Source organism: Eleutherodactylus coqui, chromosome 4 (genome assembly GCF_035609145.1).
Source record: "Eleutherodactylus coqui strain aEleCoq1 chromosome 4, aEleCoq1.hap1, whole genome shotgun sequence".
In the NCBI taxonomy this organism is placed as follows: Eukaryota; Metazoa; Chordata; class Amphibia; order Anura; family Eleutherodactylidae; genus Eleutherodactylus; species Eleutherodactylus coqui.
The window spans coordinates 34,303,927-34,448,105 of record NC_089840.1 but is presented as its reverse complement, the minus strand read 5'-3'; the positions used below and the strand labels follow the sequence as shown (position 1 = coordinate 34,448,105).

Sequence of the window (144,179 nt, the reverse complement as noted above, 5' to 3'; positions counted from 1 at the left end):
CACATATATAGAACAAGGTCACATGACACACAGCAGGATACATTTTCCAGCCATAACACAGACAGTAACCCATTCAGTGCCGCAGGTATGTAATACACATCAAATTCACTCACATAGAAGACACTGACAATACATAGGCACAAGACATACATGGATCACTCGGAAACGTCTAGAAACTTCTGTAGACTGACTTCTGTACACTACAGCGGCATGGAGGCAGAGTGGCTGGGGAGCATTCTTCCCCCGCCAGCCTCCATTCACTGTAAGCAGACAGTCGTTCAGAACTGAATGACTGCTATTTACACTGAATGGCTAGTCGTTTCGTTTTCTGCATGCAGTAACTGAACAACTCTCGCTCAGTCATTCAGTCTGTGGGAACGCGAGTATTTGAACAACTCTGAACGATATTGTCTCGTGTGAAAGGGTACTCGGGGGGGGGGGGGGGGGGATTGCCATCAGGACCCGGCAACTTGTCTATTTTAATCTTTTTAAGGCGGCTCTGCACTTCTTCCTAGGTTAAACTAGTGACATTTAGTGGAGAGTTTACTTTATCACTCTGTATCTTATCTGACATTTCATTTTCCTCTGTGGATACACTGGAGAAAAAAATATTTAATAGATTTGTTTTATCCTCATCGTCCTCTACAATTTTTCCTGCATTATTTATTAAAGGGCAAACACTTTCAGTGTTAATCTTTTTACTATTTACATAATAGAAGAACAGTTTAGGGTTAGTTTTACTTTCCTTGACAATAAGTCTCTCTGTCTCCATCTTTGCTGCTTTTATCTGCTTTTTACATCATTTATTTATTTTTCCTTTATAGGCTTTTAGTGCTTCTTCACTGCCTTCCTGTTTTAATAGTTTAAATAGCTTTCTTTTTGTTGTTTATTGTCCCCTTTACATCCTTATTTAGCCACACTGGTTTATTCCTATTACTAACCCTTTTATTCCTGTAAGGCATGAACCTCTCACAGTAAGGCCGGCTTCACACGAGCGTGACGGGCTCCGCCGCGGAATATTCCGCAGTGAAGCCCGTCACGGCGCCCCCCAGAGACCCCATACTTACCAGCGGAAGATAGCGTGAAGACGCTTCCCCGCCCACCGCCGTCGCGTCATGTGACACACCCACCACGTCACATGACGCGGCCGGCCGTGTCACGTGACGCGCCGGCCGCGTCATATGACGCGGCGGCGGTAGGCGGGAAAGCGTTTTCACGCTATCTTCCGCTGTGTTACTGCAATGGAAGCCGCCAGCGCGTACACCCGCGGCAAATAGAGCATGCTGCCGGTGAGGACGGGAGATTTCACGGTGCGAAATTCCGCGGTGGAATTCCGCACCGTGAGCATTGAGCTATTAGGTTCAATAGAACCTAATAGCAGGGGGCAACGCAGCGGATTTTTGCCACGAATTTACGCGGCGTAAATCCGTTCGTGGGAAGGAGGCCTAAGTATTTAGGATGTTAAACATTTCCCATTTATTGTCTGTATTCTTATTTTTGAGGACATTGTCCAAGTCAATATGGTTTAGAGCATCTCTGAGCTGGTCGAACTTGTCCTTCCTAAAGTTTAGTATTTTTGTAGCTTGCCTATAACACTCTCTCTGGAAAGACAAGTTAAATGTATTATAGTATGGTCACTATTTCCCAGTTGCCCCCGAACGCACACCCCTGTTATTCTGTAATGTCTGTTGGTTAACCCTTTTCAATCCACTGTCTGACGTCTGAAGACATTCTGATTGAAGGCTGTACAGCTCCGATGTCAGAAGACGTCCGGCAGGGTATTGTTACTGTATAGTACTGGCCGCTCTGTTGTCGGGGGCCTCTTTAGCATGTCCCATACCTCAGTACTGGCTCTAGCCAGCAGACTGCGCCATTGTGTAACGCCAGAGAGAAAGCCCCCCAGGAAACCCAGAATCTAAAATTGGATTGCAAAGGGTTAATATTAAGTCCAAAATGGCCAACCCTCTAGTCAGGTCCTGTACAAGTTGGGTAAGGTAATTATCTTTAGTAATTGACAGAAACTTGTTAGCTTTATGGGATCCACAGGTTTTGAATAGTGTGGCAATGTCTGCGTCGTGGTTGGGGTCAGCGATGACACAGCGGCACACTCGGTCCGTGTAATAAGTCAGAATAACTTTATTTTCTTGAATATTCACAGATAACCGAAAACCCAGTGGAAAACAATAGCCACTGATACTTTGCGCAATCAATAAATCAAATGCTTACCCGTCAAGGCACTAGCTAAACACTACTTCTCACTTACTTCTGACATGTAGCAATGGTCAGCAAACAGCACAAGTCCATCATGGACAATGTGCTCTCTCCAAGCTCTAACTTTTAGTTAGGGAGCCTTTACACTTGCGATTGCAATATTGCTGAGTTTTTTTTTTAACGCAAATGTCAATAGGACTTCCTAATATTAAAAACACATTGCACAAAAATTGCACAAAATTTGAGGTATTTGTGCAATGCGTTTTAAACATTAGAAAGTCCTATTGACATTTGCGTTAAAAATATGCTGCGATATCGCGATCGCAAATGTAAAGGCACCCTAGCGCTGCTCTGGCTTTCTGCAGCAGCTCTGCCCTGGCTTTTCAGCAAACGACTAAATGTGTCTGGAGAATTCAGCTCCTTCAGACACACCCGTACAGCTGTCCCTGCTGATTAGCACACCTTCGAGTACACAGAAGGCCTCTTTACAGCCCCTTGCAGACTATTTTGTGTGCCGCCTTGCCACAATAGTTAAAGTCCCCCATAATAATTACCTAATTTTGATTTGCTGCTTCATCTATTTGCCTCAGTAATATATCTTCAGTACCTTTGGTAATATTTGGTGGTCTATAGAAAACCCCTATGAGGATTTTATTGTTGCTTTTTCCTCCATGTATTTCCACTAATACAGACTCCATATTTTCATCTCCGTCCCACATATCCTCCCATAGTATGGGCTTTAAATGGGATTTTACATAAAGACATACCCCTCCCCTTTCCGTTGTTAACAATCCCTTCTGAACAGATTGTAACCCTGTAAATTCACCTCCCAATCACAGCTTTCGTCCAACCAGGTCTCAGTTATTCCAGCTATGTCATAGTTTTCCTCAGACATTATTAATTCCAGTTCATCAATCTTATTGCTCAGACTTCTAGCATTAGTCACAATACAGTTTAGAAGGTTTTGGTTATTTTTTATTTTAGGTTTATCCCTATCACCTATTCTGTCAGTTCTAATTGTACTAACTCCTCCCACTGCCCCACCCCTATTTCCATTACTTAGTCCCAGGTCACTGTCTACACTGTCTTCCCCCCTATCTTTGCGATTGCCCTCCCCCCAGTGCCTAGCTTAAACATTCCTCCAGCCTTCTAGCCATCTTCTCCCCCAGCACAGCTGCACCCTCCCCATTGAAATGCAGCCCATTCCTATGATAGAACCTATAGCCGACAGCAAAGTAAGCTCAGTTCTCCAGAAACCTAAAGCCCTCCCCTAATCTCCCACTGCCTTTCTGGTGTGGCACATGGTACAGTTAGGCCTCATGTCCACTAGGGAATTTGGGCCCAAGCGGATTCTCCATGCAGAATCCTGCAGCTGGACCCTCCTTTCCCGGGGACATGAGGCCTGAAAATAGAATTTTCTTACCTGTCCGGATGCTGCAGGTTACTGTCCGTCGCGACCGGATCTTCTTTCCCTCTGCCCGGCGGATGCGCTCGGCACGCCAGCAGCGCGCTGCACGCATGCGCCGTGCACTCTTTTTTTTTTTTTTTTCCTCTCTGAACTCCTGCTCTCTCGTACTCCCACGCCGGAGAGCAGAAATTCAGCTGCGCGTGTACCGCGGGACCAGACGGCTTCCATAGGCTTCTATGAAAGCCTGCGGGAGCCGGACGCGCGGGAGACCCGCAGTAAATGGAGCATGCTGCGTTTTCTCTCACGTGCGGGAGAAAACGCAAATCCATTAAAATGCTATCCGCGGGTGCAAATTACAATTTAATTGCCCGCGGATGGCTAATGGATCCCTATGGGCAAAATCGAATGCGGATTCCGCAGCGGAATCCGCAATTCAATTTTGCCAGTGGACATGAGGCCTTAGTCTTTCAGAAAATATTACTTTAGAGGACCTTCCACCGACCTCTAACTTTGTCTTTGGTGCCTATGTTTACCTTAACCACTAGATGCTTACCAGCCTCTCCCAGTAATCTGTCAACCCAATCTGCGATGTGTCGAACCTGAGCACTAGGAAGACAACACACTGCTCAATGATCCCGGTCTTTATGACAGATTGCCGTGTCTGTCCCCCTAATAATTGAGTCTCCCACTACCAGGACCTGTCTAGCCTGCCCTACACTTCTATTCTCCTTCTTACTGAAGCAGTCATCCCCCTGGTGGTCAGAGGGCATGTCGTGCTGCAGCGGTGCTGGCTCTGTAATGGCATCCCCCTTATCTGCCAACTTTGCAAACTTGTTGGGGTGTGCCAGTTCAGAACTAGCCTCCCTGGATCTCTTCCCTTTACCCCTCCTTCTAACTGTCCCCCAACTAGCTGCCTGATCACCCTGCTCTCCCAAACTACCATCCGGCCCCACATCTACCCCAGCAAGTGCAGCTCAATGAGCAGCAAAGTCCTTTCCATGATGCCAATGGATCTCAGTGTTGCAAGCTGTGCATTTAGATACAGGATCTGGGCTTCCTAGTGCGCAACACGCTCACATCTCGTAAGGCAGTACCCACCCTCTAACGGCTGTTAAAAGGACCGCATACATGGCACAAGATTATTACTATACAGTCTTACAATTACAATCGTCCCTTTGAAGGCACTATAAGGCTGATGTTGCCCTATTTTTGAACCTTTAAACCAGTTCACGTTATTTGCTGGAGTTGAACTCTGTCAATGTCAAAATGAAATAATTGGAAAAATTGAGGTGTTCTAAACATTTTGAATGGTAGTTGAAATGGTAGTTCTACTTCCTTGAAGGTAAACTCAGCACCCCTTATAACTACACTCTTGACTGCTACCCCTTCATCCCTTGTATCTACATTCCTGATTGCTATATTTGCACAACCTATAGCTACCTCCTTGACTGCTACCTTTGTACCCCCTTTAGCTACATACCTGACTGCACCCTCTCCATACCATACAGCTTTATCCATGACTGCTCCCTCTCGATCCTATACAGCTTTATCCATGACTGCTCCCTCTCCATCCCATACAGCTTTATCCATGACTGCTCCCTCTCCATCCCATACAGCTTTATCCATGACTGCTCCCTCTCCATCCCATATAGCTATATACCTGACACTTCTGTAGTGTCCCGGAACAACGTTCTGGTCCCCTCCTTAAAGGGGTTGTCCCGCGGCAGCAAGTGGGTCTATACACTTCTGTATGGCCATATTAATGCACTTTGTAATGTACATTGTGCATTAATTATGAGCCATACAGAAGTTATAAGAAGTTTTTCACTTACCTGCTCCGTTGCTAGCGTCCTCGTTTCCATGGAGCCGTCTAATTTTTGGCGTCTAATGGCCAAATTAGACGCGCTTGCGCAGTCCGGGTCTTCTTCTTTTCTCAATGGGGCCGCTCGTGCAGGATGCCGGCTCCGTGTAGCTCCGCCCCGTCACGTGCCGATTCCAGCCAATCAGGAGGCTGGAATCGGCAATGGACCGCACAGAAGCCCTGCGGTCCACCGAGGGAGAAGATCCCGGCGGCCATCTTCAGCAGGTAAGTAAGAAGTCACCGGAGCGCGGGGCTTCAGGTAAGCGCTGTGCGGTGTTCTTTTTTAACCCCTGCATCGGGGTTGTCTCGCGCCGAACGGGGGGGCGGGGGGGGGGGGGGGTTGAAAAAAAGAAAAACCCGTTTCGGCGCGGGACAACCCCTTTAATTGTCATACATGTTTTGTAGATGCACTGTGCAAAGCTGTCTCATCGTTTTCTGTATGTGTGTTGCACAGCTGCAGCGTCTGGAGGGTTAACATTAATAAAATCATTGCCTGTCAGCTCTGTCTGCTGAATGTATCTATTCTCTTGTGTCATGTGGTACAAGTGAGGTTATAAAAGTCAGAGTCTGAGAGCAGAAAGTGGGCTTCTTCAGTCTGTGTTAGAGTAGGTTTCCATCTTGCCTGCTACAGAGTGCTAACACAGAGCCGCATGGAGCACCTTTAGCTTCCATGTAGGTGAAGATGGAGGAAGAAGAACGACATCCCATCACATCTAGAGAGTGTATGTGAGAGGAGTGAGTCCCAGCCATAGAGAGAGCAAATCTCCAGTTTATTAAAATAGGTACCTATTCACAACACAGGCGCTTTTCCTGTGCGGCCGTCCGTCATTAGGATCACCACACAGAGGTACGTAATTGTGACACCTATGCGAATGCTGTGCAGGGGCGTATCTAGCCTAAGCTGTACTCTTGAGTAATTTTGTCTGCCAGAGTGTTTATGGAGTGACCCCTACCCTTTTCCTCCTCCGAAGAGTACCCAATTCCAGGACCGGTAACATATAGATAATGTGGACTATAGGGCCGTATTGTTCCTGTGTATCCTCCCTACCTCTGAGCCATAGCCTGTAACTACTGCAGGTGAATTATACCTGTAATTACCTGTGTTACAAAATTTTATTCAAGTAAAAGTTATACCGCTCCTTAACCCTTTCTAAGGCCCCGAGGTACTTCACAAGTGTCCATATTATTTACTCCACTGTATGATTAACGGTGTGTGGGAACGGTGGCGTCACGAGTGATATCTACTACAACACCCCACATCCTCTTTATTGGCACTCCCAGCCAAAGGAATGTTGAAGCTCGGCAGGCAATCCACACTGGCCTTGGCAGCGTGTCATCCTTCCGGGACCAGAGCATGGTAAGTGCCACCGTGACATGTCAGCACTTCAACTTCCCAGTTCTTCATGTTAGCCAGGTGTCCAGGGTCACCCCTCTGGGGTGGTGCACTTCCTCTCCATCCAATACAGCTGCATCGCTGACTGCTCGCTTTAAAACATAGAATGAATCATAGAATGGTAGGGTTGGAAGGGACCTCCAGGGTCATCAGGTCCAACCCCCCATCCCATACAACTGCATCCCTGACTGCTGCCTGTGCACTCCCTATAACTCCACCACTGGACACCCTATAACTATACCCCTAGTATAAGTCCTGACACTCTTTCTACATATAATATTAAAGGGGATCTCCACTTCTGTTCTTCCATGAGATTTTCATGGACACCACGTATGACGTCAATATGCCACACTATGCTTCACATAGAAGTCCACAATCTCAGCAATGTTTCCTGGTTGTGGCCATGGCGACAGCGGTGACTAGAGTCAATGCTCTGGCCAGGAAAATTCTTCAGATGTGAGATTCACTTCTGGTAAATTTTTTCCACATGTGAACTGAATCACCATTATATTCTACAGCCCGGAGAATCACATGACCAGAACCGTGTACTGAACCTCAGACAAAGTTCACGACTTGTATTTATCATAGAATCAGCGACAGATATCTAAGCCTGACCCTGATTCTTGCTGTGGATTTGCCGTGGGGTAGTTCACACGCACATTTGCCCATTCGGTAGTGCTAAACTGTGTATGATTTATTAGGATCCGGGCAGAATTCGCATCAATTAGTACCATTAGTCATTTAGCTGTTTCTGCAATATGGATTCTAATTGCAATCAATGGAAGTCAGAATACATACGGATTTCAATGCAGAATACGTGTTGAAAACTTTGCGAAATATACTCTGTGTAAACATACCGTAAGTGTGCACATCCAGCTTCTAATACCAGAAGACTCACAGTGCTGATATCTTCTGCTGGAAAAGTGGAACCTCAGGGATTGTTCTGTAAGAAGGAGACCCCTTTAAATAACCCTTATCTTGAGCAATGCCAATACCATTCTGTCACCTCCTCTATATATCAGGAGGTAGATGATGAAATTTTCCCAAGGATTTTCCAGGAAGAACCAGTCTGATTACATTACAGCTAAGATAAGGAGGAAGGAGCCAAGACACAGAGGAGGAGCAGAAACAGCTGACAGAGGATGAACCAAATCCAGTGTTCTGAAAATGCAGCATACTGCAGGAATATATCCAGAAACTCCATGTATCTATCTATAGCAGCCAGTATTATAGTAGTTATATTCTTGTACATAGTAAGCAGTATTACAGTAGTTAACGCTTTCTTCTTATACCACCTCTAATGCACTCCATCCACATGAGCCCCTCTCTCCTCTCCTCTCCTCTCCTCGCCTATGCACAGCTCACATGCACTATTCACCTTCCTCAAATGCCTCCATCCCCCTGACACTGCCAAGAAATACCATAGCCACCCTCACAAGTCCCCCTACCACCTGCTCACCCTCTCTACCCTACTTCTAGCAGAGGGGAACATTTCTCCCAATCTTGACCCACCCCTTATTGCTCCATTTCACAACCTCCCACCAACTACACTAAAACACCAGTGCAGAGGTACTATGTATCTCTTTTAATTTTCCTACACAGCTGTCAGAAGTCTGGATCACCATGTAGAGGTACACCCTTTATTTGTCACACCCAAGGCTGGGTGGAGGTACTACAAGATAATAATCTCTGTTCACACATGTGCATCTTTGAGCCTGTAAGAGCCGTGTGGAGGTACTAAGTTCTGAAGTCTATTTATTTGCCTGGACTGAGAAGTCTACAATTGAACTGCCTAAAGTTTATGCCGGGCTCTAACTGTTCTTAGAGACCTGTGAACTTGAAAACTGTCTGTGGCTGAATTTCTTATCCACCGAGGGTCATACTGGTGTGTGTAGGAACGGTGGTGTCACATGTGACAAAAGTTTCCCTATTCTTTCCATTTATTGGGCATCCCTATCCTAGGGGTGTCCGGGATAGGCTGCAACGCTACCCTGACCTTGGCTGTGTATGTCCCTCTGGGATGGAGCATGGTAGTGCCGCCGTGGCAAGTCAGCACTCTACCCTCCCAGTTCCCCACATATGTCAGGTGTCTGGGGTCTCCCTATGGGACGATGCACTCTACGTGTGCTGAACTGCTGTGGAGAAAGTCAAAACAGCCCGCAGAATTCCTCCAATTCAAATGTATGCTCAAAACTTACAAGCTCGCCCTCCACCATGCCAAACAAGTTTATTTCACCTCCCTCGTCTCCTCACTATTCCACAACCCCAAATGACTTTTCAACACCTTCCACTCCCTCCTCAAACCAGTCGCCCACTTCAAAGAAAAAAATTTAAAATACCTGAAAAGAAATCACCAGACATTACCTGGCTAGCTCCGATCCTCGTCTCTACTGCACCGCATCCATCACTCCCTCACTATTAATACTAGAACCAATGACAGAGGAAGAAGTCCCCAGACTGCTTTCCTTTCCTCGCCCCACCACCTGCACTAGCAACCCTCTCTCCTCACACCCCCTTCGGTCCCTCTCCCCGGCGGTCATTACCCACTTCACCACCATCTTCAACCTCTCCCTAACTTCAAACATCTTCCCCTCCTCACTAAAATACTCCATTATATCCCCTCTGCTAAGTAAACCACTGAAAAGTCTCTTCTTGACCTCTACAGTCTGGCTTTCGCGCAATACACCCAACCAAAACTGCCCTTACAAAAGTATCAAACATCCTCATGACGGCCAAGTCGAGGGGCAACAACTCCTTGCTATGCTTCGCTCCATCAGCCTAAGTACACTGCTCTCTCCTGGTTCCCCTCCGACCTCTATAACCGCTCATTCAGTGACACCTTCACTGGCTCTACCTCCTCTCCACCTCCTCTCGCTGTTGGGGTCCACCAGGGCTCGACCCCCTCCTCTTCTCTATCAACACAACCCCAATCGGACGAACCATTTACAGATTTGGCCTCCAATATCATCTCTATGCTGATGACAGCCACTTATACACCTCTTACCGTGGCATCTCAGCACCATTCCTCCAAAACATCACCGACTGTCTGTCCTCTGTCTCAAATACCATGTCCTCTTTCTCAGACTAAACCTCTCAAAAAGTGAACTTTTCGTCTTTCTATCATCTGATAGCTGACCTCCCCCTAATATCTCCATCTCAGTATCTGGCACCACCATAACCCCCAGACAGCAAGACCCTTGCCTTGGGGGTCACATTGATTTCTGACCTCTCTTTTACCCCCCACATCCAATCTCTGGCCTGAACATGCCACCTGCATCTCTGGAACATTGCAAAAATCCGGCTATTTCTCACCACGGATACGTTTAAGACACTCATTGTCGCCCTCATCCACTCCCGACTTGACTACTGCAACTTGCTGCTAATCCGCTTTCCCTGCATCAGACTCTCCCCTCTCCAATCCTTACTAAATGCGGCAGCTAGACTCATCTCCTATCCAGAAGCTTCTCAGATGCCTCTGCCAATGTATAGTATTATTATAGTTACATTCTTGTACATAGGAGACAGTATTATAGTAGTTATATTCTTGTACATAGGAGCAGTATTATAGTAGTTATATTCTTGTACATAGGGAGCAGTATTATAGTAGTTATATTCTTGTACATAGGGAGCAGTATTATAGTAGTTATATTCTTGTACATAGGGAGCAGTATTATAGTAGGTATATTCTTGTACATAGGGGGCAGTATTATAGTAGGTATATTCTTGTACATAGGGGGCAGTATTATAGTAGGTATATTCTTGTACATAGGAGTAGTATTATAGTAGTTATATTCTTGTACATAGGAGCAGTATTATAGTAGTTATATTCTTATACATAGGAGCAGTATTATAGTAGTTATATTCTTATACATAGGAGCAGTATTATAGTAGTTATATTCCTGTACATAGGGGCAGTATTATAGCAGTTATATTCTTCTACATAGGGGGCAGTATTATAGTAGTTATATTCTTGTACATAGGGAGCAGTATTATAGTAGTTATATTCTTGTACATAGGAGTAGTATTATAGTAGTTATATTCTTATACATAGGAGCAGTATTATAGTAGTTATATTCCTGTACATAGGGGCAGTATTATAGCAGTTATATTCTTCTACATAGGGGGCAGTATTATAGTAGTTATATTCTTGTACATAGGAGGCAGTAATATAGTAGTTATATTCTTCTACATAGGGTGCAGTATTATAGTAGTTATATTCTTGTACATAGGAGGCAGTATTATAGTAGTTATATTCTTGTACATAGGAGGCAATTTTTATTGGTAAAAAACATACAAGAAATAAACAATACATTTCTTCCAGAAATATTAACACAAAGAATTATTTAACAATATACATGCCTATAAAAAAAGGAAACGAAACGGAACAAAAAAAACACTTTAAACAACTTTAACTTAGTTAGAGTCCATTGCTGTTAAGGGGATAGAGAAAGAATAAATTAAATGTAGTTTCCAAACATAACACAAGGTTGCCTACATACAACTATCCCCACATTAATAAATATGTATATTTCGCCACAATTCAGAGTTTTTAGCGTTTTTGTAAACTTCTAAGTTTTTCACCCAAGTCAATTCGGACAGAATAAGGTTCACTGCTGACATGTGATCAAATGACTCATTATGGATCGACACTCTTGTTCTGGTGTGCCAATGGTAATATTTGATGATGGTAATAATTATATACATGGTCTCTTGGTTGATGCCATTTACATTTGATGGTACTCCGTAGATAATATCTGGGTATTTTAGAGACTGAAGCCTGGGTAATCTTAGCTTGTAGGATATTTTCTCCCATATTTGTTTCCCTCCCCAGCACTCAGATATAAAGTGTGCCATTGTCTCCTCCTGCAGACAACCCAAAGGACACTTCCTATCTGATACGCTCAAGCATTTTAGGTTCCCTCTGACATAGAGCTTTCCGTGAAATGACAGCCAAGCAATATCAAAAAACTTAGCAGGGAGTCTCGCTCCATTGAGAAATCTCAAACTCTTCTGCATGGTTGCAGTCGTACAGTCTTTTAGAATTGGATATAAGCAAAAAAAAGACCTGCATACACTGAAATATAAGTCCTTCCTGCTCTTACTCGTTATAAAGGACTTGGCTATACCCCATTTTTTCAGACACCTAAGTCCATAGCCTAGATACTGGGGAAGGTAGTCACGAGTCCATCTCCCCCTCTTGAGACTGCCGCCTCGCATCCAAGATTCTGCAAAAGGCAATATCCAATCCCTGATACTGTTTACCCACGTGGAACTATCGTTTGAGTCCAGATTTCCAAAATTTACTTTTAAAAACATGGAGTCAAAGAACACCCTTGGATTTAACATATCCAGCCCACCCTCTCTCCGCCGTAGGTAGGTTATCCCTCTTTTTATTGGATTCAACCTGTTCCCCCAGAGGAGCTGAAAAAACAGGCTAAAGAGTCTAGCCGAGAAGGATTCTGGCAAGGGAAAAACAACAGAAATGTACAAGAAGACAGGCACCAGGTAAGTCTTCAACATTTTAACCCTTTCTCTATAGGTCAGCTTCCAGTTTTTCCATCGCTGAACCTTTGCATTTCCGGTTTCCAACTTCTCCTCCCAATTTAGTTTGGCACTATCCTCCCTCCCAAACTTAACCCCTAAGATTTTAATATAGGTGGAGGCTTTCACAAACTGTGGCAGATCAAAATCAGGATCACTATTCAATATCCAAAGAGCTTGACTCTTTTCAAGGTTGACCAGAGACCCTGAGGCCTCTGAGAAACTTCTGATTGCAACCGATAACATCTGTACCTCTTGAGGCCCAGATATCACCACTGTCACATCATCCGCATAGGCGACAACTCTCAGAGGCAAGCAGTGGGGGACTGGTACCCCCCGAAAATCACACCTCTGCAGTGACCTCAGGAACGGGTCGATGGCAAAAACATACAGCAGTGGACTCAAGGGACAACCCTGCCTCACCCCCGCCTTAACTCCAAAAGTGTCACCCTGCCAACCGTTGATCACAGGAAAGCTCTCCGCCTCACGATATAAAGTTTTCAGCCAATCAACAAATTGTCCAGGAATACCATACTTTGACAAAGTGGCCCATAGGTACTCATGATCTACTCTGTCGAAGGCTTTAGCCTGGTCAAGACTCACAATGTATCTCCCACACCCAAGAGCTTTACATCTCTCAAACATTTCCCTTATGGATATAACTGCTCCAGAGATGTTCCGCCCTTTTACTGTGCCGAACTGACAGCCTGCCAACAGTGACGGGGACAAACAGACTAATCTACAAAACATAATCTTTGCCAGAATCTTCCTGTCAACATTCAAGAGGGCAATCGGCCTTCAGTTCTTGATGTCGCTAGGCTCCTTACCTTTGGACAGCAGAATCAATGAGGAGACTCTCATGGATGGAGGCAACAGGTGATTTTCTAGACAAGTTTTGTATACATCCACAAGGATTGGAGCCAGGAGGTCTCTAAACTTCTTGTAAAATTCTGCTGTTATACCATCAGGACCTGGTGCCTTCTTTAGATGTAACTTATTAATAGCCTCCTTAACCTCCTCCACCGTTAATTCTGCTGTCAAAGGAGAAAAGTCCAGATCATCAGTATCAGGGATTGGAGTTGCCTCCAAGAATTGAGTCATCTTCTCTTTATCCAAAACCTTCCTCTGAAACAAGTCAGCATAGTAAGATCTCACCACACCCAGGATTCCCTCCCGAGATTTCTGCAGAATGCCCTGGGAGTCAGTGAGACCTGCAACCACCTTGTTTGCCACTCGCTCCCGGCAGTTCTCAAAGGGATCAGGTGCCCCTAAGGACCCATAATCCCGTTCAAGAACCAAGGATGTATACCGGTTGTACTGATACTGCCTTATCTCAGATTTCAGTTGGTTGATCTTTTGTTGGTCATCCTCACCCGCCGAATAAAGTGACTCTAATTCTTTACGCAGCTTGAGATACTGGCTATACTTACTCTTCCCTTTCTTTACTGACAGTCTCCGTAATAGGGATCTGATCTCCTCCTTGACGTCCTCCCACCAGTCTGCCATGTTGTCATAAAAGTCCACTCTCTCTAGTTGGTTCTGAATAAGAGAGTGAACCATATTCTGAACATGAACATCATCCAATAGACTAGAATTAACTTTCCATAATCCTCGACCAACATCAGGACGCTCAGTGACTCCTAAGCAGAAACACAAGGCTCTATGGTCTGAATAAGGGACGGTTTTCTCACCTATCCCGCTAACTGTTTCAGTAGGATTCACAAAGGCAAAATCTATCCTACTTCTTCTGTCAGCACAGGAATATGTGAACTGTGGCCTCCGACCACCCTGTGTGAACACATCACTCAAGCCGGCCTGCAAAACTATTTTGTTTAAGACCTTGGAGTCTCTAGTCACTGTTCGCCCTGAGGATCTGTCAGCTGATGTCCTGGCAACATTAAAATCCCCAGCCATTATCACGGGTACCGAGGTAAAGAGATATTGCTTCACTTCTGTCTGTCACTGTCTGTGGGCCATAGATATTAATGAGCCGGAGCCTTCTACCATGGATGGTGACTTCCAGAACCAAGCATCTTCCCATAGTCACCTCCGTTAACCTATGGACAGTCACATTATTAGTGTTAAATAGTATCGCTACTCCGGCATAAGGCTCCACAGCCATTGACCAGAAAGAAGGACCAGACCGCCATTCTCTCTCAGCCTCACGTAAGAGCCCTAATGTGGTCAGATGTGTCTCCTGTAAGAAGTAGACATCTGCATCTAGATATCTGAGATGGTCATATACAGCATGTCTCGTTCTCTTTACTTTAATGCTATTCACATTGCTTGATGTAATTTTTAATGTGAAGCCCGCCATCATAATGCAACACCAAAAGAGCAGAAAAATAGATGCCATCATCACATGTCTGTATCTGAGCCATCCTGTGCACCGCCGGTCTCCATATCAGACTCTACATTACAGAGTTTCCTTTTTGGTGAAGGATGGTCCTCCGTGTCCCCGTCACACTCTTTGTCTATTCTTTTAAGCTCTTGCTCATAATCACCATCTGATTCTGATAGAACGTCATATCTATTACATAGCACCATAACACCGGTGTCATTACTGCCCGTTTTCTTGGCCTTTTGGTCACTGTTATAGTCTCTCTCTGGCTTACGGGAGGACTTGTTTTTTTTCCTCTTGCTCTGTGTATTTTGACGTTCTTCAGATACAGATGGTGGCATAGAAGTCGCCTGTGGCTGCTGCTGGCCCTGATGGACAACCTCTACATCCTCCTGAACCCTCACTGAGGGCTGCGGTTCTGTTGCTGCATTACTCACTGAGGGCTGCGGTTCTGTTGCTGCATTACCCGACCCCTGCTGGACCTCTTGCCTTGTAAGTATTGCCCCTGACATCAGAGCCTCCTCCTCTTCTTCAGCATCTGCCCCCACCACAAGCTCCTCCTCAGGAAGCTCCTTGCAGATGTTGTGCCAGGCATCTGGGCAATCTCTATGAGAATGGCCGACATTTCCACACAGATTGCATCGGATATTGTGGCAGTCTGCACTTACATGGCCGACCTCACCGCATAGATTACACTTTACCACCGTGCAGATACTCGCCACATGACCCACCTTGCCACATTTAAAACACTTACGAGGCTGGCCAGGATAAAAGCAGACACCCCTCTCCCTGCCAATAAAGAAGGAGTTGGGCAAATGCAGTGTAATGTTGTTATGTTGGCGCAGTTTGACGAGAGCCTTCCACCCACCAGTCCAGATGCCATCAGAGACCCTGTTCTTGATCAGGTCAGACACCAGGTCACAGTGCCTCCGGAGCCACACCACAATGTCTTGGGGGGGGAACAGACTCATTCCAGAAGATGACATTAACGGTTACTGTATCTGGCTTGGAAATTGGAATGAATATGAATTTATTCCACCCGTCTGTGTCCCTGAACTTGGGGAAGTGGGCCCAGAACCTATCCAGGTTGGACATGAGCTTAAAGCTTATATCATATCCCTGCCGGTCTGGTAGATTAATCACTGCCAAGATGTCTGCTGGCACAAACCCCATCTGGTGGCACAGGAATTCCCGGATCACAAACCTCCTATCTGGAAGGTCTTCTTTAGCGCCTCTGTGCTTGAACCTCACCACATTCCTCCTCTTAAATGCCTGACCAGTATAATTAGCACTAGAGGTGAAAGATGGCGCACCGCGGCTCCAGGCATTCCTGGGAGGGTCCCGCCGGGTTTCACTGCCCGGGTTTACAGGGTGAGTGACTGCTGATGGGGGAACCGTCACACCTTGTGTAGGTAGAGGGGGAAAATTCTGGACATTATTCTGCACATTATCCTCAGACCAGTCCACCTGTATGTCATCTCCTGACTGTTCTATGTCCCACACAGACTGGGAGCTCCCAGCAGGTACATCAGGATGACTATCCCCAGTTGGTTCCCCTGCAGTAGAGCTCTGCTGTGTTACCTTATCGTCCAGCTGCTCAGCCGTGCTCTCTGGGACTTGTGGTACTTCCGCTGACTCCTGAGGCCCATGCTCCTGCTCAGGGATAGCTGCAGACATATTGCCCTGCTGCTCGGCCATGCTTTCTGGGACTTGTGGTACCTCTGCTGACTCCTGAGGCCCATGCCCCTGCTCAGGGGTAGCTGCAGACTCTTGAGGCTGTTCATGTATTTTAGCAGGCTTGTATATCTCTTTTCCTTGGAATGAGAAGCTTGCTGGATTTAGTATGGGTCTTGTCACCTGCTGGTGGTCAATTGTGGAGGTAGGTGAATGATACAGAGATTCTGAGGACTTGGATGGCGGTTCACAAATGCGCTTTTGCGCCATAAATCGTTCTTGGTTCCTGTATGTTTCCGCCAGTGGTCCCATTCTCTGCAGGATACAGTCCATCTCTGTGACCACGGTGGCGAGGTCCAGGCCGAGTGCATGAAGGTTCTGCACATAGCGGGCCTCATCGTCTGGATTCACAGTCTTCATCTTGTAGATACAATCTATCTCCAGCTGCAGTAACTGCTTTTGTTTCAGTAACTTCTCCATCTTCTTCACCAGATCTGGGATCTCCTCTGCCAGAAGCAGCTCAGGTGCCGTCTCTCTTGCTTGCTGTCTTGGCTGAGGGGGCTTCTCAGGCTGTTTGCTGTCAGCAGACCCCTTCTGTTTTCCCATTCCTGTTCTCAGGGATCCTCCACCGGCTGCAGTCTGACTGTCAGGTGCTGCACTTGCATTGTACCCTCCAACCATTTTGGGAATAATGGGGGATTTTACTGCAGACTTTGTTTGCATCACATCCACAGACTTCCCAGCACTTTTACTGCTCCCGCTGCCATACTGCGATCTTGTGCGGCCTGGGCACGACATGCTGGTGACCACTTCATCCTGCTGCAGGTTTTCCTGCAATGTTTGCCTCTCCAGGGATGTTCTACGCTGTCTGTGGGCTGGAGGGGTCAGCTGCACACCTGCTGCATGTGCTGCACTCTGCCTTTCCACTGTGGAACCTGCTGCATGTGCTGCACTTTGTTTTCCTGCTGGGCCACCTGCTGCATGTGCTGCACTCGGCCTTCCTGCTGGGCCACCTGCCGCATGTGCTGCGCTCGGCCTTCCTGCTGGGACACCTTGTTCGCTCTGCTTTACACCTTTCATATTTGCAATAAAGGTAACTTTTTCTGCGTCACTTACTTGTGCAGGAAGCTGTGTGCCGCGGCCGGCAGACTGTATAGCTCCACTCTTCTTAGCTGCTCCTGGTGTTCCTTTTACATTACTCACTTCCAATTCTCCATATTCCTTCTTTGTACTTGTAGTACATCCTTTCTCCCCTTCTCTTTGCTCAAACACCTTCCTTGGGCTTGTATCCATGCTTGAAATTACTGTGGCATTGTCTCGCACCACCGGCCTGGAACCCTGGGCCTTGCTTGGGGAGCTTCCCCGCCCAGGGAGGCCCCTCCCTGGGCTAGCTCCAGACATCAGGAGAACCACCAACACACAACCTCTCAGCTAGGAGGCAGGATTATAGTAGTTATATTCTTGTACATAGGAGGTAGTATTATAGTAGTTATATTCTTGTACATAGGGGGACAGTATTATAGTAGTTATATTCTTGTACATAGGGAGCAGTATTATAGTAGTTATATTCTTGTACATAGGAGGTAGTATTATAGTAGTTATATTCTTGTACATAGGGGGCAGTATTATAGCAGTTATATTCTTGTACATAGGAGGCAGTATTATATTAGTTATATTCTTGTATATAGGAGACAGTATTATATTAGTTATATTCTTGTACATAGGGGGCAGTATTATAGTAGTCATATTCTTGTACATAGGAGGCAGTATTATAGTAGTTATATTCTTGTAGATAGGAGGCAGTATTATAGTAGTTATATTCTTGTACATAGGAGGCAGTATTATAGTAGTTATATTCTTGTACATAGGAGGTAGTATTATAGTAGTTATATTCTTGTACATAGGGGGACAGTATTATAGTAGTTATATTCTTGTACATAGGGAGCAGTATTATAGTAGTTATATTCTTGTACATAGGAGGCAGTATTATAGTAGTTATATTCTTGTACATAGGGGGAAAGTCTTATAGTAGTTATATTCTTGTACATAGAAGGCAGTATTATAGTACTTATATTCTTGTACGTAGGGGCAGTATTATAGTAGTTATATTCTTGTACATAGGAGGCAGTATTATAGTAGTTATATTCTTGTACATAGGAGGCAGTATTATAGTAGTTATATTCTTGTACATAGGAGGTAGTATTATAGTAGTTATATTCTTGTACATAGGGGGACAGTATTATAGTAGTTATATTCTAGTACATAGGGAGCAGTATTATAGTAGTTATATTCTTGTACATAGGAGGTAGTATTATAGTAGTTATATTCTTGTACATAGGGGGCAGTATTATAGCAGTTATATTCTTGTACATAGGAGGCAGTATTATATTAGTTATATTCTTGTATATAGGAGACAGGATTATATTAGTTATATTCTTGTACATAAGGGGCAGTATTATTGTAGTCATATTCTTGTACATAGGAGGCAGAATTATAGTAGCTACATCATTGTACATAGGGGGCAGTATTATACTAGTTATATTCTTGTACATAGGAGGTAGTATTATAGTAGTTATATTCTTGTACATTGGGGGACAGTATTATAGTAGTTATATTCTTGTACATAGGGAGCAGTATTATAGTAGTTATATTCTTGTACATAGGAGGCAGTATTATAGTAGTTATATTCTTGTACATAGGAGGCAGTATTATAGTAGTTATATTCTTGTACATAGGGGGAAAATCTTATAGTAGTTATATTCTTGTACATAGAAGGCAGTATTATAGTACTTATATTCTTGTACGTAGGGGCAGTATTATAGTAGTTATATTCTTGTACATAGGAGGCAGTATTATAGTAGTTATATTCTTGTACATAGGAGGCAGTATTATAGTAGTTATATTCTTGTACATAGGAGGTAGTATTATAGTAGTTATATTCTTGTACATAGAGGGACAGTATTATAGTAGTTATATTCTAGTACATAGGGAGCAGTATTATAGTAGTTATATTCTTGTACATAGGAGGTAGTATTATAGTAGTTATATTCTTGTACATAGGGGGCAGTATTATAGCAGTTATATTCTTGTACATAGGAGGCAGTATTATATTAGTTATATTCTTGTATATAGGAGACAGGATTATATTAGTTATATTCTTGTACATAAGGGGCAGTATTATTGTAGTCATATTCTTGTACATAGGAGGCAGAATTATAGTAGCTACATCATTGTACATAGGGGGCAGTATTATACTAGTTATATTCTTGTACATAGGAGCAGTATTATAGTAGTTATATTCCTGTACATAGGGGGCAGTATTATAGTAGTTATATTCTTGTACATAGGAGGCAGTATTATAGTAGTTATATTCTTGTAGATAGGGTGCAGTATTATAGTAGTTATATTCTTGTACATAGGGTGCAGTATTATAGTAGTTATATTGTTGTACATAGGGGGCAGTATTATAGTAGTTATATTCTGGGAAGGTAGCAGCAGTATTGTAGTAGTTATATTGTTGTACATAGGGGGCAGTATTATAGTAGTTATATTCTTGTACATAGGAGCAGTATTATAGTAGTTATATTCTTGTACATAGGAGGTAGTATAGTAGTTATATTCTTGTACATAGGGGGCAGTATTATAGTAGTTATATTCTTGTACATAGGGGGCAGTATTATAGTAGTTATATTCTTGTACATAGGAGCAGTATTATAGTAGTTATATTCTTGTACATAGGAGCAGTATTATAGTAGTTATATTCTTGTACATAGGAGCAGTATTATAGTAGTGATATTCTTGTACATAGGGGACAGTCTTATAGTAGTTATATTCTTGTACATAGGAGGTAGTATTTTAGTATTTATATTCTTGTACACAGGCGGCAGTATTTTAGTAGTTATATTTTGTACATAGGGGGCAGTATTATAGTAGTTATATTCTTGTACATAGGGGGCAGTATTATAGTAGTTATATTTTTGTACATAGGGGGCAGTATTCTAGTAGTTATATTTTTGTACATAGGGGGCAGTATTATAATAGTTATATTCTTGTACATAGGGGCAGTATTATAGTAGTTATATTCTGGGAAAGTAGCAGCAGTATTATAGTAGTTATATTTTTGTACATAGGAGCAGTAATATAGTACTTATGTTCTTTTACATAGGATGTAGTATTATAAGAGTTGTATTCTTGTATATCATTTCACTTCCCCCACTTCTTCTGCCAGCTCATACCAATTGCATTACTCAGCAAGGAATGACAGAGATTAAGTTGTATACAGTAGTGATTGCAAAAGTCCATAAAGGGTGATGTAAACCGTTTGCTCTTGGTGACAGTCTCTGATCGTAGACAGATATCTTTGGTAAAGTCTCTCTGTCTTGTTGGAGTTGTCCTGCTGATTGTGTACAGTTTCTCTCAGAGTATTTTTTTAGTAGATGATTTTTCATTACGAAATGTGATTATTTTCACCCTGTGACCCTCTCCACTGTGTTGCTTCTTTCCTCACCATTGATGATAACAGCAGTAATTCCTCCTGTCCTTTAAATGGTAAGCTCTTGGGACTGGATGTGATGGGAGATGTCACCCCTGATGCACATGCCTAACCACTTCACTGCGGGAGCAACTCAGAAGGTCCCTGAAGTCCCCACAGTGTAAAGAGGGGAAAAGATAAAAGTGTGAAAGGAAAAGACATGTTGTGCCCAGGAGACAAGTTCACAGCTTGTGTCTAAATAAAGAGGCGAAAGTTTTCCCGCTGTGTTTCTCACTTTTTATCTGTGCCTGGAGGGGAGATCAGTGAGTCAGCTGTTGGGCTATGAAGTCATGAGTCTTCCTCCAGAGGTTAATTCGGAGCAAGAGCTAGCACTTTAGGCTGCATTCACAACGGCGCTATTATTTCTGTTGTTTGACTTCATATTAGGAACCAAACAATGCAAACAATGAAAGTGCCTGTTTTTAACCGCCATCAACCTCACCGACTATAATGAAGCCTGTTGGGCTTCCATCTTGCGACCCAGCATCTTACATATGCTGCACTCATTCCGGACTGTGTTCTGCATCTGTGCTGGAAGTCCAGTACGAAGCCTCCAATGCCGTTCCCAACGTAAACCAAGCCATCCATTGCTGTGAAGGTTACAACCTCCAATATTTAATAAATGTGATGCTGCAGAGACCCTGCTGACCCCATTATGCAACTCTCAGTACTCTATGCGACTCTACTACTTACAATAGCTAAAGGCCCATTTACACACACAGATATCTTTCAAAAGATTAAAAGATCAGCAATCGTTTTACATAAAGTACTAATAGGCACTAATTGCTATTAGTACTTTATTAGCTTCATTTGCATGCACATGAGAAACTGGGAGTCCTTACAGAACTCAGCAGGAGGTCTGAGCTCTGTAATTAGCTCCATTGTTCAGCCATGGGCTCCCCCTGGAGAATTCAGCACCATGGGCAGCAGACACAGTGTGTGGTCCTGCTTATCAGCTGTTCTGCCAGCAGGGCTGAGAACTGCTGTAACAATGTTATCAGCTGTAATTAGCTCTCTGTGGGCAGAACACAGAATGCGGTCCTGCTTATCAGCTGTTCTGCTGAAGGATGGTTTTCAAGCAGAACTGAAAACCGTCATTTGGCCGAACAGTGAAAGATGGGCACATTTATACACAACGATTGTCTTTTGAGCGAATTTTGAGCAATAATCGTTGTGTCTAAATGGGCCTTAACACAGTCCATGTGAGCAGTACACAGGGGTGGAAAGGGCCAGAAAGGAAGGTGCACCCCGAGCCAGTCTTTCCCAGAGGTTTAGGGCCACCTGGGTATCCGTCCATTAATGCAAATTGCCATGATGAGCGCTGACACAGGACGGCAGCACTGCCTACAGTCCACGGTTCTCTCGTGTCTCTGGTCCAGTGCTTCAGAGTACCCTGAGAAAAGGAAGCGCCCGGCTGGTGAGAGGTGGAGGAATGGTGGTCTGCAGGCAGTGCTGTCTTTCTCTGTCAGGTTGCACGAAAGGATGGAGTTTAGGAGGTCAGTGGCTGGGAGGGGGGGGGGGGCTCATAGAAAGGGCAGGGGTACATACAGGACACAATTAATAATAATCTTTATTTATATAGTACCAACATATTCCGCAGCACTTTACAATTTAGGGAGGTACATGTAGAGACAAGGTCATATATGCAATATAAAACTACAGTAATAACCAAATTGAACAATGGTGGTGAGGGTCTTGCCCACAAGAGTGTGCAATCTATGAAGAAAAATTACTTTGCAGGAGGTCACTGAGGAGGTCCAATCATTCCTTGGAGGGGTCACTCAAGGGGCCCAGTACTTGGTGCTGAGTGGAGCACATAGGAGACACACACTGACTTTGGAGGGGGGGACAGAGGTGTCACAATTATTTTGTGGGGAAACATAGAAGGGCACGATTACTATATGGGTGCACAATTACCTTGTGTGGGGCCCACAGAGGGGGGTACAATTACATTGAGAGAGGCAAAAAGGGCGATTATTGTTGTGTGGGGGCATAAGGCTAGGGGGATACAAAGGAGTGCGCTATCACTGTGGGCCACATAGGAGGTATTACTTCTTGTACTACTTATTTATGTTATGAGCTTGGTTCTGGCGCTGTATTCATCTCATGACATCAGTTCTCCCACTGGTGCTGTATTTATGTTATGAGTTTGGTTCCTATGCTGTATTAATGTTATGAACTTAGCTCTGGTGTTGTATTTATCGTATGCCTTCATTTCTGGTGCTGTACGTATATACTGTGCTTGGTACTGGTGTTGTATTTTTCTTATGACTCCAGTTCTGGTGCTGTATTTATGTTCTGATCTTGGTTCAGGGGTTGTATATATGTTATAAGTTCGGATCTCGTCCTGTATTAATGTTAGGAGCTTGGTTCTGGTGCCGTATTTCTGTTACAGAAAAGATATAAACAATGTGAGGGCAAGCCACTAATCATGGGCCACTTGTATGTCCTTGCACCCTAGGCTAAGATTCGCCAGCCAGCTCCTGGTACATTTCTCTCCTGAAATGCTCTGTGCTGCTGAGGCTTCTGCTCCTTCCGCTATGTAACTCTCAAGCAGTGGCCTCCTACAAGATCAATATACTCCTTTTCTGAGAGCTCTGCAGCTACTTCTGCTGTCTATTGTGTTGTTTCGTTAGGATGTCTCGTTTGTCTAGATCTGGTTTGTTCTTATGATGTTTCTGTATCTCTCGGACTTTGTGTGACTGTCCCGCGGTGACCGCCACCGTCACTATCACAGAATACAGTCTCTTTGATGAGTGGCAATGTCCCCTCCAGGAGGGTATGAATATATAATGGAGTCTCATGCGAGCTGCCGGGAGGAGTGGGGGTCATCGCAGCAGGGTAGAGCTGTGTGGATTTTCTCGCTCTGGCATGCGGCTGCGCTGGAGGCGCTTCCGCTCATATATCAGATTATTGAATATGTTATGTACTGATCAGCCCTATCCTTAAGACCATCTGCATGATATTGTGTAGTTCCCCTCTGTGACCCATCGAGGCCTGGACTCTAGAAGTCCTCTGAAGGTGTCCTGTGGTATCTGGCACAAGACACAGCAGATCCTTCATGTCCTGTAAGTTGCTCAGTGCGGCCTCTGCAGCGTTCCGTAGGGTGGCCCCGGACCCATGGCATATGCTGAAGAGAGGGCAAGATGCTGGCTTGTCACGGCGGCACTTACCACGCTCCTTCCCGGAGGGACACACGTAGCCAAGGCCAGGGCAGCACTGGGCATCTTCCAGACCTGCTGGCATGGGGATGCCCAGTAAACAGGGTACAAGTGTAGAGGGATTTGTCACGGGTGACACCACCGTTCTGATACCCCGTGGTATGAACATCGGTGGGGAAGAAATAAATGAGCCACAGACAGTTTAAGTACCTCAGGTCCCAGGGAACGGTCTGGGCCTGGAAATAACTTCAGCAGTACGAGGCACAAATTCAAAAGACACACTAGTGCAGGCAAGACAGAAGACTTGAGATCAGGGAGGAAACTCAGGATGATACCGGTCCTGCAGTCCAAGTTACCTGTCAGATACCATTCCTGGATGGGGAACACTTTAGAGGAAGATAGGGGTAGGAACACTCCACAGCCTCTTGGTCAAGCAAGTACCTCCACCGACAGTCTTAGACTTAAGGACGCGCGGGTGGGCAAAACAGACAATTGTGTACCTCTGCACTAGGCCTTGACAGACTGAACTGGCTCTTTACTCACTCTCTCTTTGAGGCTCACTTACAAATCATGCAGATCCTTGCATTCGGGAAACCTCTCCTCTTCTTCCATCTTCAACACATGAGGGCTGAAGGTGCTCCCATGTGTCTCTGTGTTTCCTCTAGCAGCTCTAGAAGATGGAACTCAGATTGAAGACACGGATTCCTTTCCCGCTCCCATGCACTCACATTTATTCCTTCTCTCATACCATGTAAAAAGAAAGAATGTTACATTTACAGGTAGACATTAACCCATCAAACGCTGCAGCTGTGCAATACACACAACTGAATGACAAGACATTTTGCACAGTGCATCAACACTATCCGGGTATATAGGCAGGTAGGAGCTATTAGGGGTTGATCCAGGGAACAGTCTGATTGCCATTAGGGAGTCGGGAAGGAATTTTTTCCCCAAAAGGGCTAATTGGCTTCTGGCCTTGGGGTTTTTTGCCTTCCTCTGGATCAACAAAGTAGGATAGACAGGCTGGACTAGATGGACATTGTCTTCATTCAGCCTTACATACTATGTTACTATGTTAACACTAGGCATTACATGTATGACATTATGGAGGGGCCGAGAAAGTATGTACTGGGCCACTACATCTCCATGGATTGAATGTGTTTTTCAGTACATCCCACAGATGCCATTAAGGAATCCTGCAGCCATGAAGGGGGCTACTTGTCCATACAATGTTAGGTAGGTGCCACGTGTCCCATCCACATGATGCCAGGACCTGAGAACGCAGCAGAACTTTGCCCATCACATGGCCTGCACCAGCTTGTCTTCCTCCCATACTGCACCCCAGTGATATCTCTTGCCCAGGTAAATGACGCACCCGTCCGTCCACATAGGGTTGCCATCAGCCAGGAATTAAGTTCTAAGGCCAGTGACGGTACTTATTTTTAATGTCTGGTAAAACGTAATTGCATTCTGAGAGTATGGTTGCCGGACAGCAACCATGGCTGCAAGTAGTTTTACTCACCGAAGCAGCTCCGCTCCGGGCCCCCGTGGCTTCTGTAGGCAGAGACCCTGCTTTCTCCCCCGGCATCTGTGCTGTGTGCTGAACGTACAGGAACGCAGATGCAGGGGGGGAAAGAAGGATCCCTACCTGCAGAAGCCGGAGCTGCTTCCATAATTAAAACTGCTTGCGGCAATGATTGTTGCTCAAGGGCACACTACTACCAATGGTGCCCTTGGTAGTAGTGGGGTCATTACTATTGGGGTCATTAAGGGGGTGCACCATTACTACTGGGTCCACTATCGGGGGATGCACTATTATTTTGGGGTCACTATTGGGGCCATTAGCAAGGATGTACTATTATTTTGGGGGTCACTATTAGGGAACTATTACCTTTGGGGCCACTAGTGAGGGCATTATTAACCTTGGGGGGACTAGAGGGTGCATTTTTACCATTAGGGCCACTAAGGGGGTGCACATTACTATTGGGGCCACACTATTATTATTTGGGACAGTATCGCGGGGACTATTACTATTGCTACTGGGGCCAGTAAAGGCGTGCAGTATTACTTTCAGAGCATTATGACCACTAGGGCCGCTGAGATGGGGCGCTATTACTATAGCTACAGGGGCCACCGTGAGGTAAAATGTTAGATTGTGATAAGCCACACCCTCAACCACACCCCTTTTTACATTGGTCAGAATTTTTTGATCGTCTGATCGGTGAACATATGCGCACGTGAAGGACTGTTGGTTGTACATGTGATGATTTCCACTCCTGTTAGCCCAGTAATGAAAATCGCCGCATCCATTATACAGGTGGTGCCACGGAAAAGTAGCCCGGCACCACATACTTATGAAAGCTGCGTTGTGATTGGCTGTAATGGACATCAAAGACAGATTTTCTTTTAAGGCCCATGCACATTGGCACATGGTCATCTGTGAAACGCACATCATTTTACTGCTAAAAACCTAACGTTTAACGGACTCATAGGCTAGAGTGGGTTAAATGTAGTCAAGCAATGTATATCTTTAACCACGTTTAACAAGGCAGACGTCTGTGTACATTTTTTTGTAGGATTGCAAAGAGGAGTGTCCTACAATTTTCAACCCTGCAGAAAAAAAAAGTGTGAAAAGGTATAATTTTTATTTAACACAGCAGTCAATGGCTGTACGATTCCATACGCTTTACGTATATGTTTTTTGTGCTCAAGAAAAAAAAAAGGGTTGAACTACAAAACTTTATTGAGAAAAAAAGAGTTTAGAGTGAAAAACGTATACAGTTTTCATATTAAAAAAAAAAAAGTATCAAAGCGTATACGGCGCATCCAATTTTAAAAACCTAAACGTACGCTTAAAATATGCTTCTTCACACTTTTTTCCATATACATTTCTCGCCCACGTGAAACTGCCAGTGCGGATGAGCCATTGGACAGCTTCAATAGGAGTGTGGCTACTTTTCCGTGCATCAGACTGGTATAGAATGGTCCGCACTCGTCTCTGGTACATAAATGGATCCGGCAAGTCATGTGACTTCAGTAGCACGCAGGAAGAGGCCCGAGGTACGATGCCAGCTGTGAGGCACTGAGATGTCATGCCCTAGGCATTCGGATTCTTTCACAGTAACTGGGCACTGAAGAATTGCAAGAAAGCGACAGAATCCCAGCGCGACAATTATGACCAATGAGAACCGTGAAACGCGCCTGGTTCAGGCGAATCTTACTGGATTATACCCATGACCCCGAAACTTTCTAATGAGGGGGGTAGGGGTGTCTCTTGTGTATACGTGCCCCCTCCGATGCTCTCGCTGCACTGTACATTTGGAGTTAATGAATTATTTATAAGCTCCATTCCCAGTACAATAAGCGGCTAATTACAGCAGCGGAATCGCTAATTATCTGCCAACGAGAAGCGCTGCCTGTACCCTTCTGCTGACGCCGCCACAAAGGGGGGCCAAACCAAGTGAGACAAGGGGAGAGCAGCTACAACTACAGCCTAGGGCAATACCAATGAGTCCCCCGTCATCCAATAAGCCCCTCGGGTCCTCGTCAAGTTGTTAGAAATTCTATTCCGTCATCACTTAGTTGTATCTGTGTTCTGGGAAAGTTGGGTGACTCTGCTCTCCCCGTCTCTGCCTGGTTATACAGGTATGAGGGATCGATCACCAATTAGTCATCGATCACAGACTGCAGCGGCGATTTCGCCCTGAGCGCTTAAGGCGCTGGAGCGCTTCCGGGTCATGTGACTTGTGGATCAACTTCATGGAGCTGCCCTCTGGGCATTGTCTGTACAAGGTGTTGTTACTGGCACCGGAGTGCCATGGCTGTGCAGCCGCCTGCTGGGCATTGAGCTGACGCGTTTCATGAGCTGTGATTACACTTTTTATTTTTAAGGCTTTTTTATCTTTCGCAGAAGCCGCGCCAGACAGCCTCGAGCCATGTGCCTTTAGATCAGCCCTACGCCGCTCTCCAGCGCAGAACTGGTTAATATTATAATGAGATAATGGCGCTGGCGGGATCCCGGCGGAGGATTAGTGGAATTTTTCCTGCTATTATCACCGTCCCTGGACGCCCATCACTACAGCAACACGCGGCCACCATGTTCTGTACACGGCGTGCGCTCAGTAGAAACATCTCCCTGTGGTTAGAAGTGAGGGATGGAAAATGATGAGACGAATCGGGCCAAATGATGAACATGGCGGAAAACGTATGCGATATTGCGCGAAAAATTATCAATCTGTCACGGCGTGGAGGGAGGAGGGGAACGTTCATGGACGAGATGTACAAGGAAAACATGAGAACTGCTGGAGTCGGTATGAAGTGAGATACGCTCAACTCGCACGCCATGCTTTCTGATATATTTGCGCCATTTCTACATCTAAGAAAAAAAAAAAGGATTCCATGGTCTCTATCTATGACCGGGCTCAAAGGAACATATGATCACAGCTTATTATGTGTGCGTAATACGCTGTACCAATCCCTCCCCTATAGGCTTCCACGTTGCCGCTCACACGAATTGCGTGAAATATGCGCACAAGAAAAATTGCAGCATATTCGATCTTGTACATGTGCGCATACACACCAAGATAGTGCATTGGGGTATGCAATGTCATTGCGGACTTGCTGGGTGCTGCACGGTTGTCTATGCGCAATATGCAAAAAATAGAACCCATTGAAGTCAAGGGTCAACTCACATTTCCGTATTTTGCGCATGGATTTTAGTCGCGTCAAAAAAAAAAATAGAACATGCTCTATTTTTGGCGTATTTGTGCACTAAAAGCTCCCCATAGATGTTAATGGGGGGTGTGCACATGCGCGCGCAATATACAGAGAGAGGCAGATACTGCGCAATTCCACTGGACAAGAACACATCTGCGACTCATTAGCTATGTCAATGCGTCTTTGTTTACCGTGCGCAAATTAACGCACCTTACAAGCCGCCAAAAGTACAGTAAAATACGCGGATGAAAAAAAAACCAGCGTGGTTCATTCCGCAGAGCTCAGGCGCGCGCACATATGCTCGTGTGAAGCCGGACTAATTCTAACCCTCTGAGGGAGGGGCAACTAAAAGAGGAAGGGGGGGGGGCTACTGTCATATGGGAGGAGCCCCAGAGTCTTAAAGGGGTTGTCCCGCGCCGAAACGGGTTTTTTTTTTAACCCCCCCCCCCCGTTCGGCGCGAGACAACCCCGATGCAGGGGTTAAAAAAACAAACCGGAGAGTGCTTACCTGTATCCCGGCGGTCCGGCGTCTTCATACTCACCTGCTGAAGATGGCCGCCGGGGTCTGCTCCCTCCGTGGACCGCAGATCTTCTGTGCGGTCCATTGCCGATTCCAGCCTCCTGATTGGCTGGAATCGGCACGTGACGGGGCGGAGCTACACGGAGCCGGCATTCTGCACGAGCGGCCCCATTGAAGACAGCAGAAGACCCGGACTGCGCAAGCGCGGCTAATTTGGCCATCGGAGGCCGAAAATTAGTCGGCTCCATGGGAACGAGGACGCCAGCAACGGAGCAGGTAAGTATAAAACTTTTTATAACTTCTGTATGGCTCATAATTAATGCACAATGTACATTACAAAGTGCATTAATCTGGCCATACAGAAGTGTATAGACCCACTTGCTGCCGCGGGACAACCCCTTTAAGGAAGTAGGTACAGAAAGAAGGAGAAGCCAAATACAAAGGAATCGGCGTGGACCAGGCGTTCCTACATAGCCTGGGTGACCCTGTGGTGGCTCTACCGCTGCTAGAAATGGCCACTTACCTGCAGCCATATATGAGAAGCAGGGGAGGAGAGCGCCGGCAGATTTGAGCGGGACGTTCATGTTCTTATCCAGAGACTGAAAAATTATGCAGTCGTAATACTTCCCACAGCTGAGGGTTTGTTACAGTATCTCAGTGCGGAGATCGCAGCACAGACACATTGGGGCATATTTAGGGTTTTCTGGGAGTAAACTATTGCTGGTCTAGCTCAGGCTACATCACCAGTAGTTGATCAGTGGGAGTCCGCTGCCGGGGATCACCACCAATCAGCTGACTAAAGTGACATCAGCGCCTGGGTGAGCCCCACGGGCACTTCAGTCCATGCCAGGCACAATGCTGTACATTGTATAGCGGCTGTGCCCTCTTGCACGAGACTGAGCTGCTCTCAGGGCACATGATGGATGAACGCCGCGGCCTCTTCAATCAGCTGATCGAGGGGATCCTGAGCGATGGACTATGGAGGATAGGTCATCAATAGCTTAGTCTTGGAAAACTGCTTTTACATATCGTAAGCGCCTCAATTCTGGTGCTGAAGTCACAATCGTGATCCCACCGGTTTGTAAAAAGTCGTGGCCCAATAATAGGGATTGTGGCTGCGTGCGGCCCGGGGATTTACTAGAATTCACGGCAGAAACTGGTGTAAATTATAGCTGAAACCTACATGCGCAAATTGCCACAAATGTATTAATAGTCCTGTGCCTATTAATGTATTTGTCGCATTTACATGGGCGCAGTGCTTACGTAGATCAGTGGATGAAGTTAGAACTCTGCATTGTCATTAATACCACGCTGTCTCAGAGCGGCTGGGGAGAGGAAGACTATAATAATACACGTCACATGATCTAGAATTTATAAGGTCCATGATATAACACGTAGGATGCTGGTACCAGTGCACCATCTGGTGGTGATTGGAGGTATTACAGACTATAAAGTGTGTAGTGACATACAATAATATAATGAATGAGACATAATATACACTCTTTGAAAAAATTGAATAAAATCCAGCCTGGAGAAGAAGTCGTCATTTTTCTGCAGAACCCGGCATGCAGTTCTATCTCAGGCAGATATACAAATGATGAGAGTTGTGGTGTGATTAGATGAACATAGTATGTTAGGCTGAAGGGAGACAATATCCATCTAGTTTAGCCTGTTTTCCCCCCACCTGAGGGCCTAAAGGTGGTTCCCCCTTGGCCTATAAGAGGCTCCTTGTGTGTAGTGACCTCCTCTTCCGCTTGTTGACCACTAGAAGGGACTTGTTATTTGTATAGCACCAACTTATCCCGCAACGCTTTCAGGTCATTTATTTATTACCCCACCACCAAGCTGGGTACTCCTTTTTGCGACCTCGGAAGGATGAAAAGCTGAGTCAACCTTGAGCCAGCTACCTGAATTATGTGGAGATTGAACCTCCTTCAGGTCGTAAGCGAGAGCTTAGGACGGCATACTGCTGCCTTAACACTCTGGGCCACACTAGACGCCTCTATAATGCAGAGAAGAGATTTCACCCTGTTACCAGAGTCTGAGAGGGGCGCATTATTGGGATGTGAGAAGCTGGATGGTCGTATCGATGACTTGTCCACCCACCCGGCTGTTCTGACCAGGCTCTTAGGAGGTGTTGGGACCAGTGGATGTGTGAGGGCACACAAGGTGACCGGGCTCAGGACCCCCCGACAGACCACCAGTAGAGAGGAGCATCTGATCAGACTGTTAGGATGTGCTGGGACCAGTGGATGGGGGCACACAAGGCGACCGGGCTCAGGACGCCCCCTACAGACCACCACTCGAGAGGAGTGTCTAATCAGACTGTTAGGAGGTGTTAGGACCGGTGGATGTGTGAGGGCACACAAGGTGACCGGGCTCAGGACGCCCCTTACAGGCCACCAGTAGAGATGATCATCTGATCATCCGACAAGCACCAGCAACACCAACTGTTTCGTTGTCTGCTATACAGAGACAGGGGGCTCCATCGTTACACCCGTGTCTGTTGGAGACATTTCCAGGCATTTGGCTAAAGTACATTTGGTCTCACGGTGACCATTACATGTACTGTCTTTGACACCCACCGTCACCTCAGTTTGCAGTGATATCATGAACTATGAAACAGGATGCTACGGCGGGGAACCAGGTTGTCTTCAGCAATGAATTCAGGTTTAGTTTGGGCGCTGACAACGGCAGTGTTTGTGTCTGGTGACCTCGAGGTGAGCGCCTCAATCCTCCCCCTGCCCCCTGCTGGTGTGATGGTCTGGGGGCCATTGCATACGACAGTCGGTCCCCCCTAGTAGTGGTACGAGGGACAATGATAGCTCAGCGATATGTTCAGGACATCCTGCAGCCATATGTGTTCCTCTCATGGGGGCTTCCAAGAGGCGGCAGGATAATGCTCGGCCGCACACACAAGGGGGTCACAGGAATGTCCTCACAACATTGTCACTTTCGTGGCTGCTCGGTCATCAGATTTATCACCAATAGAACATGTATGGGACCATCTGGGACACCAACTTGGACAGCCTACGAGTTTGCACGATCTAGAGGCTCAGTTGCAGGAAATGTGCCGCAGGATGCCATACAGAACCTGTATGCCTCCATGGCCACCTGTATCACATCATGTATCCAAGCTAGAGGCGGTACAACAGGGCACTAGAGCCTCCATGCCCCCCGTATGACATCTTGTATCCAGGCTAAAGGTGACCCAACAGGGTACTGGAGCCTCCATGCCCACCTGTATCACATCTTGTATCCAAGCTAGAGGCAGTACAACAGGGTACTAGAGTCTCCATACCCACCCATATCACATCTTGTATCCAAGCTAGAGGTGACCCAACAGGGTACTAGAGTCTCCATACCCACCCGTATCACATCTTGTATCCAAGCTAGAGGTGACCCAACAGGGTACTAGAGTCTCCATGCTCACCTGTATCACATCTTGTATCCAAGCTCGAGGCGGTACAACAGAGTACTAGTGCCTCCATGCAAGGAGTCAGTTCTCCACAATAAATGATGCTTTTGCTCTAATACTGTAATCACTAACTTATAACAACGTTACAATCACAGAGAGAAAGTTTCTTTCCATCCAACAACTTCTAGGGGACGGATTGGTCGGATAAGTGTAGGATACAATGTGATGTCATCCATCAAACATATCTGCTGTCGATGGTCCCCTCTAGTGGCAGTTAGTGATATGACAGCAAAGCTTCGTCAGACCAGACAGGATGCTTAACATTATTTACCCTGAGCCTAAAGTGGTGGAGATGAATCAGAAAAAGAACAATCCCCCAAACATCAGTCTTCACATCTCCAATGCCCCCAACTATCCTGAGTGCAGAGTAATGGCGGAGCTCATAGGAGACACAATGAGCTCAGAAGACGGTGGCCCTTGACTGACCACATGGATGGCTCATGCTTGGACACCAATATACATACAATGTAATTTAGATGAATAGGGTCCCCTAGCTCTTCTCCATGCAAATCTAAGCTCCTCCCATTCCCAGCACAGTGGTCCCAGGGGCCACACTGTAGTGACACCCGTCAGCTCCAGCACCATTGTTTAAGGTGGTTGTCACTGAGCTTTTCCAAAGTCCGTTGACCGCTGCAGCCCCGGCGTGTGACAGATGATGGCGCCACTCATTCTCACAGCCTAAGCGCCATGATGCCAGGTGTTTGGGAACGTGACGCTGCAGCCTCTGATTGGCTGCAGTGGTCACCTGACTTCCGGTGACATCATCTTTCACAACAAACGCTAGGATCACAGCAGGGTTGCAGCACTGGATCGTGGCAAGCAAGAGGTAAGTACCGCTCCTCCTCTTAAGGTACATTCACACGGGTGTAGGAATATTTTGGTCTATGTAGCGCATTTACGGCCCAAAACACACTGCTGCCTTGTTTTTCTGCCTATCGGTAGTCGTTTTACGTGCGTATACGAAGCAAATTTACGTGCGGAGAAAAAAAAACCCTATGAAATCCCATTTTAATGCGTAAATACGCAGCAAATAAACAGGTTTCCTGCGCATGTACGCACGCCCATTGATTTCAATTGGATATTACCGCGTGTAATATGCACGATAGAACATGCTGCGTTTTTTTTTTCACGCAACTTCCAATGGGCTCCAGTCACTATTCACTGCGTAGAAAATACGCACATAATACTCTGCTTATTTACGTTTGTGTGAAAGAGCCCATATTTTGGGACAGGGACACTAAAGGGGGCATGATGTCCAGTAACCAGATAACCCCTTTAAGACCCAAATCACAGGTTCAACTTCATGCTAAACCCATCTACTCTTGTTTGCAGTTCCCCTGTTCTCCACTCTATCTGGCTGCGGAGAAGCTGACTATCGCTCCCTGTTATCAGCTATTTCATGGTAGTCAGCGTTCTTTAATGGGATGAGTGACAGAAAGTGTAGAAACCTCGCTGTCACATGATCAATTAAAGGGACAATCAGCTGGGCTCCAAAGTGCGGATAATGAGGAAGCAGATACTCATGTGTGGATTACATGGATAAAGGGCGCAAATACTTTGTAGCACCGTACAAGATCAGTGCTGCTTATTGTGCGAAATCAGAGATGGTAAAGAGAAATCTGAGACGTTTAGCAGACATTTATTAGGTTCTGGACTACAGCGGGGGCGTCAAAAAAGAGGCGGGGCACAGCATGACCAATCTCTGGCCAGGAAGGTCTGGACAACCCCTGCGGAACAAAATCCTGTGGAGGAGTGGTGTGGGGAACAAATTCTCGTTTGTCGTTCAGTCGGGTCTGTATTTAAACTAAGCGATAATTGTTCAGAGTCTCCTTGGATCGCAGCAATCGCAACGATTTATCAGGCCGTGTAAAAGGTCCTTAAGAGCATCCACTGCATCAGGACTACCGGAGGTCCCAGCTTCATCCGCATTACCATCATCCAATCTGCAGTGAGACCGCAGTGCAGAAAATCTGAACGTGTCGTTGTCCCCAGTCTGCACCGCCGACTGACTGTGAGGTGTCTTCGTCTGATGGCCAAGACCCGCTTCACGATTAGTCAGTGACTAAGGTCCCTTTTAGAGCACAGCTTGATCTGCTCCGCCTCATCAGTCTCAGCATTCTCCTTTTTCTCAACCTTCATCTCAAACGTCTTTACCGACAACCAGATGTCATTCTCATTCCTTGGGGAAGAACTTCTGGGCTTGTTCCTCCATCTTGTCAGAAGCCTCCAACCAAGTACCATGAGCAAGAAGAGGAGGAAGACCAAGACGACCAGCAGGAAGTAGAAGAGCCCCGATACTAAGCAGATGTGAGAGTGAAAACCTATGAGGAAACAGATGGAGAGGTAACCGGTATTGGAACTGCAGCTCTGGATGTGACTGGAGTAGAAGGCAGGATTATAGACTTGTGACTGCTTTTCTGGATATGACTAGAGTAGAAGCCAGGATGTACTAGTGATAGACTTGTGACTGCAGCTCTGGATGCGACTGGAGTAGGGGGATAAGCTAGTAATAATAGTCTTGAAACTGCAGCTTGGGATGTGACTGGAGCAGAAGCCAAAATATAATAAACAGACTTGCGCCTGCTTTTTTGATGCAAGGATGTACTTAGTAATAATAGACTTGTGAGGACAGCTCTGGATGGGACTGGAGTAGAAGACAATGGCACAGTGGAATTTTGACTGCAGATCTATATGTAAACGTGATATAAGACAGGACGTTATAGACTTGTGACTGCAGCTCTGATTGGAACTAGAGTAGATGGCAGGATATAATAGAACTATGACTGTAACAGAAGCCAAAATGTAATAACAGACGCGTGACTGCTTCTTTGAATAGGACTAGAGTAGAAGCCAGAATGTACTAGTAATTGTACCTGCGGCTATGGATGTGACTGGTGTAGAAGGCAAGATGTAGTAAGACTTGTAAATGCAGCTCTGGATGTGACTGGAGTACAAGCCAGAATGTAATAGACTTGTGACTGAAGTAGAAAACATGAGGCAATATTAGACTTATACCTGCTGCCTGGATGGTGACAGACATATTCCCTCCACTTTGTTGTCCTAGTTGGTACCAGACCCCACGGGGCGTCCGCAGCCACTCCTGGATCCTGCAGTAGTAGATGCCAGTGTCTGATAGACGGGTAGGGAGGATCCTCAGCTGGAACATCAGCTCTGATGTCCGCTCATACTGGAGACGGTTACCCTCCTCACTGGGGTACACAAACTGGCCCAGGCGGCTGGCATTAAACAGCAACTGGTGCCCAGGGGTCTGGACCTTCCACCAGGTGATGGCGAAGGTGGCGTCGAAAACTGATGTAGACACCACATTACAGGGCAAGGTCAGATTGGAACCTTCTGCAGCGATGAGGGTTAATTCAGTGCGGTTCAAAGTCAGCCGATCCTCTGGAACAAATGAGGATAAGGTGGAACAGGTTATAGGACTCTCTGTACTCTTCAAGAACCCCATAACCCATGTTATATAGCGATCCGGACCCTCATAAGCCTGTGCCAAGAACTGATATAGAGCCCCTTAGCCCGTGTTATACGAATCAAAGTCCCCACAACCAGTTAGCCTGATCCAGAACCCCACATACTGTGTATGTTAGGCCGAATGAAGACAATGTCCATCTAGTCCAGCCTGTTATCTTCCTGTGTTGTTGATCCAGAGGAAGGCAAAAACCCCAAGAGCAGGAGCCAATTAGCCCTTTTGGGGGAAAAATTCCTTCCCGACTCCCTAATGGCAATCAGACTAATCCCTGGATCAACCCCTAATAGTTCCTACCTACCTGTAGACCCGGATTAACAATTAACCTAAGATTTATTTCCTGATCTAGAACCCGAGAAATCTATTATACTGATTCAGAACCCCAGAGCCAATTTTATAATTATTCAGAACCCTAGAACCTGTGATATCCTGTGATCAAGAACCCTCCCCCAACCATTGGTACACCAATTCACAACCCCTGCATCCATGTTCTACTGCTCCAAAAATCCAACAACCTATATTATACCAATCTGGATCCCCATCACCTGTGTTATACTGATCCAGAACCTCAAAATCTCAGTTACACTTATCTAGAACCCCACAAACTGTCATTACTCCACTTTATTAGAGATTCTAGTCTCCAGAAGAGATAAGATTTCACCAGAAAGCCCAGACTGAGTATCCGGACTGACGACCCCATCCCAGTTCTGGGTGTTGTACATGTTCTAGATATGGTGCAGCCGGTAGTGGTCACAGGGGTCTATAGTGGGTCTTCTCTTACCTGGTGCAAGGACCTTGAGCTGAAGATATCCTGAGGTATCCGAAGCCTTCATCTTCCAGCTGTCTTCCTGCAGCCTCCTCTCCTCCACCTGGCAGTAATATTTCCCAGCATCCTCCTCTCCTACACTGCGCATGATTAAGCTGTAATTCCCCCGCACCGCGGCCACCACTTGCAGGCGCCCCGCCAGCTCCTCCTTATATTCAGGGAGCCCCTCCCATCCGGCTCTGTACACAAGGCTGGGAGTGGAGAGCTGAGGACCCTGATAATACCAGGACACAGAGTAGAGTGCTGCAGCACTCCAACCTTCCTCTAGGGGGCAGTGCAGCACCACATCACCCCCTGCAGGCACCTCACGGCTCACGTTCTTTTTGAGGATTTTCAGTGTATTATCTACAATAGAAAAAAAAGAAATGGGAACAGAATATTTGGTGGAGGGTGACGGAGGGTTGAGGAGAGGTAGGCGTAGGAGGCGGTCACCTGGGGGACTATTAGAGTGAAATTATTGCTTTTTCATATGACTCTCAGAATGGCCTGGGGGGATATGGAGAAATAATGCACAAATCATCACGATCTAATGAGAAAATGGCGCAGTTCATTAATAAACTCTGTGAAGTTTTTCATCTGTGTGGTAGGACGCCATTGTTCTAGACTGACCCGAACGGTGCTGGTGTTGCATTCTCTGCCCCACGTGTCCTGGGGTGTAAGAAGTCATTACCTGAGGCGCTGAGCACTACTCTTGTGATCCCGGAGGTCTTCTCCACCAGGGTGACCCATTCTCCGCTCTCCTGCAGCTGCTCTCGCACCACACAGTAGAAGGACTCCTGCAGTCGCGGGCGCAGGACATGGAGGACAAGTGTATTTGGGGAAACACGTTCACTCAGGAACCAAGAAAATGACGGATGGTGAGAAGTCAGCCCCTCGTGGGTCACATTCAGAATGTTCACGGCAGAGGGCGAGGCGGGCGACAACAAGAACCACCCAACATGGAGAACAGCTCCCGGAGTCATGGCCTTGATGATACAGGACACGGAAACCTCATCCTGCCCACCGGTCACCAACACGTCCCGATCAGCGGTATCCAACACAAGACGAGCGTCTGTAGAGAAGAGAGATAATATCTACATGTATCCTGTTATGTGTGATACAATCTGTTGAGATGCTGTATCGAATCTTAGCATTCGTGATAATACCTGCTGTATCTAAGCTTAGCATTTGTGATACTACCTGCTGTATCTAAGCTTAGCATTTGTGATACTACCTGCTGAGATGCTGTATCTAAGCTTAGCATTTGTGATACTGCCTGCTGTATCTAATCCTACCATGTGTGAAACTGTCTATCGAGCTGTGCATCTCATTGCATGTGCGATACTACCTGCTGAAATTTTGTATCCAATCCTATCATTCATGATATTGCCTGCTGAGCAGCTGTATCTAATCCCATCATGTGTGAAACTGTCTACTGAGTGGCTGTATCTAATCATATAATATGTGTTACTACCTGTTGAGCCGCTGTACCTTATCCTATCATTCATGATACTGTCTGCTGAGCTGCTGTATCTAATCCTGGCATGTGCCATTCTGCTGGCCGAGTTGCTGTATCTAATCCGATCATTTATGATACTGTTTGCTAAGCTGCTGTATCTAATCCCATTATGTGTGAAACTGTCTACTGAGTGGCTGTATCTAATCCTATTATTCATGATACTGTTTGCTGAGCTGCTGTATCTAATCCCATTATCCGTGATACTGTTTACCAAGCTACTGTATCTAATCCTGGCAGGTGCCATTCTGCTGGCTGAGCTGCGGTATCTAATCTGATCACGTGTGATACCATGTTAGGCTGAAAGGTACATACCTGGTAATTGAACATTTACATTCATAATGTATGAAGCCGAGGCTGCCGGCACACTGGCATCTCTCGTCCGGACGAGGACTGTGCAGCGGTATGCCCCCTGATGATGCTGGCGCTGCACCCGGTAGATCGTCAGTGTGCTGGTATCCCCTTTTATGGAGAGCTGAGCTTCTCCTTGGAAGCCAGGGATGGAGTCCTCCCAGGACAAGCTGCCATTCCCATACACATTCACCAAGTTCTGGAATGATCCGGATGTTGGCTGGAAGTCCCAGGACCAGGTGAGACGCTTATCCCGCAGACTGTATTGAGCCTTAACCCTGCAGAAAAGACTAGCGGAGTCACCGGACGTCACCCGCTGCTTCCGAGACATCAGCACCACCTCCAGCGTCGAACCTGCAGAGGGCAAGAATACGTCTCATTTCTATCCATTCGTCTGTCTATAGGTGCCCATACGTATTAAGACACGTTTACGCAGCCTGACACTCGATCACAAACGTTTGGAGGGATGCATGTTAGCCTGATTGTCGGTCTGTGTGCAGCACCTGAGTAGCTGACAAACGAGCAAAAACGTCATCGGTTGATTGCATCCTAAAAAGAAAAAGTAATTGCTCTCGGCAGCACATTTACCTGTATGAAAGGGGGATGTGCTGCCGACAATGGTTAAAAAAAAACAAAAAAACATTCTGAGGACGCTCGTATCCCCCGTTACCGTATGAGTAGTGCCGGATACTCTCACTTTACCATCCTGGTGCCGGCACTACTGGCGGCTATCGCACAGCATGTCCTGCACTGCCCTGCACACCAGACGCTATAGAATTGGAGTTTGACAGCCCGGACTGCCGAGGTTTCATCTTCAAATATATCCGGGTACTGCTCATAGCTTAATAGCAAATACAAGCAGGCCCTCCACCACCCCAAAAACATCCAGAGTGCAGTGAATGGGGGCGAACAATCATTCGTCCCCCATATTGGCCGCTGTAACAAGTGCCGCCTTTGATGACTGGTGTGTCCTTGTTATAAGGCCCTTAGACTAAAGCTGATGCAAAGGGATGATTTCAACCAAAATGATCATGTCAGGTGAATTCTAACAATGGACGATTGTTTTAGCTGACCGATAACAGACCGTCAGCGTCTCGACAGAAGTCAGCCGAGTTTGTTGCCACTGAATCTATATGGTCAGTTTGAACAACTGTAACGGCCCGTATGGACTAAAACATGTAAGATTGCATCTGAGAAACAAACGTTCACCAGATTGTTGAATGAACAATCAACTTGCGGCCCATTTACACAACGATTATTGCTAAAAATGTGTTCAAACGCACAGATTTGAGCAATAATCGTGCAATGTAAATGCAAAAATCGCTATTCGTTTGCAAATCGTTATCGCTGACTTCTTGTTCCGTGTAAATAATCCCCACTCAGTGCGTCATAAATTTCATATTCTATATATATATATTTCACATCTCATATTTCTTTATCTCATATTCATCCATCTATTCCCTTCACATCCATCTAATAACTATTGCGTCCATCTAAGTAGATTTCTGAAGCTCTGGCCATAATCGCACAGAGACGTCTGACACATTTTGTGGATTTGCGGTTTCCTTCCGGTCTGATCTCGCAAACACTGCTTAGCTCAGCATCATCGCTGGCACTTCGCCCGTACAGTGACACATATAGTATGTTTGTTGAAATGTCTTGCCACAAACCGGGACCCATCCTCGAGCGTAGAGTTCCTTTTAGACGGCCTGATCTCATCTGCTCTCGGGCGGCCTGTTTAAACAGGCAGATTCATCGTTGGCTCGGTCAAAGGAGAATCGTTCAGTCTTTTACATTCGCTGTATAAGTGCCTGAGAACGACTGAACGGTATGTGAACGAGGTAACGATGATTTTTATGCCTGTAGAAACTGAATGAACGATTTTCATTCTGTGGCTAGTTTGCATTTAGACTGAACAATCATCGTTCACTTTAGTTTGTTTCAACGATTTTTTGAACGATCTAAAAAGCACCTTTACCCAAATACAGAGCTTAAGGCTCATTTACACGCAACGATTATCGCTCAAAATTCATTCAAACGACGGCATGTATAGATAAAGGCAGATTCTTGATCCCACTCTGCATGTATAATAGAGAATATAAAGACTGTAGGATTTGTCATTAGAGACACTTACCAAGGGGGCGGACATTTATCTGGATTGTGCTACTGTTGTAGGTCTCATTTCTCCACTCATCGTCTGGTTGTTGCATCCAGGCTGTAAGGCGGCAGCAGTAAGGTCCACCATCACCTTTCACCACACTGTCTAGTGTCAAAGAATGGAGTCCATTACTCAATCTCTGTACTGTCAGCTGTCCTGTCCTATGTCTCTGGACATATTCACCAGCTGCCTCCGCCTCACCATCACGCTTCAGGGTAGCAACCTCCACCCACTGACCCGACGGCCGCTTGGTAAGCCATGTCAAATCAATAGATGCAGATAATCCAGAAACCTGACAAAAGAGCGTTAACGAATCCCCTTCATAAAGCTCTGAAACGTCACTGTGGAGTCTGACACTCCGGATAGCGGTTTCTGCAGAAACAAATAACTACTATAATACTGCCCTCTATGTACAAGAATATTACTACTATAATACTTCCCCTTATGTACAAGAATAGAACTACTATAATACTGCCACCTATGTACAAGAATATAACTATTATAATACTGCCCTCTATGTACAAGAATATAACTATTATAATACTGCCCTCTTTGTACAAGAATATAACTACTATAATACTGCCTCCTATGTACAAGAATATAACTACTATAATACTGCCCCCTATGTACAAGAATATAACTACTATAATACTGCCCCCTATGTACAAGAATATAACTACTATAATACTGCCCCCTATGTACAAGAATATAACTACTATAATACTGCCCCCTATGTACAAGAATATAACTACTATAATACTGCCCCCTAAGTACAAGAATGTAACTACTATAATACTGCCTCCTATATACAAGAATATAACTACTATAATACTGCCCCCTATGTACAAGAATATAACTACTATAATACTGCTCCCTACGGACAAGAATATAACTACTATAATACTGCTCCCTACGGACAAGAATATAACTACTATAATACTGCTCCCTACGGACAAGAATATAACTACTATAATACTGCTCCCTACGGACAAGAATATAACTACTATAATAGTGCCCCCTATGTACAAGAATATAACTACTATAATAGTGCCCCCTATGTACAAGAATATAACTACTATAATACTGCCCCCTATGTACAATAATATAACTACTATAATACTGCCCCCTCTATACAAGAATATAACTACTATAATACTGCCTCCTATGTACAAGAATATAACTACTATAATACTGCCTCCTATGTACAAGAATATAACTACTATAATACTGCCCCCTATGTACAAGAATATAACTACTATAATACTGCCCCCTAAGTACAAGAATGTAACTACTATAATACTGCCTCCTATATACAAGAATATAACTACTATAATACTGCCCCCTATGTACAAGAATATAACTACTATAATACTGCTCCCTACGGACAAGAATATAACTACTATAATACTGCTCCCTACGGACAAGAATATAACTACTATAATACTGCTCCCTACGGACAAGAATATAACTACTATAATACTGCTCCCTACGGACAAGAATATAACTACTATAATAGTGCCCCCTATGTACAAGAATATAACTACTATAATAGTGCCCCCTATGTACAAGAATATAACTACTATAATACTGCCCCCTATGTACAATAATATAACTACTATAATACTGCCCCCTCTGTACAAGAATATAACTACTATAATACTGCCTCCTATGTACAAGAATATAACTACTATAATACTGCCTCCTATGTACAAGAATATAACTACTATAATACTGTCCCCTATGTACAAGAATATAACTACTATAATACTGCCTCCTATGTACAATAATATAACTACTATAATACTGCCCCCTCTGTACAAGAATATAACTACTATAATACTGCCTCCTATGTACAAGAATATAACTACTATAATACTGCCTCCTATGTACAAGAATATAACTACTATAATACTGCTCCTATGTACAAGAATATAACTACTATAATACTGTCCCCTATGTACAAGAATATAACTACTATAATACTGCTCCCTATGGACAAGAATATACCTACTATAATACTGCTCCCCATGGACAAGAATATACCTACTGTAATACTGCGTCCTATGTACTAGAATATATCTACTGTAATACTGCCCCTATGTACTAGAATATATCTACTGTAATACTGCCCCCTATGTACTAGAATATATCTACTGTAATACTGCCCCCAATGTACAAGAATATAACTACTATAATACTGCCTCCTATGTACTAGAATATACTATAATACTGCCCACTATGTACAAGAATATAACTGCTATAATACTGCTCCCTATGTACAAGAATATAACTATTATAATACTGCCTCCTATGTACAAGAATATAACTACTATAATACTGCTCCCTATGTACAAGAATATAACTACTATAATACTGCTCCCTATGTACAAGAATATAACTACTATAATACTGCTCCTATGTACAAGAATATAGCTACTATAATACTGCCCTCTATGTACAAGAATATAACTACTATAATACTGCCCCTATGTACAAGAATATAACTACTATAATACTGCCCCTATGTACAAGAATATAACTACTATAATACTGCTCCTATGTACAAGAATAGAACTACTATAATACTGTCCACTATGTACAAGAATATAACTACTATAATACTGCTCCCTATGTACAAGAATATAACTACTATAATACTGCCCCCTATGTACAAGAATATAACTACTATAATACCGCTCCTATGTACAAGAATATAAATACTATAATACTGCTCCTATGTACAAGAATAGAACTACTATAATACTGTCCACTATGTACAAGAATATAACTACTATAATACTGCCCCTATGTACAAGAATATAACTACTATAATACTGCCTCCTATGTACAAGAATATAACTACTATAATACTGCCCCCTATGTACAAGAATATAACTACTATAATACTGCACCCTATGTACAAGAATATAACCATTATAAGGACCTGGTATTTTTATGGAGATATCTACTGATGTAGATTGTCTTCTCATCTTGGACATCTCCTCAGTAACATCACACAGGTACGAGCCTCCATCTTGCTCATTGACTTGGTTGAGTCTTAGAGTCCAAGTCTCATGGTCCCTTCTCCTTACAGATATTTGTCCCTTCGCCTCTTGGGTTCTGTACTGTGTCCCAAAGCTGCTCACACCAGACGTGTCCCAGGTTGCCATCACGGCACCATCAAGCAGCCAGGCGACGGAGAAGCGGCTGCCAATGAGATTGCCTCCGGAGACCGAGCAGGTGATCTCCAGGGCGCTCTTCATGCTGATACTCGTGTCTTTGCTCTCCACCTGTACTTTGAAGTCTCTACCTGGAATATAGGAGGAGATATTAATTGTTGAGATTGGATGGATCCAGTTGTCTAATGCCAAGCATTGCCTAGAACAAACTTTAAGAACAATATAATTCAGAAACCAGAAATGATCTAGAACAACATTTAAGTAGATTTCAGAAACATTACATGCTGGAGAACCAGCCATAATCTTGACGTTACATCACACTTACCCTGCAGTGCAGAAACCTTGAGCACGGTCTTTTCAGACTTCTTCTCTGTGATCTTTGTCCATGTTCCATCAGGATCCTCGATCCATTCAGATCCTTGGCAGAAGAGTTCTCCCTGGTCTGAGAGCTGCAATGCCTTTATAGAAAGTCTATAAGAGGTGTCGCTTAGCTTGTCCATGCGGATATCACCGGATGTGAACCTCTCTGAGAAGGCTTCTCCAGGAACAAGAACAAAGTCTCGAGACAAAGACAAGATGTGGATGTCTTTGTCACTTGTCAGAAGCAACGAGACAGAGAGATGGGTGTGCCGTGAGGAGTTCTTAGACACATCACACGTCACCTCCAGAGATGACCCCTCTGTCTTCTCCAATTCTTGGTGGGGCATATTGACTAATAAAGTGTCCGGAAGGACTGAAAAAAATAAATAACATTATGGAGGCATCAGGTTTACCTTCACTATCAATAGAACATATCTAGTAGTCTCTACTAGAAGATAAAACTACTAACAAGGAATAGTCTAGACTCTGGAATTCCCTACTATCTTATAGAATATAATCCCGGAGCTATTCTTTGGAACAAAATCTGCAGTATACCAGACAACCAACTAGAAAAGAAATGAACCACAAATCCTCACCTAGAATAGATTCTAGAAGAAGAATCAGAGCCAGGCTCGATGAACCAATCATGGCAATCATTTTGAATGGCTGCGATTGGTTCATTGAGCACTGCGGTGATTGGTTCTTGAGCACTGCTGCTCAGCCAATCACAGTAAGCGCTTCCTGGAGGCGGAGATTCCTCCAAACCAGGAAGCGCTTGCTGAAAACTACAAGCAAGTGTGCTGGAGATGCAGAGGAGATGTGTGGTGGAGCTGACAGTGCCTCTTAGGTGATGTACTTTTTTTTTAATGCAAATAGGGCATATTTTTGGGGTAAGGCTTATATTTCAAGCCCCCCGAAAATCCCGGCAAAAGAGCGACACAAAATCGTGATATCGCCACGGAAAACGCAGCGATCTTGCACTGAACACAGATCTATATCGCAGCGATTTTCTCGTGGCAATATCGTGTGAAAGAGGCTTTACACACACTGACCATCTAGAATACGCCACTAATCCAGAATACCCACCAATCTAGCATATATATCATAAGATTACCCAGCTATTATGGAGAACAAATTCTCATTTATAATACAGTCTAGAACAGAACTCAACTGTACCCTAAAATTCTAGAACCATTGGTTAGGATCTAGGACAGCATTTTCCAACAGCGTTTCCGTATATCAAAAGGCATTTCTGGAGCTGCAAAGACTCCTGGTACCTGGATGATATAACATATTGATGCTGGCTGGAAGAGGGAAGGAGTAAATCAGTACTTTTGTGTTCTTGTCGGATTTAACCCTCTCCAATCCACTGTCTGACGTCTAAAGACATTCTGATTGAAGCCTGTACAGCTCCGATTTCGGAAGACGTCCCGCAGGGTATTCTTACTGTATATTACTGGCTGCTCTGTTGTCGGGGGCCTCTCCAGCATGTCACATACCGCAGCACTGGCTTTAGCCAGCAGATGGCACCATTGTATAATGGCAGAAAGATAAAGCCCCCTAGGAAACCCTGAATCCAAAATTGGATTGCAAAGGGTTAAGATGCAGTTAATTTTGGCCAACTGATTAATTATGGGATCTGAAATCTAGAGTTTTAATAAATTTTGCAGTTTGAGGTTTGAATTAGAAATGAGAACCTTTTTTCCGGTTATGAAAAAAACAAAACAAAAATTGGTTGGGGTTCCCTTGAAATTCATTTTTCCAGGAGGTGCCCAATGCTAAAATCATCTGTAATGCTGAAACCCTTATGTAAACAACAACACGTGTCTCCGTTTCCATCCTAAGAGACATTTATTCTAATAACTTTATTGCAGTTTGGGTTCTCGACTCAGTTTGCCAAAAACATCTGTGACCATTGACCTCTTGGTTGCAACTTACCAGTCAGGTTGACTTTGGCGCTGTAGCTGCCGTAGAACTTGCCGTCGGTGTTAGGGGTGTGACATTCATACTCTCCGGTGTCTAGTTCCTGCAGCTGGCGGATGTGTAGGATGGTGTGATCCCCTGTCACCCGCTCTACTAAGATGTCCCCACTTCTGACACGCTGGTTGTACTTGGCGTAGGAGAGGGAGGGGTCTTGGGTGCTCACCATCACCACCTCCCTGTCGGGGGCGGATGGCAGGTAGACGGAGTATTGAAAGTTCTGCTTGGAGGGACCCTGGTAGCCACTGACCTTGCACCAGATGGTAATGTGGGTGCCCACGGTGCGGTACAGAGGCCCTTCCTGGATAGTCACCTCTCGCTGAGCCCAGGCGATACCTGTGAGGAAGAGAAACTTCTTACTTTCTACTTCTACTAAGTCCATCAACATTTAGGACCAGCGTTGGACTGAGGTTCCTGATGTACAGAGGAGACGATTCTGAGGGGCCCCAAATGTACACTAAATGTATCCTGTGCTTTGTAGCGATTGGCTCCAAATGGGGTCTTCTACTGGACTTTTCAGTTTACTGTAGGACCATTGTGTCAGGGTCTGCGCTCCTGGGCTAGTCCCTGAGTTATCAGGTCTTAAAGAGGTTTTCTGACTAATAAACATTTATCCCAACAGGAAAGGGGAAAACCATCTGATTGCCGAGGGGCTGACCACTGGGACCTTCAGCGATCAGGAGATCTGTGCGCCCCAAATCCTCCACAAGAATGGAACAGTGGCGCATGTTACCGCTGCTTCATTCACTTCTATGGGATGAAGGAATTTGCGGAGCACATCAATCACACACTCCATTCTCATGCAAGATCTAAGGGGGCACATTACTCAGTATCAGTGGGGGTTCCAGGGGTCAGGTATTTATCCCCTATCCTGTGGAGACAAATGAGATGAGTTACATCCTGCAGGGGAAGGAGGGGGGGGGGGGGGGGGAAAGAGATCCCGCTCCATACAATGCAGGTGATGGCCGTTTCTTACAGCAACGGCTATGATAAGCAGCGCCGCACAGCTAACAGGTGCCAACTGCTCGTGGCCCTCATTACACGGTCCTGGGTTGTCAACCAGCTTTCTATAGACCCTGAATGGCACATAGAACTACACTATTATGTCCTCCCCAAGCACCCACTCTGCTACTATAGTCTATATGAACCAGAAAGTGCAGGATGAACAGAATATTCTCACCTTGACAGAAGATGCACTTCAAGATTAGCATTTGGGGGGTGGGAATGTTTTGAGGTAGTTGCACAGCGGCTTCTTGCCTCATTCTCTTTATCTCTCTCAATGTGACCGCAGAGACTTCCTGTCCTCTAATCTTCTGTTTTGTCTGCATCTCACATTCTCAGGATTATAATAGGAGCCAAAAAAAGAGTGCCGAGATATGGAGAGATGCCAACATCTGCCTGTACTAAGTGTCTAACAATGGTGGATGAGGCGCACTGGTCCCATGTGTGGCAGAGGAGTGATAGGATCTTATGTAAAATCTGTAATAAAACCCCTGTCAACCTTTGCTTTGGGTCCCCCTCAGGACCCAGGTGTGACTGCCACCTTTGCACACCATGTAGCAGCACCCCTAACTGCCACCTTTGTACCCCATGTAACCATCATCACCACTAGTGTGTCATAACAGACGCCATAACCATCACCACCAGTATTATATCAGACGCCATAACCATAAGCCACTAGTAGCATATCAGACGCCATAACCATCTCCACCACCTGTGTTATATTAGATGCCAGATAATCACTATCATTATTACCACCACTAACGTGTTGTATCAGATGCCATAACCATCAGATTCAATAGGGAGATCGCTCCTGACCTCATCTGGTACCGTCACTATGCAGCCATTTTTTTCTTTTCTCATGAAGACCCCCTTCAGCCCCTCTGTGGATCTGGGAAGTGGCTGTTCATCACCATCTGACTGCTCCAAACAAACAACCTGGCTATTACTGACCGCCTATAATCTCCAGTTCAATAATAACCCCAAACCTCAGGTACTTACCCACAATGCTCAGCCAAAGGAGTCCTGTGAACATAGTATGCACAAGGTGCAGGGAGTGATGCTCTGTGCTCCGCTCCATAGCGCTGGGTTTACTGAGCGGAGCTGGTCACAGAGAAGCAGCATTTAGTGCAGCTCTGCATACAGGAAACCACCAACTTACAGCCAGACAAAGCAGAAATAACCTCAGACTGTAGCGGGGGTGCTTATAGCAGGTCGGAGAAGATACCCCTCGGCTGGGCATGTCCTTCTGCAACAGGTTGCTAAATGTGTTACTTATCCTTTGCACTGGTTAATATTGGAAACAGTCAGCAAGCTTGTGGATGGACATTTCCCCCAGTAGGTTAGCGGAGCTCTTCTAATGCAGGTGGGAATTCTTCCTGCACCAGATGCCTGGTATAAAGCAGACACTGGTGATTTGCATTCTGGGAAGAGCAAGCTCGGCGTACAAAATGAACAAGCAGGGAGTGCTAAGAGATTTCAGCTCTGAAGCTGTAGTACTTGTGTCTTGTAGTAACCTCCAGACCGCAACAAACATTTTAGCAGCTTGTGGCTTTTATCTCCATGACACAAAGCTTCCCACATTAGCAAATAGTTGTCAGATTCCACCAGATTATGTTACTTCCCTACAGTGTCATGTGCCATCAGTCGCCAGATAACAATTATCATCATCATCACCACCACCATCAGCGTGGGTTATCCAGCATCATAACGATCGCTACCTGCAGTATGTCATATCAGATGCCAGATAGCCATCATTAATCACCACCAGCAGCCTATAATATCAAATGCCATAACCATCATTTCCAGCAGCATGTCATATTAGACACTAGATAATCACCACTATCGTGTCTTATCATTTGCCACATATCTATCGTCACCACCGATGGTGTCATATTAGACACCATAACCATCACTGCCAGCAGCATGTCATATCAGATGTCAGATAACCATCACCACCACTAGTGTGTGTCATAACAGACGCCATAACCATCACCACCAGTACTATCTTATCAGATGACATAACCATTATCACAACCAGTGTCATATTGGATGCCAGATAATTACCAATCACCACCACCAGTGTGTTGTATCAAATGCTAGATAACCATCATCAGCATGTCATAAGACACTAGTTCATCACCACTAGCATGTCATATCTGATGCTGTAACCATCATCATGTCATATCAGATGCCAGATAATCATCATCACTAGTTTAGATCAGATACGAGATAACTGTAAACATAATCGCCAGCAGCATGCCATATCACACGCTAGATAACCATCACTTAGTAGCGTGTCATATCAGACGCTATAACCATCATCATCAGTGTGTGGATCTATAAAGACTGGCCCCTATTTCCCCAATCCATATACAACACAACGGGATGTAAAAAATAGAAGAGATTTTATTGCTTGGACGGAGGGAGGACAAAACACAAAAAACACAATATGGCAATTCCCTTCTCCGCTGCTCAGAAGTGCAATTAAATCGTCTGCTATGGAAGACAAAGGGTTATCCTAGGGCCCAGGATTATGGCAGGGGCCCCAGGATGAAGTCTGTGAGGAAAACAAGGAACTTGGCGATTTCTGTATAAAACCAAATCTGCATTTCTAGTAAAAGGAAAACATTAGAACCATTGAGAAGCCCTGCAGAGGCGTGTGCTTATCATAGGGTGTCCTCAGGGGAGGAGCCACATCACAGTGTGCACGTTACACGCGTGTTTATGGCGCTGTAGAGCAGCATGGGATAACACCTGTCAGCAGCCACGTGTCCTGGAAGCTGCAGACCACCTTAATTGTATTGGTTTGGCCCACAGTCCAGGGCTCACAATACACACATGGGGTAAATCCATTCAGAAGTGCAGGGCTCATCACATTTGTCAGTTACTTTGGGAGTTATTGCTTTGTTGCATGATGAGCGCCATCTAGCTGCCTCCGTTGTGCCGCTGGCGTAGTCTTTTTTTTCTGGGTGGGGGGGGTGAGGCAAGTGCAGAGAGTGGTAAAAAACCCTAGTCCGGCCCCATCCAGAAGAGTCACATACTGCCCCCCTAGCCTCCTGGATAACAGTCTATGGCTCAGTCTGTGGTCTCATCCACATCAGTCCATCTCCATGGACATGAGGCGGCGATGCTCCCTGCGCTTCTCCTGGACCGGCGGCGCCTTACAGCAGAACCGTGAACTGCAATACCCAATGAGACAGGATAAGAGCCCAGCGAGCAGCGATAGTCCAGTCCCGATTAGCAGAGGATATCTGAAGGCGTTCAGCACTGCGGGGAACAGAACAGAAAGTTACCCAACAAGTTATAACAAGGCTCCACCTAGAGGCCTAGTCCAGAACTGCAGATAAGTCAGCCCTACTACCGAGTTTCCCCTGAAAATAAGACCCTGTTTTATATTAATTTTTGCCCCAAAAGGGACTAGGTTTTATTTTTGGGGAATGTCTTATTATACTTACCCAGCAGGCTCGGTCCAGGTCCCTCCCGCTGCTCTCCAGAGCTCTGATGCTTCCTGCAGTCCTTGGCCATCAGCAGAAAATCACTTCCTGGTTATGGGACTCATAAATCCCGCCTCCAGGAAGCAATGGCTCTGATTGGTTCTTCGAGCGATGCTCAGCCGATCAGTGCCATCGCTTCCTGGAGGCGGGATTTATGAATCCTGTAATCAGGAAGTAATCTTCTGCAGACGGCCAAGGACTGCAGGAACTGCCGGAGCGGCCTGGAATGACCCTGCTAGGTAATATGTTTCTTTTTTTTTTTTAAATTATGTAGTGTAACTAGCGCTTATATTTCAAGCCTTCCCAAAAATCCTAAAAAAAACAGCTAGGGCTTATTTTCAGGGAAACACAGTATATGTGATCTACAGATGTGTATTTACAACTAGTCGGCACGGCTGCTATATGACTGGGGGGGGGGGGGGGTGAAGAAGGGGGCTAGGGCCTATAGTTTATCCTATAGCCCTCATTGTGGAGATTATGCGGCCACTTTGCACAAGGGGGCGCTGCTGTGTTGCTATATCACTGGGGGCTGCGATTTATTATATTCCCCCTCCCATTGCGCAGGGTATACGAGTAATCTACAATGTTGGCACTGACATTTACACCTCCATCCAATCACTTACAATCCATCTTGACGTTCAAGGACGTCATGTCAGAGGTGATGGTCTCCTGCCGGTTCCAGCCGCCCTCGCCACTGCGGACCCACGGTGTGACAGTGCAGTAATGACTGCCGGCGTCTTCCTGCTCACAGCCGTAGACGCGCAGCCTGTACTCCATGTCGCTGACGCGCTCCAGGGACAACTCGCTGCTGCTGTTTCTCTGATTGTGCCGGACCTGAGCGCTGCGATCCACAGCTGCGAGAAACACGGAGGAACCGCCAGACCTCTGAAGGAACCAGGAAACATCGAAAGCCAAGTCATCTGCGAAGGAGGGAAAGGAGGAGGCTATTCACAGACGATCTATACAGCGAGGTCACATGTCCGGGTCATATAGGGTCAGCGAGTTACCTGGATCCACGGCCGGACCATCTATGGTGATGATACACCAAAACTCAGATCTGTCGCCGCGATATACGCTAGAGCTGTCCGATCGCGCGCTGACATTGAACACTGGTCCTGATGGGAAGAAAGTGAACCGAAGATGAAACTCTGCCTCTGCCATCAGGTGGCACCGTGTCGTAACCCCATCCTTTCCCCAGCTCACCTGAAGTCTGGAACTCCAGCTGTACTGCATTGGTGGTCTTGTTCTGCGCCATTCTCCAGGCTCCGCCTCCTCCCTGCGTCCATGCCACAATCTCACACTGGTACATGCCGACATCCTGGATCTGTGCCTGGTAAAGTCGGAACAGGTAGGCACCTTCTTTGCCCTTCTCCAGTACCGTGTTGCTAACTGCACTTTGCCTCCGGCGTATCACCCCGTCGCGGTTCAGTGAGATGACAGCGACTGCGTTTTCTTGTGGGCGTCTAAGCAAGATCTGCACCGAATACTGGGGTGAGGGAATGTTCTGGGCCTGCACCGTGCAAATCATCTCAAACGTTCCTCCAGCTGCGGAGACCATCTGTATCAGCCGGGCGTCCACCATGATGGAGGAGTCTGGGGAGAAGAAGAGGTTACAATGGAGATGTGACGCCATCAGACATTTCCCATAAGATACCTAAGCAGAGTATGCATAGTACAGACAGTGGTAAGGAGTAAGGCTTACAGCTCTGGATGTGACTAGAGTATATGATACGATGAGACTGCAGCCCTGGATGTGACTAGAGTACATGATACAATGAGACTGCAGCCTTAGATGTGACTAGAGTACATGATACGATGACTGCAGCCCTGGAAGTGACTGGAGTATTATGATGAGCCTGCAGCCCTGGAAGTGACTGGAGTATTATGATGAGCCTGCAGCCCTGGAAGTGACTGGAGTATTATGATGAGCCTGCAGCCCTGGAAGTGACTAGAGTATATGATACGATGAGACTGCAGCCCTGGATGTGACTAGAGTATGTGATACGATGAGACTGCAGCCCTTGATGTGACTGGAGTATATGATACAATGAGAATACAGCCCTGGATGTGACTGGAGTATATGATACAATGAGACTGCAGCCCTGGATGTGACTAGAGTATATGATACAATGAGACTGCAGCTCTGGATGTGACTAGGAGTACATGATACGATGAGACTGCAGCCTTAGATGTGACTGGAGTATTATGATGAGCCTGCAGCCCTGGAAGTGACTGGAGTATTATGATAAGCCTGCAGCTCTGAATGTGACTAGAGTATATGATACGATGAGACTGCAGCCCTGGATGTGACTGGAGTATTTGATAGAATGAGAATACAGCCCTGGATGTGACTGGAGTATATGATACAATGAGACTGCAGCTATGGATGTGACTAGAGTACATGATACAATGAGACTGCAGCCTTAGATGTGACTGGAGTATTATGACGAGCCTGCAGCCCTGGAAGTGACTGGAGTATTATGACGAGCCTGCAGCCCTGGAAGTGACTGGAGTATTATGACGAGCCTGCAGCCCTGGAAGTGACTGGAGTATTATGACGAGCCTGCAGCCCTGGAAGTGACTGGAGTATTATGACGAGCCTGCAGCCCTGGAAGTGACTGGAGTATTATGACGAGCCTGCAGCCCTGGAAGTGACTGGAGTATTATGATGAGCCTGCAGCCCTGGAAGTGACTGGAGTATTATGATGAGCCTGCAGTTCTGAATGTGACTAGAGTATATGATACGATGAGACTGCAGCTCTGGATGTGACTAGAGTATGTGATACGATGAGACTGCAGTCCTTGATGTGACTGGAGTATATGATACGATGAGACTGCAGCCCTGGATGTGACTGGAGTATATGATACAATGAGACTGCAGCTCTGGATGTGACTAGAGTATAGGACAGCTAGTTTGTACATGTCATCCTTCTTACCTTTAGTAACCCAGAAGAGACTGACGGGAGCAGACGTCTCCTCCGCTGCGGGGGTCCAGCTCTGGTTGTGCAGCTGCTTCCAGCTGGTGCCGCTGCAGTAGTAAGACCCCCTGTCCTCCTCTGAAGTCCATTGTATGCGCAGCACAAAGATCTGGGACTCCCGCCGGGAGAGGATCAGCTCCCCCTTCTCTAACTTCTGCTGGTAGCGCTCCCCCAACTGCAAGCTTCCGTCCTGATGCAGGGACCCCAGCAGCACGGGTCTGACTGCGGCGGGGTCCTCCTGAGATGGTGTAAAATACCAGGACACAGATAGGTGGGGGGCGCCGCTCATGTGACACCACAACTCTGAGGGCTCTTCTGCCATATGTGGGGCCACGGAAATATTCAGAGTCACCTGCAGATCTGAGGCTGAAGGAAAACAGGATAGTAAGCAAAAGGAAAAGAGGGCATTGAGGGGGAAAGGGGCAAAAGAGAGGGCATCGAGGGGGGAAAGGGAGAACATAAAATAAAAAGGGCAAGAAAAAAAAAAGAGACTACTCACCTTGATGTGTCACTTGCACTCCGACTGGGGGTGAGCTGCCCTCAGCAGCTCGGTGCCACATCCCGTTCCTGAGCAGCATCCATGCACTGGCTTGACAGGTATATTCCTTGGAGTTCCAGGCTTGTGGCACTAACAGCTCGTGAGTGATGGTGGTCTCTGCCGATGGATCAGGGCCCGGTCCGCTCGGCACTTGGTGCAGCTCTCCTGAGTGGATATGGTACCAGCGGACTTGAGTGATAAGAGGGACGCTGGAGTCTACAGATACCAGACACGTCAGGGTGAAGGGGTTGCCCTCGGGCACCACAACAGACCGCTCCTCTATGGACACCTTCAGCTCTGCGGGTGAGAAAGAGGATATTACCAGAGATCCCGCACTATACTACATATGCCAGAACCCTACCATGTCTCCTCATGATGCCATCCTTGGACCCCATGGACTCAACAACCTCATCCACTACAGCGCCACTTCTAGAGACTCACCAATCGGCCGAACCTCCACTCTGCCAACGTCCACCTGCTTCTCCTGGATCTTCTCCCAGCCGTCGGCCCCCTGCACCCAGGTATTAGCCACACAACTGTATTCTCCAGCATCCCACTGCTGTGCGCCATCCACAGTCAGCTGATAAGTATCGGATGCCGCAGTGTCCACCCGTAACTCCCCAGCATGGTAACGAGCTGCATACTTAGTGCCCGGCTGCAGCCGTCCCAAGTGTGTAAGTGTCAGAACCTCAGAGATGGAGCCCTCGGACTGCCGCTGCCAGGTGAGAGAGAGGTGGACGTGAGTTGCTGCGTCTTCAAATGACGCCTGGCACGGCAACTGAAACGAGCCGCCTTCAGTCACATTACGGGCGCTGGTCCGACGACCTTTGGGGGCGTGGAGGCGAAGGGTGTCAGCGATCACTGCAAACAGAGGAGAGAAGGGTTAATGAAATCTCGTATAAATAATCATAACGTGGTTGTGCTGCTGGAGTCAAAATAAGCAGTTTACATCAATAATATCACTGCAACCTGGCGCCCACTAAAAGTGATGAAAGGATGCTGCTGAAGATATCTTCAATCACAGAAGATCCCTTATTATTCTAATATTTTATTTCAATATCTAAAACACACACATTGGGCTCGATCATCAACTGATGAAAGGACAAGACAACATACAAAACAGGAGTGCCCATATATCACAGTGTTACCGCACAGGGGAGGTTTTGAAATGAGACTGTATTCATGCGTCTATAATATAACTACATGAATCTCCTATTATGAAAAACTTCCCGGGAAGTCGGTGTCTCAAATCGTATCTGATATAGAGCTGGGGTGTTTATGGTGTGATTGAGATCACATCTCAGCACAGTGTCTTATCCCAGTCTATTTGTCGATTTGATTGAACACTTTCATTTATTTGTTCAACTTGGTGGACTGACCAACTATTTTACAAAGGTTAGCCTAAATGAGCAAATAGTTCCAAACCTTCATGAGTTTAATCAACAGCTAGATCATTACAAAATTCAGGATTCAGAGTATAAGGTTCGATGCATTTCTGTCGGACCTTCAACTTTTCAAGAACCGTATGGTCAATGGTCTAGAGTATATTCATAGGTCTGTCTATATATCAGTTTGACAGACGTATGCTAAGTAGTATCAAGATAGACTTGTCTAGATAGTTGCTAGTATCTCCTGATCTTATATGGATAAAAAAAACTTAGAATCTCAGGATACTCAGTAGTGATTACATCTCCCTATAGTTTGGCAAATAGTCAAATTGTATGACCCGTCTCCTGATGGCTAGAGATTGGGGCCCCTACCCACCATCAGGGCAGGAGGCTACACAACTCTCTCTCTATGCATTAGCCTAATAGAAAACCGCTCTTTATTCAGCGCTCATACTTTAGTCTAGATATCTAGTTAATGCGGTCATCACTATTTGACCCGGTTTTGAGCTAGTCTAGCCAGCTGGGTGATCGATTATTTATACAGATCTAGACCTAGGCTAAGGGGTATTGTCCCCTGTTTCATGCTGAGTTCTGAAAGTGTTTGGCTTTGATATCAGAGCAATGAGGTCATGTTAAACAGACCCTGCCTTAGTTGGCGATTTTATTAAATCGCCTTGACCAATCTCTAGCCATCAGGAGACGGGTCATACAATTTGATTGATATTTGCCAAACTACAGGGAGATGTAATCACTACTGAGTATCCTGAGATTCTAAGTTTTTTTAATCCATATAAGATCAGGAGATAATAGCAACTATCTTTGTTCCTACAAAAACCAACTATCTAGACAAGTCTATCTTGATACTACTAAGCATACGTCTGTCAAATTGATATATAGACAGACCTATGAATATACTCTAGACCATTGACCATACGGTTCTTGAAAAGTCGAAGTCCGACAGAAATGCATCGAACCTTGTACTCTGAATCCTGAATTTTGTAATGATCTAGCTGTTGATTAAACTCATGAAGGTTTGGAACTATTTGCTCATTTAGGCTAACCCTTGTAAAATAGTTGGTCAGTCCACCAAGTTGAACAAATAAATGAAAGTGCTCAATCAAATCGACAAATAGACGGGGATAAGACACTGTGCTGAGATGTGATCTCAAACAATCACACCATAAACACCCCAGCTCTATATGAGATACGATTTGAGACACTGACTTCCCGGGAAGTTTTTCATAATAGGAGATTCATGTAATTATATTATAGACGCATGAATACAGTCTCATTTCAAAACCTCCCCTGTGCGGTAACACTGTGACATATATGGGCACTCCTGTTTTGTATGTTGTCTTGTCCTTTCATCAGTTGATGATCGAGCCCAATGTGTGTGTGTGTGTTTTTTAGATATTGAAATAAAATATTAGAATAATAAGGGATCTTCTGTGATTCGGGCTTTTATACAAATTAGTTCCCTCTGCCTCTGTGACTCTTGAATATATCTTTACAGCACGCTGAAAAGCAATATTTCCAGTCAGGAGTGTAGGCGTGCCGTCTTATGCTGACATCTAGTGGTCAATACAGAAAGTTCAATACGGGTAAATTGATGCATAACCTTAACAAGAATAAAAGCAGGACAAATTTCTCCTTTTATTACATGATGGTGCTTGCTGAGCAGAGAATAACTAACGGCAATCTTCAGCCCCCCTAACGCCCCCCTCCCACGACTTCCATCCAGGACGTATTAGTGCTTTCATCAATATTTCGACTTTAAAGGCTTCAACACAGAAAGGGCAAGCAGCACTACCTGTTTTATGAGAGGGAGCATAACTGGCAACCAGGGGCAAAGGGCAAGGGCCTAGTCAGCAGGCAGAGCCACAGAATATAAATTCTTTAGGAGGTGTTCATACACGAGGCTGTAGAAATAATAATCTTTATCTCTATAGCGCCAACATATTCCGCAGCGCTTACAAAACAGGGGGAATAAAAACAAAACCACAGTTACATGAAGTAATCAATTGTTGGAAACAGTAGGGGGTCCTGCTCCAACGAGCTTACATACTACAAGTAATGGGGTGAGACAGAAGGTAAAGGGCTGGAGATGTGCGTGGTATGGCGAGGTGGAGTGTGAGGGATGCTATACACATAGACAATGGTCAGGCCGTATAGTAGCCGAATCGGTATGACTGCAGGGGCCGGTTGATTGCGGCTAGCAGGGATTGCAGTCAGTAAGACAGGGAGCATGTTATCAGGCGGAGTACAGAGGGGTTTGGTTTAGGGGATGTGGTATGCCTTCCTGAAGAGGTGCCTGAAGTTGTGCGAGTCAGGGATTGCCCGGATAGTTTTGGGTAGAGCGTTCCAGAGGACTGGTGCTGCTCTGGAGAAGTATTGGAGGCGGGAATGAGAGGTTCGAGTTAAAGGGGCACTTAATATGATTTCTTTAGCAGAGCGGAGGGCGCGGGCTGGGTGGTGAATTGAGATGAGGGAAGCAATGTAGGGCGGGGCGGTGCTGTGGAGCGCTATTAGGATGAGGGTAGTGAGTTTAAATTGTATTCTGCATTTTCCAGGCAGCCAGTGCAGTGACTGGCACAGGGCAGAGGCGTCCGAGTAGCGGCTGGACAGGAAGATGAGCCTGGCTGCTACATTCAGGATGGATTGCAGAGGGTAGAGTCTGGTGCAGGGGAGGCCGATCAGCAGCGAGTTGCAATAATCGAGCCGAGAATGAATAAGGGCAACAGTGAGCGTTTTTAGCGTGCCCACAGTGAGAAAAGAGCGGATTCTTGCGATGTTCTTGAGGTGCAGCTGACATGTTCAGGCAAGAGACTGAATATAGGGGGTAAAGGAAGAGATCAGAGTCGAATATAACCGCAAGGCAGCGGGCATGCTGGGAGTTATGGTGCCTTTATGCTCAGTTGCACTTTACTTAAAAAAATGGGGAATGATTAAACATTAGGTTATATATATAAAATGTATTTTTTACATCAAATTACCAGTAACCTTTCCAATTCATTTGAATGGGAACCCGTGCCATAGAAAAAATATCTGAGCTATATAAGACTAAGTGCAGATTACAAACCTGCATGCAGAAAGAAAAGGAAATGACATGCCCCTTCTTGATACACATTCCACACCGAATCTGCATCAGGAGTTCTGCATACTGATTTGCCTATTTACAAAGACTAAATCCCTGTACGGATTCCAACAGCAAAGAGGGGCAAACCCGTGGCAGAAATATGCATATTCATAAGAACAGACCATTGTCATCCCTGCCCTAGCCCAGGCTGCCGTGTCACAGCAGAATACGCACATCTATTCAGGCTTTATACCTGCAATTCCAAACACAAGCACAAGGTGGAGCCATGATACACTCAGGAGACACTGAACGGCTGCTCCCAACAGGGTGTTACAGTGTACAGATATACAGGGGGGCAGGGGTGGATCTAGCAATTGGGAGGGGGGGGAAGGTATGAGCAGCAGAACGCCTAGGTGGGGTGGCACCTTTCTAGGATCGGCAAATTAGATGAGATTCCCTGTGGTGGTGTACTGCATTAGTGCCAGGCTGGCATTACCTTTCAGCTGAACCTGGTCCAGGTAGTTTCCGCTGTAAGTGGCGTCCGTGCTGGGCGTGGAGCAGCTGTAGTTTCCCTCGTCGGTCGCCCTTAGCTGGTGTATCTGGAGAAGGACTTCGCTGTTTCCCTTCCTCTGCAGCTGGATGCCCCCGGATCTCACCCGTTCCATGTACGAGCCATGTGTGAACGAGTTGTCCCAGGTGCTGAGCACTCCCACGGCAGGTCCCGCCCCCGAGGAGTACATCCATTCAAAGTTCTGCTCTCTGGGACCTTCATATTCACTGACATTACAGGAGATGGAGATATCGGTACCTTCCACCCGTAGGAGAGGACCAGACGGGACGCGGACTACTCGGCCCAACACGACACCTGCAGGAAGATAGAAGAAAGCAGAACATGACTAATACTGAAATTACACTCTTGTTACAGCGCAGACTAAGGGTTAGCTAGAAGAAACCAACACAACTCCGGTAGGGATTGGAGCAGAATAATGATCTTAGAAGATGCATCACTGCCTGTGACATATAGACTGCATAACATTGCACCATCCCCTGCAGAACATCACTTGCAGTCCCCCAAAAAGCAGAGCTTCAGCACTCAGTTCCTAATTAATGCAGAGCATTGCTCCCAAAGGCCTCTACAGACTGTTATCTGACCAGTCCGCAGTGCAGCTTGCCTTGAACCTCTCCGCTTTCATGGCGGCTGTATTACACGAGACACCCCTGTCCCGGACATGATGGTGGAGGATATATTATAGGGTTATAATAGACGGCACTTGACCTCTTGCCTCAATGATTCTAACGCTCACCCCAGGGTTATAAGACGAGACTGAAGACCTCGGCGCAGCCCGTGATATCATCAATAGCCAATCGTCGGCACACCCAACACAACAGACCGTCTATTCATAGAGTCATGTTCTGTCTCGCCTGCAGCAAAGAATTCTGGGACATAACTGACAAAAAAAGCGCTAACCTGAGGTCAACAGGGTTAAAGCCGTCCTTACTGCGCCAGCAATTATATACCGTTAACCCTTCCACTGCCAAAGCAAAAAAAAAAAAAGCAGTTGTTGGTGACCAACCACCCCTAAAAACACTGACCGGTCCCCTTGTCCTGGCACCCATGCCGTGATGCAGCAGCCTACAGTGCCAACGACAATCAATCACACATTTTGGCGTTTAGTCCTGCGCATCTCTGCCATCGGAGAGGGGTGAGTTGCGATGGCGCTCACAGCAGTATGGCAGCGTGAGGCTGTGTCACCGTGGTCACAAACAATTTTGCAAGGTGCCTAGCGGAATGATGAATATTAGTGAGAATTCCCTGCGGGGGGCCGCGACGGATGCAGCGCGTCGTAGTTCCTGGAAGCCATCGCACATACAGCTGAATGATTATATTCTAACACATTTCACAGACAACCTCCAGCAGAGTCAAGTCAACGCCTCCGAAATGCGTCAGCGCCAAACGAACGTGACGCCTGCACTGCCCAGGAGATGAAGAAAAGCCGCGCCGTGTTGTGTAACCGACGTGTGACTTCTGCATCGATTTCTAGGAGGAAAGAAAGAAACAAGTAAAAACGCGTGAAGATTACAGCCGGCTCGTCTCGTGTGACATTGTGCAGCCCTGGATTCACAGGATGCGTCACGTGCGCGGGCTCTAGAACCTTCTCCTTCTTGATCTCCACATTACAGGTTCTCGCCTTCCTAATCCTCCTGGAACAATCACTCGGGGAGGGAAAGCGCCGTCTTAAGATCCTCACTGTCTGTGATCTCCGCTCTCCTGAGGCTTGCAGTATTAAGAACAGGCCGGGAATCAAAATGCGTGTGGTGTCAGTGTGACGACGCCAGCAAGACGAAAGCTTAGCTACTAAAGTGACAAGTGAAAGTCACATCGAGTACAGGCGGAGACTGAGTGATCCTACCACCGGTTATGTGACCTGCTCACCCCACAACACGGACCCTACTAACACTCCTTTATACACCCGCACCCCCGTCACGTGACCTCATCAAACAGGTTTTCTGATCGGATGATTGTAACATAAAGCTAATGCCTACGAAATGTACGCCAGGACCAACAGGGAAACGCTGCCCGAGAACGCAGCGTCACGCCCGGATGGTGCAATTATCACACACGACCAGCTGTGGCGTGCGGGAGAAAATGGCTTATGTAACAACGTTAGAAGGAAAAACACATACATCACCTTAGAAGCGCTGTCCGGCTCCGGCCCGTCCTCCCCTGATCCGACACGGTTCTTCATTATCTCCTCTGGATGGGGATTAGAAAATCCCCACCTCCAGGAAGCGCTGCTAGGAACGCCCCCCCACCCAATCCTCGCAAGTGGGGCTACAAAGTGTAGCGCCACAAAATCGCTGCGAGAAAAAGCAGCGATATCGCATGGACCACCGAAGTGATATCGCTGCGTTTTTCTCGAGACGATACCGTGTCGCCCGTGTGGAGAAGGCCTAAAAGTCAAACTCCATGGCAGAAATCAGCTGTGTGAACATGGCCTCAGGCCTCATTCACACAGGTGACACTGCATAATCATATTGCATCGATGGTCCGTGCGATATCACTGCGTTTTCTCGCAGCGACTGCACGGTTTTGTAGCGCTCCAAAGTCGCAAGTGGTGCTACAAAGTCTCGCAACTTTGTAGCAGCAGCACCGCTTGCAAGGATTTTTAGCACTCGATGAACCAATCACAGCCGTTCGAGTGCTGGCTCTGATTAGCTAAGCGTCAGCCAATCAGAGGCAGCAGTTCCAGTAGGCGGGGATTTTTCAATCCCCGGCCAGAAGAGATGAAGAAGAACAGTCCCGGGGACTGGGAGGAAGCTGCAGAAGCGCTAGACAGCGCTTTTTCCCCCCCTAAAGCTAGGGCTTAGGTTATGGCTTTCACAGTAGGACTTACTGTCAAAGTTGCATTGTACTGCACAAAAACTGCATTTTTATGTGATGCAAACGGAGGGAGTCCCCTTACCATCTTCAGGATTAGGGTGTGTGAAGACACTGAACATGGCGACCACCCATTACAGGTCGTTGGGTGTATTAATGCTTTTACCTGTGTTAAGGTGGGGCAGACAGGGTGGCATCAGACAGATGGCATAACAGTTCCCAGCAACTTTCATGTTTGTACAGGTCCCTGACGTAGGAGAAGTCATCACCCAGCCAGAAGGTGACCTCGCCCTCAGAGGCGACAGGAGGGCAGCAGCTCCACACTCTACGGGGTTAACACCTGAGACTACAGAGCATAAACACCGGGCGGGCGAGGTCCCGGGAGCGTTACAACAGGAGGCTGAAGTAATCCCAGAAGTGACGCCCCCTGTAGGAAGTATACTCCAATATGTGGGGTCAGTGAAGAGCAGAACATGGAAACCAGGACAACGCCAGCCGATACCCGGACCGGAAAGTACCCAGGAGGCTGGATACTGACCCGTGTGGCGTTGTACTGGCAGAACAGTGCAAAGTGCCCCCATACACTGTACCATGCCCCTACACTGCTCATACACTACCCCTTATACAGTGCCCATACCCTACACTGCAAATTGTCACTTGTACCCCTATACACTGCCCATACATATACTGTCTTTACATAGTGTATGTCCTTACACATACAGCGCCCGTATTCCGAACTCCACATGAGCCCATACAATGCACTGTGCCCCATGCACGGCTTATTCTCTGTGTGCCCCTTGTGATTCTATACACTTCTTATACCCAGCATGTCCTTATACAGTGTCAGTACCTTACATTGTGCCTTCCATAAACTACTTCTACCACATAAATACCCCGATTTGTGGTCCATACCCAGCGCTGTGCCGGCATACATTGCTTTTCCTAAGCGTGAGCCCTCACAGTTCCCATACCCTGTAAAGTACCCCCATACACTATACTCTACAGATACCCCCACATGATGTTGACCTCCAGCGCTTAACCCCCATATACTGCCTATGCTCTGCATGCGCAGCCCCAACACAGCCCATACCCAGTGCCTCATTACACTAGTTTTACCCCACATGTGCCATCATACTGTGCCCCCATACAATGCCCATAACATGCATCATACACTGCTTATACTTCATGTGTGCCCCCACATCTTAAGCTGTGCTTCTATACACTTTACACACAGCGTGTCCTCATACAGTGCCCATAACCCTACACCGAACTACCACACAGTGCTCATACCCAGAACACCCATACACTGCCCATACCTAGTGCAGGGCCCCAAAAAGCTCCTTATACCAGGGTGTCACAGGAGTGTCCCCAGACACTGTCACACTTCCATGGCTGCCCACCCGTATCACATCTTGTATCCAATCTAGAGATGGCCGCATAGGGTACTAGAGCCTCCATGCCCACCTGTATCACATCTTGTATCCAAGCTAGAGGCGGCCTAACAGGGTACTAGAGCCTCCATGCCCGCCCGTATCACATCTTGTATCCAAGCTAGAGGCAGTACAACAGGGTACAAGAGCCTCCATGCCGACCCGTATCACATCTTGTATCCAAGCTAGAGACGGTACAACAGGGTACTACAGCCTCCATGCCGACCTGTATCCCATCTTGTATCCAAGCTAGAGGCGGTACAACAGGATACTAGAGCCTCCATGCCCCCCGTATCACATCTTGTATCCAAGCTAGAGGCGATACAACAGGGTACTAGAGCCTCCATGTCCACCCGTATCACATCTTGTATCCAAGCTAGAGGCGGTACAACAGGGTACTAGAGCCTCCATGTCCACCTGTATCACATCTTGTATCCAAGCTAGAGGCGGTACAACAGGGTACTAGAGCCTCCATGCCTGCCTGTATCACATCTTGTATCCAAGCTAGAGGCGGTACAACAGGGTACTAGAGCCTCCATACAAGGCGTCAGTTTTCCCCAATAAATGCCCCTTTTGCTCTGATATTGTAATCACTTTTTATCAAGTTTCTTCCCTCCGACAACTTCTGGGGGAGGGATTGCATTTTTTTTCCAATGAGTGAAATATACATATATACACACACACATATTATATGTACAGCGCTGTTCAGTTCGCTCTGGGAATGATGGGAGAAGAAGGTGAAGTCGGTGGAGAACTGGGTCAGGGAGAATCTCACACAGAACGAGGCTCCTAATCAGGGAAGGTGGGAGCTTAATCCTGGAGCCAGCGAGGCGGCTCGCTCCTGGTATCACAGTGCAGCTCAGCCACCGAGGGGTTAGTAAGGGGCAGCATAGGGTTAATGTTACAGCTCCGGCAGCGTAGAACGTTCCAGCAGACGGTTGCCGTTTCCTTATAGGGATATCATTGTGAGAAGGCCCCCACTTTCTGACAGCTGTGCCCGGGATGGAGATGCCAGCGCCAGGCTGCGTACAGTCACCTGTCAGCACTGGTCACCCTGCTCTCATCTCCCGTGGTGAGCGATCACCGCCGCACAGACCACGTACACAAGACCAAGATTAGTACACATGACCACCGCCGCACAAACCACGTACACGAGACCACCACCGCCAGACAGACCACGTACACAAAACCTCCACTACTACACACGACCACCACTGCACAGACCATGTACATGAAACCTCCACCGCACAGACCATGTACATGAAACCACCACCACTACTACACACAACCACGTACACGAAACCAACATTAGTACACATGACCACCACTGCACAGACCATGTACAGGAAACCACCACCACTACTACACACAACCACGTACACGAAACCAACATTAGTACACATGACCACCGTCGCACAAACCACGTACACGAAACCTCCACCGCACAGACCATGTACATGAAACCACCACCACTACTACACACAACCACGTACACGAAACCAACATTAGTACACATGACCACCGCCGCACAAACCACGTACACGAGACCACCACCGCCAGACAGACCATGTACACGAAACCTCCACTACTACACACGACCACCACTGCACAGACCATGTACATGAAACCACCACCACTACTACACACAACCACGTACACGAAACCAACATTAGTACACATGACCACCGTTGCACAAACCACGTACACGAGACCACCACTGCCGGACAGACCACGTACACGAAACCTCCACCGCACAGACCATGTACACGAAACCACCACCACTACTACTACACCCAACCACGTACACAAGATCAACACTACCTCACACGACCACCACCGCACAGACCATGTACACGAAACCACCACTACCACACACACCACTACTACTACTACACACAATCACGTACACAAGATCACCACTACTACACACAACCACCACTGCACACACCACGTACACGAGACCTCTACTACTACACACGACGTACACGAGACCACCATTACTACACACCCCACGCCGCACAGACCACGTACACGAGACCAGCACTACTACACATGACCACCGCCTCATTCAAAACGGTCAACGTATTCGAAGAACAGTAACAGTCGCAAGTCAATGGACTTCACCATTATGTGTCACCGTAGCGAGGAGATGGGTGACGGCCGCACATCTCATACAGTGTCATCACCCCTGATGCTGCCGCACCCCAACCCAACAGCTGCAGGATGCACCGAGGGGAGGGGGCGCAGCTGTCATGTCCGTCAGGATGTCTGTAACAGTATAACATGGGCGCGGCAAAGTATACAACTGCTTCAGCCATCAGATGACCCCCATTTTGGGCGCAGAGCCCCCAACGGTACTGACAGACGGGAAGGTGTCAGCTGTGGACTTATATGGCTGTGCCACCTTCTTGACCAACGTGAAGTTGGCGCACGTAGGCTCCATTAAGAGCCTCTATTGCACATCCGGATGCCGCAGTGCGCCGCTTTTTTGAACAGCAAAAGCTGGCATGACGGAAGCTGGACAAAACGCATTATACGGGGTCGGCCACAGAAAAGTTGCCCGGCACCACACAGTTATGAAAGCCATCTTAGGGTACATTCACACAGAGCGGAATACTGCGCGGTCCAGCCTCAAGATCCCAGCGCACCCCAGCAACCGCCAGTAAGCAACTCCACTGCCGCTGGTCAGGTGATGAGGAATTTGCAAGACCTGACCAGCGGTAGAGGCGTTTATTGGCGGTTGTTGGGGTGTGCTGCGATCTTGTATTGGAGGGGATCGCTGGGCACGCTGAAATCAAGTACAGCTTTTCCGCTACGTGAGAACATGATCGCAAAGACAATGTGTATGTTGCCCATAGCAACCAATCCCAGCGCAGCTTTCATTTCTAATACTGCTGAGGTAAAATGAAAGCCATGCGGTGATTGGTTGCTGTAGACAATAGATAGCTGGCTAAAAGAAAATCTGCCTTTCTTGCACATAGCAACCAATCACAGCGCAGCTTTCATTTTACCTCAGCAGTATTGGAAATGAAAGCTGCGCTGTGATTGGTTGTTAGGGAAAACATAGATTTTAGTCAGTTTCTGGTGCCGACCTTCTTTTCTGAAGCGCACCCTGTGGGGTCCATCCGGCGCCGTTCGTTTCTGTCATAGGGCAGATCCAGCTTCCCGTTTTGCTGGACGGGAAGAACGGTTTTGTGAACAGGACCTTAGCGGTACAGCCGTTATCCCCCGTGTCCAGTTACGGCACTGTAGTTAACCCTTTATTGCATCACAGCGGTTAATATCTCGAAGGCCAAGATGTGGAAACAGCACAAAGTGAGGGAGGGAAGAAGTAAACTCGACCGGCCGCACGGGTAGAGACGCCTATCAGATTTGGCACGGCATGAGGGCAGCATGGCGGTAGAGGAGAGGGAGGGGCACCTGGCATCGCATCCTAGAAACAACGGCTCCAATTTGTTATAAAATCTTCTAAGTTTCGTCACAAGTTTCCATCAACTTTAGTTTTTTCCGTTACTGGCATCATCATAGCAACTGATAGCCGCCAACACCACAGCAAAGACTGGCATTAAAGGGGCATTGCCTCTCCAAGTCTAGAGCTCTAGGACAGAGGAGTACAGTTTATTGTTATCTGTTATCAGCCATTTCACTATTGTGTCACAGAATTGCATGCCGAGCGTTAATGATCCCCCATACATTCTGCAGGAAGCACCAATGTCTGTCATCGGGGATGGCGTCGGGCTCCGGTTTGGTTCTGCCGCCCTTTTTCATTTATTGTATGAGCATAGTGCTCCGCAATGAGTTAAATCCTGTAGCTCCACCCCTTTATGACATCACTGTACCTGGAGGGAGCGGCAGGTGAGTCATTAGCGCTGTTTCACACGCCGTCAGCTGATCCCACAAAGAAGGAAAAGTCACAATTAACAGAGCAGACCGCACACAGCGAGGCGTACACAAAACTAGGGAGCGAGGCCCCGCCATCCACTATACAATATAAAACACCGCCGCCCCTTCCCGAAATCTAATCCATCTCCCGGGCGACGACTACTAATGGCATGCAGCGCTCTGCATGTGGAGGTGTCAGTCTTCACTGTTCTAGCATTCTATTCATGAATCAGGATTTATTCTCACACTATATATTCTTAGGCTGCATTTACATGGTGGCTAGCAAGTGGCGCCCAAAATTCTCCGCATCACACACACACCCTCGTCAGTGAGCTATACGAGACTCCGCACATTATATGTCCTATTCCAGCATGTGAATCGCAAGATGCTTTCGTTTTTCCCACCATTGCTACGAGAGGGAAGACGCCCGTGTAAATTAACCTATTGAAAACAATGGTGTAATACAACGTGCGAGATCTGTGCGCTGTACAAACGCACAAAACTTGCACCGTTTTATCAGCTGTATAGTTGATGAGGTTCTGCAGCAGCTGAGATGTGAGTTAGGAGAGCAGTTAGTCAATGGCAACACAAGAGATTGATCTTTCTATAGGTGACAGGAGATAAGCTGAAGGAAGGGGGCGCTATTCTGTAGAGGGTACAGGTTCCTGGTCAGGGGTATAACTGGGGCTCTGGCACTGCCCAATAATACAGCATGGGGGACACTGGATGTCAGGGGAGTGCTGGAGACTTTGGGCAGTAAGGGGGGGGGAGGGGAGTGGGGTCTTTGTGTCTGCTGCTGTAGTAATGTGAGACCCCCTCCTCCCCCAGTCTGAGGGAATGTATGACCCAGGGAGGGGGAGGAGGAATTCCCTCACTGCCCTTTGTAATCCCCCCAGACACAGACACCAGAACTAATGAGTGTCAGCTCTGAGGACAAGTCCTGCTCTGTATACAGGAACACTAGGGGAGCAACACTGTACACTAGGGAGGGGGCGTACAGAGGAGGGGACAGTGCAGTTGGGCATACCAGCATAGTGGGGGGCTGTATAGCAACATGGGGGGCTGTACACTAGAGTACATTTACAACAGTATTTGGGGGCTGTGCACTGGGGTGCAATATACCAGCATAGAGGGGGCGCTGTATATCAGCATGGGTGGGGGGCGCGGTACATTGGGGAGCAGTACGGTGGGGCGCTGTATATCAGCACAGAGGGGGCTGTACACTGGGGAGCAGCAGTACAGGGGGCACTGTATATCAGCATAGAGGAGGGGGTGCTGTACATTGGGCAGCAGCAGTATAGGGGGGAGGGCGCTGTATAACAGGATTGATGGGGGCACTGTACAACAGTATTTGGGGGCTGTGCACTGGGGTGCAATATACCAGCATAGAGGGGGCGCGCTGTATACCAGCATGGGTGGTGGGGCGCTGAACACTGGGGAGAAGAACAGTGGGGCGCTGTATATCAGCACAGAGGGAGGCTCGGTACATTGGGGAGCAGTACAGTGGGCGCTGTTTATCAGCACAGAGGGGGGCGCGGTATATTGGGGAGCAGTACAGTGGGGCGCTGTATATTAGCACAGAGGGGGCGCGGTACATTGGGGAGTACAGAGGGTGCTGTTTATCAGCATAGAGGGGGCCTGTACACTGAGGAGCAGCAGTAAAGGGGGGCACTGTATATTAGCATAGAAGAGGGGGCACTGTACATTGGGCAGCAGCAGTACAGGGGGGCACTGTATATCAGCATAGAGGAGGGGGCGCTGTACATTGGGCAGCAGCAGTACAGGGGGGCACTGTATATCAGCATAGAGGAGGGGGCGCTGTACATTGGGCAGCAGCAGTACAGGGGGGGCGCTGTAAATCAGCAAAGAAGGGGGCACTGTACACTGGGGAGCAGCGGTAAAGGGAAGGGCGCTGTACACTGGGGAGCAGCGGTAAAGGGAGGGGCGCTGTACACTGGGGAGCAGCGGTAAAGGGAGGGGCGCTGTACACTGGGGAGCAGCGGTAAAGGGAGGGGCGCTGTACACTGGGGAGCGGCGTAAAGGGAGGGGCGCTGTACACTGGGGAGCGGCGTAAAGGGAGGGGCGCTGTACACTGGGGAGCAGTAGTAAAGGGGGACGCTGTATATCAGCATAGAGGGGGATACTATATATCAGCATAGAGCGGGTTGCTGTACAATGGGGAGCGGAAGTAAAGGGGGGCACTGTATATCAGCATAGAAGGAGGCACTGTACACTGCGGAGCAGTGGTTAAGGGAGGGGCGCTGTACACTGGGGAGCAGTAGTAAAGGGGGGCGCTGTATATCAGCATAGAAGGGGCTGTACACTGGGGAGCAGCAGTACAGGGCGGCACTGTATATCAACATAGAGGAGGGGGTGCTGTACATTGGGCAGCAGCAGTATAGGGGAGAGGGCGCTATATATCAGCATTGATGGGCGCTGTACACTGGGGAGCAGCCTTACAGGGGGGCACTGTATATTAGCATAGCAGGGGGCGCTGAAGTAAATGAGGGGGGGGGGGGGGGCGCTGTACACTGGGGAGCAGCAGTACAGCTGGCGCTGTGGGGAAAGGGAGGGGGTTGTATATGTAAACAAAAACTCTCTTCGCCGCCTCTGGCTAAAGCACTTTTTCCCCCTCTTCTGGCCCGAAGAGCTTCCAGTCTAGTAATAATAAACTTTATTTGTATAGCGCCAACATGTTCCACAGCGCTTACATAGACAGGGGGAATACAGAAAGACAATACAAACATCACAGAACCACGGTTACATAGTGATCAGTTGATGGAAACAATAGGGGTGCGGGTCCTGCTCCAATGAGCTTACATACTACGAATAGTGGGGTGATACAGAAGGTAAAGGGGCTGGAGATGTGCATGGTATGGCGAGGTGGAGATGTGCACGGTATGGCGAGGTGGAGATGTGCACGGTATGGCGAGGTGGAGATGTGCACGGTATGGCGAGGTGGAGATGTGCACGGTATGGCGAGGTGGAGATGTGCACGGTATGGCGAAGTGGAGATGTGCACGGTATGGCGAAGTGGAGATGTGCACGGTATGGCGAGGTGGAGATGTGCACGGTATGGCGAGGTGGAGATGTGCACGGTATGGCGAGGTGGAGATGTGCACGGTATGGCGAGGTGGAGATGTGCACGGTATGGCGAGGTGGAGATGTGCACGGTATGGCGAGGTGGAGATGTGCACGGTATGGCGAGGTGGAGATGTGCACGGTATGGCGAGGTGGAGAGTGAGCGATGTTATACACATAGACAATGGTCAGACATTTAGCCGTGTGATGGCAGAAACAGTATGACTGCAGGAGCGGTTTATGATGGCCAGCAGGGATTGCAGTCAGTAGGTCAGGGAGCATGTTATCAGGCGGAGTACAGAGGGGTTTGTTTGTTTAGAGCATGCAATACAGATGAGACGGCTGGTGTAGAGTGTCAGCTCTGGGGTCCTAGGACGCACTCACATAATCCCCCCAGCTTAGATCCTTACAGCCCAGGAAAGAACCCAGAAAACCTAATCATTAACTTTGCACAATCACAGAGGCGAGAGGGTGCAGGGGATACAGATGAGGGAGTGGATACATAAGGAGGGGAAGAGGGTGGGTGAGGGGATTAAAGTGAGGAGGGGATTAAAGTGAGGAGGTGGATACATGAGGGATGGACACATGAGGAGGGATGCAGGTGACTAGGGTCATCAGGAGGGGCACAGGTTAGGGGTGGGTCCATGAGGAGGGGGCAGTCCTGGGTCATCGAGACCCCAGAATATCCAGGACAGCAGCCATGCCCCCCAAGAGACCTGACCCCGCCTTCCCTCGGTATAACCCCACCCCCACATGTGACCCTCACATACATGACTTCTATAACCCCAGCAGTCATTTCCCCCTCGGTGTTCCTGGAGTTTCGCAATGTTTGCGCCGGTCTCCGCTCAGTGTGACGCTCCCCGCAATTGTGCACTTACCGGACAAGAGGAGGAGCAGCAGTGCTAGCGGGGGGCTCCGCGGGGACCTCATGCTGCTCCCGGCCTCTCACGCTCAGTCCCGCAGGCTCCACAGTCCGCTGAGTGCAGGGAGAAGCTCACACTGCCCGGAGGAGGAGCTGGGGAGACTCCGCCCGCACAGACCACGCCCACCGGGCACTCCCCTTTCATTGTGTCATCTCTAGGTGAGCGCTCACACCTGCCTGAGTGCCATCGAGTCACCGTCCCCCCAGGTCTACCTGCGCTGCTCTGTGATTGGCTGTTCCTGAAGGAGGGCGGGGTCTGGGCGGAGCTTCTCCTTCATTCAGGTGAAACTGAAGAGAAGGACGCCAGAAATCAGTGCAACCGGGATTACCGTAATGATACTAATAAAGACGTATTACATTGCGCTGCCGTAATTGTATGCAAATGAGAAGATGAAACAATGTCTCTACAGCGCCGCCGTAATTATAGTAATGCTGAGGTGAGATGTATCTAATCCCATTATGTCTGCTGAGGTGGCATAACTAACCCACCATATGTCTGCTGGGGTGGCGTACCTAACCCGCCATATGTCTGCTGGGGTGGTATCTACTGTATCTAAGGCTTCATTCACATCCGTGCACGCAGCACCGTTGCTAATCTCCATAAAAATTTTGTTCATGAAATTGCCCGGGGGCGTAATGGCACCGGACGGAACCTTTGGGCTGGGCTCACACAGGGCGGAATCCTGCCAGAAATCTCGCGGTTTTGCCGTAGTGAAAAAAACGTGAGATTTCCACCGGGAAAGCAAATCCGCCTGCTAATCCCGAGATTAGCCAGCCATGTTGACGAGATTTGTCAAAAATCTTGTCCACATGGATCAGCCGATCTGTTGCGGCAGAAGCCGGCGCGGATTTCCAGGCCGCAGCATGACCATTTTTCTTTTCCGTTGCAACAGAAAAGCATGTGGCCAAGCCGCTCCAAACCCCACGGCTAGGTGCTGCGGGTTTTGAAGCTGCGCTTTCCTAGCAGAAATCTTGCTGCTTTTGCTGAAGCAAAACCACAAGATTTCCGGTGGGATTCCGCCCTGTGTTAGGGTTCCATTAGAGCTTTCTGTCTCTCGGCTCCAAAAAAACGGAACCGATCAGAAGCAAACTGAAAGCTCTACGTTTTTTTTTTAAACCCGTTGAAATCGATGGAGGTAAAAAAAACCGGATCAGTTTATTTCCATTTTAATTCTGTTTCTCAGCTCCTAAGGTGGAGCAGAGAGCCGGGAAGCCCTAACGGCGCCCTCACACAGGTGTGAACGGGCTCAATGCGTTACGTTAAGCATTTTAAGGCCATTTTCGCACAGCCAAGAAAATCGCGCGTTGCAAAATGCACAAATCTTGCGCGAATATGAAGCCCGTTCTTTTGAATGGTATTTTTTTTGGTGCGCTGGGAAAAAAATCGCGGCATGTACTATCTTTGGGAATTCCTTCGGAACGCCTCACATCACCCATTGTTTTCAATGGGGCCAGCACAGTGTCGCACGGCGAGCGAGGCGCATGCGAGTGCGATTTGATGTGAGGCTAAGGCTGGGTTCTCACAGGGTGAATTCTCGGCGGAAATCTCGCGGTTTGGCCGCAGCGAAAAACCGCGGGATTTCCGCCGGGAGAACTGCCGCTGCAAAACCCACGGCGGCTTTGGAGCGGCCCGGCCGCCCGCTCTTCCGCTGCAGCCGGCGCTCCCATAGAGGAGAGCGCGGCCGCAGCGGGAAAAAAATGAACATGCTACGGCCGGCAAATCCGCTCCGCAGCAGCAGCTTCTGCCGTCTTAGCTGCAGCGGATTTGCCGTCCCGTGTAGACGAGATTTCTGAGAAATCTCGTCCACATGGCTGGCTAATCCCGGGATTAGCGGCTGCATGCGGATTTGCCGAGGCGAAATTCCGCGGCAAATCTGCCCCGTGTGAACCCAGCCTTACTTATTGAAAATAATGAGAAACTCTGCAATCCTCCGCTGCGACTAATCGCTACTTCGGAAAAGTGATGCGAGGCGGCTTTAACACAAAACTCCCCGGCTCCGTGGGGACATCACATGTTGGCGAGTTTCACGGTCTAATATCGCACTCGTGTGTGTACAATTAGACTAAGAATCCAGCGCTCGCGCTTTTGCTGCTGATCGGCTCCGTGACGGAGTTCCTGTTGTGCCGGTTTGAATGAGGGCTAAGGCCTCATGCTCACGGCCGGGCGGATTCTGACTGCAGTGGAATCAGACCCGGCGCCCCTCAGAGACCTAATATTCACTTGTCTGGATCCACCGCGAGTGTCCTGGCGAGTGCGCATGCGCAGTGCAGGGCATGATGCGCCAGTGCTGGGCTGTGACGCTCACAGCTCTGCAATAGAAGCTGTCTGTGCGATTTTCCGCACAAATTAGAACATGCTGCCATTCTCCCCCACGAGCGGAAAAACACAGTTGATTTCCGCTCGTGGGCCCTGGAGAATCGTTTACCACAGCATGTCTGTGAATGGACATGGCTGTGGAATTCGCGGTGGACGCTTAGCCACAAATTCTGCAGCGATAATCCGTCCGTGGGTATTGGGCCTAAACCTAATCGTGTGGTGCTGCTGTATCTAATCCTCTCAGGTATGGTATGGTCTGCTGAGCTGTGTATCTAATTGTATGTGTGATACTGTTTGCTGAGCCGCTGTATCTAATCCGATCGTGGGTGATGCCGTCTACCGAGCCGCTGTATCTAATCCGATCGTGGGTAATGCTGTCTGCCAAGCCGCTGTATCTAATCCGATCATGGGTGATGCCACCTGCCGAGCCTCTGTATCTAATCCGATCATGGGTGATGCCGTCTGCCGAGCTGCTGTATCTAATCCAATCGTGGGTGATGCTGTCTGCTGAGCCGCTGTATCTAATCCGATCGTGGGTGATGCCGTCTGCCGAGCTGCTGTATCTAATCCGATCGTGGGTGATACCGTCTGCTGAGCTGCTGTATCTAATCCGATCGTGGGTGATGCCGTCTGCTGAGCTGCTGTATCTAATCCGATCGTGGGTGATGCCGTCTGCCGAGCTGCTGTATCTAATCCGATCGTGGGTGATGCCGTCTGCCGAGCTGCTGTATCTAATCCAATCATGGGTGATGCCGTATGCTGAGCTTCTGTATCCAATCCGATCGTGGGTGATGTCATCTGCTGAGCTGCTGTATCTAATCCGATCGTGGGTGATGCCGTCTGCCGAGCTGCTGTATCTAATCCGATTGTGGGTGATGCCGTCTGCTGAGCTGCTGTATCTAATCCAATCATGGGTGATGCCGTATGCTGAGCCGCTGTATCTAATCTCATCGTGCGTGATGCAGATTCCACAGTATATAATGTAGGATTTCGGGGATGTCTCTTCCTCCGGGGGATGTTGGGGGTGATGATTACAACGAGGTCGCCGCAGCGCTGCGCGGTCTACCGCTAGTAATTACACTGGAGCGTGCTATGGAAGCGCTGTTTAATGGGGGAATTAATGAAGGCGGCGGCGTGTTGCTATGATACTTGATATCTCGTTACCATTACCAGACGCAATTAGCTGGTGATGGCGGATAATGGCTCCCCTGACCACTGTTGGCATCAGAGCATCTGCGACGCGGAGAAATAAGATGGATATAGAGTTAATAGGATTCATATATAGAGGGGTGGGGGCCCCGCAGAAACCGAGGACCCCTGGGAGACACGGAGGGGGGTGGTAGTAGTCAGGTTCTCTACTAACAGCCCATTATTGGGGGTTCATGGTCTGATGGATCCAAGAGGCCTGCTGACACAACGCATGACAGCGTTTCATCCAGCGGAGAACTACGTCAGGAAGTGGCGTGCGGCCGCGATTCCAGAAAGGTGAGTATGGGATACCCATCCGTGTGTATACGGCACCGCACTGCTATACGGGAAGTGTACAGAGAAGTAAGCCGGCAGCACCCTCTCATGACAGCTGTCTAAGGGTACGTTTACACGTTTAAACCTGTCTGCGTTGCCCATGGCAACCAATCACAGCGCAGCTTTCATTATACCTCAGCAGTATAAGAAATGAAAGCTGCACTGTAATTGGTTGTTATGGGCAACAGACAGATTTTCTTTTAGACGGCTCTTATAAGTGTGATGCCGGTGTAGTAGCCCAGAGTTAGGGTACCTCTAGGTCGGTGTTTGTCTACCCAGGGTGGATGGTGAATGGTGTCACCATTCTTGGTGGTATCGGCGTGTCTGTCTGCCTAACCTGCTCTGTGTGGCGTGATTGGCCTTTAGAGAGGTTGGGAGCGGAGTTAGTAGTGGAAGCCGTCAGCGTGTACACCCACAGCAAATAGAACATGCTGCGGGTGAGAACGGGATATTTCACGGTGCGTAATTCCACGGTGGAATTACGCATCGTGTGCATTGTGCTATTAGGTTCAATAGAACCTAATAGCAGGGGGCAACGCAGCGGACTTTTGCCGCGGATTTACGCAGCGTAAATCCGTTCGTGGGAAGGAGGCCTACGACTAATGACGTATGTACTTCGGAGGAAGAGTGACTCCTAATTGCAAGTGTTGGAGGTTGTGCTGAAGGAAAATGTGCCAGGCGCGTTGTATCCAAGACTGTTTGCAGTATGTTGTTCTTGGAAAATCAGAGTTGGAAATTGTGAATAAAAGAAAACCGTGTGCCTGCGGTTTGAAACTACCTCTTGATTGTGGACTCTTTTATTCGCCTCGGGGGAAGAGGCACTGGCGTCACGTGGACAGATAAGTACCGAATGCTTGTAGCACAGTTGCTAATTTCATCCCCTGTGCGCAGCCGGGCCAGGTCGCGTTTTGGATGTATCGGGTGGAGACTGTAGAGCCATCGTGACCCCTACCACATTGTACCCTGCCGTCTCCCCGGCCAAGTGTCTGACCCCGACCGTTGCATTGGCCTACTGTTCTGTGGCCCATGCTGTATAATGCTTCTATATGTGAAATGTATGACACGTGTGTGTGTGTGTGTGTATATACTATTTAGTACTGATATATGTGCACTGTATGATATTGCTATAAGTGTCCCACATCACATTTGTATGCGCAATGTATAGCACAGGTATATGTGCACTGCTATATGGGCACTGTATGACATGTATATGTACTGTTTAGCACTGTTATATTACACTACATGACACCGATATGTGTGCACTGTATGATACTGCTATAAGTGTACTGTATAACATTTGTATGCACAATGTATAGCACTGCTATATGGGCACTGCATGAGACTACTATATGAGAAATGTACAGTATGACGCTTATGTGTACTGTTTAGCACTGTATGGCGCTGTTATAAGTGCATCGTATATCATTATTACATGGGCAGTCTTATACTGACACTGTATATGTACACTGTATGAGTCTACAATAAGTGCACCGCATAACATTTAGAGCTCATATCTACGAGTGGTTTTCACCGTGTATTATGCGGGCGTTGCCCGGTCGCGTGATACACGGTGAATAGAGTCAAAGTCAATAGACTTGCATTGATCCATGCACACCTGCGTGTAGACACTGCGAGAAATAGATCGCAGCATGCTCCATTTCTCTGCGTACACTGAGACCCGCAGCATTTTACCAATACGGCCGTGGACATGAGACCTTCTATATAGGCACCCATATATGCAACGTATAGTGCTGTTATATGGACACTGATATGTGCACTGTATGGCACTGCATAGTATATACTTCACCCATGTGCTGTCTGTGTATTTCACGGACGGCACATGGACCCATTATAGCCTATGAGATTATTCACATTCGCGAGTTTTCACAAACACTGATGATCTGTGTGATAAGAATCGCAGCATGTCCTCGTCTGGACCGTATCACAGACTAGAGGAGGACATACAACGCCCAGCGACCCGTACATCGGACAGCAACTTGCACGCAGCCATCTGACATTGGCTTTATAGACCCTGTTGGACACTATATAGTCTGCCTGGGAAGCTTTCTTGTAAGCAAAACCAATGTGTTGGTTGTAGGTAGAGGAGCTGTGGAGAATGGGGTCATGGTTGTCTCCATCCCTCTGAACCCCGCAGAGATCCTTGGGAGGGGGGAGTCATGCTGCCGTTCTTTCCTGCACAAGATAGGAGGAGGAGGGAACATGGTTGTCTCGCTCCTCTGTGTACCCCATCGGTTTTGTGTGTAGGGGCTCAAGACGTCCGTCAGGATCTTCCCCATCTTATGACTCTCCTGCCAGGATTGCTGAGCTGCATTACCTGGTGATACTGGAGGAGACGGGATCAGCACCCCCCTCGTCTCCAGCGCTGGCTGATGAGCTCCTTATAATCAGCTTTCTCAGCTGAGCCGCAGTGTCACACGTCTACGGGAAGATGTGATAGAACCAGGTCACTGGCGTGTTGACTGTCCTCACAGATGGGAGCATCACTATGGCACATGGTGGCTTCTGGGCAGGGGGCTTCAACTTGTCTTCTACAGGGTCCGTAAAGAATAAAGCCTATTCTAGGGGGTCCCTGGTATGATTAGTTCATCACTCTATATGATAACTCTGCATGTGATCATATCTTGCTGTAAATGCAGGGGTGCCTCAAACCTTTATGTTGTCTGAGGTTAAGTGTGGCATGGCGCCCCCCCCCTGGCAAAAGTCAAAACAACAAAAACTAATTTTACAGGCATTGAACGTGCCTATACACAAAATACCAAACACATATTTGAACCACTAAGACTTGATTGAACTGACAGAGTAATAGTGCCCTCCTTAATAACCCCCAGTAGTAATAGTGACACCGATAGTAATAGTGACCCCCCCCCCCCATCACTGACTCCCACCTTACTTAGTCCGTTTCTCTGGTCGGCCGGCTACCGCTGCTGTACTCAGTCTGTGACCCCAGACTGCGTACAGGACGGCATCTGTGTTCAGGAACACAGACACCGGGTGGAGAGGTTAGGGATCACAGATTGTATACAGCAGCTACGGACGTCCAACCGAAGCCACGGACCGAATGAGTGATATGCTTGTCGGCTTGCTAACGCGTTCACCCGTGTGAAGGTACCCTGCAATGTTGAATAAAAGTAAAGTAAAAATGCTCCTTGAGTTAGAAGCCAATTTTCCTTATCTTGGGGGGAAAAAATTCCTTCCCAACTCTAATATGGAAATCAGAATAATCCCCAGATCACGACCCTTCTGAACAGAGGTATAACTTGAAGGTCATTGGCCCCGGTGCAACCGCGTCCCCCTGCAACCCCTATAGTTACGCCAGTGCTTCTAAAGTAATCAGTGATATAACATGTAATATTGTATCACTCAAGAAAAACATCCAGGCCCCTCTTGTACTTTTTAAATTTGATTTTGCAATCACCACATCCTCAGGCAGAGAGTTTCACAGTCTCACTGCTCTTACAGTAAAGAACCCCCTTCTGTGTCGGTGTAGAAACCTTCTTTCCTCTAGACATATAGGGTGCCCCCTTGTTAGGGTGCCTACCCACTGGAGTTTTTTTTTCCCTGCGAAATTCGCAGCATTTTTTTTTCTGCAGGGGTCTATGGGACTTGTAATGTTAAAATCGCGATCGCGCAAAATCGCAATTTACCGCGATTTCACGGTAAATTGCGATTTTGTGCGATTTTAACATTACAAGTCCCATAGACCCCTGCAGAAAAAAAAATGCTGCGAATTTCGCAGGGAAAAAAAAACTCCAGTGGGTAGGCACCCTTAGGCCTCATGTCCACGGGGAAAATCGGGCCCGCTACGGATTCTACATGTAGAATCTGCAGCGGGTCCCTCCTGCCCCGCGGACATGAGCGCTGAAAATACAAATAAACGACAATAAACTCACCTCCCATCCGCTCCGTTTCTTCTCTTCGCGGCGGCGTCATCTTCTCTCGTCGCGGCCGGATCTTCATTCTTCGGCTCGGCGGATGTGCACGATGACGTCGGTGACGTGCCCCGCGCATGCGCCGGGCCGAAGCAAACTGATCCGGCCGCGGCTGAGAGAGGATGGCGCCGCGGCGAAGAGAAGAACCGGAGCGGGTAAGTAAAATGTGATTTTTGTGTCCCGCGGATCCGGACGGCTTCCATAGGCTTCAATAGAAGCCCGCGGGAGCCGTCCCCGCGGGAGACCCGCATGAAAATGGAGCATGGTCCAGATTTTTTCATGCTCCATTTTTTTTTAAATCACTTTTATTGACGATCCGCGGGTATTTATCTACCCGCGGGTGGTCAATGCATCCCTATGGGGTGCGGATCCGCGCGCGGGAGAAGAGTTAAAATCCGCTGCGGATTTTAATTCTTCTTTTCCCCGTGGACATGAGCCCTTACAGTCACAGTCCTGGGTGTAATAGATGATGGGAGAGATCTCTGTATTGTCCCCTGATATATTTATACATAGTTATTAGGTTGCCCCTCCGATGTATTTTTTTCTAAAGTAAGCAGCTAAAATTTTGAAAGCCTCTCTGGGTATTGTAGTCCGACCATTCCATTTACTTAACCCGCCCATTCCTTTGAACCCGCTTAAGCTCTGATATGCCCTTCTTGAGTATCGGTAAAACTGTACACAATATTCTTTGTGCGGTCTGCCCAGAGATTTGTAAAGAACAATGTTCTCATTATGTACATCTATGCCTCTTTTTATGCATCCCTTGACTTTATTTGCCTTGGCAGCAGCTGCCTGGCACTAGTTGCTCCAGTTAAAGGGATATTCCGGGACCTATGCTATTGATGACCAATCCTCAAGATAGATCATTAATAGTTAATCGGCTGGGATCTGCCGCTCAGGATCCTTGCTGATCAGCTGTTTGTCCAGCCCGCTGTCAGTATAGTGGGCCAGACATCATCATCATTGGTGGTCAGGCCTGGATGTGTAATAGAAGGCACCGCTCCCATTCATTTTAATGGGAGTGAGACCGGCTATTACACTCCCGACCTTGACCACCAATGGCGACATCTGGCCCGCTGCACTGACAACAGGCTGGAGGATCAGCTGATTAGCAGGGATCCCAAGTGGTGGCCTCCTGCCAATCAACTATTGATGACCTGTCCTGAGTTTAGGTGATCAATCATAAAATTTCAGAATACCCCTTTAAGTTTTATAGTTTAACTAACTAAAATCTGTTCAATTATTAGAACCTCTTAGTAACCGGAGAGAATGCTGCGCCTGAGAACATAAAATAATTTGTTCTTCACTGAGATCATGGATAATGGAGGGTGTGGATGGCAGCGCACAACAGAAATAAAGAAGAGCGCTGCCCCCTGCTGTGCAGTGCTGACCCGGCACAAAGAGGGAGAAGCAACATTGTATTCGGGACCCCTCTCGGATCTTTCATGAGTTCTGGGTTATATTTGACCTACTAGGATGTTTGGATCATCAATCGCTGGATTAGTGGAATCTTCCGGCAGTGTGAGGACTTCAGTAAACTGCCCAGACCACTAGACTGAACACAGCGCAGCCCCTACTGGGGAAACCATGTATAACATCACAGTGTGATTTAGGCTAGGTGCACACTTGCCATAATGTGAGTTGTGCCAGAGAAACTTGGGTGCAACTCATATTGGCTGGCACATGGATACCCATCCGTGTGCCATCCGAGGTACACAGACGCTGCACAGTAACATGCACTGCCATGTTCTATTTGTCTCCCATGAAAAGGGTACGAATAGGACATGCAATGGGTCTTCTCACATGGTTTTAAGTGAATAAGTACATCTTTGGCTCTGTTTACATCTTTTTTAAGGACTTGTTTCTTGTGGGATGATTTGTATTTTTTAATGGTACCATATAAAGTATGAAAAAAACTAAAAAAAAAGTTAAGTGGGGAGAAATGAAAAAAATTGCAATTATGCCTTTTTTAATATTTAAAGTTTTCACGGTGCAGTAAAAGGGACATGTGAACTTTGTTCTATACGTCAGTTCCATTACGCTAATACCAAATGAATATCGTTTCTTAATGTTTTTTTTTTCTATTTTTAAAAAAGTCGATAATTTTTTTTTTTTAAATCAAACTTGCTTTCCGTCAACAAATTCAGAGACCTGCAACTTTTTTAATTTTGTCGCCGATTGGGCTGTGTGAGGGCTTGTTTTTTGTGGAGTGAGATTAATGCTTTTTGATCACTTTTTATTCAGATTTCTTGGGGGCTGGGGTTCAAAAGAATCACAATTCTGGCATTTTGTCCCCCTTTTTTTTCACCGTGCAGGATAAATATTGTGATATTTTAATAGTTCAATGTTTTACATGTACAGCGATACCAAATATATGTTGATTTTTGGGCTTTTTTGTTTGTTTGCTTGTTTTTGTTTTGTTATATTTCTTTATTCTTATAACTTAAAAACTTTTATTAAATCTTTTTTTACACTTTTATTTAGTCCCTAGAGGGGACTTGAACTTGCGATCATTTGATCGCTTGTACTATATACTGCAGTATATAGAAGTCTTTGATGTTGCCTTATGCGTGGCAGCCTTCAACAGGCTCTGGGCTGTCATGCTAGTCAATCTGAACCCCCCTTCCCCAATAAACTCAGGTGCAGCTTCCTTGAAAGGCTACAGAAAACTACCCCTTTAATAAAGAAGCTGAGGACCATTGTCGCTGAGCCCTTGCCAGCAGCATGGATGTGGATGGTGGTGTCCAAGCTCCTCTTCATGCCCAGGGGGTACCAAGTCTCGCCTGGGTCCTGGATCCACTCTTTGGCTTGGCAGTAATAGTCATCTGTGCTCTGCAGTGCGTTTAGAGTCAGTTGGTATCAGGTGGCTGATGTTTTCTCTAGCTGTGGCTTACTAGCCTGGTACCGCACTAGGAAGGCTGCTGCCAATGGAATCTTTGGAGAAGTTGGCGATGGGCCGAATGTCCTCAATACTGCTCTGGTGCCAGATGATGGAGATGTGGGTGTGATGTTTAGTAACAGAAAACACCTCACAGGTCAGCGTTATAAATCTATCTTCATATGTCACTTCTTCAGGTGACAGTAATGATACCTGCGGCGGGTCTGAGATCACTGAGAGTGAGAAAGCTCAGCAGCTATAATAGGAGTGGTATTTCTAATTGGTGTGGTTTATTTAAAACTGTGGGGCTAATATAAATCACCTATATTATCAAAGAACAGATTAGACCCATAAAGGAATTTCAGACCCCAGACACCATACAGCGGGTCTGGAAAGTTTTCCGACACTTTCACTTTTTTATATTTTGTTATGTTTGTGGCCTTGTGCAAATTAAAAAAAAAAAAGAAGCTCAAGTTTTTCACCATCATTCTGCATTCAATACTCCATAATGACAAAGTGAAAACTGTTAGTTTTTTTAGAAAAATGAATAAAGATTTCTAACATTTGCATTGACGTAAGTCTTCACACCCTTTGGTATGAAACTTGAAATTTTAGCTCTGGGCTCCTCACATTTCTCCTGATCATCTTTAAGGTGTTTCTACACCCTGATTGGAAGTCACCTGCAGTAAATTCACTTGTAAAGTCACACAGCTCACAATGCATATCAGAGCCAAAACCAAGGATGAAAGTTCTACAGTACCTGTAGAGCTCAGAGACAGGATTGCTTGGGGGCACCGATCTGGTGAAGGCTACAAACATTTTTTTGCTGCAAATAAAGTTCCCAAGAACATGGTTGCCTTCGTAATACCAAAATGGAAGATATGTGGAACAACCAGGACTCTATTTAGTGTGTTGGGTCGGACAGCTCTAGGAAATCAGGGCATTGGCAAGAGAGGTGACCAAGAATCCAATGATCACTCTGGCTGAGCTCTAAATATGCTGTGTGCAGATGGGAGAAACTTCCAGAAGGTCAACCATCACTGCAGCACTTCACCAATCTGGGCTTTATGGTGGAGGGGCCAGAAAGAAGCCTCTTCTCAGTAAAAGACACATGAAAGCCACCTGGAGTTTGCCAAGAAGCACCTAAAAGAGACTTGGACTGTAAGAAAACTGATTCTCTGGTCTGATGAAACCAAGTTTGAACTTTTTGGCCTTAATCCTAAGTGTTATGTCTGGAGGAAACCAGGTGCCACTGATCACCTACCCAATACCATCCCTATGGTGGTGGCGGCATCATGACCTGGGCCTAGATAAAGAAGAAACGAGAAAGTGAACAATTTTAGTCAGATGTTACCTGTGAACACTGGAGGTAACTGTACTGTAATCACTACCACCTCTGTAGAGCTGGTAACTGACTACTACATGATGACTGCATTATATGTGGAGTTCTTTTTTAGTGGGGGGTGCAAGTGCCTGAGTGGACCCTATTCTGCATTTTGTTATGGGGCCCCATGAGTTCTATGTACACACCTGACTATAGTGAGCCATAAGTAGTCTCTGCACCAGCCATGCATTTTTATCAAGGTGTTAGTGGTTAATGTCCCAATACAGGGGGTGTCTGTGGATAGAGGATAACTTATCATCTTGGAACAGCCCCTTTTAAACAGATTTGTGATAGCGGTTATTCAAATTGATGGGAGGGGTTATACAAAGTAATGGGAGGGGTTATACAAGTTAATAGGAGGGGTTATATGAAGTAATGAGAGGAGGTCTTTGAAGCAGTGGGAGAGGTTATATAAAGTAATAAGCGTTATATGGGTTAATGAGAGGAGTGATATGTAATAGGAGGAGTTATACAGATAGGAGTTCTAGGATGGTATACAGGTAGTAATAGCAGGAGTTATAAGAAATTATGGGCAGAGTTTTTGTGGAGCTAAAGAGGAAGCTGTAGGAATAGTAGGAGGAGTTATATGGAGCTGTGTGTGTGGTTCTATGGTAATAAAGGGTGTAATAAGATATGTATCTTCGGATTACACAAATAAGGGTATAACCATATTATTGGGGTACATATACAGTTATCTGTCAGTCTGATGCTGGCGCTTTGACTCCCATAATAGCGGTATTGTGTGTTTGGTGTGTAGCACACATAGTCTACCGCATCCTCTGAGTCTTGTAGAGTTTTTCTTACCTTCTGCAGGTACACTTTCCCCCTGATGCTCAGCCGCTCTTTGTGTATTGCATAGGAGAAGTCGGGATCAACAGAGATGACAATCTGTAACCGCTGTGAGGGAGAATGTGCTGGGAACAAGTAGCATTTGATTCCTTGCAGCGGGTACCCACTGGCTTTACACCAGTGGGAAACTGCTGAGCCAACCATCCAGATCAAGGGGCCTTGAGGGATGTGGACCTGAGAGAGAGCGCCACCTGGTGGCAGTGAGGCAGAGAGCGGGGGTTATAGGGGTAGATAAGTGATGACAAACCAGGTGGTTCCCGCTCTGATAATGATACCGGAGAACCCCAGGGGTGGAAAATTCTACATGCTTCCCAAACTACACAAAGCTGGCAACCCAGGGAGGCCAATTATCCCAGGTGTGGGAAGCCAATTATCTCAGGTGTGGGAAGCCTCACTGAAAGAATCTCATGATTGGTAAAAGTTGTTTTAAAACCACTGGTGAGAAACACAACCAGCTATTCTCAGGACACCACGGACCTACTGAACAAACTGTCAACAATAGGTCTCCTCCCCTATGGCGCCATCCTGGCCACCATGGATGGTGGAATCCTTATATTCCAACATCCCACACAAAGATGGACTGACCGCCTGCCAGGTACGCCTTGAGACCAATGGGGTTACCTCTGAATCTGTGTTACAACTTACAAGATTCATGCTCACACACAACTACTTCTTCTGTGGCAAAGAGATATTCCTGCAACTCACCGGGACCGCCACGGGCGGTAAAATGGCACCGCAATATGGCAACCTTTTCATGGCAAAACTGGAGAGTGACTTTCTGGCCTCCTGCTCCAGCAAACCATTGGCCTACCTCCGCTACATTGACAACATCATAATCATCTGGACCAACTCCGAACAAGAACTAATAAAATTTCATGAGAGATTCAATGCATTCCACCCCACCATAACCTGACATTAAGCTACTCGTATATAGAAATCAACTTTTCAGACACCAACATAAAAGCTTTAAACAACTCAATACAGACATCCCTATGCCGGAAACCGATTGATCGCCCACATATCTTAGATGGGACAGTTTCCATCCTAAACACATCAAAAAGTCCATCATCTACAGCCAGGCCATCAGATACAACCGGATCTGCTCCAACCCAACAGACAGAGAGGAACATTTTCAAACCAGGCCTACCATCCCACCCCAATTGATCAAATCACCAGAGCCACCTGGATCCCTAGAAATACACAGAGAAGGAAGGAAATGATTGTGTGCCTCTAGTAGTGACCTACAATATGCAGCTCGAGGTACTAAGCAAAACCGCAAAGAAACTCCACCATACCCTGCACAAGGATGACCGTCTGAAAACCATATTCCCAGACCCTCCGCTTCTGTGTTACAGGCAACTTCCAAATTTGAGGACCTTTATAATCAGGAGAGCATTGCCCTCGGACACACAAAAAGGAACTTATCCCTGCAATGTAAGGAGCTGTAAGACCTGCTCACATATACTGACTGCGGACAGGATACAAATCCCCAACACACAGCAGGACTATAAGATCCCCGGGACATTCACATGTTCCATGTCTGATGTTGTGTACCTGATCCTGTGCAGTAAATGTTCTGTTAGGGGGCTTTATGTTGGAGAAACAGGACAAAAACTAAGAGCGAGGATGAGGTCTCATTGCTACACAACTAAAGAAAAAAAAAAAAGCTGAGCATTTTTCTAGCCATGGACACAACATGGAACATATAAAGGTTATAATATTAACAGGGAACTTCAAATCTCAACGTCATAGAAGAATTTGGGAGTCCAAGTTTCTAACCATCTTTGACCCTTTCAACACAGGAATCAAAATTGCAAGCGGTTTTATGCGTCATTGGAGCAGTATATGAGAAATCTATAGCAGAGATAACACGCTGGCCTGGTGACCCCCTAACACCAATCCAGAGACCATAAAACTTTCACATCCTTATCACTGGACAAGTTAAGTATTTAAGGCCCTTTTACACGGGACGATTATCGTTAGGAGTTGTTCAAAACCTCCTGTGTAAATGCATGCAGAGACTGAACGGCTGCTGCTTAGTGAATGGAGAGCGGCGGGGGGAGAGCGGGGAGAGAACTTTCCTCCAGCCGCCCTGCCTCCATCGCTGAGCGATGCCAGCGATACTCGCTCCTATGTAACAGCACAGCCGCGAGCTTCACTGGGACGTGCTGTCTTGTGTAAATGTGCCTTTACTCCTCTGCTCATCCTGTTCATGATTTGCACCATGTCTGTGCCTTATTATATGTATGTATGTGTATAATTTATTCGGATCTCTTCCATTAAGCCTAAGGAAGTAGGTTGGAAAGCTGCTATATCATCAGGTATTTTTGTTAGCCATTAAAAGTTATCATATCTACAGGATTAAGAGGAACCAAGTTATTGAGAACAATCACAGATAATGCCAGAAGAACATACAGAGAGAGAGAGCGCCATCTACTGATGGAAAATGTCATAGCATAACATGCTGTAAAATTCCTATAATCTGGCATTAATGGGACCCGACAGATTATCAAACGTTCTGGATTATAAAACCACCTTGGGAAAGTTTTTATAATGATCCCAGAAAGGTCCAGAAAACAGATTAGTGTTATCCCAGAATCCTCTGCTGAGGAATCTCGTTATTGCTTCTCTCTGTCTGTTTTGTGCTTCTAGTGAAATTATATGCAGGAAACAAGTGCTGGATGACCAGACATTTTGGATCGGGCACCAAATTGTCAAGCAGTTCTTATGATGTGAGGCTGGATTAATAGACACCCTGAACGATATGTTGCCAGATTATCAGACATCCTAGATTGTCAAACTCCAGATTCCCAGGCATTCTGGATTATGTGATTCTGAATTATATCAGACTCCAGATTACTAGAAATTTCTTATTATGTGATGCTGGTTTACTAGACATTCTGGATTATATGATGCCAAAGTACCAGATATTTAACTTCAGTTTGCTAGACATTCTAGATTATGTGATTCTGGATTATTAGACATTTCGAGCTATCAGGGTCTAGATTACCAGACATTCTGTATCGGGTGAGGCTGGATTACTAGACATTCTAGATTATGTGATTCTGGATTATTAGACATTTCGGGCTATCAGGGTCCAGATTACCAGACATTCTGTATCGGGTGAGGCTGGATTACTAGACATTCTAGATTATGTGATTCTGGATTATTAGACATTTTGGACTATCGGGGTCCAGATTACCAGACATTCTGTATCGGGTGAGGCTGGATTACTAGACATTCTAGATTATGTGATTCTGGATTATTAGACATTTTGGGCTATCAGGGTCCAGATTACCAGACATTCTGTATCGGATGAGGCTGGATTACTAGACATTCTAGATTATCTAACCTCAAATAACCAGACTTTCTGGATTATGTAATGTTGGATTACAAGACATTCTGCATTACTTGATGTCAGATTATCAGACATTCTATATTTCTGGCATCCAGATTATCAGACATTTTGGATCATCAGACTCCAGATTACCAAACAATTTCACAAACATTGAGTAAAATGAAACCAAGAAGAGTAATCTATGTAGTCCCAGGAGCGGGAGACGTGAGAGCGGTCGGGGAGGGGGGGCTGCGGTGTTGTCAGAGTTTCCAGCCACGAGGTGTTATCGTGATTAGTATTTATAGGGCTGGTATAGGAATGGTGACGGCTATATCAGTAACACAGCGGTGAGGCGCTACGTGTGTCATGCAGAAGAGGCGGAGCTGTAAGTGTGTGGATGTCACAGTCGTCACATGCCGCACAATCAGAATGCAAGGATATCCCCCCCCTCCGAGGACACTGTATTGTCACAATGTAACGACAGCCCAGCACTGAGCAGAAACCTTCTGTTAAACAGCTTCATTACTGCATACTGAAAAGTTCTGCAACTTTCTAATGGACTTTGTGTTCTCAATTCCTCAAGATCTCTGCTTGTTGTCAGTGACTGGAAGTGTTCATGTAATGTACAAGCCTCCCTGAGCCAAATAAAACCGCAGCACAAATCTCTGCCGGTTGTAGGCTGATATCTCTGACACCTTGTAACAAACTCTCCGCTGGGACCGGTTTACAACCTCTGGATGTAAACCATAAGGCTGCGGTCATACAGGCGGAAATCTCGCAGTATGACTGCAGTGGGTCCGCACCAAAATACCGCGAGATTTCCACGTCAGAAATGCAGCTTCAAAAACCTGCGCTGTTCGCCGCGGGTTTTGAAGCGGCTTCGCAGCCTGTATTCCACTGCGGCCGTCTCTCCCCATAGAGAGGCTGCCGCGGAAATGGCCATACAACTGACATGCCGCAGCTTTGAATTCCGCGCAGCTTGGCCGCAACGGGTTCTCCGCAGCGTGTAGACGAGATTTTTGCAAATCTCATCCACTTGGCTGGTTAGGCTCGGGTTTAAGATTGCTGGTGGAATATTTGTGCAGACGGCCCGCATGGAAATTCCGCCCCGTGTGAACCCAGTCTAATGTTTCCATTCTCTGACTGAAAGCAGAGATCTTGAAAACAGTGAGAAGAGGAGCAAAACATTTCATTCCGCAGTGATGAGGTCAACTGTATAGAGGATCTCTCTCACATGAGCTTTTGTTATTACATGCGTGGATTTTGAACACGTAATAAGCGGTAACAAACATTACATTTCTTTCAATGGTGCCTCCCGCAAACAACACACGAAATGCGTGCAAAAAAAGACCGCGACATACATGCCAAGATAGCGTATGGGAATTTGTCAGCACGGGGCAGTATGCGGTATATTGTGTGCTGCTGCGTGCTCCCCGCGCGGGAGATACGTGTAAGTGTTGGTAAAACACTTGTGTGAGAGAGCCCTAAGGGGGCGTTCACTATGGCGCTAAAACCGCGCGAGTTTTGGGTATTGCGAGACGCATAAAACTTGCACGAAAATAGAAACCATTCTTTTCAATGGTTGTGAGAGAAAAATCGTCCTTGTGAATACAGAGGGGCTGCAAGATGGAAGAATCGCAGCGTGTTTTACTTATATGGGGGTAACGTGTATGATAGTAGAATTGTGGGTGCACGGTATATATGGGGTCAGCTGTGTAGAATAATAGCACAGTAGCTGTGGGGCGCAATGTATATATGGTGGGGCGGGGGGGATAATAGTTAAATTGTGGGATGCAGTGTAGATATGAGGGTCACCTGTGTATAACAGTAGCTTGGATACGGTACTTATTACATGGATACGGTACCATAAATAAGTTAATGTTTGCCTCGGTAAGAATTAGACTAGGGCTACACTGAGACTTTTGACCACTACAGGGGTTGTGTGACCATCGACTGCTGTGCAATTCGACAGTTACCTTTGACCCACAGGTTGCAAAAAAAAAAAATCCAACCTTGTTGTTTTTTTTGTGGCCTGTGGGTCGTGACAACGCGTGCATTGCACTGTGAACCCATTCATTTCAGAAACGCTATCTTTTCTCCTTAGGGAGAGCACCTAAACGGTGCTGGGTAAGTCACAAATAAGGGAGATAGAATAATACCTCCACCTATTGGAAGGCAGCAATCCTTCAAGCCAAAGTTAGACTCCTTATACAAGCCTTGTAACAATGACTGGGAATTAAAAGTCAGACTCCATGTACAGACAGCTGTTTCAGGGTATTTGCCCTTCATCGGTGTGCAGTAAGAGTCTGGCTTTGCTAGTGAGAGGTCTGGGACGAGGATCAGATACACTATCTTTTAGGTGCTCTCCCTAAGGAGAAAAGATAGCTTTTCTGACCCCCGTCCCAGGCCTCTCACTAGCAACAGGTAGTTGGAAGGTGTCCCAACTATTGGATATGTCCTAGAGAGACCATCTAATTGCTTGCTGGGTTACTAGTCCAGCAAGATCATAAATAGAGATGAGCGAACGTACTCGTCCGAGCTTGATATTCGTGCGAATATTACGGTGTTCGGGATACTCGTTACTCGTAACGAGTACCACGCGGTGTTCCGGTTACTTTCAGTTTCCTCTCTGAGACGTTAGCGCGCTTTTCTGGCCAATTGAAAGACAGGGAAGGCATTACAACTTCCCCCTGTGACGTTCAAGCCCTATACCACCCCCCTGCTGTGAGTGGCTGGCGAGATCAGGTGTCACCCGAGTATAAAAGTCGGCCCCTCCCGCGGCTCGGCTCAGATGCCGTGTGAGTTAGTGAGGGAAAGTGCTGTTCTATTGGAGTTGCTGTAGGGCCACATCTACCTGTGTGCAGGCTGCTGTTAGCAGTGGAATTTTTTTTTCCTCAAAATCGGCAGTGTAGAGCATTGCACCCGGTATTAGGGACAGAAGTGGTGCTTAGGCAGGGAGAGTGTTAGGAGTGAGTGTAGCCTTCAAGAACCTCAACGGTCCTTTCTAGGGCCACATTTAACCGTGTGCAGTACTGTGCTGGCTGCTGTTAGCAGTGTTGCATATTTTTTTTTTTCAAAAAATCGTCTGTGCAGAGCATTGCACCCTCCATTGATACTACAGGGACAGAATTGTGTAGGCAGGGCCACAACACAGTTATTGTTCATTGAATATCCGCAGTGGGGCCCTCCCTTTGCAAATTTGCGAAAAAATTATATTTGGCCTGCCTGTGTCAGTCCTAAGGTCTCCGTGTACGTGTGTGCTGCGTGGAGAACGTACAAAAATCAAACGCAACCAGCTACGGTTTACTGCAGGCTTGCGCCATTGTCTTTCCTGACTGGCAAATACCTGCTCTGCCAGAGTTAATAACTCTGCTACACTAAAGTTGTGTGACACTTTTTCAGGGCCACACCACAGTTATTAAACGTATTGTTCATTGAATATCTGCAGTGGGGCCCTCCCTTTGCAAAAAAGCGAATTAATTATATTTGGCCTGCCTGTGTCAGTCCTAAGGGCTCTGGGTACGTGTGTGCTGCGTGGAGAACGTAAAAAAATCAGACGCAACCAGCTACGGTTGAGTGCAGCCTTGCGCCAATTTCTTTCCTGCCTGGGAAATCAAATCACTGGTAATACAGCATGCTGAGGGGTAGGGGTAGGCCTAGAGGATGTGGACGCGGCCGAGGACGCGGAGGGCCAAGTGAGGGTGTGGGCACAGGCCGAGCCAGTGCGGTGGCCAGGGGTAGAGGCAGGGCCAGACCGAATAATCCACCAACTGTTTCCCAAAGCGCCCCCTCGCGCCATGCCACCCTGCACAGGTCAAGGTGCTCTACGGTGTGGCAGTTTTTCACAGAGACGCCTGACGACCGACGAACAGTGGTGTGCAACCTTTGTCGCGCCAAGATCAGCTGGGGAGGCACCACCAACAGCATGCACAGGCATATGATGGCCAAGCACCCCACAAGGTGGGACGACGCCCGTTCACCGCCTCCGGTTTGCACCACTGCCTCTCCCCCTGTGCCCCAACCTGCCACTGAGATCCAACCCCCCTCTGAGGACACAGGCACTACCGTCTCCTGGCCTGCACCCACACCATCACCTCCGCTGTCCTCGGCCCCATCCAGCAATGGCTCTCAGCGCAGCGTCCAGACGTCGCTAGTGCCACAGTTTGAGCGCAAGCGCAAGTACGACGCCACACACCCGTACGCTCAAGCGTTAAACGTGCACATTGCAAAATTGATCAGCCTACAGATGCTGCCGTATAGGCTTGTGGAAACGGAGGCTTTCAAAAGCATGATGGCGGCGGCTGCCCCGCGCTACTCGGTTCCCAGTCGCCACTACTTTTCCCGATGTGCCGTCCCAGGCCTGCACGACCACGTCTCCCGCAACATTGTACGCGCCCTCACCAACGCGGTTACTGCCAAGGTCCACTTAACAACGGACACGTGGACAAGCACAGGCGGGCAGGGCCACTATATCTCCCTGACGGCACATTGGGTGAATTTAGTGGAGGCTGGGACCGAGTCAGAGCCTGGGACCGCTCACGTCCTACCCACCCCCAGAATTGCGGGCCCCAGCTCGGTGGTGGTATCTGCGGCGGTGTATGCTTCCTCCACTAAAGCACCTTCCTCCTCCTCCTCCTCCAACGCAACCTCTGTCTCGCAATCAAGATGTGTAAGCAGCACGTCGCCAGCAGTCGGTGTCGCGCGGCGTGGCAGCACAGCGGTGGGCAAGCGTCAGCAGGCCGTGCTGAAACTACTCAGTTTAGGAGAGAAGAGGCACACGGCCCACGAACTGCTGCAGGGTCTGACAGAGCAGACCAACCACTGGCTTGCGCCACTGAGCCTCCAACCGGGCATGGTCGTGTGTGACAATGGCCGTAACCTGGTGGCGGCTCTGCAGCTCGGCAGCCTCACGCACGTGCCATGCCTGGCCCATGTCTTTAATTTGGTGGTTCAGCGCTTTCTGAAAAGCTACCCCCACTTGTCATACCTGCTCGGAAAGGTGCGCCAGCTCTGCGCACATTTCCGCAAATCCCACACGCACGCTGCCACCCTGCGGACACTGCAACATAGGTTTAATCTGCCAGTGCACCGACTGCTGTGCGACGTGCCCACACAGTGGAACTCTACGCTCCACATGTTGGACAGACTCTATGAGCAGCGTAGAGCTATAGTGGAATACCAACTCCAACTTGCGCGGCGCAGTGGGAGTCAGCCTCCTCAATTATTTACAGAAGAGTGGCCCTGGTTGGCAGCCATCTGCCAGGTCCTTGGAAAATTTGAGGAGTCTACCCAGATGGTGAGCAGGGATGCTGCAATCATTAGCGTCAGCATTCCTCTGCTATGCCTCTTGAGAAGTTCCCTGCAAAGCATAAAGGCAGACGCTTTGCGCTCGGAAACAGAGCCGGGGGAAGACAGTATGTCGCTGGATAGTCAGAGCACCCGCCTGTCTATATCTCAGCGCGTTGAGGAGGAGGAGGAGGAGCATGAGGAGGATGAGGAGGAGGGGGAAGAGACAGCTTGGCCCACTGGTGAGGGTACACATGCTGCTGGGCTGTCATTCTTTCAGCGTGTATGGCCTGAGGAGGAGGAAGAGGAGGAGGAGGAGGATCCTGAAAGTGATCTTCCTAGTGAAGACAGCCATGTGTTGCGTACAGGTACCCTGGCACACATGGCTGACTTCATGTTAGGATGCCTTTCTCGTGACCCTCGCGTTACACGCATTCTGGCCACTACGGATTACTGGGTGTACACACTGCTCGATCCACGGTATAAGGAGTGCCTTTGCACTCTCATTCCCGAAGAGGAAAGGGGTTCGAGAATGATGCTATACCACAGGGCGCTGGTGGACAAACTGATGGTAAACTTCCCATCCGACAGCGCTAGTGGCAGAAGGCGCAGTTCCGAGGGCCAGGTAGCAGGGGAGGCGCGGAGATCAGGCAGCATGTACAGCGCAGGCAGGGGAACATTATCCAAGGCCTTTGCCAGCTTTATGGCTCCCCAGCAAGACTGTGTCACCGCTCCCCAGTCAAGGCTGAGTCGGCGGGAGCACTGTAAAAGGATGGTGAGGGAGTACGTAGCCGATCGCACGACCGTCCTCCGTGACGCCTCTGCCCCCTACAACTACTGGGTGTCGAAGCTGGACACGTGGCCTGAACTCGCGCTGTATGCCCTGGAGGTGCTTGCTTGTCCTGCGGCTAGCGTCTTGTCAGAGAGTGTGTTTAGTGTGGCTGGGGGAATCATCACGGATAAGCGTACCCGCCTGTCAACCGACAGTGCCGACAGGCTTACACTCATCAAGATGAACAAAGCCTGGATTTCCCCAGACTTCTCTTCTCCACCAGCGGACAGCAGCGATACCTAAGCAATACGTAGGCTGCACCCGCGGATGGAAGCTACGTTCTCTCTCACCATCCAAAACGGGGACCTTTTAGCTTCATCAATCTGTGTCTAATATTCCTCCTCCTCCTCCTGCTCCTCCTCCTGAAACCTCACGTAATCACGCTGAACGGGCAATTTTTCTTAGGGCCACAAGGCTCACTCATATAATTTTTCTAAACAATTTTTATACGTTTCAATGCTCTTAAAAGCGTTGAAACTTTAACTTGAACCAATTTTTCGTTAAACTGGGCTGCCTCCAGGCCTAGTTACCACTTAAGCCACATTAACCAAAGCGATTAATGGGTTTCACCTGCCCTCTTGGTTGGCCATGGCCAATTTTTTGGATGTACATTAGTACTTTTGATACAGCAATTTTTGTGGGCCCTCGCCTACAGTGTAATCAAATGAATTTTTAGCCCACCTGCATTACAGCTGACGTTACATCCGCTGTGATGGGCACTGCAATGGGATATTTTTATGTACCACCGGTGGGTTCCAGGGAGCCACCCATGCTGTAGGTGCACACGGAGTTTAACCTACATGTGTCCACTTGTAAAGAACCCCAGTCTGACTGGGGCATGCAGTGTGGGCCGAAGCCCACCTGCATTAAGCACGACATTACTACCTCAGCTGTGTTGGGCAATGCAATGGGATATTTCTATGTACAGCCGTTGGCTTCCTGGCACCCACCCATGCTGTGGGTCCACAGGGAATTATAAATGCATCTGTTTCCACTTGTAAAGACCCCAGTCTGACTGGGGCATGCAGTGTGGGCCGAAGCCCACCTGCATTAAACATGACATTACTACCTCAGCTGTGATGGGCACTGCAATGGGATATTTTTATGTACCACCGGTGGGTTCCAGGGAGCCACCCATGCTGTAGGTGCACACGGAGTTTAACCTACATCTGTACACTTCTAAAGAACCCCAGTCTGACTGGGGCATGCAGTGTGGGCCGAAGCCCACCTGCATTAAGCACGACATTACTACCTCAGCTGTGTTGGGCAATGCAATGGGATATTTTTATGTACCGCCGGTGGGTTCCAGGCAGCCACCCATGCTGTCGGTCCACAGGGACTTCACAATAGGGAGTTGTACCTGCCTGTGTCTATGAATTAAAAAGCCTGGTCTGACTGGGGCATGCAGACACCTTGACAGAATGAATAGTGTGTGGCACATAGGTTCCCCATTGCTATGCCCACGTGTGCAGCTCCTGATGGCGGTGGCACAGGATTCTATTTCTCATTGCTTCTGTACAGCATTGTGGGCTATCGCCCCGCCCCTTTTAAAGAGGGTCGCTGCCTAGCCGTGCCAACCCTCTGCAGTGTGTGCCTGCGGTTCCTCCTCATGGCAGACGCACTTCTAAATAGACATGAGTGTGGCGTCGCATGAGTGCAGCTGAAGGCTGCGCAGGGACACTTTGGTGTGCGCTGTGGGGGCGGTTGGGCAGCATGTAAGCCAGGAGAAGTGGCAGCGGAGTGTCATGCAGGCAGTGATTGTGCTTTGTTGGAGGTAGTGTGGTGCTTAGCTAAGGTATGCATTGCTAATGAGGGCTTTTCAGAAGTAAAAGTTTTTGGGAGGGGGGGGGCCCACTCTTGCCGCTATTGTGGCTTAATAGTGGGACCTGTGAACTTGAGATGCAGCCCAACATGTAGCCCCTCGCCTGCCCTGTCCATTGCTGTGTCGTTCCCATCACTTTCTTGAATTGCCCAGATTTTCACACATGAAAACCTTAGCGAGCATCGGCGAAATACAAAAATGCTCGGGTCGCCCATTGACTTCAATGGGGTTCGTTACTCGAAACGAACCCTCGAGCATCGCGATAATTTCGTCCCGAGTAACGAGCACCCGAGCATTTTGGTGCTCGCTCATCTCTAATCATAAACTATCCGGGGAGAAGACCCAGAAGGGCTTTTGGAATTCTTGGCCAGCAGATACTAGTTTTAAATTTGGGCTTCAGCATTACACTGGATTGGGGCTCACCATTATACTGGCCTTAGCTTAGGAACTCACTGTTACACTGGTTTTGGATTTGTGAGTCACAGTAGACTGGTCTTAGGTTATTTGCTCACCACTACATTGGTTTTAGAGTCGGGGCTCACCATTACACTGGCTTTGGGCTCACTAATATATTGGAGTTGACTTGAGATGCTTTCCTTCATTGCTTTTGGATGGGCTCACCATTAGCGCCCCCTCCCACTATAGTATTTTGGGCTGTGTGTGGCCCGTGATAATCTATGGGCAGCACATGACCCCATTATAGCCTATGAGGATATGTACATTGACTGTTTTTGACACGGACGGATAGTCTGTAATATAAAAACTCATGGCATGTCGTAATCCTGTATATTTCACGGACGAAAAAAGAGGACAAGCCAACGCATGACAATGTTCTGCCTCTGTCTAAATTGAGCAGTGCATTGACTTGTGTGTTGTCTGCTGCAAGTTACGTCCGACCCTCTTGGGTGCAACCTGAACACATAATAATAATAAACTTTATTTGTATAGCGCCAACATATTCCTCAGCGTTCACATAGACAGGGGGATACAGAAAGACAAAAGTACAAACATTACAGAACCGCGGTTACATAGTAATCAATTGATGGAGACAGTAGGGGTGCGGGTCCTGCTCCAACGAGCTTACATACAACGAATAGTGGGGTGATACAGAAGGTAAAGGGGCTGGAGATGTGCACGGTATGGCGAGGTGGAGAGTGAGGGGTGATATACACATAGACAATGGTCAGACATTTAGCCGTGTGACGGCAGAAGCAGTATGACTGCAGGAGCGGTTTATGATGGCTAGCAGGGATTGCAGTCAGTAGGTCCGGCAGTATGTTATCAGGCGGAGTACAGAGGGGTTTGTTTAGGGAATGCGGTATGCCTCCCTGAAGAGGTGCGTTTTTAGAGCACGCCTGAAGTTCTGCGAGTCCTGGATTGCTCGGGTAGCCTTTGGTAGTGCGTTCCAGAGGACCGGTGCTGCTGTGGAGAAGTCTTGGAGGCGGGAATGAGAAGTTCGAATTAAAGGGGCGCTCAGTCTGGTTTCGTTAGCAGAGTGCAGAGCCCGGGCTGGTTGATGGATTGAGATGAGGGAGGCGATACATTGCTAGTCTGCACCCAGGATTACACTGTTTTGGATTTGCGGTTCGCTATTACACTGCCTTTAGATTCAGGGGGTCACCATTACAGTGGTTTTGGATTCAGGGGGTCACCATTACACTGGTTTTGGATTCAGGGGGTCACCATTACAGTGGTTTTGGATTCAGGGGGTCACCATTACACTGGTTTTGGATTCCTTCTGCAATCCCGCGGTCAGCTCTCCTTACTGTTGGTCTCAGTTTGTGTTAACAGGAGAGAATTGTGAGACGTCGGTCAACTATAGTATCTGTTGATATTTTACGATCGCTGTTTAGCGCAGATACTGGTCTGGAGGATGAGACCCCCGAATCCTCCCTGCTGACACTAACAAGGTACTAAATTCTGTATTGAAGCATTGCGGTCGTGAACCTTCTAATAGGATCTCATGAAATATTAGCCTCTTGTGTGGTATTGGGGCCCCATTAGGCACCTGGACCCCTGGGTGACTCCTGCAGCCCCTGCTGAGAGTCAGTGGCAGAGAACTTAGGAAAAGTAATATCACAGCTCTTTAATAACATCAGTCCCTTATAACGCACAGTATAATATACAGTAAGTATGTATAGATCATCCCCCATATTAACCATTAGGGCTCATGCCCATGGGCGTATGGGTAAAACCCTGCAGATCTCTCCGCAGCATTTTACCCATTTTTCAAACCTACGAGCTGCTGGCAGATACCCAGCAGATACCACATATGGCTGCATATCGCACGCATATGTTTTAAATTCCCCGCTCTGTTTCAGAGCAGGGACGCGTATGAAAACGTTGACCATACCCAATGTATTGCATATGGACAGAATATTAGAGGCAGCCTATACAAATGTATAGGGCTCACGCTGCGTAGTACGCAGAGAAATAGAACGTACGGAGATCTATTTCTCGTGTGTATCTACACGCACATGTAATGGATCCATGAAAGCCCATTGACTTTCACTGACTCCATTCACCGTGTAACACATGCTTAATACATGGTGAAAACACAGTCGTGGACATGAGCCCTAACTTGCAGCACAGACACGTTACTTAGGCATATGAGTCCATCGCCTGTAGCTGAGACGTGCGAATCAGGGATGAGAACAGAAGCTGGGATGCAGTTATGCAGTTCACCACTAGATGTCCTGCAAGACAAGGAGGTTAAATAAGGTAAGTAAGGTTAACTATTGGGGAGCATTTACCCCATAAACCAGCACACTTGAGCTCGCTGAATCGTTGCCGGCATTACTTTTTACGCTTCCCTTCAGCTGTTATCTTGGTGTCCTACAGATGCTTAAAGGACCGCAACGAGGGAGATCTGGCATTCAGGAGTCTGGGAAAGCTGGGTGACCGCCCCTGTGAAAGCTGTAATGCTGGCCATATTGGATATCACCCAACTTTCCTAGAAACCGGTACAACAAAGACACAGATGTACAGAATAATCGATGTTCTTGATCTTTGCAGGATCGGGCAGCACTATGTATTCGGGTCGCCCTACCAGTCCCCTGCTGCCCCACTGACCCCAGGACAGGCGGCGGTCCCTCTTGTGTGAGCAGTACTGATTTACTGCTAGTTCTTGTAGTTTCTCCTCTGTGGCTTGGACTTGGTACGAGGCTGTGGTTTCGGGGCTTGTTCACTGGGATGGTTTCCAGGTAAGGCGGGTGTGGGGTGTCGAGGGCTCACTTGCACATACATTTTCGCATTCTCTCCTGGGTCCTGTGGGGGCTGCCGTTGACTCCTGTTTGGCTTCTTCCCTTTCTTGCCCTCTGGAGCCATCTCTTGTGCTTCCTGTCTGTGAGGGATTGTTGCTTTCTCAACGCAGGCGAGTACCGTGAAGTCGCCCTGGCTGCTGCCGCTTAGGTATCCGGGGTCGGTCTGGTCCGGAGGTTGCGGTAGTTGGCGCTGCAGAGTGTTGGACTGAAGTCTGCTTATCTCCACATCTTCCTCTGGGAGGAATAAAAAAAACACGGTCACAGGGAGGAGAATTATCCGGTGTCATCTCTTTATTCTGGACGTATAATAGCATGACCACAAGAGGGCGCATATCGTCAGTCAACATTCTTACTTTATGACTGCTGCGAAAACATAGATTTACATGCTGATAGGGGAGAACAATACTATATTGTTAGAGGAAAAGAAGACTCCTTAATCCAAAATGAGGGCTGCAACGATGGCATAACAGGAAAGGGTGGACAGGTGTGGGTGTGATGGGGGAAGGGGGGGGCACGCTCATTCTCACCGTTTCTGCTGTGGCTTCTCCAAGGCTTGTACTTCACAGTGTAAAAGACCAGCGCAATGAAAATAATAAGCGCCACGGCTCCGCCTGCAACACTTGCAATGAGGTAGATGTCCCACACTGGAGAGAGAACAAGAGAGGGAGGGATGAGACAGTGCTGAAGGGGTCTCCATTCATGTCACTCCAGGCAGAGTTGTGTAGATCTGTATGTAGTTGGCCCCCTATAGTGGTGGCTGTATAGATCTGTATGTAGTTGGCCCCCTCTGGTGGAGGATGTATAGATCTGTATGTAGTTGGCCCCCTCTGGCGGAGGCTGTATAGATCTGTATGTAGTTCGCTCCCTATAGTGGTGGCTGTATAGATCTGTATGTAGTTGGCCCCCTCTGGTGGAGGATGTATAGATCTGTATGTAGTTGGCTCCCTCTAGTGGTGGTTGCATAGATCTGTATGTAGTTGGCCCCCTCTGGCGGTGGCTGTACCGATCTGTATGTAGTTAGTTCCCTCTAGTGGTGGCTGTATAGATCTGTATGTAGTTGGCTCCCTCTGGGGTTGGCTGCATAGATCTCTATGTAGTTGGCTCCCTCTAGTAATGGCTGTATAGATCTATATGTTGTTGGTTCTCCCTGGGGATGGCTGTATAGATCTGTATGTAGTTGGCTTCCTCTGGTGGTGGCTGTATAGAACTGTATGTAGGTGGCTCAGTCTGGTGGCTGCATAGATCCGTATGTAGTTGGCTCCCTCTGGCGGTGGCTGCATAGATCTGTATGCAGTTGGCTCCCTCTGGCGGTGGCTGCATAGATCTGTATGCAGTTGGCTCGCTCTGGGGGTGGCTGTATAGATCTGTATATAGTTGGCTCCGTCTGGGGGTGGCTGTATAGATCTGTATGTAGTAGGCTCCTTATGGGGGTGGTTGTATAGATCTGTCTGTAGTTGGCTCCCTCTAGTGGTGGCTATGAAGATCTGCATGTAGTTGGCTCCCTCTGGGGGTGGTTGTATAGATCTGTATGTAGTTGGCTTCCTCTGGTGGTTGCTGTATAGATTAGTATGTAGTTGGCTCCCTCTGGTGGCTGCGTAGATCTGTTTGTAGTTGGCTCCCTCTAGTAGTGGCTGTATAGATCTGTATGTAGTTTGCTCCCTCTGTGGCTGCATAGATCTGTATGTAGTTGGCTTCCTCTAGTGATGGCTGTACAGATCTGTATGTAGTTGGCTCCCTCTGGGGGTGGTTGTATAGATCTGTATGTAGTTGGCTCCCACTGGGGGTGGTTGTATAGATCTGTATGTAGTTGTCTGCCTCTTGCAGGGGCTGTATAGATTTGTATGTAGTTGGCTCCCTCTGGGAATGACTGTATAGATCTGTATGTAGTTGGCTCCCTCTGGGAATGACTGTATAGATCTGTAAGTAGTTGGCTACCTCTAGTGGTTGCTCTATAGATCTGTATTTAGTTGGCTCCCACTATTGGTTGCTCTATAGATCTGTATGTAGTTGGCTCCCTCTAGTGCTGGCTGTATAGATCTGTATATACTTGGCTCCATCTGGGGTGGCTGCATAGATCTGTATATACTTGGCTCCATCTGGGGTGGCTGCATAGATCTGTATGTAGTTGTCTCTGTCTAGTGGTGGCTGTATAGATCTGTATGTAGTTGTCTCCCTCTGGTGGCTGCATAGATCTGTATGTAGTTGGCTCCCTCTGGTGGCTGCATAGATCTGTATGTAGTTGTCTCCCTATAGTGGTGGCTGTCTAGATCTGTATGCAGTTGTCTCCCTCTAGTGATAGCTGTACAGATCTGTATGTACTTGGCTCCCTTTAGTGGTTGCTCTATATATCTGTATGTAGTTTGCTCCCTCTAGTGGTGGCTGTATAGATCTGTATGTAGTTGACTCCCTCTAGTGGTGGCTGTATAGATCTGTATGTAGTTGACTCCCTCTAGTGATAGCTGTATAGATCTGTATGTTGTTGGCTCCCTTTAGTGGTTGCTCTATAGATCTGTATGTAGTTGGCTCCCTCTGGAGATGACTCTATAGATCTGTATGTAGTTGGCTCCCTCTAGTGGTTGCTCTATATATCTGTATGTAGTTGGCTCCCTCTAGTGGTGGCTGTATAGATCTGTATGTAGTTGGCTCACTTTGTGGATGGCTGTATAGATCTGTATGTAGTTGGCTCCCTCTAGGAATGACTGTATAGATCTGTATGTAGTTGGCTCATTTTAATGTTTGCTCTATAGATCTGTATGTAGTTGGCTTCCTCTAGTGGTGGCTGTATAGATCTATACGTAGTTTGCTCCCTCTGGGGGTGAATGTTTAGATCTGTATGTAGTTGGCTCCCTCCGGGGGTGGATGTTTAGATCTGTATGTAGTTGGCTCTCTCTAGGGATGACTGTATAGATCCGTATGTAGTTGGCTCCCTCTAGTGGTTGCCCTTTAGATCTGTATGTAGTTGGCTCCCTCTAGTGGTTGCTCTATAGATCTGTATGCAGTTGACTCCCTCTGGGGGTGGCTGTATAGTTCTGTATGTAGTTTGCTCCCTCTGGTGGTGACTGTATAGATTTATATGTAGTTGGCACCCTCTAGTGGTGGCTGTATAGATCTTTAGAGTTATGCAAAAAAAAGCCATGTCTCCACAGGGTATCTGGAAATCTGACCCTTGGGGCTTATTCACAGGAACAATATTTTGGCTCAGGTTTTGTGTGATGCAAGCCGCACAAAGCTCGCGTGATTATAATATCCATTCTTTTTTTTAGGGATTTATTCACATTAGCAATCTTGTCCTCATAGCGATGCTATGAAGAAGAAAAAAAAACACAGCAGGTTCTATTTTTGGGCATCTTGTGGGAGGAATCGCCGTTGTTTCATATGAGGGCCTTGGAAAAAAAATTGCTGTGCGATGTGTATGCGAGTGCGATGCTATATTATTCCCATTGAAGTCTATGAGAAACTTCTGATCCTTTCATGCGCGTGAAGATCGCAATTTCATAGAAGCGGTGCGATTTTTAATTAAAAACGAATTGCTGTGAAAGTCACACATTGGCGAGCGCGATATCGCCCATGTGAATGTGGCCTTATATAGATATGATAATAATCGGCACAGAATTGATGAAGCTGGGGCCCTTAGTGAGGGTCGGGTCTGTCCTGGGTTCTGCTACGGGGCCTTTAATTGCTGTGAATATTTCCATCTGAGGATTTCTAGAAATCATCTATTTATTTTGTACCATTCCCAAATACCATTATGTCCAATACTCCAGTCACATCCAGAGCTGCAGTTACAATTTCCCTGCTTACATCATAACTCAACTCTAGTCACATCCAGAGCTGTAGGCACAATTTTGCTTCTATGCGATCTCTTACATTCCAGTAATATGCAAAATGGCAGTCACAATTCTTCTGCTTTTCTAAAGCTGCTGCAGTGTTTCTCCAGTGGAGGCGCTACTGTGCATGATCCTGAGCAGAATGTTATAGATGTGTCTATGAGCAAAGTTCCATTATTTAGAGCAGTAAATGTAGCTCTATATGTGGCTGGAGTATAAGACATAATGTAATAAACTTCAGTCACATCCAGAACGGCAGTCACAATTCTTAAGACATGATATAATACAAGAGTTGTGACTGCAGCTCTGGATGTGACTGGGGTATAAATCATGATATAATGGAAGAATTGTGACGGCAGCTCTGGATGTGACTGGGGTATAGAACATGACATAGTGGCAGAATTGTGACTGCAGCTATGGATGCGACTGAAGTATGACATGATGTAATAGAAGAATTGTGACTGCAGCTTTGAATGTGACTGGAGTATGATATGATGTAGTAATAGAATTACATGTGGCTCTGGGTGTGACTGCTGTACAAGACATGGTATAGCGGAAGAATTGCGACTACAGCCCTGATATGACTAAACTATATCTAAGACATGATATAACAGAAGAATTGCGACTACAGCTCTGCATAAGACATGATGTACAATAAAAGCAGAACTGTGACTGCAGCTCTGGGTGTGATTGGGAGCGTAAGACATGATGTAGTAATGGGGTAAATCCGGGTCTGGATGTGACTGGAGTATAAGACGTGATGTAACTGCAGAATTACCGACCATGTCATGACATTCCTACCTCCACAAACCACAGTCCGGGTTGCGGTGCTCTGGCTGAGTCGGTTCTTGATGACGCAGCTGACATCCACTTTGTGCTCATTTATTGTAATTGTTGCAGATTTTTCACTTGTGGTCTCTGATTTGCTGCTACAGGAAAGAGTTAGATTTGAAATGCTCCTCGCATTGGTTGAGCAGCGTATTTTAATGCCCTTACGGGTGCAGTTATGATGGATGACCGGCTGCTCCAACACATCTAAAACATAGAAGAACACAACTTCATATAGTAAGTAGCTGCCACCATCACTGGGACCATCCCAACCACCTTATAAACCCCACTGTATAGTGATCACACCAACCACTTTATACACTCCACTGTATAGTGATCACCCCAACCACCTTATACACTCCACTGTATAGTTATCAAACCAACCACTTTATACACTCCACTGTATAGTTATCACACCAACCACCTTATACACTCCACTGTATAGTGATCACCTCAACCGCTTTATACACTGCACTGTATAGTGATCACCTCAACCACTTCATACACTCCACTGTATAGTGATCACCCCAACCTTGTTATAAACCCTACTGTACAGTGATCACCCCAGCCCCTTTATACACTCCACTGTATAGTGATCACCCCACCTTATACACTCCACTACATAGTGGAGTGTATAAGGTGGGGTGATCACTATACAGTGGAGTGTATAAGGTGGGGTGATCACTATACAGTGATCACCCTAACCGCTTTATACATTCGACTGTACAGTGATCACCCCAGCCGCTTTATACACTCCACTATATAGTGATCACCCCAACCGCTTTATACACTCCACTGTACAGTGATCACCCCAACCGCTTTATATACTCCACTGTATAGTGATCACCCCAATTGCTTTATACACTCCACTGTATCGTGATCACCCCATCTTATACACTCCACTGTAAAGTGATCACCCCAATCACTTTATACACTCCACTGTACAGTGATCACCCCAACCGCTTTATACACTCCACTGTACAGTGATCACCCCAACCGCTTTATACACTCCACTGTAAAGTGATCACCCCACCTTACACTCCACTCTATAGTGATCACCCCATCCGCTTTATACACTCCACTGTATAGTGATCACCGCAACCGTTTTATACACTCCACTGTACAGTGATCACCTCAACCGCTTTATACACTCCATTGTATAGTGATCACCCCACCTTATACACCCCACTGTATAGTGATCACCCAACATACTTTATAAACCCCACTGTATAGTGATCACCCAAACCACTTTATACACTCCACTGTATAGTGATCATCCCAATCACCTTATACACTCCACTGTATAGTGATCACCCAAACCACTTTATACACTCCACTGTATAGTGATCACCCCAATCACCTTATACACTCCACTGTATAGTGATCACCCCACCTTATACACTCCACTGTATAGTGATCACCCAAACCACTTTATACACTCCACTGTACAGTGATCACCCCACCTAATACACTCCACTGTATAGGGATCACCCAAACCGCTTTATACACTCCACTGCATAGTGATCATAGGAACCTCTTTATACACTCCACTGTATAGTGATCAACCCAACCATCTTATATACACCACTGTATGGTGATCACCCCACCTTATATACTCCACTGTATAGTGATCACCCCATCCGCTTTATACACTCCACTGTATAGTGATCACCCCATCCGCTTTATACACTCCACTGTATAGTGATCACCCCAACCATTTTATATACTCCACTGTATAGTGATCACCCCAACTGCTTTATACACTCCACTGTATAGTGATCACCCCAACCGCTTTATACACACCACTGTATAGTGGTCACCCAAACCACCTTATAAACCCCCCTGTACAGTGATCACCCCAACCGCTTTATATACTCCACTGTATAGTGATCACCCCAGCCGCTTTATACACTCCACTGTATAGTGATCACCCCACCTAATACACTCCACTGTATAGTGATGACCCCAACCACCTTATACACACATCACAGTACAGTGATCACACCCACCGCTTTATACACACCACTGTATAGTGATCACCCCAACCACCTTATACACACCACTGTATAGTGATCACCCAACATACTTTATACTCCTCACTGTATAGTGATCACACCAAACACTTTATACACACCACTGTATAGTGATAACCCCAACCACCTTATACACACATCACAGTACAGTGATCACACCAACCGCTTTATATACCCCACTGTATAGTGATCGCTCCACCTTATACACTGCACTGTACAGTAAACACCCAACATACTTTATACTCCTCACTGTATGGTGATCACCTCAACCGCTTTTTTACACACAACCGTATAGTAATCGCCCCACCTTATACACCCCACTATATAGTGATCACCCAACACCCTTTATACACCCCACTGTACAGTGATCACCCAACATACTTTATACTAACCACTGTATAGTGTTCACCCTAACCACTTCATACACACCACTATGTAGTGATCATCCCACCTTATACACCCCACTGTATAGTGGTCACCCTAACCACTTTATAAAATCCGCTGTACAGTGATCACACCAACCTCTTTATACACCCCACTGTATAGTGATCACCCAACATATTTGATAAACCCCACTGTATAGTGATCACCCTAACCACTTTATACACCCCATTATGCAGTGATCACCCAACATACTTTATACATCCCTCTGTATAGTGATCACCCCCAGCCACCCTATACACCCCACTGTATAGTGATCACCCCAACCACTTTATACACCTCACTGTATAGTGATCACCCAAGTTATCTTATACAACCCTCTGTATAGTGATCACCCAACATACTTTATACACTCCACAGTGTAATGATCACCCCAACCACCTTATACACACCACTGTACAGTGATCAGTTCACCCACATTATACACTCGACTGTAAAGTGATCTCCCCAACCACTTTATACACCCCACTGTGCAGCGATCACTCAACCTACATTATACACCCCACTGTACGGTGATCACCCAACCACAGTTTACACCTCACTGTATGGTGATCACCTTTCCCACAAAACACCCCACTGTACAGTGGTCACTCCACCCATATTATACATCCCTTGGACAATTGTCCAACCTACATTCATGAAAAATATTAAGTACATTTGAATTCTATGATTTTACAAATCACGACATAATAAAAAAAAAACATCTAGTCCTTAGAAGGTCCTAAAAATTGGTAAATACAACCTCAGATGAACAACAACAGATGATAAATTAGGCCATTTCATTATTTAACAAAACTAGGCCAACATTCAGAAGCAGTGGCTGAAAAATTAAGTACACCCATACTGCTTTTATAGGAATTAAGATGGTAAGTAATAGCCAGGTGCTGCTAATCAAATGTCCTTGATTAATTTATCATCAGCAATTCTGACCACCTCTATAAAAGAAGATGTTTTGGCAGTTTGCTGCTCTGGAGCATTCAGGCATGTGTTAATACACTGCCAAAGAGAAAATACATCAGCAATGATCTTAGGATGGTCTTAGATGGAACAAATGTTGGGTGCTTAGCGCCCGACAGCCATCCCAATGACTATCACTCCGGTGCTTTCACACAGGAGCGATAATTTGGAAAATGAAGGCGGCTGCTAACCTCCATTCACTATAAACAGGCAGTCATTCAAAGCTGAGCGAGAAGTCACTCACTAGTCGTTCCATTTCAGTGAACGGAAACGGAATGACTATCGATTATTGAGCGACTTCTCGCTCAGTACCCTATTGGGTGCTGTGGTTTCACGGGCTGACGGTCACCCATAATCACTTGTTTGAGCTATTATTCAGGTGACTATGTAAAAGTACCCAATTGTTGCTGCACATCAATCCGGGGAGGGTTATAAGGCCATTTCCAAACAAATTGGAATCCATAATTCTACAGAAAGAAAGTGGAAAATATTTAAGACAGCAGACAACCTTCCCCGAAGTGGATGTCCTGGCAAATCCACCCAAAGGTCAGACCATGGAATGCTCTGAGAAACTACAGAAAACCCAAGAGCTACGTCTCTGACTCTAAGGACCTGAGCATTCTAAATGGTTAGGTTCCTGACAGTACAATTAGAAGACAATTGACCAAGTATGGCTAGTGTGAAAGGGTTGCCAAAATGGCCGATTGTAATTGTATAGTAAGGGCTTGTTCACATGAGCATATTTGCGCAACGTATTGTGTGCACAATTTTTGCAGGTGTAACACCACAATAAACTTACTGTGCATATGGCCGGAGGCCTAGTCCTTGTCACGGTGACACCACACTCTAATTGGACTCTCCAGATGATATGATGCAGAAATAACGGAGACGAGTCCAGTAAATTAGTAATCCGAGAGTGAGCAGATTTACTAATTGAGGTAATTTGCAATGAATACGATAGATTACAGTACTTGGTGGAAATACAGTCGTAATGATGACGCTGTAACACTCTCTCTATAATATTTACTGTAGATAGACGACTTAGACAATTTCCCCACTTATAGATTTGACTGTAGAATTGATTTAGATTAACTGAAGAATAACTGAAGCAGGATAAGTGGCTAGAAGACTGATCACAGTTTGACTTCACCGGAAAGTTACAACTCACTATTTTTGTAGAAGTTGATGTCAGAGAGATGCTACTCTTCCTCTGCTGTGAGATGCCAAGGGGACGGGTGTTAACCGCATTCGACCTTAAGGCAAAATATGCTACACTCCTCGCTCTCACTGTCTGACATCCTCCTCCTTCCTGACTCTGATGACGACTCCCTAACTGCTCACAGGCTCCTTCTTCTATCACCTCTCGCTACCCACCCTTGCATAGGAGCTTGCGTGACTGCTTCCCGCACTTGGGGCTCTGCACCAGTTAGATTAAACTTGACTGTCAGCCAATGGGAGGCCAGCTGACATCAGGGATGAGCTCATTACTTAGAGCAGAAGGGGAGACACAGGGTCTCTCCCACAGACAGCACCTTCAGTATCCAGAGATGGCATACAGACAGGTAAGATAGGACAGGTGTGCTGTGTGTTTTCTGTAGTGCCTGCTGGGACACTACACAAGCATAATACAAAGTGCACAGAACCCATTGATTTCAAGAGGTTTGTTCACATAAGGGTATTTTTTCATGCGATGTGCGATTGCATGAAAAAATATTCAGCATTATCTATTTTGGTGCATGCAATAAGGCATTGAAGTGAATGGGGAGGCGCAAATACTCAGGAAATCTGCGTATTCAGTGCGTATTTGCACGCCATTTCAATGAGTTTATGTGCGCTTTTTTTGTATGTGCAGTATACCTAGTCCCGCTAGAGCAGGGGTCCCCAACTCCAGTCCTCAGGGACCACCAACAGGTCATGTTTTCAGTATATCCTATAGTAAGAACTCCTGTGGCAATGTCTGTGGCACCGACCATAATTACATCACCTGTGCAAAACTAAGGAAATCCTGAAAACATGACCCGTTGGTGGTCCCCGAGGACTGGAGTTGGGGAACACTGCGCTAGAGCACAGAGTGACTTTTTTCTTCGTAATTTTGGATACCTGATAAAGGCCCCTGGTTATCCAGGGAGCCCTCTTTGGCTCCAGACGTCTCTCCAGTTATTCCGGATAAGTAGATCAAGGCCTTCTTATTTCAACGCTAACTAGGACGAGGGGTGCAAGTGGGATAGCCCTAGTCAGGGTGAACCCACCATGCACCAGGTGACCTAATATTCACGCTTATCATTTTTTGAAAAATAGCATGAGGCGCTTTTCTTATATTTCTTTTCTCTATTTCAAGTTATTGCTACTAAGGGTGCTTCTACAAGCTACTGATTCGTGAGGTGTTCTTAATTTTTCACACACTGCTTCTGCATTTTGGCCTAGTTTTTGTTAAATAAACAATGACACAGTTTAATTTGTCATGTGTTGTTGCTCATCTCTGCCTTATTTTAAGACCTGCTAAGTACCAGATTTTTTTTTATCATGTCCTAATACATAGCACCATAGAATTCAAAGAGGGTGTACTTTGTTTCTCATGCCTGTACATTATACAGACCATTATACAATGATCAACCCACCCTCAATATATACCCCAATGTACAGTGATCACCCCACTTGCATTACTTGCCATACTTTACAGTAATCACCCCCATCCACTTTATACACCCCATAATACAGTGACCACCCCATCCACATAACACACCCCAGTCTATTGATTGTAGGGTGTGAATTGTTGGGATGTCTTTAATTTTTTTTTTTTAAACTAGGAGTCCACTTACTTATAAAGAGCCGCCACACATACCTTCCACAATCACTACCACTGTCTCCTCGCACCTGGGGTTCCCATCTTCTTTATAGACTTTCAGTGTATAGTTGGTCTTCTCATTTGGTCTCCTGAGGAACAGGGATCCATTCTGGTGGAGCGTACACGGGAGCGTGATATCCTTACAGCCACTATAATACGATGGTGTGGACTCTTTTTTTTTGTTCCATCTTGCCAGACGGAGCTTTCCTTCTTCCCACTGCAGATCGTCCAAGTCTTCCACTTGGCATCCTGGGACTTTGAGTAAAGCTGTGTGGTTTTGGAGTATATAATTTTCTATGGTTTTAGTTTCCACCATCCCTGTAAGAAACACTACAATGGTCAGACCGGAGGTGTTCGCACATCACAAACCAGGGAATAAATCAATGAAAGCGAGCGTTTTAACCCCAAAACAGCCCCTACTCACAACGGAACTAGAGAACGTTGTGACAATGTTTACCATAAACCCAGGACCTCCTCGACAGCACTGCCCTGCTAGAAGCATGCTTGTACTGGTTGCCCACATCTGTACCGGACTGTTGACTTACCTCCCAATATTCATGGCTGTCCTGATTCAACCAGCCCATATCAGCATATATCCACCTAGAAATGGCTGTTTTTGACACGACCGCCTCCCCATACGGCTGTATCGCAGTATACAGTAGATGGTCTGTATTCATTTTGAAGCGTGCTAAAGGTCAGCATATCTGCTGTTTGTGATTTCAATGCCATAGATTGGCCACAGGGTGTAGTCAGAAAGATGTATCCTCCGATACATCTCAATACTGGTCCTAGATTGAAATAACAAAAGCATACTTTAATCGAAACGTATGGATGCGCTACATGATGGTATGGTGGACGGGCCCCTGTGTGTTGGGGCCCCTGTAAGAGATAGAGAGTAAAACACAAGTGCACAGTTGAAGAGTAGCATATGAGAAGCAGAAATCTGCTTTCGCACCTCTCTAAATCCCGTGGGACCGCTGCTATGACTGAAGTAAGGAAAGCGTTCTCGAAGTGGCCTTCTCCTGCTATAAGACATGCATGGAGCCGTCATGGACTTGTGTTCATTCCAGGGACACTCAACCTGAATCTCCTGAAGATGACAGTGGGTGACTTCTTGGATGACGGCCCCTATCGTAGCAGGAGGCGGCTACTTTGAATACGCTTCCCTTACTTTAGTCATTGCAGGAGTCCCATAGGACTTACACTCAGAAAGTGGATTACTGCTTCTCTCATGCCACTCCTCAACTTTGCAATTCAGTATTACTCTCCCTCTCTTACAGGAGCCAAAACACAATTAAAATTCATGTTCCGAGGCTCCCAGGGGCCCGTGCGCCATACCATCATGTAGCACATCTGTCTTGTTGTTCAATACACTATTATTCTTTCAACATAGGACACCAGTATTGAGATATAGCGCTCAAATCAGTCTTTTTGACTACACCCTGTATAGCACCCATGGCTATAGCATTTGCATATTATTCCTTTATTTAATTCATTTACATAGCACATACATATAACACACATTGTGAGCCCCAATGGAAAGTGATGACAATCTAGGTTTACCTATTAGCATGTTTTTCAAGTGTGGAAGGAAAATCGCGCAAACACTGGGAGAACATATAAACACCATGCTGATGTTGCCCTTGGTCAGATTTGAACCCAAGACCCCAGGCTACAGTATTAACCACTGAGCCACTATGATAAGCTGTTTCCAGAATATACACTGGCATGCCAAAAGTCATGGGACAGGAACTAATATCATGTAGGACCTCCTCTAGCCAAGTGCAGTGCAGCAGCTCGACATGGTATTGATTCCACAGGTGGATAGAAGACATCTGGAGAGATGCTGAGCAGGGGATGCAGAGGATGCGGTTACTCCCGGGACTTACATATCCTTACGGAGTTCCTGACTAGACAGCCAAAGTTAAGAATTAACCACAAAAACATATATGAGGTTTTAAAGAATTTTTTTATGTCTTTGATCCTGAAGGCCTATCCGTAAGTCTGACTCCCCACACCTTGACTAACCAGCTGATTGAAGCGGTTGCGGTTAGTGTTACTTATTGTGATTCGCTGGTCTATAAAATTGGGCTGATCTTTGCAAAATTGGATAAAGGCAGCACAGCCCAATTTTTAGCAAAAAAAATTAAAAAAATTTAAAAATCAGCAAAAAAGAGGAGGAGGACCTGCATTTTACTCCCATTAACTTTAATGGGGATCAAGTGGTCCCGATTTATTTTTGGAAATCAGTCTGATCCTGACTTGAAGAGATTTGTCCAATAATTCAGTCATCTCTAGTTGTGGTGTTCCAGCAACTTACATCGTGTAGCAGCTGTGAATGAGACTGAGCTGCATTATCAGCGTAGCCACAACACAATGTATGGCGCCAGCGCACAACAGCTTTTTCAGTCAGCTTTTTAGTCGGGGGCCGGAAGTCAGACCTTCATATCAAAGTCCCTAGAAAACCTCATTATCCCATTCCCATCCCAGACTACTATGGTATGCATCATGTATACTAACACGTTCATCAATGTAGACCTGTAGAGATATTAGTTATTAACCGCAAAACCACTCTAGACCACCAGGAGTATGACAGGAATACTTAACCACCACCAAAAATTCCCCATGTAAAAGTTTATGATGTTTTTGCAGGAAGTTGGCTGTCTGGACTCAAACATGGGTCTTCCTGTGTTCTGGATGGTGGCTCTCCCCTGTGAGCTATCCAAATTGCTGGATGAGCTTCCCTGCTGAGCCTAACCTTGTTCTATGTTCCTGTTAGCCTAGTTCCTGCCTCCCTGTCCTGGCCGCGCATATATATCTATATTCCACAACACTTCTGCTCGATTCAACCCAAACAACCAATCACTGTGAATCAGCCAACCCAAACAACCAATCAGGTTGTGAATCGAGCAGAAGTGTTGTGGAATATAGATATATGCGCTGGCCGTGCTCTGTTTCTGATTGGGACTTCCTTTAAAACCCTACCCCCAGCTCCTCGTGAGATTATTGTGCTTCAGTCGTGATTAAAGGGGTTGTCTCACGCCGAAACGTTTTTTTTTTTTATTCAATAGGCCCCCCGTTCGGCGCGAGACAAACCCGATGCATGTGTTAAGAAAAAAACGGGTAGTACTTACCCGAATCCCCGTGCTGCGGTGACTTCTTCCTTCTTCTTACTTACCTTAGTAAGATGGCCGCCGGGATCTTCACTGTGAGGTCCATTGCCGATTCCAGCCTCCTGATTGGCTGGAATCGGCACACGTGACGGGGCGGAGCTACAAGGAGCAGCTCTCCGGCACAAGCGGCCCCATTCAGAAGGCAGAAGACCGCACAGCGCAAGCGCGTCTAAAATCGCCAGAAGAGGCGATTTTAGACGGATCCATGGAGACGAGGACGCTAGCAACGGAACAGGTAAGTGAATAACTTCCGTATGGCTCATAATTAATGCACGATGTATATTACAAAGTGCATTAATATGGCCATACAGAAGTGCATAACCCCACATGCTTTCATGAGACAACCCCTTTAAGTTCCTCTCCTCCTCCATTGTACTGCGAACCTGAGACCACCTGATACCAACCTCTGGCTTCCCCCTGACTACTCTCTGGACCTGCACAGTAACTACACCCGTAGCTCCATACACATCCAGGGCCAGAAAACGTTACATTGGCACAGTCCAAATAGTAGTGCACTTGAAAAACCCCTCCTTCTGAAAACCCTGCATTTATCCTTGAAGAGGGGCCCCTCTTTAGCACAGCTGGCGTGTAGGGTAAATAAGGCTTTGTTAGGCCTCAGTTCAGGGTTTCTGTCTCTCTGCTTTGTTTTTCAAGGAGAAAAATCACAATAAAATGAATCCATTTCTTCCCCATTGATTTCAATAGGGTTTAAAAAAACTGAATGCAAATGAAAAGGCTTCAGTTTGCTTCCATTTTTGTTAGGTTTTTATTTTTTTTGGAAGAAAAATAGTCCATCTGCAGTGTTATTTTTCCATTAAAAAACCCCCCAAAACTGAAATCTAATGCAATTGAATCAAACTGAACCCTTTTCTGTTTGCTTTCCGGTTTTTTTTTTTTTGAAACCCCATTCAAATCAATAGGGAAAAAAAGAATATGTTTTTTCCATTTTTTTCAGTTTCTTCCCTCTAAAAACAGAGCAGAAGAGAGACGGAAAACTTGAACTGACCCTAACGCAGGTGTGACAGCAGCCTGAGGCCGCCTTCACACGACCATATGTCGTGTCGTATAATCGCATGAATGAAAATTTGCTGCGATCGAGTTCACGTATTTCATGCCATTCATATGGGGATCTGCTGCGTAAAAAAAAATACGCTGAACTGTTGAAAAGCAGCGATTGGCAGAAATCCTCGGAATAACTGGTAATGCTTAACTAGGGCGCTGTTCCCAGCGTTATACGCAAGGTAACTCCCTCCCACTTCCTTTTTTTCCAGCTTCCATAGAAGTCTGTGGTCTGTGTATTTTGGCAAAAGATAGGGCAAGACCTATCTCTTCACGGCGTGTATGAAACTGGCGACCAAAAACGGTTACATATGTGCTATTTTTTCACGATTTTTTTATGTGGCAAAAAAACCCCGTTCTTTTGGATGAATACATTGGAATCCAATGCATCGCAGGGTCGCAGTTTTTGGGTAATTTTTTAACATGGCTAAGTACATGCATAAATACAGTCGTGTGAATAAGCCCTAAAGCAGAGTATTTGTAGCTGAACGCTATATGTAGATCACATGTGGAGCTCGGCATGGAAACTGATCTGCCCTTTTGAAGTAGATTTGAATACTTTGTACGAGCGGAAGGCGATGTTAATCTCACCGAGAGAAGAAGCCGAGTTACTTGGAAGTGTTGCATGTTCACGTGTGGAAATCTTTTGTCACCCACACATAAAGGGAATGTACAAAGCTAGAGATACGTGTCGGCTTCCTCCCCCAAAACAATGCTACACCTGTCCATGGGTTGTGTCCAGTATTGCAGATCAGCATCATGGAATTTACTGGGAAACAGCTGCAATACCTCACTCAGCCTGTGGTCAGATGTGGCAGTATTTTTGTAAATAATAAGGCCTGTTTCACACAGGCGACGCGATATCAGCGTGAGAAAAATCACAGCGATATCGTATCGGTGGTCCATGCTGTAATCTGATACTACGATTTTGTGGCACTACAAAGTCGCAAGTGGTACTACAAGGATTTTCGGGGGTGGGCAGTGACTTGAACTATAAGCCCTACCCTGAACATAAGCCCTAGCTGCAGAAAAAAAACAAATTAGTTCATCAATCACAGCCATTCAATAGATGGCTGTGATTGGTTCATGGAGCGCTGACTCTGATTGGCTGAGCAGCACGGTGCTCAGCCAATCAGAGGCAGCGCTTCCTGGAGGGGGGGGGGGGGTTCCAATTCCTTGCCAAAGATATCCCTGAAGACCAGTGTCGGGGACCGGGGAGAAGATGCAGCGGAGCTGGTCAGCGCTTCTAGGTGATGTATGTGTTTTTTTTCTTCAGCTCTTCTTTCTTATTCCAAACAAGACATAAAGGTTGATAAAGACATACATAAAGTGTTACCTGCTGTATGTTTTTGTCAACCTGTATGTCTTAATGGATTAATAAAGAAGACTTACGACTAAGGACTGGACTTCCCTGAACTCTCCGAAACGACAACCTTGGTTACAACTTATTAGGAGGCGGTTTCTGTGTAGTACTCCATACCCCACTCCTCCAAAGTAAGCTTCTTCTTCTCTTCTTACTAAAAGGAAGTGGATACATGAATAAGTTACCCCTCTTACCAACTTTTTAAATGTGCACTTTGATCTTTTACCCCGGCATCTGCGTTACTGCACTTCCTGCGCATATGCGGGGGCAGGGGAGTGAAAGAGGTCAGGGGTCAGAATCTCTGATAATTAGTGGCAGCTGGATCGGAGCTACATACTGAGGTAAAGAACTTTATGGTGGGGTTGCTGTCCAGCATTGCTCACAACTAGAAATTATTTTTTACCGAGAATTAATATGACCAGAAAAAAATAAATACCAGCACCAGTCTTTGGATTTAATTACTGGCTGCACTGGTGAGATACCAGCTGCGTGGCAACCTAGAAGGTCACAATAGTTAGCAGGGCTGGTTCTGTACAATGGTCCAGCGATCTTTTATATAACTAGGGTAGTATACATAAAGCTGTATGAGCCGCTCCCCAGCTGGCTTCTGTGTATGTTGTAGGCATTTAAAGGGTGAAGTTGTGGATGGAGTATACCTCCCTCCCAGGCTTTTAGTCTGGACGGGGTGGCGCTCCAGTCCACAACTTCACCCTAGTCCTCAGAAAGCACAGCTGTAGGCCCTGACCTCATTACTGGAGTATAAAAGACTGCAGCTCCAGGAAGTCAGGGCCTGACAGCCTGAGGAGGAAACCTCTGAGCACTTGGTATGCTGCAAACTGCGTTTTTGTTTGTATGGACTTGAGCACCCTGAGCGGTGCCTATGCTACGTTGAAGGACACTATTTTGTTTGCTTTGCTAGAAAAATAAAGCTTGACGTAAGTTCATCTACTGTTTTGGAGTCCAGTGTGTCGCTGCCGCCCCCCCTTGGAGGACACTTTATCACAATGTGCAAAAATCAAGTACCTTTTGAATACATGGAGTGTGGTGGATACTGATGAAAAAAGAGGTAAGGTTCTGAGGGAGGACGTAAAAGAGGAGTAAACGGAGAAGACTTAGATTAATGGGATAGGACTCCCTAAAGAGATGTGTTTTTAGGCCACACATAAAACTGTGGGTATTGGTAATTAACTTCATTGTCCGGAATAGTACATTCCAGTGAACTGGTGCAGCACAAGAAGAGTCTTGAAGACATGAGTGGATGGTTGGAATTATGGAGGATCTTGGTCTTAGATTGATGGCAGAATGGAAAGCACGGGTAGGGCAGTAGATATAGATGAGGGAGGTGCATCATTGTGAAGAGCATTATGGATGAGAGAAAGTGATAAGAATAGATTGTCTTCTATAGTTGACGGGCAACCAGTGCAGTGACTGACACTGGGTAATGGCATCTGTGTAGTGATTGGACAGAAAGATGAGTCAGGCTCTTGCATTCAGGATAGATTGGAGAGGCCAGAGTTTAGTGAGGTGGAGATTGGTCAGTAATGATTTACAGTAGTCAAGATGACAATGAATCAGGGCAGCAATAAGCGATTTTTCTGTTTCCACAGTAAGAAAAGGACACTTTCTGGAGATGTTTTTGAGGTGCAGGTGACATGAGTAGATTGAAGATAGGAATTGATGAAGAGATTTGAGTCAAATATGACCCCAAGACAATGGGTGTGTGAGAAGTTATGATAGTATCATACACTAAGATGGAAATATTAGGTTTCGGTCGGTTAGTAGATGGTGGAAACATGAAAAGTACAGTTTTTGAAAGATTCAGTTTCCAATAGTAAGACAACATGGTGTTAGAGACAGCGGACAGATAATCACTGGGGTTTTAGAAAAGTACAGAGCTGATGTTCCTATGGGGTGTATAATTGGGTATCCTAAGCGCAGAAATGGTGCTGAAAACCAAATCTGCTGGTAGTTTGTATAATAGAGGCTGTGTAGTGAGAGAAAAGAAGAGAGGACCGAACCCTGAGGAACTCCAATAGCAAAGGGTAAAGAAGAAGTAGAGCTGGCAAATGATACACTTAGCGAGCAGTCAGAGAGGGAGGAGAAAAACAGGACAATATGCATGTCTGTAGAGATTTACACATGGCGATAAATGAACCAATCGCTGCACATTCCATCATCTCTTCACTCATCTCAAACCATCACCAAATGCAACCAAGTCTTTCCATACATGACCTGGTCCTCTCCTCTGCACCCTCCCTGCTCCTCTCCTTTGCTCTCTATTTACTCATATACTTTACAGCCTCTCTTCATTTTTTTATGCACCACCTCCTCCCCCTGCACTCTCCCTCGTACTCTCCTCTGCTCACTACCTTCTCCTCATCTTCTTCTGTCCTCTGCACATTCTCTTCTCTGCATACTTTCTCCTATGCCCTCTCCTAACTGCCTCCTCCTCTGCACACACCATCTTGCTCTCATCTGCACACTCAATCCTCTGTTCTGCACACTACCTCCCTCCCTTTATCTGCACACTCTCTCTTACTGTCCCTCACTTATTCCCTCTTCTGTGCATTCCGTTGTAGTGGCCTGAAACACCTATTTGTGGCTCCTCTATAATTGTCATACATGTCAGGTCTTTTCTGTATATGCACTGTGCAAAGTGTCCTGTCTGGAGGAAGAGGAGAGGTTTTCCTGATGTCCCTATAACAGGAACCTTTTAAGAGTGAGAGGTCAGTGGAAAGAGCAGTGACGAGTCAGCTGTGCAGGGATCCAAGTCTGAGTCAAGTGAGTCACTGTGGAGAGATCCTACCCTGTCCTCCTCTGGAGACTTTCCCCTTCCAGAAGCGGTACCTGACAGATAACGTGGACTGTAGGACCGATATCATTCTGAGTTTCCTCCCTGATCTCCAATCTTCTGTCCTGCCTGCACTGGTGCGTAATTAAGCTGTAATCTGTCAAGCTGCAAGTAAAGTTTTGCCAGGCCCTGGCCGTTCCTAGGGACTGAGGTACTAAAAGTTAATTGTGTGCATGGACTTCCTTTGTTTCTCTGCTGAGGGTCATTCCGGTGAGCAAGGAACGGTGGCATCACGCGTGACAAGTTTACAGTTCACCACACCTATATAGGCCATCCCTGTGCCAGGGTTGTCTGGAAGAGGCCTAGCGGTACTTGGGGAGGAGTCTGGTAAGAGCCACCATAACAAGTGACAACTCTACCCTCCCAGCTCCTCAGCGTGGTCCTCATGTCTAGGTGGCTGCTGGGACGCTGCACCATCTATTCCCCTGCACACTCCCTCCTCCTCTCTCCTGCATCTACCCTCCTCCTCTCTCCTGCATCTGCCCTCCTCCTCTCCTCTGCACATTCTCTTTTCCTCTCTCCTGCACATGCCCTCCTCTTCTTTACTGCACACACCCTCCTGCTGTTCTCTGCACACTCTGCCCTCCTCTCTTCTACAAACTCCCTCCTTCTCTCTCCTGCACATGCGCCCCTCCTCTGCACACTCCCTTCTCCCCTTCCCTACATACTCCCTCTTCCTTTCTCCTGCATATGCCCTCCCCCTATTCTCTGCACCTCTGTCCTCCTCTCCTCTGCACACTCCCTGCATCACTTCCCTGCAGCCTTCCTCCTCCTTTCCAGATGATCTGGAGACTCAACCAATATAAGAATTCTGGAGCTATTTATTAAATATCATTAAATCAATGCACACTATCCTGCCAGAGACCCCACTAACCCCTGTTGTGTCCTAATCTGATATAAAAAAGCCTACAGGCTTTTTCTTGCATCACACTTTGATCCCTTTGCATCACCTTTTTTGGATGATTTTGGTGTCATTAGATTTGTGACATCCTCACCACTGCTATAAAATCATAAAACTTGCGTTTGATACATTGAGTGACCTGTCAGGCCAGGTAAAGTTTCTATGTTAAGTTTAGTGATGCTGTTGTGCTTCAGCCAACAGCGCCTCTAGGGAGAGTGAAGCTAAGTGACGTTCATATCAGTTTGACTGTCGCCATGTCCCCAAAACATGGAAGGCCAAGCCGTGGATGACGAACAGTTCAAGTTGAATCCTTGGCTCGACAGTTTTTAAAACCTTTACAACCATTTTTACGAACATCGGGTCAATCTAGTTATATAATAATATCACTACAACAGGTGTTTAATGGGGTTATCTACCTTTAAATTATTAATAGCCTATCCTGAAGAAGGACAATCAGTATATTGAGGGGGAGATAGGTGTCTGCCACCCAGGAACCCTGCTGATCAGTCATTTGGTAGGTTGGTTGTCACATTGTGCTCCTGAGACCTGTAGTGCTATAGGTTTCTAGGAGCACACTTCCACAGGTGTGGGATAATTGAGCTGGCTAGGTGTGTATTGCTCCAGTCAGCCAATCACTACCGGTCTGCTGCACATAAATGCCAGCCCGTCTTGCTAGAGGGAGCCGGTCATTTATATTTCTTCTCATTCCCTCCCAGAATCCTGGTGTTTGGAGTCATACATGTTTTGCTTGGTGTTGCTGCATGCATGGGGTTCTGGGTGGGATTCCCTTGTCGGTTGGTGTGAACAGTGTTCTGTTCTGCTTCTATACCATTTTCCATCTATGGCAAGCCAGGCCCCTAGGTTCCTTTTAGGATGATTGTCAACTGACAGGCAGGAGTCCTTGGGATTTGTGTTGTCTTGTAAGAGTTGGGACTGAAGAGGACCCTTGTCGTGGGCTTGTGAGCTTAAGTATCTTGGCCAAAATATGAACTAATACCTTGTACGTACTTTAGCTATTCCATCTCTTTATGGTATTCTAAGTAAGTGTTTTGGTGTTTGTCAGTCGTTGTTAGATGTCTGCTTGCAAGTCCCATTTGCAGTTCATTTTGTTATGGTGTTTAGCATGTATGCATGTTCCCCTATCCCAATCCTTTCCCTCCAGCCCTTATTTGGGTTATCATGTCCGTGTAGGTGGTCTTAACCATGGCCTGCTCGGATGTGACACTGGTGTGCTCATGGAAGGAGCTGATTTCCGCAGGAAGCACACAGCTCTGTTCCCAATGTAGTGGTCCTGCTTGGTATTACAGGCTATGTTCCCATTCACTTTAATAGTTTAGCATATCAATCTTCCATTGTCACATAGTAGTAAAAGAAGCTACGGTGACTCAATTCACATGAGGCATTCATGGTGCACCATTCTCAGGATCGCTGGTGGTCAGACCCCCAGCGATCAGACATTTATCCCCTGTCCTGTGCATAGAAGGTAAATGTCTTAAGTAGGACAACCCCCTTTAATGGTGGGGACCAATATTTGTTCCCTGTGAACGAAACTAAGACAACTGAAAAATGTCTGTCTAGAGTATAAACTCCACATATGAGTGACATGGCTGCTGGGCTGCAAAAAGTACAATTTCACACATTCATACATGTAATCAGTAGCAGCAACAACACAGGAAGAATAGACTGATGAAGCCGAATGTTTCCAACCTCATAGCACTACCCACACCAACCTGCAAACCACAAGAGCTGAGCATTCACAGTGTCAGACAATAGCTGCACACCTACGTGCAGAGCCTCCGTATAGCAACCGGTGCTCTGTATGCACACCGGGTTACTATACAGATGTAAGGATAACAAGGGGGCGAAGCAATAGCCTAAAGTCCCATTTAGAGGGGACGACAATCGTCAAAACGACTGCATGCGCGCTGACGTCACCACTAAGGTCATCAGCGCTGGTGAAGAGCGTTTAGAAAAGCAGAGAACACGGCTGGATCGCAGGTTTCTCGCATTTCACATGAAGCGCTGAGCGGGGAGCATTTGCATATAGCGAGAAGCCCACGATCCAAGGTTTTTTTTTATGATGACTAAAAGGGAACGAACAGCAAACAACCTTTTGGCAGTTACACTGGACGATTATTGCTCATTATTGTTAGTTTGAACGAATTTAAGCAATATTCGTCCCATGCAAATGGCTCTTTAGAAACATCACGGCATTCGACTAAAGGTTATGGCCACCTTTACCATCAATTTTCATTACTCAAATGCATTAAAAATAGAAAAGAATGAAGCCGCTGTGCAAATAGTCTTTTTTTCTCCACCTGCCGTTTTCTGTTTTACAGTACTTGTGAGAAACAATGCATCTCCATTGTTACAGACTACAAACAAGCCCTGTGTAGTCTGATGCTGCAGTCACTGATTCTCCCTCCTTCTTGTAGCCTACAGACAGTAGAATAGGTGGCAGGGTGAGGCAGTAAACCCCTTCAAAAGATGACGATTATCGTGCAAATTGTTCCTTAGATCGAGCCGTTTGCGTGATAATTGTTCCGCATAGATGCATGCAGCAAATGACTGATCAGCAATGAATCGCTTACCGTATCTTTCATGCAAACCATAAAATCATCGATAGTCTGCCGCTGCATTGTTCAGTTTAAACAGGCAGTTGTTCATCAACTCCCTGTTTACTGTGAATGGAGGCGGGTGGAATGATCACCGACAAGGTCCGCCTCCATTCACTGAGCGATGATCGCTCCTATGTAAAAACACAGGAGAGATTATCGCTGGGAAAGGTGTCGGGTGTTTCTGTGCCCGACAGTCATCCTATGTAAACGGGCCTTAGACATGACTGCTGGATCAGACTACGCACTTTGCTTGTAGTCTGTAACCATAGAGACACATAGCTCTGCATAGGAGCTGTAGACACAAAATCGGAGTAGATTTTTAATGATAAAGACTATTTTTATAATTGTATTCGTTTTTATGTTAGATGCGTTTAGAAAAAAAAATTGCATTCTGTATCCAGCACTTTCCTGTAATTTTTAGGTCACTGAACACTCTACAGTAAATGATTTCCTGTAGTTTGCCAGTCATGGGACACTCTGCAGTCAGCACTTACCTTTTTCTGTCAGTCACTGAGCACTCTGAAAGGCTGGGTTCACACGGGGCGGAATTGACGCTGAATTTCCGTGCAAAAAGTCCGCACGGCAATTCCACCCGCGGCTCGTAATCCCGGGATTAGCCAGCAAAGTGGACGAGATTTTGCAAAAATCTGCATAAAAACTGACATGCGGCGCAGAATTCAATTCCACAGCATTTCAATTCTCTTCTCTTTTCTGCAGCGGCCTCTCTCCTCTCTATGGGGAGAGAAAGCTGCAGCAGAAATGACGACGGCAAAACCGCTCCAAAACTTGCCGCTAAAGGCGGCGGGTTTTGAAGCTGCGCTTTTCCAGCGGAATTCTCGTGGTTTTTTTGGTGCGGCCATTCTGCGGGAATTCCTTTGAAATTCCATCCTGTGTGACTGCAGCCTGAATGAGAACACTGTGCAACAAATTAAAAAAAAATTCCTAACAGAAAGTAACTGATATGTTTCTGTAAATGTAAAGCCCACTGATTACACTGGTAATATTGAATAGCAGCTAGCACATCCCACTTTCAAGTTACAAACCATTTCCTTTATTTAACCCCTTCGTGACTGCTGATACGCTTTTTAATAAAAAAAAAAAAAACATGTTTGGTATTGCTGCATCCGTAAAAGTCCGATCTACCAAAGTAACACATTATTTACCCCGCACAGTGAACGTCGGCAGAAAAAAAAACCAAAACGGCAGAAATGTAATTTTTTGGTCACCCTGTCTCCAAGAAAAAATGCAATAAAAAGCAATCAAAAAGCCGTATGTATTCGAAAATGGTACTAATGCAAATACAGGACGTCCTGCAAAAAATGAGCCCTCACACAACTCTGTCGACGGAAAAAAAAAAACTATTGCGCGCATTAGATGGCAGAAAATAATTTAAAAAAATTAAGTATCTTTGAAAAAAATAAAAGTAGTACAGGAAAAAAAAACAAAACTATTAATTTGGTATCGTAGTAATCATACTGACCCATAGAAAAAAGTTATCAGGTCATTTTTGTTGCAGTTTGTGCGCCGTAGAAACAAGACGCAATAAATGATGGCGGAATTTTATTTTTTTCCCATTTCTCTCCACTTAGAATTTTTAAAACTTTTTTTAATGTATTATATGGTACTTTAAATAATACAATTGTAAACGGCCCTCCCAAGTATACTAGGAGAGGACAGAGTAGCCTTAGAGATGGATTTTACCGCGGAAGAGATTAGTGAAACCATTAAGACCTCGCCGTCGGGAAAGGCCGCTGGACCAGACGGGTTCACCTCCTGTTTTTTCAAGCAGTTCTGGGAAATTCTGACCGCTGTTTTGAGAGATACATTCAACCAAATTTCACCATCGATCCCAGTCCCTTCACAGTCACTCACGGCCCACATTACGGTGCTTCCCAAACTGGGCAAAGACCCGGGGTTATGCCCCAGCTATCGCCCTATCTTGCTCATTAATCTAGACATTAATTGTTCTCCAAAATTGTAGCGAACAGGCTGACCCCTATCTTGCCAGCCCATATACATAACGATCAAGTGGGTTTCATGAAAGGTCGGAAAGCTAGAGACACTACCAATAAGACTCTCCTGCTGAGTAGTCAGGCCAAGCAATTGTCGCAGCTATTTTGTCTCCTCTCGGTGGACGCGGAGAAGGCCTTTCTACGTTCCTCCCTGACGAGGTTGGTGTTGGGGCCTAAGTTTCTGAACTGGGTTTTCACACTGTATCGGAACCCTTCAGCAAGGATTCGTGTGAACGGCGTCCTGTCTGACCCAGTACCTATTAGGAACGGGACGAGACAGGGTTGTCCGCTCTCCCCCCTTCTCTACGCCATTGTTATGGAGCATTTGGCTGTGGCACTGCGAGACAATCCCAATGTACGCGGCGTGCAGATCGGGACTCAAACTTGCAAGGCTGCCCTATACGCAGACGACCTCCTATTGCTTGTCTCTCAGCCACTAGTTTCGTTCCTAGCGATCCTTCAGGAGTTTTCTAAATTTGGGCGTCTAAGAAATTTCAAAGTAAATCTACACAAATCCGAAGCCATGAATGTATCCCTCCCGGCTACTGAGGTGGCCCATCTAGCTGATCAATTTGAATTCAAATGGTGAGCAACCTCCATCAAGTATCTAGGGGCACATATTGCGGCAGGCATGTTTTCTCTATACCATCTTAACTATGTTCCCTTACTGGAGAAAGTGACACGTGAGCTGGATGGGTATGCTGCCAAACGATTGACTTGGTTTGGGCGAGTAAATGTCTTAAAGATGGACGTGGCCCCCAAATTTTTATACCTCTTCCAGACTCTGCCAATTAAACTTCTCACACAGTTCTTTAAACTGGTTCAACGGGTGTTCCGCAGATTTGTGTGTGTGTGTGTGGGGAGGGGGGGGGGGGGGGGCAGAATAGTCGCATCAACTATTGGACCATGTCTCGCACAAAGTCGACAGGGGGAGTGGGCTTACCTGACCTTAAAATCTACTACTCAGCCGCGGTCCTCATTAGGCTATTGGACTGGCAACATCACGCTGGCTTGAAACAATGGGTGGATCTAGAAAAGGTGCTGGTGTGGCCGCATATACACCTGCTCCCATGGATCCCCTCAGAGGATAGGCCTGTGACTCTTCCTTATACACCCCTGACCCTGAACTTTCTCGACGTATGGGATAGGTTGGCGGCTAGAGGAGATGTTGTGATCCGTAGAGGGACATTGACCCCCTTATTCCACAATCCCGCATTCCCCCCGGGACAGGAGAAACAGAGCTTCCTTTGCTGGAGAGAGGAGGAGGACATACGGTGCTGTCAGAAAACAGGTTCGGTGGGCCTCCCATCATTCAATGTTTTACAGGCGTCCCGACCAGATCTGAAACTACAATGGCTGGAATACCTCCAGTTGTCCTCTTTCTGGAGGGCTCGGATGGGGTCGTGTCGCCTCTGGGATCCCATTGAACCCATTGAAAAACTGTTTCTACAAACTAGCCCCCCCACCCATGTTCTCTCAAGGATCTATGGTATTATACTAGGGAAGCTCACACAGGGTCTTCCCCAATTCACCAAGGGGTGGGAGAGGGACTTGTCTCTGGAGCTGCAGGACTCTGATTGGGAGAGAGCATTCACGTTCGCTCGCAAATTACCCCTGGCCTGTGTGGTGCAGGAGAAAAACTTTAAGCTCCTCTCTAGGTGGTACAGATGTCCAGATCTGCTTCACCGCATAGTTCCATCAGTGCCAGATGCTTGCTGGAGATGTGGGTTCGGGCGTGGAACCATGCTGCACATCTGGTGGGAGTGCCCGCTTATTCAGTCTTTCTGCAGGACTGTTTTTGAGATGTTCGAGGGGGTGTCTCGTAGCACGGTGGAGGTCACCCCACAGCTGGCGCTGCTCTCCGTTATCCCCGGTCCCTTTGCCATGATTAAGAAGGGTCTCCTACGTCATTTCCTCGCCGCAGCTAGGGCGGTTATTGTACGCCACTGGCGAAGCAGCGTCACCCCCTCGACTCTGGAATTTATTCAAGAGCTGAATCAGCTGATGTACATGGAGGAACTGGGGGATGAGGGCTCTGGCGTCGAGAAGTCAGGCAGGCGCGCCTGGTCAATATGGAACGAAGTTCGTGACTCAGCTGAGTTTCAGAATATCACAGGGTGGTGAGGGGACAAGTCGCCTCAGGGTTTTCATGAAGTTATATCGCAGACCTGATTCCTGGGTTGACAGTCGATTGGAATTGAGCGGCCATATACTTATTTTGTTTGCCACGAAAGGGCCACTCCCCTTTTTGTCTGGTTTTCTATTCCCGATACCTCACCCCCCACCCCTCTTTTTTTCACTCTCCCTTCCCCTATCTGCTTGTACTGTAGGTTTTTCTGTTTCTGTTTTCTTTTGTGCTTTCTCTTCCTTTTCTTGTGGTCTTAGCTATTTAAAATCTGGATTTTTTTTTCCTTTTTTTCTTTCTTTCCTTTTGGTTTCTCTTTCTTTTGTTTACAAGTATATTGGCGGGTCCGGTTTTTGAATAATCCACTGCCAAAGTATAATTATGGAAGGGGTGTCAGTTAGGCACCTAGCGATTGTGAGTTTTGACATACTTTGGTATGATCTATCACTTTTGTAGCTCTTATATCAATGCAGCAGTACTGTGAGACTAGCTACTTGTTATGTCTGTTTTGTTATTACTGTGTAAAATTCTACAAAAGCTTTAATTAAAACATATTAAACATATATAATACAATTGAAAAATACAACTAATCCCAAAAAAAACAAGCCCTCATACAGCGACGTCGATGGATAAATAAAGGAGTTACGATTTTTTAAAAGGGAGGAGGAAAAAAAGCGAAAATAGGAAAGCGAAAGAAAGCTTGGTCACTAAGGGGTTAAGATGATAACAGTTTGTACATGCCGTAATATTACTATTTGACTGTTTTTGTTGGAAAATGAAGCTTGGATCTTGACTTCCTCCTGTAAGAAACATTACTTTCTCTTAGCAAAAGTCGCCTATCATATTTGGATTCTACTTCCCTTTGTAACGGTCTTCAAGGACTGAGATGTCTTGTGTGCGGAATATACAGTGAATAGAACCCAGTGAGTTCATTCAGCTCACTAAAGTTATTATAAGCCACCTATCTGCTTATCTGTTACAAAAATTGTATTGCACCGTGTAATAGTACGAATTACTGCTGGATGCGAGAATCTGAAAGATTTATTGGCCTGTGTAAAAGAGCCCTTAGTCATTGGACAGTGTACAAAGAGCTCTTCCCTGCAGTCTATCAGTTACTCTATGCAATACTGAGGAAATCCTGAAAACATGACCCATTGGGGTGCCTTGAGGACTGAAGTTGGGAAACACTGCCGTAGTGTGTCAGTCACCGAGCACTCTACAACTAATGCTTCCCTGTAGTCTGTCAGTCACTGAGCACTCTACAACTAATGCTTCCCTGTAATCTGTCAGTCACTGAGCACTCTACAACTAATGCTTCCCTGTAATCTGTCAGTCACCGAGCACTCTACAACTAATGCTTCCCTGTAGTCTGTCAGTCACTGAGCACTCTACAACTAATGCTTCCCTGTAGTGTGTCAGTCACTGAGCACTCTACAACTAATGCTTCCCTGTAGTGTGTCAGTCACCGAGCACTCTACAACTAATGCTTCCCTGTAGTGTGTCAGTCACCGAGCACTCCACAACTAATGCTTCCCTGTAGTCTGTCAGTCACCGAGCACTCTACAACTAATGCTTCCCTGTAGTCTGTCAGTCACCGAGCACTCCACAACTAATGCTTCCCTGTAGTGTGTCAGTCACTCAGCACTCTACAACTAATGCTTCCCTGTAGTGTGTCAGTCACTGAGCACTCTACAATTAATGCTTCCCTGTAGTGTGTTAGTCACCGAGCACTCTACAACTAATGCTTCCCTGTAGTGTGTCAGTCACCGAGCACTCTACAACTAATGCTTTCCTGTAGTCTGTCAGTTACTGAGCACTCTACAACTAATGCTTTCCTGTAGTGTGTGAGTCACTGGGCATTCCACACCTAAGGCTTCCCTGTAGTCTGTCAGTCCCTGAGCACTCTACAACTAATGCTTCCCTGTAATCTGTCAGTCCCTGAGCACTCTACAACTAATGCTTCCCTGTAGTCTGTCAGTCACCGAGCACTCTACAACTAATGCTTCCCTGTAATCTGTCAGTCACCGAGCACTCTACAACTAATGCTTCCCTGTAGTCTGTCAGTCTCAGAGCACTCTACAACTAATGCTTCCCTGTAATCTGTCAGTCACCGAGCACTCTACAACTAATGCTTCCCTGTAGTCTGTCAGTCTCAGAGCACTCTACAACTAATGCTTCCCTGTAATCTGTCAGTCACCGAGCACTCTACAACTAATGCTTCCCTGTAATCTGTCAGTCACCGAGCACTCTACAACTAATGCTTCCCTGTAATCTGTCAGTCACCGAGCACTTTACAACTAATGCTTCCCTGTAGTCTGTCAGTCACCGAGCACTCTGCAACTAATGCTTCCCTGTAGTCTGTCAGTCACCGAGCACTCTACAACTAATGCTTCCCTGTAGTCTGTCAGTAGCTTTGCACACTGTAACCAATTATGGTCCTTTTACAGTGATGACCGACAGGTTCCCCTAGCGTTGATCGTTCCTGTGGACACGATTGTCGCTGAGTGAGTTGAGACGGAGTGGGCGGGGATTGTTTTGGCCCTTCCCCCATTCACAGTAAACAGGCTGTTGTTAATGGATGAGCGACTGCCTGTTTACACGGGCCGTTCTTTGTGCAGGTTTTATGCATGCAGGAACTGAACGACGAATGATAAGAGAATAAATTCTCGTTCATTGCTCAGTCAGTACATGCATTTACACTGAACAACAATCACTCAAACTCTCGCTGAATTGCAGGAATCCGAACGTTTAATCGTGTAAGTAAGGGCCCGTGTAAATGGGCCCTTACTCGCTGTGTGTGGTTTTTCAGTCACTGGGCACTCAACAAACAGCACCTGAAGTCTGTCAGCGGGCAGTGGGTACTTCCACTTTGTTAGTTTGCTCCTCTAAAGGTACCTTGACTTGGGATGACTATGAGCCAAATAATGTCTCAAATTAGCAAATTCAAACGGTCGCAATTCCATGTAGTGTGATGAGCGATAAGTAGCTAGTCTGTTCATTCCAGCTTACATAAAAAATAGTAACTGATGTGTTCTTCCTTTCACGGAATTGAGTGGGCATCTGAGCACCTCCCATAGACTAGTAGGGCGATCTTGGGTGAGCAACTGCACACAAAAATAGAGCAGGTCCTATCTTTTTTTGTGTGCAACAAATGCAAAAGAAAATGAGAACGGACCCATTGAAATCATTGGGTCTATTATCTGCGTATTGTGTGCGCAAATACATCTTTACAAGAGATATCAGAGACCTCAGTAAATTACAGAGAAGAATTCATGTGGGAAACTTTGAATTTCACTGAAATTCACTTTAAGAGTTTCAATCCCCATCAGTTTAGTTCTCCTGAACCGTACAAAGAGAGTAACAATAATCAAATAGAGAAAAATACCCACAAGAAAGTGCTGAGGAATATGAGACTTAGGTTTTGATGTGAGAAAACCATTAAATAGTCAAGAGGACCACCCAGCATCCCACATGAGTGGCTCTATTTCTCTATATCACTCTGATGGTGCCGACATCACCGGACTCTGCTCTATTATATCACTATGATTAGGCCTGTGTAGTGAGGCAGAGTTGTCACTACATAGAGAGTGTATAGAGTTTCTTTAAATATTTCGTTTTTTTTAAAAAATGTATATATTTTTTTAAAAATGTGTGTATGTCCCTTTAATTATGCAGGAGCTAGAGCGAATTTGGTGATTGGAGGTTCCTATTAAAGGATAGACTAGCCCCTGAGCTGTATGTTCGGGGGAGGACCTAGTTTCTATATATAACCCCACCCAAATTTCAGAAAGATCAGTCTGGTCTCAGTTTAGGAGAGAAGAAGATTCTAAAAGGACGAAGAAGAGAGAAGCAAGTGAGTTAGACAGATTAGTTAATAGTGCTGTGAGATGGAAACGTGTACTTAAGAAGAGAGAAGATTAGAATAAGGAAAGCTAGGGAGAGAGAAGGAAGAACTAAAGGAAAGCTGGAAAGTAGGACAGTTAGACACAGAGTCATTCCCCACATGCGAGAGAAGGTGCCAGAGATGACGCAAGATATAGAGATCGATATCCCAGGTGATAGATATGACGTATTGATCCTAGAACAGTATCTCCAGTCACCAAACTCCGGATTGCTGTGGATGGGAATTGGACCTGTATTGGACACTGTCGCGTGTTCCTGAATCTACAAATAAAAGTGAGTTTTTGACTGTTAGACCCTTACCCCGACTACTAGAGGTCCATCTCACTAGTGATCACCTGCACTACGCCACGTACTACACCACCCTCCAGGGGAATGGACAACAACACCCAACAACCACAAACTTCTTCAACGTATGACCAGATGGGAGCACAACTATCCAGCTCACTTCGGCTTGCTGTGGACTGGCGTCATGAACTACCACTACCATTACCCCCTATTTTGGTCCTACACCATTTTGGCCCATTGTCAACGGGCGGATTTGATTTTGCGGGGCACCTACGCGGGAAATCCGGCGGCGCGGGGGGTAGCAGCAGGGAACAGGGGGGAGCCCTCTCTCCCTCTACCCCCAACTCCCCGCTGCAACCCCCCACTCACCCACGGCGCCCCCCGAATGTTTTCGCCCGAGTACGGAAGTACTCGAAAATCGCGGTACTCGGGCGAAAAAGGGGCGTGGCCGAGTACGCTCGCTCATCTCTAATTAGCAACCACAAAAGAATTAAAAGCATGCGGATGTCATTTTTTCCCGGCGTGCGGATCACACGCATGGGAGATGATCGCAGCATGCTCCATTTTCTCCGAATCCCCACACGAACGGCTTCTATTGAAGTCAATGGAAACCGTCCAATCCGCGGCACACCTGAGACTGTGGATGTGCCACGGATCTGCGGGAAAGCAAGAGATTCAAAAAAGGAAAAAGGTCACCGCGCATCCGCCGTGCTGAAGAAAGAAGCTCTGGCCACGACGGAGGAGACCCGCGCTGGATCTGGAGAGGTAAGAGAATGTCCCATAGCCGCAGTCACGCATGGATACTGTGCGGGATTACAAACTCAGAATCCGTGTGTGCCACGGACATTGGGCTTTTACCAGTCTGTGTTATTCACGCTCTGCCGGCAGAGACCGCGTATGGCAGCGAGTGCCCTGCGCATGACCATGTGCATGATTCTGTCTTTACATGCTAATGTGAATGGATCAATCAAAGTACATTTACTTTCATTGACTCCATCTACCACGTGTCACGCGACCGCGCATCACGGGCGTAATATACGCTGAAATCACGGTCGTGTGAATGAGCCCTATCCCTAACTTAGAGCCTGAATTTGCATCAGAAATTGCTGATTGTTGTTTTCTTTATTGAGCTGCTTTTCCAATGTCCTCAGAATGGGGAAGTTCTTTAGGGGCCCCTGCGTCACCCTCAGTGATAGGAATCACTACGGACCTCGAGACAGGGGACAATCCCAGTAAGGGACATTCTAGGTACATTTTGCTTACTTCCCTATAAAAAAACTTATGTACTTTATTAACCCCTTATGAGCTGAACTTACACAGGCGTTTGCTTAAACGTGGCGTTTTACAGTGGGATTTGCAAACAGGTATCACACCCCACAGCTGGGAATTGTGATAACATGGATGCCTATGGCAAATACAGTATGTGTTAGAAAAAAATGGGGGGGGACATAGGTACCTGGTAAAAACAGTTTAACCTGACATAGCAAATGCCGAGGATATTACTAGCCAGTAAAAAATGATTGTAAGCTGAAATCAGGGCAACAACCCCACAGCATCTAGTATGTCACTCACACCCTCTCTCTCTCTATGACTCCTGACCTCTCCTCCTGGTGTCTGCGTCCTGTACACATCACAGATGTCGGGAGGAGAAGTCAGAAGTCACAGCTGTTATTATGGTGGCAGGACAGGAGCCACATGCTGTGGGGTTGCTGCCCGGCTTCAGGTTCAGGGCGTGAAGGGCAAAGAGGGGGCCTGTTACTATTCAGGCCACTAACGGAGTCACTATTACTATTGGGGTCAAAACTGGGGTCTTTATTGCAACAGGGGGTACTATTATTATATTGGAGCCATTACTGGAGGCACTATTATATTGAGGCCACTGAAGGGTACACAATTACTATTGGGGCCACAACTGGGGGCACAATTACTCTTGTCATCACTACTAAGAGTACTATTGGGGGCCACCACTGGAGGCACAGCTGCTAGTTGCATCCACTAGAATAACCGAGGGAAAAATATACATCATGACAAGCCACGCCCCCAACCACACCCATTTTTAAAATCTTGGCTGGTATGTTTTTCTGACAAAGGTGTCAACTCTTTGCTTACATCATCTTTGGTTTGGCATAACCCTGCTGTGTCAATATCACTACGATACAACCAACATCACCCAGTACCTCACATGATACAAGCAAGGACAAGTCTTCTCCATTTTTTTTAAGTGTGATGGCGCTTGGAATTTTTTTTATCTGCCCTGGGCATGCTGGATCAGCTATGTGAATTTATGATGATGTTGGATCGGGATCCGTGTAAGTTCTGCTGGGGAAGGCCTTGCTTGATTTTTTTGATGTTGGCTTACTTTGTCTTATATGTATGTACTCTGTAATATTACCATAAGGATGCCAACATCATCCAGTATGATCCTGCTGTATTATATCGCTGTAGTAGTGCCTACATCACTCTGTATCTTCTGTGACTTGTAGCTTGGGAAAACACAGTCCAACACAGCCAACTATATACAAACACTCCCAAATTCTCAATGGGTAACAGAAATGAAATAGCTAGGGTAAGTTATCTGGCAGCTAAATTTGGGAGGTTATTCATGGAGGAATAGGGTAGCACATAGTTTTTTGAGGGAGGTACATACTTTTTGGAGGGCAAATACTTTCTTGGGCGTGGGCACATACATTCTTTTCAAGAAGTGAGTCATCGCTAATACACTTTGCCTTTTACATATAAGGGAAGATGTTGCCAGCATAACCCATTCTCACATGATTCTGTTTTATCATCATCACGTTGCCGACTTCACCCACAAGGTTGCCAACTGTCCAGAAATTCCTGCATAGTGTATAAAAATATGGCACTTTTTTCCAGTGTCCGTGAAAAAAAATTGATGCATCCATGATCTTTTTGAGGTGGTACACTATCCTACTAAAAGTAATGGGACACCTGAGCAAGAATCACAAGTAGTATTTATTTCCATATATTAATACTTACTGGGGCTCCTTTGGCCCTAATGACACCCGATACTCTCCGTGGTATACTTTCTACTAACGTCTGTTACATTTCAGCTGGTATTTCCTTCCATTCATCCTGCAAACATCTGGTGAGTTCTCTCAAAGAAGATGTTTGCTGTTCATATCTTCTGACCCGACATTCCAGTTGATCCCAAACATGTTCAGTAGGGTGCAAACTAGTCCAATCGTGGAACATCCATATCCTCAAACCAGCGTTAAACTGTGTTGGATTTGTGACAAGGCGCATTATCTTGTTGGAAGAATTGATGATCATTTCCAGAGTATTGTCACATTGTCGGCAGCACATTATTGTCAGTGTAAACCTCTGTGTTCATGATTCTTGTCACTTCAACCAACGGACCTAGACCATATCATATAAAATATCCCCAGACTATAACAGAACCTCCGCTGTACTTAACAGTTGGGACAACACTCAGGCAAAAGGCGTTCCAGGGGTCCTCCACACCCAGGTACATCCATCTGATTTGAAGATGGAGGAGTACGATTAGTCGCGCCAAAGAACATTCTTTCATTGCTCAACTGTCCAATGACGACTCTCCTTCCACCATTGTAGACTGGCCGATACATCTTCTTTGAGAGAACTCACCAAACATTTGCAGGATGAATGGAGGGAAATACCGGCTGAAGTGTATCAGGCATTAGTAGAGAGTATCTGATGTCATTGGGGTCAAAGGAGGCCCCACTAAGTATTAACATATTGAAATAAATACTTTTGAATCTTGCTCAGGTGTCTAATTACTTTCGGTAGGACAGTGTACTTGAGTAGGTTATTATGATCATCACTTTACAGCTGATAGGAACTCAATAACAGCATTTACCATCAGTATACTACCTATAAGCATGTATCACTTATAATCTTTAGTATTCAGTACAGTTTTCCAATGTGTCTGTAAAAAAATTAGTCTGTCCATGATTTTTCGATGTCTTACAGAAAAAAAATGAAATATCAGGTTGGCAACCCTGATCACCCAGTATCTCACATTAGCATGTTCTATGAAATCACTCTGATGGTGGTGATATCGCCTTTTATCTCACATGATCCATTGTACTATATTACTACAATGGCGTACTGATTATCCTGTATCTCACATGACCAAGCTGTGTGAGATCACTAAGACGCTGCCAACATTAACCTGTATATTACATGACCTCACTGCATTATGTCAATAAGACCTATATCTTACATGCCCTCACCCTTTGGTGTTAATATGATGGTGGCTACATTGTCCTATATACAGGGGGGTGGACAAAAATATGGAAAATGTGATTGTTCTCAGTAAGAGAAACCAAATAATTTTGTAGATATGAAAAATATGGAAACATTGTTCAAAATGCATGCCTTAAGTTACACGGGATTATAAATCATATTTCAATAAGATACATAGATGTTAAGTGGAGGTAATAGGACACAGATGTTGCCAGGCAAAAGTGAACTTCTGCTCGAACAACAAGGTCCCACTGGTCATGGGTTTGAGCCACTCAGCTGTTGTTACCAGCTGGCTCCCAAAACAACCCAGAGCAGGGCAAGAGGTGAAGTAAACACAAATTTGGCGGGAAAACTCTCAACCAAGCAGGGGTCAAAAGGGCAGCTCAGTGCTAATAATTAGGGATGAGCGAGTATACTCGCTAAAGCACTACTCACTCGAGTAATGTGCTTTAGACGAGTATCTCCCTGCTCGTCCCTGAAGATTCGGGAGCTGCCGCAGCTGACAGGTGAGTTGCGGCGGGGAGCAGGGGAGAGCGGGCGGGAGAGAGGGAGAGAGAGATCTCCCCTCTGTTCCTCCCTGCTCTCCCCCGCAGCTCCCCGCCCCACGCCGGCCCCTGAATCTTCAGGGACGAGCAGGGAGATACTCGTCTAAAGCACATTACTCGAACGAGTAGTGCTTTAGCGAGTATACTCGCTCATCCCTACTAATAATTAAAATTGCATGCATTTCGTGCGTTGCTTCCCTATTTTTGGCCACCCCCTGTACATCTCATATGACCCAATTAATTATAGCACTATAAGAAGGGTTATATCACTCTGTATCTCTCATCATATCTGTCAAGACCCATATTTACCATATCACTATGTTGAAGCACCCTGTTGTATATTACAACTACTATGGTGCACCGAATGTCACAGACCTTACCATTCCTCTAATCTTCCTCGTCTCATAACTGAATCTTCTAACTTCTTCACCCCTAAACTTGTTCCTTTTCTTTACTTTTGAAAACTATTTCACCTCATTAAAGATATACATTTATCACAATCAGGGTAAAGCAGATCACAGACCCCCCATAAAGAGTCTGCCGGCCCTGACACGGGGTCTGGTCAAGATGGGAACAATTACCTGAGAGAAGTAAGCAGAGAAGAGTCCAGAAGTGGAGCCGCATTGAACCTTGTACCTCCATGACTTTCTGCAAGCGAAAGACTACAATATACAGTGAACTGTGACTAAGGCTGGGAAGGAAGAGGAGGAGAATTCTTCTCTGAATTTGAGGTTTTCGCTGAATGTGCTGTGAATGTTAACATGCCAGGGCAGACATCTGCAGAAAATCAGGCTCACAGGTGTAGTCCATGCACACCTGGTATCTCAGGTCCAGTTATCAATGTCCCCAGCATTTGCATACACCCAGGATCTCAGGTCCAAGTGGTCACTGACCAAACACATCTGGGATCTCAGTACCAGTTTTCAATGTCCCCAGAGTTTGCATGCACCTAAGGTCTCAAGTCCTATTCTCATTGCCCAAAAATAACTAATATTTCAGATGTGTTTAACAGTGTCCCCAGTGTTTGCATGCAGCCAAGGTCTCAACTCCCATTTTCATTGCCTACACATAGGGTGAGCAGTCCAGCGAATGACCATTCTGGGGTTTAAAAGCAAAAAATTAAGCACATGAATAGCTTTCTAATCAAAATCAGTGTGTTCTCACACATATAATAATAATAATCTTTATTTGTATAGCGCCAACATATTCCGCAGCGCTTACATAGACAGGGGGATACAGAAAGACAATGCAAACATTACAGGACCACGGTTACATAGTAATCAATTGATGGAAACAATAGGGGTGAGGGTCCTGCTCCAACGAGCTTACATACTACGAATAGTGGGGTGATACAGAAGGTAAAGGGGCTGGAGATGTGCACTGTATGGCGAGGTGGAGAGTGAGGGGTGATATACACATAGACAATGGTCAGACATTTAGCCGTGTGATGGCAGAAACAGTATGACTGCAGGAGCGGTTTATGATGGCTAGCGAGCATTGCAGTCAGTAGGTCAGGGAGCATGTTATCAGGCGGAGTACAGAGGGGTTTGTTTAGGGAATGCGGTATGCCTCCCTGAAGAGGTGCGTTTTTAGAGCATGCCTGAAGTTCTGCGAGTCCTGGATTGCTCGGGTAGCCTTTGGTAGCGCGTTCCAGAGGACCGGTGATGCTCTGGAGAAGTCTTGGAGGCGGGAATGAGAAGTTCGAATTAAAGGGGCGCTCAGTCTGGTTTCGTTAGCAGAGTGGAGAGCCCGGGCAGGTTGATGGATTGAGATGAGGGAGGCGATATAGGGGGGCGCTGCGCTGTGGAGGGCTTTGTAGATGAAGGTAGCGAGTTTAAATTGAATTCTGTACCATATTGCTTGGTCCTGAGAAAGAAGAGTTATAATTAGTGGTTTCAGGTCACATGATCATAGGTGAAAAATGGTTGCTAGTGGAGGGAGTCCTAGAAACTCAAAATAGCAAGGCAAGACTTTTAACTTAATAAATACACCAGCATATAGGCATGAAGAAAGAAAACTAGCTGACATTTTGATACTATAATACTATTGTAAAGGACTTACCCCAATGTGTACCATTGCCATAGTAACGGTAACGGTAAAGATGCGCCAAAATCATAGCATGTGCCAAAATTTGCACCAAAATTTGGAACAAGGGAATTGCACACTCAATGGATCCCTGTTGATTAGATGAGGCTTGGACCTAAAGAGGGACATTTCTTTGCTGAGTAGTGTGCTTGGCCGAGGAGAGCTGTTAGCTCTGGAGGGTGCTGAGTTAAAGTAGAAACTGGGAGCAAGTGACTACGTCCTTGTGCTGTGGAAACCCACAGAGGAGATGGTTTCACTATGGCCCTGAGCTAGAAGGGCCAACTGCTACTGGTGGAGCAAGAACAGAGTGAGCTGGGGATCATTTTCTTCATTCTTAATGAAGTTGTGGACTGTTTTGGGCCAGCATTGAATAATACACCCAATGCGATAAACTGTAAGTGAGGCCGGCTTCTAAGAGAACTGTATGTTTACGCACATCAAGGAAAGAGTTAATTAGTACTTGTAGGCCTCCAACATCATTCATGGCTTATAGTTGGAAAATCAAACTGTTAGAGACTATTCCTTTCGTTTGAGGTCCCAAAGGGGGTTGTTATGGGATTGGGTAGTGTGAAAATCTCATTATAATCGGATAAAGAGACTTTTCCAGGGGGAAAAATTGGAAACTGCTTAAAAAGTGTGTTATGTGCCGCATTCTGTATTCCTATTAGACCATCCTGTTATTAATAGAGTATCATTTATATTGTTGTGACTTATAACTGCGCTACAGTTACTAGTATATATGGTATAGAGAATAAAAAGTGAAAACGTGCCTTAATATTCATTTGGTGGCTTGTATTGCTGTGTTTCCAATAAAATCTTTGCATTCCATTCTCAATCCAGTACATCCTAGATTGGTACCTTGCTGTGCGGCCTGTTAAATTATGCCAGTAAGTGTTTATTTTTACCCTCTGTGTAGTGAATGACTAGGGTGTTTCAGTCGCATTCACTGGCATTGACCAGATCACAGCCAGAGAATGACTACCTGGACAATAATGGACTGTGCTGTTGCAGCGGTTCTGGGAACGCTTCCCTGCTAGATAGTCTGCTGATGATTTTGTGTGTTTCTGTCTTTTGGCTCTGGTGGGAGTGGTATTAGGTGAGACATGCTTTGTCTCACCTGTGGGTATTTTGTCAGGGCTATTTAGTCTGGCCTGGGGCTTGGCTTGGGTACGGTTACTTTTCAGTCATCCGCTGGCTGTGGAGGAAGCCAGAAGCTTGGAGCTGGTTCCCCTGATAGGGTTAACTAGTGGCCAAGGTACGTGGGCAGGTTCGTCCTTGTCAGGATGGGTTATCTGCGGTTAGGCAGGTCCCTTACTTTGGTTTAGTTCATTAGGGAGAGTTTGTTTCCTTAGTGCAGTTGTCTTTATTATTTTGTACTGTTTGGTGTGCAGCAGCGTAGTGTTTCAGATTACCTATCTAGAGTGACCCGTGCAGACGTGACATGTGCGATCGTCATTCATTGATGGTGAGGTGACTTTTTATTGAATTGCCTAGCCTAGGCTTTTGAGAATCTAAATGAGAAAAAGTAGTAGCCTACATCTAATTAGGCTACAAGAAGAACGAAAATGGTAATGAGGCGATTTTTTTAATGGTTTCAGGAGATTGTGAAACTTACTGAAGTAGAAGATGGCAAGCCAGAAAAGCAGAAATCCAGATCATATCAGCAGTTTAGATATTTCGAAGAAGATTCATCTACTGCCATTGAATCCATAGGCTCAAGTGGATTAAGGATAAACCAAGCAAGAAATTGAGAATTATGAAGATTTTTGGTCAACAAATTACCTGGGAAGAGACCAGAAAGTAGGTGTGTGGGCCCCACCTCCAATATTCTCAAGAGATAAAGAAGAAGTGCTTGATGAACAGATACTTTGGAAAGCCAAAGTAACGAAGTTAAGGCAGCTACCATGATTTATTTTCCTGGTAATTCTGCAAAATGGTCATGTAGATGTTTAGAATTTAGTTAAACCAGCTAAACATTGTCTGATTCTTCTGCTTGATTCAGCAGTGACCACCTGTTAACCAAGATGTGTGTGTGGGGGGGACGGGGGGGGGGGGGGGGGGCACAGGCTAATTCAGTGACCAACCGATAACAGGGATGTGTAGGGGGCTCGTCAAAGCACCTCAGATGATTAGAAGAAGACATCCCTGAAGAGATATTTATACTATGTTGTAAATATTTCAACAAAGTGAACAATTCTTCACTTTTTATGATCACTTGCAAACTCAATGACTTCCTGCTTGTGGTTACTGAACTGCAGCTGCCTCAAAAAGTACAACGACATGTGAACAAAAGAAGGTTATCTCACTGCAGTTAGAATGTTCAGATAGGCTAACAATGTTCTGTGGAGCTAAGTACATAATAGTGTACAACCAGATAAAGTAATGCAGCACTGTGGCTAAAGCAACAGTAAAAGAAGATAGAATTCAGTGGTACCGCAATGGGGTCAACACCTGTGGTGCCCAAGGAAAGTTCCTTAATTTTACCAACTTCAGGCAATGATCTGCACTAATTAAACAATTATTGTGGGTCTAATTCCTGAAGTGACATACAGGAGATATCCATAACTGTGATTACTAAAAATAACTGGACATGGATGTCACTAGGAACCGTAATGGGGTCCAGATTGCCCAACATAAGTTTGATCATTCCAGTAAAGAATACAAGCCTCCATGTTCTTTACATTAGACTATTATGGTAATGTTTCCACGCATTTAGCCCCAGGGATGACACCAAATACTAAACATAAAAGTACAACACTGTGTAACCAATATAATCTAAGGCATGTATATAATGTACTAATACACAGGTATATCTACTCATATTCACAGGTTATTAAATAATGACTCAACTATGTTATCAGCCAATCAAAAGCCAGGGAAGGAGTTGAAGATTGCTTACTGCAGAAAGCCCAGGACCACTATCTGAAGTGAACCACCCATTAATCTACCCAAGCGTGATTTACATATAGCGCGAAGTAGCTCAAAAAGTGTACTCTGGGGCTTCTGAGGCTGGCTAAGCTGCAGGAGAGGTATGTATAGCTCCTCCCCTATGTCGGCATCCCTGCTGTGTACAGGTCTATTAGCTACAGAGACATTGACAGATGTCCTTTAACCCTTTAGTGACAAAGCCTGTTTACGCCTTAATGAACAACCAATTATTCATTGTCACATTCCAGGAGCCATAGCTTTTTAATTTTTCCATCGACATAGCCATATGAGGGCTTGATTTTTTTGCAGGATAAGTTGTATTTTCTAATTATGTCATTTTTGGATACAAATAATCTATATATATAAAGGCGAAAGCATTCACTGACTGACTGACTACTAATTCTCTAACTTCCCAGTGTCGTACAGGTGTGAAATTTGACACGGCCATTCTTTGGGTCATAAATAGGAAAAGCAAAGCGATCACAACTCGATTATTTAATGCTAAGTGCAAAAGTAAGTGACCCCTATATTATGTACCTGATCTAATTCTCTTACTTCCCGATGTCGTACAATCTTGAAATTTGACACAAGGATTCTTTAGGTCCTAAATAGGAAAAGTAAAGGGGTCACAATTTGATTATTCAATGGTCAGTGCAAAAATAAGTGACCCCCTATGTTATGTAACTTCCCGATACTGTACAACGTGAAATTTGGCAGGATCATTCTTTAGGTCCTAAATAGGAAAAGTAAAGGGGTCACAACTTGATTATACAATTCTCACTGCAAAAGTAAGTGATTTCTATGTAATGTACCTAATCTAATTCTCTAACTTCCCATACCTAATCCAATTCTCTAACTTCCCGATGTCGTACAATCATGAAATTTGGCACGACCATTCTTTAGGTCCTATATAGGAAAAGTAAATGGGTAGCGACTTGATTATTAATTTCTAAGTGCAAAAGTAAGTGACCCCCCTATGTTATGTAACTCCCCAATGTCGTACAAACGTAAAATTTGGCACGAGCTTTGTTTACATTCTAAATAGGAAAAGTAAACTTTAATATGCAATGTTAAGCTTGAAAAAATTCACAGTACATTAGATAGTTCTTTTCTTAGAAACCATAAAGCCTAGGGAAATGATTTGTATACTGAGAAGAATCCTCACCTCACCTCTATGTGTATATACTGAGGAGAATTTACCTCACCTCTATGTGTATATACTGAGGAGAATATACCTCACCCCTGTGTGTATATACTGAGGATAATCTATATAATCTCTAAGTGTATATACTAAGAAGAATCTAACTGACCTCTGTGTGTATATACTGAGGAGAATCTAACCGACCTCTATGTGCATATCCTGAAAGGCTGTAAAGTACATAAGGAAGCGGCCATGGACTGCAGGGATGGAACATGCCTTCAAGGCTAAGAAGGGGCTGCAACCTCCAGTCTGGGGGTAAATTTGAATAAAAAGGGGCGCTACCTTTAAGGGTAAAAAGTGAGGAGAATAGCTGAGGTTGCACATTCTGCAGAGGTACATCGGTACATGCAGTCTGAGGGGAATCTAATGCTCTTCTATGTGCTTCTAAGTTTGCGCTATACAATTAAAGATTATTATTAATATGTATTTTATTTCTCTGAAGTAACCACAATTTCATAAAATTTTCCGTGCGAACAACAGGTAAACAGCTGTACCAAATTAATTCGGGCAAAGCCAGTTATATTAGCTAGTGTATTATATCATTTTTATTAATTTTTTTTAGGTGGATTGGGGAAAAAATAAATTCTGTCATTTCTTTTTTGGATTTTATTTTTATAGAGCCCCCTCGCTCAGTCAGCCTTTTACATGCCGCGGTTGCACTGTCTTCAGCTGTATAGGGTTAAACACCGAGCAAGTTGTGTGCTAGTGTTTTCTCTGATATCTGGAGAAAGCCCAGTGCAGGGCCACCTTGGTTGGCAAAGCTTCCCAAGCAAGACCCAGGCTTCCAGGCCTACACTGGGAGACAACTCCCAAGCTCTTTCAAGTATGGACACAAGACCTAAAAAGAAGTTTGAACAAAAGCAATCACAAAATGGAGGTACTACAAGTATAAAGAAGAAAGGTAGAGTATCGGAAGTAAGTAATTTAAAAGTAGCAACACCAAGTACAAGAAGTACTAAGAAGTATGAAGTGCCGCAGCCTGCCAGCCTCTGTATACAGCATCCTGTGCGCGTGAATGACTCAGATGAATTTCAGAGGTGAAAATGTTAAAAGTTCAATGCAAAATCAGCATGGTGCCCCGAGGTGAGGCTGAGTCACATGCTACAGGATGCCGCTGACAGTCGCCAGGCGCACCGACAGTGGCGGACACCTCTAGAGAGGCAGACATTGCAGGAAAACCGTCATGTGGTCACCAGCATGGCGCTCCCAGGCCAGACTAGATCGCAGTCGGGCAGCGGGAGCAGTGAAATCACTGAAAAGTCAGTGGATGTGATGAAAATAAAATATACAGAAAAATCTCACGGTGCTTCCAAAGCGTTCACCGGTACAGATCTTGGTGAGTCCAATCAAACGGCATCTGCTAGTAGTCAATCTTTGACCAGTTGAAGATCCATGGAGGCTGGAATGGAAAAGCAGGAGGCTACTGAATCCTGAGAAACCACCCCATCCAAGACAGCATTGATAGGAAACGGCACATGCATCGGGGCTGCAGCTGGCGGAGGAAACCCCGGCTCCGGTGAAGAAAATGACGCTAAAGTACGAGAAAGAAATGCTTCCGGTAGAAAAAGACTGCATTTATAAGCTAAACACTGCTAATCCAGCAGCTGAGACCCTCAATGTATGGAAGCTTCACTCACTCGACTTGGAACTTTCCACTGTGGTCAAGGACATGGACTCCGCTCCTCTTTTTCTCAATCACGCAGCCAGCAGTGCAATGATAGACTCCTAAGTGGAAGGGAGGGCCACGCGCTGGGGGAGTTTGCAGCCCTTCCCTTCCTGAGTGCCACCCACAGCCTGCCCATGGGCTGTGGCAGTGATACAGTAGATGGTGAGGGCCCGTGGGCCCTTGTATGCTAGGGGGGCAAGTCGCAATTGTGCCCCCTGGTGGTTTTCCGGTGGACTAGGGATAGTTGTTCTGATGTACCTGGAGGATTGGTGGCAGGAGGGAGTGCAGAATCCTTGTGGGACATAGACCTGTCAGACAACGACATAGAGGTGGACGGGTCTGAAGACAATGTACATAATAATGTTCGTGATTTCCCAGCCTTACCTACCCAAGGTTTGATGGGTCCTCCTTCAGTAGACACTTACCCTGTAAGTCAGGACAGTGAGACCCGCTGGGATCCTCACAGAAATGCCTGATCCATGGTGCGCCATCTTTCTTATCTGGTGCTAACTATATGGACCAGGCATTTGAGAGGGGGAATGTGGTGTGTTTAAACATAGAGGTGCCAAAGAAGATCTACCAGACAGGTGTTTTGTAACCCATTGAGCAGCAAATAACCGGACTCTAATACGTGACTTTGGTACAGCAGAATCCGCTGGCAGGAGCCATTATTTACTATTTCTTCTTGACGTTCTTCTGAAGCACTCTTGGTAATATTGTAAGGTCCTGATGACTCTCGGATGTTGTTGGAGTTGTACTTTCAAAGGGGACTAAGATACCGAAGGGAGAAGGACCTTGCAAATGATCAGAATGTGCATTTCACCATGCGGCATTAATCTGATCTCTGAAATTTGTCATATCACTCACTGTACACTGTATGTAATACTTCTTTATTAACAATATTAGCGCCAAGAAAATCTTAACCAGCAGGAAATACCTGGCACAACTGACGCCAGGAAGCCAAGAGAACAATCAAGACGTGAAGCAGCAGAAACTACATTTGTCCAA

The 144,179-nt window shown here is 46.3% G+C and overlaps 3 protein-coding genes and 1 pseudogene across 3 annotated transcripts; all 4 read right to left on the bottom strand.

The window, feature by feature from the left end:
* Positions 1 to 34,458: 34,458 nt before the first annotated feature.
* Positions 34,459 to 49,101, bottom strand: LOC136625187 (immunoglobulin superfamily member 2-like). The gene is made up of 10 exons (XM_066599203.1): positions 48,670 to 49,101; positions 46,627 to 47,004; positions 44,654 to 45,061; positions 44,094 to 44,459; positions 41,126 to 41,521; positions 38,956 to 39,345; positions 37,816 to 38,196; positions 37,101 to 37,490; positions 35,851 to 36,237; positions 34,459 to 35,156 (listed from the first exon to the last, which is right to left on the bottom strand). The coding sequence occupies exons 1-10, from the start codon at positions 48,746 to 48,748 to the stop codon at positions 34,891 to 34,893; spliced, it is 3,441 nt and encodes a 1,146-aa protein (XP_066455300.1). The 5' UTR covers positions 48,749 to 49,101; the 3' UTR covers positions 34,459 to 34,890.
* A 955-nt stretch (positions 49,102 to 50,056) lies between these two features.
* PTGFRN (prostaglandin F2 receptor inhibitor) lies at positions 50,057 to 71,942 on the bottom strand. The gene is made up of 9 exons (XM_066599202.1): positions 71,795 to 71,942; positions 59,641 to 60,009; positions 55,122 to 55,541; positions 54,642 to 54,977; positions 54,101 to 54,508; positions 52,368 to 52,757; positions 52,172 to 52,279; positions 51,788 to 52,084; positions 50,057 to 50,937 (listed from the first exon to the last, which is right to left on the bottom strand). Exons 1-9 carry the CDS (start codon positions 71,844 to 71,846, stop codon positions 50,768 to 50,770), a joined length of 2,550 nt encoding a protein of 849 aa, XP_066455299.1. The 5' UTR covers positions 71,847 to 71,942; the 3' UTR covers positions 50,057 to 50,767.
* A 10,294-nt stretch (positions 71,943 to 82,236) lies between these two features.
* LOC136626456 (immunoglobulin superfamily member 3-like) lies at positions 82,237 to 88,077 on the bottom strand (annotated as a pseudogene).
* A 10,011-nt stretch (positions 88,078 to 98,088) lies between these two features.
* On the bottom strand, positions 98,089 to 135,936 carry CD2 (CD2 molecule). The gene is made up of 5 exons (XM_066598540.1): positions 135,873 to 135,936; positions 110,209 to 110,529; positions 103,909 to 104,142; positions 99,808 to 99,924; positions 98,089 to 99,514 (listed from the first exon to the last, which is right to left on the bottom strand). The coding sequence occupies exons 1-5, from the start codon at positions 135,931 to 135,933 to the stop codon at positions 99,138 to 99,140; spliced, it is 1,110 nt and encodes a 369-aa protein (XP_066454637.1). The 5' UTR covers positions 135,934 to 135,936; the 3' UTR covers positions 98,089 to 99,137.
* Between the last annotated feature and the right edge of the window lie 8,243 nt (positions 135,937 to 144,179).

Excerpts from the sequence above, each read along its gene's own strand:
- LOC136625187 (XM_066599203.1), bottom strand. The coding sequence starts at position 48,748 with ATGGAGCGGAGCACAGAGCATCACTCCCTGCACCTTGTGCATACTATG. Across the intron at positions 39,346-41,125 it reads GATAAATGTCCGCCCCCTTG|GTTCGACGCTGGAGGTGGTG; the intron begins GTAAGTGTCTCT and ends TGCCCTCTGCAG. Across the intron at positions 37,491-37,815 it reads AGTAGTGCTCAGCGCCTCAG|ATAATACACTGAAAATCCTC; the intron begins GTAATGACTTCT and ends TTTCTATTGTAG.
- PTGFRN (XM_066599202.1), bottom strand. The coding sequence starts at position 71,846 with ATGAGGTCCCCGCGGAGCCCCCCGCTAGCACTGCTGCTCCTCCTCTTG. Across the intron at positions 54,509-54,641 it reads AGTGCAAGTGACACATCAAG|CCTCAGATCTGCAGGTGACT; the intron begins GTGAGTAGTCTC and ends GTTTTCCTTCAG. Across the intron at positions 52,758-54,100 it reads TCTCTTCTGGGTTACTAAAG|ACTCCTCCATCATGGTGGAC; the intron begins GTAAGAAGGATG and ends TCTTCTCCCCAG.
- CD2 (XM_066598540.1), bottom strand. The coding sequence starts at position 135,933 with ATGGAGGTACAAGGTTCAATGCGGCTCCACTTCTGGACTCTTCTCTGC. Across the intron at positions 110,530-135,872 it reads TCTCTGCTTACTTCTCTCAG|GGATGGTGGAAACTAAAACC; the intron begins GTAATTGTTCCC and ends TGTTTCTTACAG. Across the intron at positions 104,143-110,208 it reads AGTGGTAGTGATTGTGGAAG|ATGTGTTGGAGCAGCCGGTC; the intron begins GTATGTGTGGCG and ends TCTATGTTTTAG.